The following is a 144,179-nucleotide window of genomic DNA, read 5'->3' on the forward strand; positions in this document are numbered from 1 at the left end:
AGGTCAGGTCTGAATTAGATCTATACCTTTTATTGTAAATCATAATGGGAACATTTATCTTTAAAAATAGCAGACCTTTTGACTGAATGTGTCAGTCATATGTGTGTGAATAAGCCAAATTTTAGATACAAGACAGTGAAAAAGTATTTCTTTTCTTCTTTTTAAAGACTTTCCACATCCAAGTCTAACTTTTCTTTAGCAAGTATGATACAAAATGTAGGGGAAAAAAGGAGTGTAGGATTAAATAAATAATGAAACAGTGTTTGCCCTTGGTACAGTTATTTCGTCAGTTCTGCACCTACCCAGTCATCTTTCCACTTTGGCCATACCTCCCCAGTTCACTCTTGAGAACGTTGGGGAAGACAACATCAAAAGTCTTACAAAAGTTAAGAGGTATGACATCATCTGTGATTCACAAAACCACAGGTTCAGCAGTGTCACAGATGGAAACTAGATCAGCCCTACAGAACTTTTCTTGTCTTATCCATGTTGGCTTTTAGACAGCTCCTTTTTTTTTTCCTTCTAGGCACTTCTCATATATAGGATATACCTCAAAGGTCTCTGACTGGAAAAGAAATTATTCAGTCTCATCCAGCTTGCAACATAACAGCTGAAGAGTGAACCTGTTCAGAGGGAGATTTGCAAAGGCATGGCTTACTGCTGGATAACAAGTTCCAAATGTTTAATGGACCATGTTCTAAACCAACCATAACTGTCAACAACTTGAGTGCAGCCATTGTCTAGTCAAACAAAACCATATTAAAATCTGTTGTAATTATTTGCAAGAACACAACACTCCTATTGGTTGTAATTTCGTGCTGAGAAATCCAGTAAACAACATACCGTCTTCCAACCAGCAAAGCATTTCCACTTAGTTTAAAATTGCAGATGAAAGTTCCTGCTTGAAAAAAGGACTTGTCTATTAGATAAGCTTCTCACATAATGAGATGGCATTTCTTTGAATAAATGAATTTCTAAAAGTGTCAGTAGTATCTGTCAGTCAGACAGGTTGGTTGGTGAAATATTCATAGGAACTTTGCAGTAATCCTTAAACCCTGTAAGCCTTTTGAATTTTCAGTGGGTCAGCTACTGCATTCAGATTTGCTTGTAGCACTCACTGACTTCTTCCTGCAAGGGGCTACAGGAAATGTTAAAGAAATCATGCCATTGGTAAGGTTTCATTATTCATCTTAAACATTGCAAATTGTCAATTTCCCCTAATACATTTAATGAATTTATTTCTACCTCTGGTTTTAAATGCAAACAACCAGCTTGCACAGAGCATATAGGCCATACTTTGACTTCTACATAAATTTACCCAAATAATCTCAGATAAGTCTATTTCAGACCATAAAATAATAGTAATTTAGGTCATTGTGAATAAAATGACAATACGCTAGAGAATCTTGATGTTAGCAGAAAAATAACTCCTAATCTTAATATTCATATTTTATGATAAATATTATAACTCCACAGAAAGCTATATGCCATCCTGCTAGAACTCAAATGATTTTATTATAAATCATTAGCTATTCAAATAGATGAGCATTAGAATAGAAAATATACAGGCCTATAGACCAGAATAGTTTATTTCTAAAAGTGGACCTGAAAGAAATTGATGTTTAAGATAGACTTGCACTGGAAAACTGTATCTTCTTAAATATGTGTAACAGTTTATATTAGGAAATCTGTTTTTAATTTGCTTATAATTTATCCATAATTTAGTCATTACGTTTGACTTTCGTGCGATGGAGTCTGAATTTGTCTGAAACCTTTCAGCGTGAAAAAAATCACACAGAAAATTGTACTGTGGCAAACATTGTGTTTTGTGCTCTCTTAAAAACTGAAACAAATAACAGTTCTGATAATCACTTCATTGAAAATCATCCTTTAGAGCAGCACATTCGAACTTGTCAGGAGGGTTACTTGGCACAGCAGGTATATGTACTTTTTTTTCCCCCTGTTCCCATAGACTCTTCAAATTAAGGAAAGGTACAGATCCCTAAGTATGTGGGTTACTGTACAGTCAGGAGATTGCTCCATGTCCACACTTGACATAGCTTCTCCCTGGACTCAGTAGCCATGACTATACTGGTAAAATAAACTCGCTCATAACCATTCTCCGCAAATGAATGTATGCCACAGAAGTGCAGGACAGATGAAACACTGGTGAGCAAAACCTAATTTTGATGGTCAAACACTGTTCTTGAATTAATAGAAAGGACTACCACTTGATCAGGCTGTTGTATCACCTCCGTGGCCAAGCTGGAGTCTCTTCCAGACCTACAGTTTCCATTCTGACATGACCTAAAGGAGGTGTGTTGGTCAACAGAAAGAACAGAGTATGAATCTGGGGTGTACAAGACTCTAAATGTCCTCAAAACACTTTTTTCCCACAGGGAAGTTCATGGCAGCAGAGGGCAATGTACTTACAGAATTAAATAAGGAAAACTGATTGGTTTGGGTACCTGGGAGACCTACTTTCACATACCGAAAGGATTTGCCAAATACACTTATTCTATTACTTTACAATAGTATCAAAATAATCCAAGTCTCAAATATGTGCACCTCCTTACAAGCAGCCACAACTTCAGAGAGACCATCTACTTTGCATTGACAAGCTTGGACTTTCATTTGGACAGGTTCTTCCTGTGAAGGAGGAAATATATCAGACTTGCAAATTCTCTCCTTTGATGGGGATTGTTTTAAGCTACCCCTTTCTGCCCTGAAATGGTCATTAAAAAAAAAAAGCAAAAAATCTTTTTGAGTATGTATCTGATAGAAATAGAGAAATGTTTGTCCTGTTTCTGAAAATAGTTATACTGCAAAAGGCATTATTTTACAAGGCTATTTAAATTCTTACCTTAAAGCAACTTCATCCCAGGGTAAAATAGCATAGTTATGAATCATAAATGACTGTGTAACAGGCCTATCTAAACTCTGACTTGTAGAAAATAGAGAGGTTTTAAACAATACATGTAAACTTGTAGTGTACAAGTTAGTATGCTAAATTTGCAGGCATTTTCCTTAAAAGTGTCAGAACATGGCAAAACTTCACCATGTACCTACCATTTAGGTGACAAAACTGAATTCTTATTTGATGCAAACTAATGGAAATCCCTCTACAGTTGAGGGTCAAAAGTTAACCCTTTCCATATCCAACAAGAACTTAGCTTGGCTTCTGGATATTGTGCTATTTTTAATCACAAGCTATACCCACTAGAAAAGGAAGCAATGGGTATCTCCCTCTCTCTCCCCCCCTCCCCAATAAACATCCTTGATTTCTGTATACTAAGATTCAACAGTTTTATACAGATTTCTGGCAGTGTAATCATGTTTAAAGTATTTTGTGGCAGTAGGTGCTTAGCAATTTTAGCTTTCTAAAACCGTTATTGCAATTTCTTAGCCTTTGTACTCTATAGGCAATTTGACCCAAAAAATTGTCCTTTTCCTGCCTCACATGTAAATAGAAAAACACTGCTCCAGCTTTGGGGCATTTGGTCAACTGTTTTCCTAATTAATTTCCTCCTAGAGTCAGGCTGCTATATGGTTGACTATGGCATCCTGCCCCAGTCATCCAGCTTCCAGCACTGCCTCTGAGGAAGGCAGGCTCCTATCCTGCTGTCAGCATTGCACTAGACTGTCAGCTAAAATGCCATGCAGCCGTGATCCTGTTATTTTCCCCTCTTATCAGTCTTCTAAAATCTTTCTGCTTAATAATGACTTCATGCATAACAACCCCACCGATATCAGTTTGTAGCCCAGAAGTTAGACATAATTTTATTTAAATCTCAGAGGCCAGTATTCAAAAAGACCAAGCCTCTGACACAAAACTCTAAAGAATTATTAAGCCTCCCTATTTCTAAATAAGCGAATCTCCTTTGCTTTTCTGAAACTTTAGATAAAGATGACTTTCAAAGTAAAAACACTTTGCAAAAAAGTACACATTGACAACTGAATGATGAAAAGCCCATTTAAAAAAAAAAAGACCGCAGTTCACTTGGTTTTTTATCTGTTCTTCACAACAGAGTTTTGGCCGGCTGCCATTTGCTTTCTCCTCGTGTCCTGCAGGTGACAGCAGACTTGTAGACGAACTGATTAGGCAGACTGAGAGATGCTTCTCCAGTTGCTCTCATTTTTCTTTGCCACCTCAGGTGGAGCAGGAGTTGCTGTCAGTGGCAGTGGTGTCACTGCTGGCTGTAGCCCCAATGATAAATCCTTTTGAACAAGTCCCTTGTGCTACTAACCCATCCCTGGAGGACTCATTCAGCCACCCTTCTCTTAATCTACAGTATTTTGTGGAACCTAAGGTATCAAACTGGAAATCTATGATGTTTCTCCATATTAAAATAATAACTTAAAAAACTATATAGAGATGACAGAAAACGATTAAGTCAGAAGGGGAAAAAAGTGAAAGAAAATAGCTGTAACTTCCAGGAGACCCAATTTCTTTCTCCAGTTTCTGACAACAAAAGTCGTCATTGAGTTCTCTGGAACATGATATAACAGAGAAAACATTTTAGAAAGCAAATTATCATTGTCTGTAGCACTGAGCAACTATACCTGTCAATGCTAGTGAGACATAAATGTTTTTTGGAAGAAAAACGTGTCATGCAATCTGCTTTCACATTGCTTTCTGTCTTTAAGATCTTACTTTCTCCTTCTGGCTCCTCTATGCCTGTATAAGAACTGCATTTTGGACCAGACCATCGATCATTCTGCATTCCAGAAAACAGAAACAAACATCTTTCAGGAGTTGCCTTTAGGGATGTATGAATGCCAATATGCCTCCAGATAACCTTCTGTAGTAGTCAAGCACCATATTTGCTGTCAGATGCCCTTCTAGCTGCTTTCGTTCAGGTTGTGATGCAACATGGCTAAAGTAAGCAAGAAAAATTTCAGTCAAGCACCATGCATCCTTTAAATCTTGAAGCAATATATCCCTCAGCAGTTTCTGAGGTTCATTAGTACCAGTGCCTTTGCCTGCATGATGGTTGGAGAGTATCATCTGAGACAACATTTATAGGGACTGATACTATCCTTTATCAACTGGAAAAATGGATAAAGCTGTCCTCAGGCATTTTTCTACTATTCCATTTTATGCTAGTTCTCCTGGTCAGCTACAACTTTGTTGCCTCAACATCCCTATTTGAGTCTGACATCATTGCTTTTCTCTGTTGCACAGTGCTTCAACTCAACACTCAGAGTATTTGGAGCAGGAATGGTCCTTTTACAGTATTATCAGCCATGGTTGCAATGGAAATGTATTGATAATATAGCTATACACACATATTACTATCTTTCCAAATGCTGCTTGGAGGTTTACAGATCTAAACACAATTGATTACTTGGAAACTTTTACACAACTTTCACTGATCTTTCAGTCAGCTATCCAGGACTTAAAAATAAAACAAACCCTGTTCACTGCACCACTGCACCTTCTAGTCTGTGGCCAGAGGAAGAGAAGGCAGTGCCTTTAAAGACAATCCTCAGTGGTGTGATGAGGTAAATCATTCACTGTGAGATTAAGTTTGTCCTTAATTACAAAAATTACTCAGAGTGCAAGTAATTCCATAAAATGGGGAAGAAGTACTGGAATTATTCACACCTGCCCACTCTCTTCTGTGAGTAGAGGTACCTAAACAGTAGAATTTTTCTTCCATAAACATAGATGCTTGAAAATTGGATGTTCACCTTTACTAATCATAGAATCATAGAAAAGTTTGGGTTAGAAGGGCTGGGATAATTTTCTTCCTAGTAGCTGGTACAGTGTTGTGTTTTGGACTTAGGACGAGAATAATGTTGACGACACACTGATGGTTTTAGTTGTTGCTGAGCAGTGTTTACCTAAGTCAAGGACTTTTCAGCTTCTCATACCACCCCACCAGTGAGTAGGCTGGGTGGCACAAGAAGCTGGGAGGAGACACAGCCGGGACAGCTGACCCCAACTGCCCAAAGGGATATTCCATACCATATGACATCATGCCCATTATATAAACTGGGGGGAAAAGCTGGCCACGGGCTGCTGCTCAGGCACTGGTTGGGCATCAGTCAGAGGGTGGTGAGCAATTACATTGTGCATCACTTGTTGTGTATATTCTCATTATTTTATCATTATTATTATTATTATTATTATCTTCCCTTCCTTTTCTATCCTATTAAACTGTCTTTATCTCATCCTACGAATTTTACTTTTTTTTTTTCCCCAATTCTCTCCCCCATCCCACTGGGGGCGGGGAGTGAGCAAGCGGCTGTGTGGTGTTTAGCTGCCTGCCAGGTTAAACCACAACACACCCACACCTCCTCGTTACTTGGAGGAGAGAGACAGGACACAGCAGCCCATCTCAAGACAGGCCCCAGAGCAGGCTAGATGAGTTACCACCTAGAAATAATTGTCCCTTTCCCATGGCTACATGCAGAGCATAGGGTAATCGGAGTCTGATCACAGGTGCCTTAATAACATGTCTAAATGAGACAGAATGAGGCTGGACCACAATCTCTTGGTTCATTACTGTGTGTCCAGAAATGCTACGACTGTGCGAAAGAGAGCAACAAGCATGTCCCTGCCCACAGGCACATACAATCAAGGTGCAGAATCACTTTCAAGAATCATCTGTACAAGTACAACCAACTTAGCTGTGTCACCCACATAAAACTGCAGAGAAATAGCATTTGTGCAGATCCAGAGAATGTTCTTAATTGCTAGTAAAAATCTTCTGATAATCACTCAACCAAATGAGGGACTAGATATATAGAAAATTATAGCTTATGAATAAAAAAAAAAAAAGCAATTTTATTTATGGAAACTTGAAACAGGAATTGTATTTTACATCTGTAAATTGCATTTATACTTTCTAAAAAAAGTCTGTAGTCTTCTGTAATTTTTTCATTTTTCAATCACAATCTATTCTAAAAGATCTGGGGAAGGATTTGCTTCTTTCTGCTTTTTTAGCACTTACAAAAACATGCTGTCTAATCCCTCTATCAGTCTTTGAATATGCTTTTCCATCATCTTCAAGAAATATGAGTGATACCATGCCCCAAACTCCCATTTCTGATGCCCCACTAAAGATATTTTCTAAAAGAACTACCTAACCAGTCACTACATAAAAAACATCTACTTAACGTGCAGCCCTTTATCAACTAAATGCTTATAAAATCATACTACTTGCTTTGTTGAGAGGTTTGGGTTTGGGGTTTTTTTTTGTTCTTTATATAGTCTCCACAAGGGATGTGTGCTTAGAGACACGAGTCAGGAGTGAGGAGGGGAGGTTCATTTGGAGTCTAATAGCTAAAGCTCCCTGAGACACTTCATCTCTACACTATTGTTCGAGATGATGGAGAGAAATGTGTAAGGCAGTTAATCTAGAATAACTACATCAGAATATTATTCCTGTATAGCTATTTAGTATTCTCATACAAACAAGCTTCTAGCTTTTCAGAAGGTCTCCAGAGGCCTTTATTCATGTTGTTTCTCCACCCTGCCTCTTCTGTATGCATGGAAGTTATCTACCTGAATGGTCTCTGCCATGGCACTGAGGCTGCGGCATCCCTCTCTATTCAAATGATAGAATAGGAAAACTTCTGCAGAATTTGGTCTATTTCTGCAGGAATTTTCATGTCCTCTACTCTTACTGGTTTTGACCTTAAATAAGTCAATAAATATGTATGCTTGCCCACATTTTCCCTTTTTTGAAAGGACATTTCCAGTCTATGTGATGGATTTCATTGCCAGCTCTATCAACTTATTTTTGAGGTGTTAAAATTAGTGCTTACAATATTACTAATAATACTACAATAAGGGACACCTTTATTTAAATGTGATAATTTTATTTTGTCAACGGGGTTTGTTTTCAGTATTGGTTCTACCTCCAAGTACCATTTTATGAAATAACTATTCCGATAATCATCTACATAGCTTTAGCAATTTAACAACAGACAGACCAAGACAAAAAATACAGTATGTTTCAGCAAAATAATTTCTGAAAGGTCTAGTTTTTCAGGCTTTCCAACTAAGTCCTATCAGAACTGATTAAAGAAATAAAAAACGTTATTCAGACCTTTGGATTATTTTAAAATACAGAAAATAGACACATTTTGTTTTCCACCATATCTCATTGAGCGAAAAGAATTAAATGACTGCTGTCTTTCCCTCTTTTTGGTAGTTAGAATGTTGCTAATGCAAAAAAGGAACTTTCTGATTTATTACAGCAAAATTCTCAATTCTGAATCCATTGAACTTCCTTTGGATAGATAATTCTCCTAACTGAGGACTTAAAACTAAGTTTAAGTAGGGTTCCAGAGACAGCAAGAATTGAGACTATGTAATATTCCATATCTGGTTTTGAGCCTTTTTTTCTCCCTGCTTAGCTGTTAGCAGTGATGAAGAGAATGTGTAACCTACATTCAACTCTCACATGCAAATTTTATGCGAATAAATTGGAATTATGCAGAAATTGTCTGCACAATCCTGTGAGATTCAGTGATGATCAATTACTCCCAGGAAGATAGCATCCCTTGGGAAAGTATCACTGTTGAGACTACTTAAATAATGATCTCATTTTTAAAGGTAGATGAAAAATATTCAAGCTCATGTGGGTTCTATTTTAGATACATTTATTCAGTTCACAGGTATAAAAGCCAGTTAAAAGTTATGAGTAAAGATAGGAAAATAGGTTTGAATTCATCCAGTCTACTTATAGACTTATTTTCTGCATTTCTTCTAGAAGTGTAGAAATTCTTAACCTAAAGTAACAGGCAAGCACATGGCTAAAATATGGGGGGGACACTGTGGGAAAATGGCATAAGCCTACATTTCCACTGAAAAAAAAGCTAGATTTAAACACATTCTCAGAGTTAAGCACTTGCTTGAGTGCTTCCCTGAATTGAAGCCAAATTGAGGGATATAAAAAACTAATAAAGAAGGAAACTTAGAATGATTTGAAATCCATCTAGCATGCACTCCTGGAGATTTTGTGAAGCCTCAGTTTAATATCTACGTATTTCTCACACCAGCATAGTAACACCACAAAATAAACCTGTGAAAGCTAGGAAAATGAAAGTCTAAGACATAGATCCAGCATCTGAACAATAGCTTACTGTATACCCCAGAAAGACAAATCTGACTTACCTGGGCTAGAAAAATCAGAATAGAATGAGGAAAAAGTTGAATAGGAGATTTCACTAAAAGCATTAGAAAGAGAAGTTATATGCCAGTGACGTTGTAATCCATGAAATGGAGTATTTCTCTTTGTTTCATGGAACAAGTCATCTAATGAAGAAGCACATGTGTGTGTGATGAGTGATGGCTGATTTAAAGATCCATGTGATTTTATGTTAGTTTATGTAATACTGGTTATGTGGCATAATTCATAATTTTAAATACTCTTTTGTCAGCTAGGACATCTGCTGTCATTTGAAATGGCGCCTGTCCAACCTGAAAAGTTTGAAACAGATGGAAACAGCATACATCTTCAGCCGCTTTCTGATACCAGCTTAAACAAAATAATTTTTTTGCTCAAAGCAATATGCTGCCATGATGCTGCCTCACAGCAGGCCAGACACCACAGACAGCAGGCAAACTGAACACAATGGCTAAACCTGTGAAGCTCATGCTTATGTTTTAATATCAATATTTTACTGGTTGCTGAAGGAGCCATAATTAAAGAAGTTGTATAATCCCTTTCACTTCCATCCCCATTGGAGTTACTTGCTCATTTCCTAAGGTCTCATCTCACATGGCAGAATTTCACAAATTCTCTTTCTTCTGAAAGATTGGAGCACATGCTAAAAAGTACAACAGCTGCTAACAGCAATGAAAGTTGGGGGGGATTGTTTTAGTTGGAAAGAGTATAAACAAAAATACTTCTTCAAAAGTTGAGTTCAGTTTACAATCTGAGGCTGAAGCTAGAATTTGCAAAGCCCTGTAGGATCTTTAAATGCTTCCTAAGAAAGCAACACAGAGCATCTGTGTTTCTTTGTGGATATCATAAAGTTCATTCAATGAATTATTATTCTGCATTGCACTAGGAGTTAGAAACACTCCAGTACAGATAGCTGTGCCAGTATTATATATTCAAGTTACAAAAAAACCCACAAACATAGTACCTTACTTTCAAGATGATGGTAGACATGATAGTGGGACAAAAAATGTAAAAGGAATAGGGCCAGCAGGTTGCGAAAATGAGTATATCAATAAGCAATAGAAGTGGCATGATATTTTTTCTCTTTCTAGGAGGATAAGAAGAGATTTTGGAAGAGTCACCATTTTGGCAAGTTCAGCTCTAGCATCTCTGGTTGTACTTCTGCCACATTGTTGCCTGTCACAACAGTCTTAACCTTACCACATTCCCTCATGAGTTAGGAAAAACGCTACTGATTTGGGCAGAAGAGATGCTATTTTTAATGTAGATCCAAACATTTTCATCTAAAAGTGCTAGCTATGCAACCAAGGGCTTGCACATTTTGGACTGCTACGTGACGAACCCCATGGAGCTGCAGCCACATTCTCTTCACAGCAATACAGCTCAAGATACTCCATGAGTGGAAAAATAGCCACATCAAGAACCAAAAAACACACTCCAGCCGTACCAGTTTCCCACTGTCCAACAAACACAGGGAAGTGTGAACTGCCTGGGTAACCAAGCTACAGCTGAGACAGACTGAGCCCCTTAGAGTCCATCTCGACATGGGGCTGGAGGCACAGACACTAAGTCTGTTTCTCTCGTCTCAGTGAGTTACCTCTGTATGCAAAATTCAGCATTACAATTATTCCCAGTAGCAATGCTTTTGCCCAGCTGGGAAGAGCTCATTTTATCCCAGGAAACTACTGCTAAACATGATGTAAAGGAGCATATCACACTTTGATTTCAATAGATGTCAGCCCCAAGTTAAGAGGGAGAAAAAGCAGCTTTGACTACAGTATAGTTATGCTAATAATAAAAGACCATTCCATACTGATAGCAATTTATACTAGATTACGATACACCCTAGAGAAAATTTCTTCCTGTAGCTTCAAATGTACTGAAACTGTACAACATATTTGTAGAAGTCTATGAATATAAACAGTCCTGCTCAAGAGATATATAAGGAAGACTAACAGTTTACAATTATTTTAAACAACATAAGAAATACCTTCCTTGCCACATACCTTCACCAAAATATTTACAGACATTTTTCTTGCCACAAACCTAGTTAATCTTTTCTCCACATTGCCTGTATTCAAAAAGGCTTTAAGGACATGTCACTCCCTGCAAATAAATTAGCTCCATGTGCAAGTCAGAGAAATGATTGGCGTGAAATAAATACCATGCTGTTCTCTTGCTTACAGGGAAATCTGAGTGAATTCATTTGAAAAGTCTCCTTGTGAGATACAGCAGGGGAGCTCAGCAGCAAAAATATGTTGAATAGCAGTAGAACAAGATTTTTTTTGTGTTCCCCCTGAATATATAGCGTACCTCCAAAATAGGACAAGTTTCTCTATCCCTTTTAGTAAGCCATTAAGAGTATATTACAATACTTGTAAAATAATAATAATAAATGTGTATGAAATGGGAAAAAAAGAACACAGAGCCTAAAATAAAAATTGGCTTCTTTTGTCCTTCTCTCTTGCATATTTTGACTAACCTAATTTACCAATTGTAGTTTCTGAGCTTATACCTAAAAATAGAAATCAAGATGTGCTGAAAAAGCTCCACGTGTCCAAGGTGAATTACACTGTACCAGTGCAGATTTATTCCTCTTCAGCCTTAGCACCACTGAACTCTCTCCATGAGCAGCTGTACCGTACTTAATCAGAAAATGCCCCAGAAGCAGATTTGGGGTATCATCTGTGGTGTTTCGGGTAAGTTTTAGCCCATTCAAATGTTCTTGCTGAGCATAACCAGTAGCACGCCTCTGGGACAGCAGAGTAGAGACCACTTAAAAACCTCCCCAGCTCTTGCTGAGCTCAGGAGCTGGACCTGGATAGGCAGTAAGAACCAGTGCATGCCACAAGAGCTTGGCTTTGTTATAGTTTCTCATTCTGCAAGAAAATTTGCAAGAGAAACATAGAGTCCTCTGCAGTTTTCTTTCTTGCTTCTTTGTTTTATGCTGATTCCCTTACATAGTCTTCCTTTTTTATAAGAAAGGAGTGACCAGTGTTCAGATCTACCCAGAGACCATCTCCTCACCCCTCCTCCTGGACTGTGTAGCCCTTCCTTCTCCCCCTACTCCTTCAGGCAAAGCCATTCAACTTGAAGAGGTGAAGTGGGTGTCAGTGAGACACAGAAAATCAAAAGGTTTTACAGACTCCATAGCTAAAGAAGCTTTGCTCTACCAGGATTGCCTTCCTGTTGTAAAAAGCAAAGATGCTGTTTAGAAGGAGCTTGGGCCTCGAAGAAGGCCTTGAGTAAAGTGAAAAGTCTTATGTAGCAGTCCATGTTTTTTTGTGTGCTTTGGTATCAGTGTCTACGTAATATTTTGTATACCAGCAATCTTTTCTGACTGCATGCCCTGGGTGATCCCTAGTGGTTGTGACACAAAAATGTTATAAAGTGTACATATTCATGATTTCTTTCCCTTACTGCCACTTTTCAGCTGTTTTTGAGATAAAGCAAGCTGAGCAGAGCCAAGATCAACCTTAGCTCAGCATGCTAAGATCTGCAATATTTCTTTTCCTCACCATCTGTTACTGCAATCCAAGGATAGAAATTATAAAGTTAAAGAACTTTCCTAAAAAAAAAAAAAATTAAAAAAATTGTAGATTGCCTCACAAAAGCAACAGCTTCCACAGATCTCTTGTGTTCTCTCTGAGGAAAACCGTACTAACCTCATGGCAGCAAGGGTACCAAGATAGCAAAAGTGACTCCATGTGCCCAGTCCCCCTCCTTTAACTTCTCTTTGGGTTCTGCAGCTGAGCCTGGTCCCCTGATAACAGCCCTAGCACAGGTCAGCTGTACCAAGGGGGATGGCAGGGTTGAAAAAGACAGGAGAAATTTATTTAAGACTCTCTAAATATTGCTCTTCTTTGTGAGCATTTGTAAAATGCCATGGACAGGTTTTGCAATCACCACTGAAAGAAGGTAGGGAGAGGAGAGACTTGCAATTAGAAATGAGAACACAACAGAATTTTTCTTCACCTTGTTGTAGAACAGGAGCCAGAAAGCAAGAAGAGTCCCACTGAACTACTTGGAGAATAAAAATACTATTATGTTTTAATATTTCCCCATTTCATTTTATTCCCAGTAGGAGCTGAAGGGTACAATAGAGGATATTCTATTTCTCTTGTTCTTACAACTACTACATAGTAATTGGATGGTAAGATAGAAAAGGAGATAGATATGGCAATGAAGAACACAGCTATAGCAAAACAACTTCAGCATCATTTTAACATAAAACAATAACAATCTCCCCTTATTTATGAGGTCAACAATGAATTATCCCTTGGTACAATTGTTACAAAACCAAACAATATTTTTTACTTCAGTTTCAGTTACTTGCATAATACATCATTATTTGCTAAGATTGTCAAGTATTTCATAGGGACTAACAGTGATTAATAAATGCATCCAGACTAAAACAGATTTAATGCATTGAGCTAAATAATTCAGTGTACTCCATTTCCAGGTGACTTACATGAATTTTTTAAAAGAATCTCAAAAGGGAAAGATGTAAAAAAAAAAAAAGTTAATTAATCTAAACGTTATAGACATTGGATATTATCAGAATGGGATTGCATCCTCACATACAACTGTGATTACGTGAATATACAGTGTGCTACATGCTGTGATCTGGAATCTTAATGCTTTCTGGCCCCTGGACAAGCAGCAGGATTCATGCAATCGTGTGAAAGAGATGTAGTAGAGGAAGACAGCAAACATGAGCTTTGCAGGGCTTTTATTTTTAAATTATGCAAAGCTTTGCTGTAAGACATCCTAAATACATTATTTCCACCATATTCTAAAATTATCAATTGCTTGTTACAGGTATACATCTAGAATATATCAGGAGGTATGTTTGCATGATTCATAGAGATGGCCCAGGTAGTTCAGAATAGGTGCAGCTGCTTGCCAGCAAGACAACTCGCGAGAGGTCTAAGGATGAACCGAAGACAACTTTCTTTTCCTCCTCTCACTGCAGTCTTTAGCCCGGTGTCCTTTTCTGGTGCAGTCAAAACCTCCTTTTTTTCAATCCACTTTCACCCAGGCTGTCAGTGAAATCCTCTCCAGGACCAGCTAGCTCCAGGTCTGACAAATGTTTGCAATGAGAACAGCCTGGTTCGCCTTTGGCAAAAGAATTTCTTCAGTCAGATTCTCCCCAAAGCATTCACTGACAAGGATAACCCTCAGCTGTCACCGAAGGACTCAGCCATTTAGTGGCTGAATGGGTGCCAGCTGCTTCCAAAAGAACAAGTGACAGCATTTGAGCTAATGAAAGAATTGCTAGGCTTTCTTCCTCTTAAAATATTTTAAATATAAATATATATACAGATAATTAACATAATAGTATAACAGATGCTTTCATTCATTCTGTCTGCATGAAGTAAGAATTTACTTCAGCAGGGATTTTCAGAGGAAAGTGACAAAGACCTGTGGGGAGAAGACGGAAGTACATTTAAATTTATGTACAAACATCTAACCAGGTTTTTATGGACAATTTATAATGTCTGATCAGAACTTGGTGGTAGTAGAAGAAATAAAAACTTTAAATCCTACCATTTTAACCATTTAAATTAAATACAGAAGCCCTTTTGGGTTTATAGAAATTAAAACCCTGACCCTGAATTCACGTTACTGCGACAGTGCTTGCAGTATTGATGTTCAAGGAAATGGGATCGGCCACTGTTGCTTTTAAGTGTTAGCTCTGCTTATCAAAGTACAGATGAAAAACAGAGGATAAATCAAAATAAGTACTATCTCTAGCACACTTTTTTACTTGAAAAATTTGGTAATTTTGAACTTTGTTTAGGCTTCACTTCAAAAATGTGGAAATATTTTGTTATTACATTTGTTATATTCCAAGCAGAGATGGCAGACTGAATCCCTGCAAGTAGAACAAGAGGTGAGCATTAATGCACCATTAATACATGGAGATACTCCTCAGTTTAGCTCTTTCCTCCACACATGACATGATGGCATGAAATATATTTTGATTTGGTTATCTTTTACATCTTTACAATACGGATTGATCACAGCATCCTGAACTTCACCCAGCTGTGCAGGTCCAGAGACGGTAAAGCCAGAAAGCACCACTGTTGTACAGTTACACGCCCCTGTCTTTGCTTTACAGACTAGAGAGACCTATCATGTTTCTTTCCCACTGTAAATGGGCATTGTATTACCATGCCCAGCTGATTATCCAGTCTGGCTCCTGGATCTCTTTTCTACTTGCGGCCTCCTCTTCCTCCTTGCCAGGCTGGCCCTGAGCAAGGCATGCAGGCACGATGCTGTCTGGGTACCCAGGGAGAAGAGTGCATGGGCACTTTCAGGCAAATTACAGAAATGTGTTTTGGAATCCATTGTCTGGAAACGTTTTCTCAGGAAACTGCAAGAGCTGAAAGCTTGTGAGAAACAAACCCAAAGCTAATGTGAAGGTGAATGAACAGAATTCATTGTAATCTGGTAAATGTGGAAGTATTTTGGCTACTTTCACTCCATCTGTCAATCATCACGTCATCCAGATAAAAACAAGCTAATAATACAACCTCCAAAGAAGAAAAATATATTCAACAGTCTGCACTAGCTTCAGAGACCAGTGTTATACCGTATTTCCACTTATTGTATGATATTCAATTCATATTCATAAACTTCCTTCACCTCTGAAGTTTATAATTTAGTAGGATGAATTTTGGGTATTTGAATCCATATGTGTGATCGTTTTGCCCTCCCAGGCAGCTTGTTGCTTTAGGCAACCACTGACTTTCCCGGTGCTTACAGCATAAGCTGCCCTTGGTTACCAGTAGCTGGCTGTGCTGCAGAGTTTCTTTGTTTCTGCTAAATTGTGGTTTCACAGCAGGCAAGAATCTATCTCAAATACCTACTTGCATGATTTTCTGCTTGTAGATGAACTTTATAAGTTAATTATTAAAAATGTTAGGGAGGTATTAGTGTTATATAGTGAACTAGAAGTATAAGCTAACGACGAGAGTGAATCAAGAAAAGTGATCTGTCTGTCCCCTCAACCAAATAGCTTAGGGTCTTGTATCTGCCTTTCCCTCTAGGGACTGTTCTAGAGTACAAAGTCTGGGTCTTTGCCCCAGTCCAGAGCAGTAACGTGTTGAGAAATGAACTGAAATTGTACTGTGGCAAAATTTACACCAGCACACCTCCCACAGTATCTCTCCTTGACAGTATCTCTCAGAGCCCTGCTAGAAAGAAAATATTACTAGGAGGTGGATCATGAAGGTCTTAGTTCAGTTTCTGTATCTTCTACAGGTCATATAACTCTTGTGCAAAAAGACTAAATAATCTATATCTTCTATATTCCTTATACCGTAATACCCTGACGTAATGCAGCAGGAGAACTAATACTTTTGGAAATCACTGTAATTATGATGGAGATTTGGGTTGTAGTGCCAGGAAGGCTAGAAGATTTCTGATTGTTAGGGAAATAGGGACAGCATTATGCAGAGATTTGCTTCTCCTACTAAGAAATGAGTTATAAAGAGGCCCTGGACAAAGTGTAACACTTTAAAGAAGGTAGTATAAGTGAAAGAGAAGGGGGAAGGCTAAAGAAAAATGTTTTATTAGTAGTGCTTTCTCTCCTGATCCCAGAAGAATGGTATTTCCAGAGAAATAAGAATCAACACGCTATGAGCTGAACAGTAAGACTCAGTCTTACATGGCAACAGAGAGGCTGCTAGCATGTCTACTGACACTTGTTGTCTCAACCCTTTCCCAGGTAACACTCATCAGGAGGCAGAGAAGCAGAAGAGTTCAGCTTGCTGCAGCATGCCGTGCTCCACAAACAAGCACCACGCTGCGCCTGACAGCATGGAAGCCAAGTGGCCACCAGCCAGATGGCCCACTTTGCCTTCGCAGGTTACCAGCCCCTCTGTTCGGACAACACAGCTGAATTTCTAGCTCTCCCAGTTCAATGCACCTACCAAAAGGCAGTGGGTATTTTTACTACATGGAGGAACTAAGGGAACTAAGGAAAAACTTGCAGCAGGAAAGAGGCAGGAATGTCTCAGCAACCTTAGCTGCTGCAGTATATCAAGTGTTTTCTGTTTCTGAAAGAGATTAATGCCCCCTGTTTAATCGCCTCCCTTGAAAACTGCAACACTTTTGCTTTGCAGAAGCTCTGATAAGGTGCTCTCCCCAAGTAAAAGGCTCCTGTTGATGTTTCTCTGAAGTGCATCAAAGAATAAATACACTGTCAACTCATTTTCACCAGGGCTTGGTGTGAAGCCTGACTTCCTCTCCCTCAGCTTAACTATGGAAAAACAAAAGAAAACAGGAAGCAAAAACCAAAATAAAAGGACCCCTCTCAGGCATGACTTTCTGCATACACTGGTACTAGAAGAATGAATCATAAAATACCAACGAAACCACTCACAAATTGTATACAGCAAAAGTTAATGTTTGTTCATTTGCATACATTATGTAGTAATACCAGCAGTAACTCCATTCTGCTTAGTTAAAAATAAGCCCCAAATTTAAATTTTACAAAGCCAATTAATAAGTCACTGATCAGCGCACAGCTGGAAGCAAGATCAGTTGCCCTTTGCTGCCTGTTTGCTGCGGTCAAGACACTCATTCACACAAATTAAACGTTTACAAAACTGGCAGTTGCGCAATCAACCTCCCAGCAGAACTTCTGAAAGCAATTTCTAATGTTTTTGTTTATTTTCCAAAGAACTGTTTTATTCCAGCTCCCTCACAGAGAGTATTTTTCAACCTTTAATGATTTCTAAACATCAGGCAGTCCTTTAATGTCTGGAATTTGTCTCAATTACTGATGAGATCTGAAGCCTTACTAAGTTATATCTCACCCTCCATTTTCACTAATCGTCGAGAACGAAACAAAAAATAAAATGAGAGATTCAACATTCCTGTCTGCATGCCTATAAAAATATCAACCCGTATCAGTATCCTTGTTATCCTAGCATCAACTACAAAACAGAGAACCAGATTTGCTCTATTTGCTGGTTTTACAGGGCCTGATTTACAGTATGATCACTTCCTAAATGTCCATGGTAGGTATCATCTAACCAGGATGGTACTGAGTGCACTATAAAACTGGGTTTACGAACTTTGCAGGGGTAGAGAAAGTGGGGCTCTTAAACACATACTTCTCCTTGTAAATCTAAGAACTAAACAAAAGGATCCAACTAATTAGAAAAAAAAATTTCATCAAAACTCTTAAACATATACTCAGGTATCTGTTACAGGAGATGAAACTACTGCCCTGATTAAACTAAAGTTCCTGTTCTGGGGATTTGTTTTGCAGCGGTTCTAGGCTCTCTTGCTCCCCCAGTCCTAATACAGTTACCAACCACCCCTGTTACAGCATTTTTTCAGTGCGATTTAGCAATGTTCTCTTTGGCTCTTCTCTGTGTGGAGGTAAGTTAATTTCAAGGAGATGACAGAGTAAGAAATAATCACAGGCAGAGTTTTGCTTGATGATTGGAACCATGTTGTTTGCCTTTATTTCTTTTGGAGCAAGGCTTTGAATCCCAGGCAGAGGCCGGCGGCTGGCACAGTGCAGATGACCAGATGACAGCCTGTACCCCAGAAGGCTTGCTGAGCCAGTGTACACACATTGTCTTCTGCCCAGTGTGCCAGTTAAAGGTGCAAAAGCTCTCGACTGACCTCAGTTGGAAGACACTTTTCAGTCACATCTGCTGACCGACCTCTCTGAGGCAATCCGTCCATAATTTGTTTTAGTCAAAATGAGTTAGGTTGCTTTAACCAGTCAAAACTCATTATGTATGCAAGCAAAGCCTTTTGAATTGGACCAAGTTTGAGCAAACACACAAGCATCTCCACTGGCAGGTGAGGCAATAGTGATTTCTGAGAGACAACCTGAGCGGCTAAGGCAGTAACATAAATGATAATATTGCCACAGGTTTTAATTTATATAATCAGCTGTAAATAACCACAAATAATCACAAATTGCCTTTAGAGCATGCGTGTGGGATGCAGGAGACCAAAGCTGTGACTGAGGTGCCACTTTTGCCTCAGCAAGTCACAGAGGTCAGTACTTTCAAAGCAGCTAACCCCTTCCCAGCCAGTTTCAGTACCCATTAAATCAGCATTTCAGAGACTGGCACAGCACTTCAATGTAATATGTGAAGTGCCCCATGCTGGTGGAACTCCCTCACGCAGCACACAAAGGGCAGGATAACAGCAGGGACTGTGGCCCGAAATTACCTTACCAAATCCAGGGATCAGACTGCTCCTTTCCTGGCTTCGCTTGCCTCTGGCTGCTTGCAGAGAAATGGTGAACGACAGCCTTGTGTATGGCCTGTGGCTGGGCACTGGTTACAGCAATTATGCTCAAGAGTAGTTTGGTTTTAAATAACTGTAGCAGCCTCTGAAAAGTCAATCTGTCGTGTCAAATTGACTATAGAGCAGGTGTCAGCTTTGTGATGCTTGACAAGGTTTTTTTTTTATTTTACCTTTAAAAATAATAATAATAAAAAAGCGCATGCTGGCCCAGTTTCTCTTGTAACTCCTGGCTGCTTTCTGTTGCTCCAACCACACAAACCAGCTGTATACTCTGACAGAGCACCGAGCAGCCAGAGCATACCGATGAATCTGATCCCAGTACTTGGTCTGCTCTTAGTAAGGTATTATTCTCTATTTGCTAAGACTAACCCAGCCATAAATACAGGACATAATCATTTTGTATGCACTGTGGTACTTTTTAGTGTTTGATCACATCTGCATCAGAAAAACTATTTTCTTTTCTTCACAGGAATCATTGAACCTCATATGTCTGAATTCCCCCATCTCCCACATAGTTGTGTGATTACTGAAGAAGCATTGGACATTAACATAATGAACAGAGACTCAAAATCATAGCTTAAGTATTTTTCAGTTAGTGGGGTCAAGGAGATCAAGGTTTCAATAGCTTGACTGTACTGCTGAAGCATAAACATCTGGCAAACAGGTATATACATTCTTTATATCTTTGCATTTACATATATATATTTAAAATCTTCTAAGTGCACAAAACAAGATTAGCATTAACGTCTTGTCAACCTGTAGTCTTCAGACCTTTTGCAGTAATGACTGACAGCTAGTGTAATATTGCTCAAACAGGGTAGATGATCCTATGTTTTCTCCTGCCCAGGAGGCATCCAACTTCATTTCATGTGCTCCACTTGTTCACCATTCATTTTGGACACCTCTGCCATTCCCCCCACCCACTTTCCTACAGTTTCAGTTACCATTCCACCTTACTGTCATCCCTGCCCTTTCTTCCCAGCTGTTTCTGGGCTCCTCCTCTTCCTGGGGGCTCACGACACCATATCCCTTTTCCAGAAGCAGCAACCTTCTTTTAGGGGGCAGGATTTCATCTGTGATGGTGCTGGCCATCTTCTTCCTGCTCGCCCCCGTTAGGCCCCAACTGGCCCTGTCCTTTGCACAGGAAGGAGACAGCTCCCTTTCCTGCTGGGCAACACTACAGTTTCCAAAATACCACAGAAAGATAGATGTTTAACAGGGCTGCTAATTTTTAATGGGATTTAAGAGTGTAACTCCTCGGAGCCACTTTGAAAATACAACCTTGGGATGGTCCTGTAGCTTCAACACCAACACGGTGCTGTTTGACCTCAGGTTCTGGTTCAGCCTTAGAGCGGTGTGACCTCTTCCTCATTCCTCTCCGTAAAGATTGTGCTTAGTAATTTAAAGAAAAGTAACCTCACAAGCTGAAGACATTCTGGCAGATATTAGAAACAAACTGCCTCACCATTTTCTAATAGGAAAGCAAAGAGCCAAGTAAATATTTAAAGATCTTAAACTTACTGAAACAGACAAACACGCGGCCTGCTAGGATAACCAGGGAGAACCAGCCAGAAATTTTCTTTACCAGCACAGCCCAGGGTGGTTTGTGCTGCCAGCCATAAAACAGCTTGTCCATGGAGCAGCTGGATCCCACCTTGGCTTTGTACAGAAAAGATGTAAATTCTAAAGGAGGCCAAGAACAACTCAAAAATAAAACAATGAGATTCGCTTGCACTGTTTCTGCATCAAATAAACTGTGCTTTTAGACCCATGAGCTAAGTGTAGGGACACTCATCGTTTGAACATAACCAGCTGGGAAGCAGCACAGCCACAGTTTGCAGTAGGCAAAAGGTTTCTCCTAGCTCAGGGGTCTCTTGATCCCATGGACATGCCTTCCCAGATTTTCTGTAAGTCACTGCCCAGAATCATTTTTTTTTTTCCGTTTTGTGCTTAGGTTACCAAAGCACATCTGTGCTCAGCCATAGCTCTTCCTCTACTAGAAGCTGGCACGCACAGAAGAGATGGAGTCACAGATCCTTTTTCCCTACAGAAACAAGGCTATTAAATCCTACCCAGATCTAGCACAGCATGTCACTGACTCAAATTAACTGTCCACCACAAATGGTGGCTGAGACATCTGGCCATCTGGCCTCTTTGAGCAGCAAGTGGAAGTAGCTACTTTTTTTCTCATTTATCCTCTCTGGAGACCAACATGCTCATAAAGGAGGCAAGTGGCACATCCTGCATTCCAAGAGTCTTTCCAGATCACACCTCTGTTATACCAACTGCAAATCTGTAGAGGAAGGAATTATTGTTACAATTAATATCACTGTGAAAATCAAGCAGAAGTAAAAGAAGATATTTAAAATATGAATTAAAGCAATTGTTAATGCAAGAGTAAGGAAATAAATCTGCTTTCTCTGAAGAATCACATTTCTTTACTTTAAAGATGTGTCTGATACACATCTTCCCCAATATCAGACACATTGTTCAACAAAAATTTTCCAGTCCTTCAAACAAGGGAATTTTTCTTATCACTGTCAACCTTAATCCAATGACCTGGGCTTAGGATTACATACATTTGATCAAATACATTTTGTTGTATTAAATACATTCTTTATCACTTAATAACACAAAAATCTTGTAAGTTTCTGTCCTTTAATAATATGTATCCAGTGCTTTCTCCCAATCATCTATTCAAGTTTCAATTACTGACTTAGGTTTCACATCTCAGTCTTTGTGTTTTAGTAAGATATGCATCACACTTGGTCTTTCATGGCGGGTCCGCTATTGGAAAGACCATAGCCGGTAATCTCAGTTTGCTCAAATGTGCCTGGATTTGGTATATGCAAAGACTTATTTGATCGTCCTTCCTCTTCATCATCATGCGAAAGATTGTCTGCAGATGCTAAGAAAGGCAACCCAGAGCACTGGGCATCTTCACAAATCTTTGACTCTTTACTTTCCTGAGATACACAGGCTAGAAGTGCCAGGTAGAGTGGGATTCTCACAAAGAGGATTAAAATAAGGCCTATGCAAGACCTTTAAAGTGCAGAGGGTAAGCAAAAACCTTACGTAAAGATGATGATTATCCCAAGCATACTTGGAATTAATCATGGAGCGTTGCAATATTATTTCTGCTCACAGAGATTGAATTCCAAGCCAGATAAATTAATGGACACACTTCACCAGATTAATACCAGACACTTCTTACTCGTGGGTGCTTTTGACTGTACCCCAGTTAACACCCTTCTACATCCAACATCCAACAGTGACACTAAGCTATGGATTATATCTCAGTCATTACTTTGATAAAAGCAAATTAATAAACCTCTTACTGAGTCATCCAACACAGCTTCTGTGTAGTCTTGCATTATGAAGAGGAAGTTGTTATAGTGGTAACTTGATCCATCATACAGCATCCCCAGAAAACAAGCTGCTCGGAGAAGTTTACTTCTCTTAAAGCATTATAGATAAAACCAGCATTTCAAATGTGTATGAAAAAATTACTGACAGAAAAAAAATAAGAAGCCAGAGAAGGGAAAACAGTTCTTCACATCCTTTCACCAAAGGTACTAAATGAGTTGGGGCAGCCTTTGTGTAAACATTATTTAATATACAAAACCAATATTTACAAAACCTATGCATGTTATCATTTACGATTTGTGTGACCTCTCTTTTATCCTTAAAACACTGCAAAAGAAAGGCTTTTAATAGAGGCAGTCCAAGTATGAGGTGATATATGGTTGATTACCTCCAAAGCATTGCTGCTTCCCTCAGCTCCTGAGACCAGTGTGCATTTTCATCATGCATCTGTCAGCAAAAAAAAAAAATCCAGACACCATACAATCTTCAAGAAATGCACTGGCATCTATTTAGTCTAAAGTTATTTTGATCATGATGTGTTTTCATAGATTGCTTATGAAAGAAACGTTACCTTGTTACCCTAACTGCAAAATAGGCCTAGGCTGCTCTTCCTCACTTATGTGATTAGTGACTGTCGTTCAGTGAAATGTAGTTGTTTAACCTGTCTGGAAAACGAGGGAGCATTTTTTATCGTATCTATCTCTGTGATCACAGTCCCTGAATATGTCACATTTATTCCAAGCTATATTCTGTTGTGTACCTTCTAAGCCTTTCCAAAATCTGGCTTGAGTTTCTGACATATAACACAACTGTGAAAGTTATTTCACTTTATTCTCACCAATAGAAAAAGAGAACAAAACAAAGCTTCTTTCTCTGTTTCAGTATCTTTGCACGTCTGGCAGGTTGGGGAGGGTAGCTTTGGTGTCACTTCACTTTTTGCTGCTTGTTTCTGGCGTGCTGTGTTGCAACACATTTTGATAGCAGCTTCATCAGATGGAAAACACTTCTCAGATTAGCAGAAAAATGAGTAGAAGAATCAATAAAAATATGAACATAATCCGTCTTCATTGTGTTATTAAGTAGCCAAATATTTCTTTTTTTTTTTAAATTCTGTCACTATTTTCTCTTCCACCATTTTTAAAACCTAAATGAGTCTAGCTTTGTAAAAATGTTCTTTTAAAATGAGCAAGACTACAGTGAACTTTTACTACAAAACACCCTTTTAACAAAATATGTAAAAATTGTAGAACTGTGAATTATCTTGTCTTGGTACATTCTCTGGGAATTATTTATTGTCTAGTGATAACATTCGTGCAGCTTCCACAATTCATAGAGTTTACTCCATTAGGCTATTTTTATACGTAACTGACTATCACAAAAGAAATATTTAACCAAAGGAAATGAGAGTAACTTCTAACACAAAGACTGCCTTCTAGTTTAAGTGTTCTCTTTTGATGCAATTTCATTTTTCACTTGCTTTGCCCAACGCTGTATAATAGCCAATAATGTAATTATAGTGAAGCTGTGAAATGAATACAGGCCAGGCTGTTTACTCGAAGAGAGGTGGTTCTGCTGAACAGGTCATCCATTAAACACATGCCATGCAACCTTTTCTTTGCTGCAGATTTTAACAATATAGTTTTACAAAGCTTGCTGGCTTAAAGACAGTGATTTGGTAAGCTATTCTTGACCAGTCCAGCTGATACTATAATTTAAATGTAACCCAGTTTTTATACTAGGATACAAGTTCTGTAAAGGCTTGCAAGGGCAGCTCAGCTCACGAGGTAGGGCAGGTAAAACTCTACAACATACAGTATGACGAGCTACCATGGTAACAAACATAGGGCAAAAACCTGTGAAAACCTGATTTTGAGTGCTTGAATATCTAAGATCCAATAATGAAAAAAGGTAAGTACATTTTCAGCACCTCATATTTTCAAATTCAGTTATAAGTCTTATTTCCATTTTTGTTTTAAAATTTGACTTGGAATTGAATATTTAAACTTGTAATAACGACAATTATAATCCAAATAATTGGGATGAAGCTTGGAGAACGTCCCTGTAGGTTGAATATTTGGGTAAATCTACCAGATAGTAAACTCTCTGAATCTATGGAAATTCTCTGAATCTATGGAATATTTTTCCCATGTGAAATGAAGCCAGGTCTGCCTTGTGGCATATTTTAAACTAAATATGATAGCATCAAGACTATTTTGAAACTTTCCAAATACTGAATGACTGAATATATAGCTCATGAAAAAAATGCTTTGGAGAGATTTATGGTGTCCAATCTTTTCTAGTTACAGTCTTTTTTTTACAGTGAACAGATCATAAAAAATTGCTTCAGCATGTATCCAAGATTCAACTTCTGGCTGCAGCATTTTTATATTCACAGAAGGAAAAAAAAATATGTCATTATCCCAAGTAAATAGTAGTTATTGCATTTGAAGTTGATATTTACTGAAACAGGACTATTCCTCTCGCTCATTTGGGCAGTTCTCTCTAAGTCAGTGATAGCAAGTTCCAATAATTTTCCTCATGAACAATGTACCTGGTTGCCCATGCCTTCCAGTGGAGAATTTGGGGGTTTAGGGCCCACTTATTACAACATAGTGCTCCCAAATCCATTTGTTCATGTGTGGGAAGAAACAGGGAAGTTCACAGATGACGATGCATCTGGTAGACTTACACTGAAAAAACAGCAGAATAATTCATTAAAACAATCTCTGAGCTGCAGATGCAAAGGCAGTACTCAGTAATTACATTTAATTTAATTCAGACTGATTTATGAGTCAATTACTCATAAATCCAGCAAAGAAGAGCAATTGAGGAGATATGAAAGAAAATAATTCCACAAATCTGTATTCTTTTTCTCTGATTATGGAATATATGGGACCAAATTACTAAAATGATATAAATGAGCATAACTTCATTGAAATCAATGGCCTTATGCTCACTTCATCATTTGAGACTGGAGTAACTGGCATTTACCAACACATTGGAATCAGCTATGTTTGCAGCAAAAAGTGTCATTTTATTAATATAATTTGCTTTCAACATGTATAAATCAGAACATTGCTTCTTGGTTGTATGGATCACAAATCAAGTTACTGAAACATATAGTGGTATTCCTGAGGACAATTTAAACAAGGGTACTTTTCTTGACACTTTAAAATATAATTGTTCCAGTTTATAGAGGCAAGAAATTGCTTGCCATAGTCTCAGTTGCTCTAGTGCTTGGGACTCTATTACTGTTTAGCAGTCATTGGGGTAGCTCTGCTGGTTTCAACGTTTAGTGACCTGGATTGAGTGCATGTCCATTGCACTACATTGTTGCACAAAACACACTGAAATGCACTTCCTATAGTCTTCTAACAAGGCAAGTGCACAGGTTAGTAGTGACTGTAGCCAACGGGAATCTTATATCCTTGGGGTCAGTTCTTAATTCTGATGCTGACTCAGTTTTTTACATTTCTGAAATTACTTTATCCTCTCAGAGCTGCTCCAAAGGACAGGTCTGAGGAAGTCCTGCATATTGCAGGGAGTATTCAGCACCAGCCTCACAGCTGATCCTAAAAACTTGACTTTTGCCCTTCCACGTATGGGCTTAAAGAAATGACGCATTTAGCCCCATCAACATTTGAGCCCAGAGCCAGCAATGCCTTTTCCCGAGGCACATAGTCTCATTAATGTTGAATAGTACTTCCCTCCTTTGCCCTGTACGACAGTGAGTACAAATACAGACATGTTGCAGCAGGCATTTTACTCACTTTGTAGGATCACTATAGCTCAGACTATACCCCAACAAGAATTTCCTCCCAACCTAACATTAACCAAATTTCACATTTCCAGCCCAAGAGAAGATGTGTATTTCAAGACTTGCTCTTTGCCTAGACAAAATTTAGAATATCAAATGTTTTCACACAGTAAAAAATTCCAGCAGTTTTGGTTCAAGTATGCTGAAATGTTTCATTTCAAAAGTACTGAGCAAAAGAAACTTTCTAGTTCAGTCCAGGGATGATGCACAACATTTCCTTTTAAGTACGTTAAATTGCAACGCTTTACAGAGTTGAAGTGCAAGCCACCTCATCAAACTCTCTCTCCATCATTATGCTCATCTCAGAGCATATAACACAACATTATTCAGAGGGGAACTCTTCATTATGTCCTGGGCTGTGTACTCCTCTGGGGAGTTCAGCTCACAGGGAAGACTGCACTCCAAAACAACACCCTAGGAATTGCTAGGAAATAACATTCAATGTTAAGCGTTTCCAATTAACTAACCAATTCGAAGTCTTTGGATCTGGGTTGAAACAAAACAGTCGTTTTTATTTTCTCAGTGTAAAAGCTTAGACTTTAGTAAAACTGCTATTGCATTTTTCATCTTTATTTTTAAGAGATATAGTAACAATCTTTACTTCCTTCCTACCTGCATTTGGACATTCAATTACATTATGGGGAGTGGAACTCTGCTAAACATTTAAAGATTAACAGATTTCAAAATTGCCCTTTATTTTTCCCATTTGACATCTTAAAGAAGTGCAATGAAAAAGCAATGCAAGCCAGGCATTTAATTTCATACAGAAGAGCCTGTACAAATGACATGCTAGAAAAATTGGGCCTCTGAGCTAAAGAGCTCATTCACTTCCATTAACCATATTTTAGGGTACAATTCTATTTTTTTTACAGACAATTTTAATGAATTTTGTTATTTTGCCTCTGAACATACCAGTTGTTTTCTGTTTTGTGAGCAGAAACAGAGGGAAGGCTGTACATCCGAGGGCACCTACTCCCTTACAACATGTGTAATTTCATTGCAAGACTACTGCTTAACTTAGGACTTTACCAGTTTTGCAGGTGCAGGTGACTCTCTGTCGAGTTTGCAGTGAGCACAGCCTGATCACTGCAGAGGCTGATACAGATTTTGATCCTGACGAATAACATGCCTCATCAGCGAGAGAGCTACAAAACAAAACAGAAGGTCCTTGGAAATTGGTCAGTCCCCAAACTCCAAGCTGCACTTGAAAGCTTTGATTTCACTAGGTTAGTCTTGACTAGCTAAAAAGCAATTGGATTATTTGTTCTATTTTAACTTCTACTATACTGTCCATTACCATCTCTTAATCTTCGGTGCACATATCTGTACTACCTCACCTCCGTTTTGATACAGAGAACTTGGCGTCATGTTAGTTCATTGTCATGGCATGTTGCTGTCATGGTTTCTGGGTCTCACTTTTCACCAGGGTCAGTAAATCCTGGCCACTGGGGAAAACTGTGAAATTACAGGAAGTTTCTGACACTCCCCATGGAACATTATTGAGCTTGAAGAGGAAAGGTTTTTCCACGCCATTCTCACAGGTAGAAGCACTATATATGATACCTTCATTGATAAATGCATTTAAATTAACATGAAGCATCTAGCTCTATCTCAAGGAACATGCACAGTCTCTAACAAATAATCACTTCCTCCTGAAACAGGTGATTCACCTTCCAAATTTAGCTTTCTGTGAGAATAAAAACTGAAGACAATGTACCTGTCTTCGGACTAAGTCAGAAGGAAATTTGATATTCTTTCAAAACACCTCATGTTACTTAGTAACACATTAACTAAAACCTCATGTTTCTAGATCAGACCTGTCTTTTCACAACACTGACCCTCTGCTAGATCTAGCTTTAACAGATGAAATTTGGAAGGAGAATTTCACAGTTTGTTCTCACCCTAGAATTCAAGGTATGCAGATCCCTAGTAATACCAACATCCTTTAATTATTTAGGCACTGTTATTTGCAATCTTGAAGCTCTTCACATTATGTGTGGATTTAATAGTCCTGTTTTTTCAGCTGGAGATGTTGCAGTAAAATGTAATCATCATGTATTAAACAACAGAGCTACACTTATGGTTCAGGTCTTTTAACTTCCTCTGCCACAAATTCTTGCTCGCAGTCATTTCCTCCCTAAATACAAATATGTTACTTTAAAGAACCTGTTCTCTTAACAAATGTTACATTTTATGAAATTGCTCAAATTACTTTTACATTTTAATTATTTCTAGCTCATATCTATTTTAAGTAAATTTACATGCATTGCCAGGCAGTCAAGACCATTACAATAGTTAACTTCTATAATGAACAAAAATAACTTTTTTTCTGCTTCACTTTTCAATTTCTTATATTTGACAGAAGAAAATAACAGAAGTTTTCCCCAAATCCCTCACATTTCTGAAAATAAGTAGAGTTTTGGATGAGATGTCAAATTACAAAAGATGGTACAAAATTGATGAGCATTCTTGCAATTATTGTTAGCTTTTCTGACAGGGAAAAAAAAAGAGAACTTTGCACAGATTCAGTATTTTTATCTCTATTTAGATTACAGTGAGTGCAGAATAATGATGAATCAAACTGCTAAAAAGACAGACAAGTATAGAGCATAGCAATAAAATGAGGACAACACAGGAACTACATGGCAATTTTTAAAATTGCCCTGCATTTAAATGTAGGTTTCTATTACTCTCTTGACCATGTCTGCAGACCTTTCATTAGTAGTAAAATGCAGTCTGATTGCTTACATTCTAAAAATTATTGATTCATACCAATACCTCTGATCTTCTGCTGACTGGGCTGTATTCATCAACTACTCCCCTTAAACACGCCACCAAGTAAAATTAGCAGTACAAATGTATGTGTACTGTCATTTCCTTAAGGTGTTGTGTTACCATTATGATAAATGAATACATTTATGAAAATAACTATATAAGTTCCACAGGACAAGATACGTTTCTATACTGAATGTCTTCTTGACAGACTGAATGTCTTTGGCTGTAAGGCGGCAGCAGATGTGCTTTACTGTATGAGTACCTTCTCAATTATTTCAAAAAGATAAATAAAATCAGCTCCATTAGCACCAGGCTCCAAATATGCCTTCCTGAGCCTCAGGGAAGCTTGCTTTGGTTTAAGTCATCCTGCATCTCACTTTAGGCTCTGTCCGATGTAAAACCAGCAGACCAGAGTCTGTTGGTAGATAGGACTTACAATACTGTAAAATATGTCAGGGGAAAAACATGCTGTCAAGAAACCACTGGGAGCAGAGAGGGTGGTGCCCGGAGAGAGGCAGCTGGGATGGTCAGAGGGTGGAGCTGTTAAAGGATATTTATGGCTGGGAAAGAGTATGGGTATAACAGAAAACAGCATCTGAAGGAGCCCATGCAAACTCTAGGTTCCTCCTTATTGTCTTTAATCACCACAATTTCCCCCTTTCTGCCAGTGCAGGAAAGACGGAGCCAAGGGCTCCCACCTTCTCCAAGCACCTACATCCCTGTTCCCAGCCCTGCCACAGCCACCTTCTCTTGCCGAAGGGCTCCAGCAGCTGCCACCTGAGACACCGGCCCCTATCCCCCTCTGATCCCCTCCTTTAGGTTTATGCTGTTCTTAGTCTTCAGCATATGTTTGAAAATGTATAGAACACTGAATTTGTTAGGAAAAATTTACAAAGGCTTATTGTCTGTCCCTCTGTCTTTAACACTTTTGGGAAACTGGATGCATATCTGCTTGTAACAATGCCTCCAGAATTTCAAAACCTGTCTCAAGTGCTTCTCATGTACCTTACTGCCTATTCTTGTCACATAGACAGCACCTTTCATGAGATAGCCACAAAGTACTTCTTAAAAGGAGGAAAATTTGTTCAGTCACTGTTAAAAGGAGGACAGTTTCGAGTTGCTTCCTTTATGTTCTGTTCTGGTTTTGACAGCAAGGTAAAAATTTACTGTAAACAACTGAAACACAGTGGTATGCAAAAACTTTATTTCATTAAAAGCACTAGAATGTGGAGCCCAGAATGGAAATAGGAACTAAGATAAAGTTAAGGTGTGTTCACAGATAAGATCTGGCATCAAAACATCTGGTAGCCTCAAGAGATTGCTGTTGATGAAAATTACAGTGAAAGCTCCGTAGAATTATCACAACTCTCAACATAGTCATAAATAAAAACTCATAAAGCAGAGCCAAACAGATGTTCTCTTCTTTCATATACTTACAGCTATTATATAACCAAATGTTATTATTAATACTTAGAAAGTAAGGATTACAAAGTAGCATAGAGTGCAAGGATTCAAAAATACTTTCTTTGGCTCAGGATTATGCAGCCAAGCTTTGTGGACCATGTGGAGTTTTGGATCTGCTGCACATGGAAAGCCGACACGGGCACAAATGGTCAGAATATGCCAGTAAATCAGGGCACACAGAGATCTTGTCATCAAGCCTGCTCAGGATTTCTGGGTATCTATGGTAAACTAGATGACCGTTCAACCAGTAGGTTACCACAAAAAGCAGGAAGTCTGGCATATTTGCTAAAACATAATTTAAGGATGTATATATTGTACTGAAAGAAGATATCATGAGTGTAAAGAAAATAATAGAAATTACTTAGCTGCTAATCAAACATATTCACCAAATGATAGACTTAATATAAACTGTCTGTTGCAAAGCACACTAACAGAGGAAATGAATGGCTAGAAGTGTTGAAGGTATTCAGTCTAAAGCAGTAAGTGGGAAAACTTAATCTTTGTTACAGGCAAATGCTATCTGTTCTGATTTTAAAACTGTTGAAATGGTCACTAACATTTAACAAAAAAGAACAAGGAAGCAGACTGTGGTGAATTGTTCCAAGCATTGTGTTGTCTATTATAAAGTGAGTGCTATACAGAAATTGCTAGGTAATCTGCCTGAAGCCCCTCTTGATTAGAAGGTGTACCGGTCACTACTTACTTGATTAAGCAAGCACTGAATGGCGAATTCTACAAAATTCCATTCATTTTATTTCTCAAGTATGCTTCCAGGCAATGCGTATTTTTTCCTTACTTGTTTGCCTATGCACCCTTTCTAGCTTCTTTACACCAACTAAGAAACAAATATTCTTGTCTGCAGATGGTACATTAAGTCATCTTAATATATATTATTTAGATAATTCCACTGAGTTAGTCCAAAGTTCTTTAATGTGCTGAACTATTATCTAAAGAGCACTGGGGGAACTTTGCAGCAGTAGATATTAAACAGATGTAGCCTGGCAGAGCTCCCTCAACATGGTTCGTGTCAGCTGAGCCTTTCCTCCTCATGTGTGCTTAAAACAGACTCAAAAATCTGAAAACACATATCAAGTGCTTTTCTTAAAATGTGGCTCCACTTTTGATCCCACTGAAGTAGAAGCAGCTTATCTGATCCTTCTGGATCTGCATAACAAGTTTTCTCATGAGGCTTCCCAGCTCTGCAAACATCATCAGTGTTATCATTAGGAGCACTGCCTTTCTCACAGTACTTAGGAACTTGCTTTGCTAAAGTCAGGAAGGGAGGTGTTATGAAAATGGAAAATAACACAAAATAGGGAAAGTGACTCACAATATATTGAGTTCTTAAAAGATCCTAGATGAAATAATAATAATAATAACCTTCACTTTCCAATAACTAAACCAAACCTTTTCTTGAGGCTCAGACTGAATTTATTTCATGAAAACTGGCTTCTGAATCACTGAGAATCGCTGCATCTGCTCTAATATGTCCTGTCTAATGACTTTGCTATGCTATCGAAACATATACCTCCCTGTAGAATTTCCCAGAGCTATTAGAGAAAAAATATTAGCCAAAGAAGAAATCACTTCAGTCTTCCTTCCTTTTTTCCCTCATATGCTGCAAGGGATATCTCATTTGGACTTGAGCAGCGTAAGTTCAAAGCTACTACTTGGTTGTCTTGTTTTCATGGACAACTGTGTTAGAAGTATCAAGCAACAGGGTCTTCAATTTCTTTTGATAGATATGTTAGCAAGGTTAAAGACACGAAGAGAGCAGGCAGCTAGATATCACAAATACGTAGTTAAATACAGAAGCTTCAAATATATCATTCCATACCAGTTTGTTTTGTTAACTAGTCACTTGCAGTATTTTGTTGCAGTGTTATAAAATTTCCTGTGGTGCTTATTCTAACTGAAATTGTGCTCTCTCACCTGAATAATTCATGTGCAGATATTGAGTTAAATCTGCATAAACCTGTAATGGGAAATTTCCAGTGCACTGAAGCCAGCACCTGAGATGAATATTCTCCTCTGTCACTGCTGCAACAACTTGTATCTGGTGCTTTTGCAAGGAGGCAGACCCAGGCAGCCAGTCTTGGAACAATGGTTTCCAAGACTTCTTTTCTCGGTCACCTCCCTGGGAACAGACTTTTCTCCTTATCTACCATGTTATTTGTTCTTTCAAACACTGCAATGCCCTAACTTTCACAAATTATTAAGGAGTTCAATGCACTTCAAAAGTTCTTTGATTTTCTTCTGAATAATTGCAACTCACTACTCTTAGGGAACTTAAAACAGATAGCGGATCATTTAAACACATGCCTAACTTTAAGCACAAGCCATTCCCTGGGTCTAAAGGAACTACTGAAAGATATAAATACCTGTGTAAGTGCCCTGAGGATTCAGGACTTGTGACTTCCTGCCTGGAAGTGCAGAAACATTGCCTTCTCACCTGGCAGGGATGTATAGGGACATATTCACAAGCATTTGCAATCAACCCATTGACTTCAGTGAAATGGCTAATGCTCTAAATTAGGTGTCAGCTTGACTTCCTCTGTTGAAATGAGGACAGAGAAATTAAGGAAGATCTCTAGAGTATTTAATTAGACACCTCCAACTCTATCTGTGTAACTCTTAAAATTAGCTGAGCTACTGTGAGAGTCAGAGGCCTCTTCCACACTATCTACAGAGAGAACAGAGAGTGGGGAGTTTGAGATGCAACCAAAAAGGCATCCATGCTGAATGCACAGCTGCTTAGACCCAGCCAGGAGGAAACAGGAGGTCCACAGGTGTGTGTTTGAACTCCCATCCCTCTCACTGACTCAAATCCAGATATCACGTGCGCTGGAGACGCAGCCCATGGAACACCAAGGCCCAGGTTGGGCATTGCAGGTCCCTGACCACTGCTGATCTCTCTGTAGCCCTGCCTCGTACCAAACAAGCTTCACCCACCTACGCACTCAGCCTGGTACAGGAAAGGAAAAGTTTCGTGTGATGTTACACAGCAGTCAGGGAAGGGCCAGGTGACAATAAGAGCCGTGTCTGTGCAACACCTACCACAACAGCACCCGGGTCGGTAACTAGGGCTCGCAGGCACCACTGTAACACAAACCAAAATCTGCTCTGCAGCTCTTGTATCTCAGCACACAAAGCTGAAATGTGGCTGTGTGTTTTCCCATGGCAAACTCAGCTGTATCTGTCAGAGCAGTGCAGAACCTACAGTACTTTGAAAAACAGCAAAACATAGGAAACACAAAAGTGCCTGCACTTCTCACATTTCTCTGACAAATTCCATCAATCATTCCATTGCCTAAGCCTTAAGGATTTGCTGCCAGTTAAGAAAGAAAAAATTCTAGGGTGAGGAGATGACAATAAAGGAAAAAGATCCTAAGTTGGGGAGAAAAATTGCATTTAGAAGCTAAAATCAACTTCCAACTTGTGCCTTTTGGGTGAGAGACATTCCTCTCCTGATCCCCAAGTTCTTAGAGCCAGGCCATGAAAAATATATTCTCTCTCCTCTCTTCCAACTCCCGTCTGTCAGTCATCATGAAAGAACTGCAGATCAATTTCACTTACAGAGCTGCTCTTTAGCTTTTGGGACAGCTCCTCTGGAGGATCCAGACCCAAGGGGACGAAGAGGTGCTGATACCTGCCACATCGCTTGCACAGCTTGCTTCAGCAGTCACACTCCAGAGTTCATGGTTTATCTTCCACTTCTGCAGCCTCAGAACGAAGAGGAGGATAGAATGCACAGAAAGCCCAGACTGCAACAGACTTCCCAGAATCATGTAATTCTTTCTCTCCATATCAGTGATATTTTTTAGTGATCAAGAACTTTCTAACATCACTTCTGTGGCTTAATTAGTGCTATGGGGAGTATATATACCAATTTTTTGCAAATGCAGCAAGTAGTCTTTAGATATTAGTACTATTTCTAGTGTAGAAAACTAAAGAGAGTGGAAAAGTACTCACAAGTAACTGAAACTTGTAATAAAATAGTAATTGTTACAAGTTGTCATACATATATGTAGCCATACTAATGAAGGATTAATTCCATATGCTTTGTCTTCAAAGTCACATGCTTTGTTTAAAGCACAATAAGCAATAGAAGAAAATTGGCTACTCTCATTATAGCATCACATGTACTTTGTGAAAGAGACCTGAAATTGCTTCTCTATCTAAAAAAAAAAAGAAAAAGGATTATATAAAGTACAGGATAACATTTTATGAGTAATAATAATAATGGTCATCTATTATACTTTGCTTTTCATCAACAGGTATCAATCAGGGTCAGACCTACTTTTCCTGTTTTCCATAAGAGAAAATAAGGCACAAAAGGCGGAGTGACTGCCCAGGGTGATCCATCAGGCCAACACAGCTTTGGAAATTAAATCCAAGTTTCCTGAATCCCAGCCCAGTGTTCTGTCCCTAGCAGTAAATGACTGGATATTTTAACCACCAGAGGACAAATTTACCCAATCATTCACACATCTCTGAAACCAAAGGCCCTCTGGAAAACACAAGGTATTTGCAGTTCAGCAGTCTCTGCAGTGTCTGACACTCCCAGTGTTTGCAAAGTCATTTTTTAATACAACTTAGTGATGAACTAGAGCAAGAAATGGCTGACCTCCATAATTATGTTGTAACAAAATTTGCCACTCATAATAGATGCTTTCCTACATCTTACTATGTTTTTGAAGCTTTCACTCTGGAGGCTTAGGTATCTAGCCATTCTTTTATAGGCAACATTTTAAGTCAATAATAGTACTTTAAGTGCAACAACAGATTTGACAAATGAAGCATCTGTGTGAAATACACAAATTAAATTGTACATGGGAAAGGCAAATCTGAGGCTGTCTGAGAAGAGATTATAACAACAGTGTGATTTTGAATATAGCACTGTTGAATCTTTTGGAAAAGTATCTTTCCTTTCTTCATGAAAAAGTAACTTGTAGGCAGATGTCTCCACATTTTTAAAGTCTGGAGACTCAATTACTTTACAGAGTAATTACTAGATAACAAAATTATAATCACTGCCTGGACCATTAAACTTTGGTAAAGGTGACTGAAATAATCTCAGGGGAACCAAGAGCTTGTTTAGAGCATGGATATTAAGCAGCAATAATTAAGTAACACAGTGGCAGTGTGAGTCCCAGGAGAAACATGTTACAATGACAATTTTATTACACATCTCAATTACTTGTTACTATGCACTTTAGTTTTCTGCAGTAGAAATCTACCACTATTTCAGATCTCCAGAAGCCTGAAGCACTACACAGATGTTCTGAGCCCCTTCTCTGGTCCCGAGACCAGCTGGCACAATCTGGTCACATCCACCCTGGAATGGTAAGCTTGGCCTGGAAATAGGATGGCCATATCCAAACTGCCCAGGGTTAAAAGCCTCTCCTATATTAATTCCCAAACTGCCCCAGGAATTACCTGGGAGACTGTTAATAAACCACAGCTGCGCATGGGACTGTTTGAACAGTTTAACAGTGCAGGCAGACAACTTCTGCACCTCTGCCTGTGCCCTGGCACTTTTTATTTACTAGTCAAGACAGATCCAATAATGACCTCCTAGCAAAACCAAGATGCTTCTGTCAGATGCGATGGACAAAAGAACGGACAAAGGATGGACAAAGAAGAATGACATGTGGAGAGGGAAGATAGGGCCAAAGTTCTTAACTGGGAAAGCAGCGAGTTAGCAGTGTTGTAGATAAATGTGAGCAATGCAGGATGCAAGAAGAGAGGATGCTGTAATAATCAAGTTAGGAAAGCATGAGGGATGGCGCTAGTTGAGGGGATGGAGCAGCATCTGCATTTTAGAGCTACTAAGCAAGAGGAATCTTTGAAGTTCACAGACAGCCCTGGGCAGGGGCTCAGCTGAAGACAATGCTGAGGTCCAGGGAAGGTGGTGCTGTTCTCAGTGAGCAGAAAGGTAGTAAGGAGGACTAAGGAGACAGTGTACTGTTGGTTATGGCACCATTAAGCTGGATCCCTACAAGGCAGAGGCAAGCTGTGGGTTTAGCTTTCACACATGGCCTGAAGTTCATCTGTCCAGACCTGGACAGCACCTGAGCAGCTGACAGAGAGCCTCCCAGAGGTGGGGAACCCAGCAGCTGGGAAGGAAGCCTGCAGTTTATCTTCCAGATCATCCAGAAAGTACATGTTTCAGTCAGAAAGGAGCCATAGAGGTCAAAAGAGAAGCAAAAGTGCCTAAAGAAGCTGCCCAGATGGAGAACACCACCCCAGTAACGCACATGAAGCTGATCATCACCCTGTCCTACCGATGTGCTAGTGAGGCAGAGCTTCAATGCATCCAAGCTCAGGAGGCCATAGTGGGTGCTAAAATCATTCAAGCTGCTGTCTTGGCTGAGCATTTGTGGTTAGAGGCTGTAGGTGCTGCAGTCCTGCAAGTCTTGGATCACAGAAGCTACCATGAGCCCCGAAGAGTCTCTGAGAAATGGGTTCAGAGCCCCTCCACCCAATCATCACCTAAAGGACTGTGGAGGAAGGGAACAATCTCTGTTACAGTAGTCTAGCCAGCAGGATAGGGCAACCAGAAAAGAGCCTGGGAAACTTTTAACTATTTTGTCTTGTTGTGGGAGCAGCCAAACCAGAAAAAATATATAGACTGCAGCATAAACACAGCCGCTCTTTCACACATATATGACAGCATACATGTGTGCATGCACACTCAGACATGACTTGCATGTTGGAATTCATCTAGAAACCTGCATTTTGAGAGGCATCCAGCTCTTACTGGCTACATCTAAACTAGTAAATTCAGTAGTGCCAGCATCTTGGTACACAATCATAGCCTCTTTACTGCATAACCATTGGAAGATTATTAACATGGTTTTGAACCAGGGGCAACTAACACTCTCTCAGGCAGCTCCTAGGGACAATTTGAGGTTTCTGATGAGTCAGGGACCATTCCCACTAGGCCATCTGGATACAGCCACTCTGTTTTGAATGATAAGGTAATTTAAAAGTATGGGCATGGGCAAAATATTCCAGTTGGTTTCAAGGCCAAAGAATAGGTCCTGGGACTGTTCAATGTTCTATTCCAGATGTATCCAGACTCACTCTCCTGGGATGAATAACAGTTTTGCTACTAGCAATTTTGCTGTGTTTCTCAACAGAAGTCTAAAGTAGACAAACTGCATATTGGTGGCCAGAAGCATCATTTACAAGTGTGATGTGGATAGAGAAGAGTAGTGATATGATACATTCAGTTGGCCAACAACTGACATTTTTCAGTTCTATGAATACAGCAATACATACATAAACATTTGTGGAAAAAAATGTTATGACATTAAACTTTGCCTGGCAAAGTATGGTGCAATTTAGTGTGTGTTTTACTCCCTTTCCCCGTACTGCCAGATAATCACATGGACAGGCAATGTGCTGGGGATTTCATTTGTCAAGAAGAGTTGTTTGGGAAAAAGATCTTAAGGACTGAGCAACTCCTGGAAGCTCTTCATGCTATGGGGTGCCAAAAGAAGACAGGAGACTTAACAGCTGTATCCTGAAAGGGTCTGAGCTGGCAGCCAGCATATGACTCAAGGTTTGCTGTTATCTTTTCTCTCAACATGGAGATACAGCCCTCATGCTCTACTAAACTAGGAGTAACTAATGGGTCTCTGTAATACTTGCTTCTAATATGTGCACCCTTTATTTTATCATGATACAGTTGTTTACTGGCTATAGCCACCTGTAATGATAGGAGCAGCAGTGGCCTGATGCTGCTGCATCTAAATGAGTATATCTACAAGTATGTATCAATGGTGATAATGTTTCTGAGGCTGGAAGGTGCTGCAGTGTATATGCATGCATAACAGTTACAATTCTGCTCCTGCTTGTTACATTATTAAGCCTTGAAGGCCTCTGCTCTCCGGTAGCTATTTTCCATGCTGTTCAGTACCAATCACTCTGCTATAGAGGAAAAACAAACACACTGTGCTTTCCTGGACAACTCTGTGGTGCTTTGAAGTGTTTCACAGTCTTTACATACCTTCTGAAAGAAAAAATCTGTTTGCTTTTTGTCTCTGGAGAGACATAAAGCAACTTGATGGACAGACATTCAAATGGCATTGATTGCACTAATGTTTCTTTGTGCTTATAAATATCTGCAGCTGAAAAATTAGAGATTGATCTGAGCTTCTCTTCAGAAACTGGGAAAAATTAGGATTAACCTGAATCTTACAATAAATAAGGTATCACTCATTACCCTTTAGGAAAAAGGGTGACTTTGATTCAAAAACTTCATGTGTATTATATGCTTTGGTCTAAGAAAAACACTATTATTTATAGTGCATTATGAAATAAAGGTAATAAAGAAGCTTTCAGGTGGCCAAGGAGGATTTTTATGGCTCCAAGGCTTATTTACAATAAATATTATTTACTGTCTGTTGCAAATGGAGTGGTTTAGATCACTTAAAGAATCACTGTGAAAGATATTAGCAAAAGCAATTTTTTAATGTGAATTTGTAAAAGTGTGACTTAACAAAGTTCGATGGCAAGGTTCACTCTATTACTTACTACGTGTGAGAAACATACAAAGGAAAATCGAATTAGAATCGAGTTAGAATGATTCACACAGAGACCAGAGACGCAAAAGGGTAAGGGAGACCCTCCCATTGAGTCATGAGGTTCAGAATGGACCCCCATCCTTTCTAAACTCCTGATGGAGCTTAGGTGCAGCTAGATCCAATCGTAGTCCCAGACTTGGTCAACGGTTTATGTCTAATGGAATTAATACAAGGGTAAGGAAAATCTCCCGTTAAATTACTATGCCAATTTGTTGGGGAATGGGTGATTATAGATCCTATACAACTTTGAGGTACCAGCAATTTAAGATTTATTAACACTGTTATGATAAATCACAAGATAAGGTTATATGATTTTTAACAATACTTCATCAGCAGCCAATTATCAGAATGATTTAATAAAGTTTGTTATCAGCACTACAAAGTTTCCTAAATCAAATTGTACACACATACAAACACAAACACACACACACACAGACATAGAGGTTGACCTATAATAAAGATTTTTCTCTCTTGGCCAAATGTGATAAATTATTGGTACCAAATGATCTTTAAAAACCTCACGAAATCTAATTGTAGTAAATTACTCACTACTGTCCTTTGTCAGCATTTGTCAGCAGACGATCGTGGAAATCCTCACGAAATATACTCTTTAAAATCCTCGCGACATCTACTACTTAAAATCCTTGAGAAACTACCCTTAAAAATCCTTGCGAAATCTACCACTTAAAATCCTCACAAAACTGTCCTTAAAAATCCTCACAAAATCTACCCTGAGAGGCATCCCAGCTCAGGGGGAGATACTGGTTCACAGCCTGCTGCAATCCCAGAGAGCTCAAAGGGTCTCACTTAGGATCACTATTTACAGGATCGTGAATGATTGACTTTGGTCAGTGTGTTTCCATTCTCGCCATCATTCTTGTCAGGTAATTCTGGCACCCTCCAAGGCAGGCCATGATCCAAGCAGCAGGAGTTTCAGGTATGGTTCCAGGCAACAGGAGTTTCAGGTACGGTTAGGGAGTGCCTAATCATCACCGTACCTTTGTCAGGATAAGAAAGTACCAGATTGTCCCAACTTACTGCACAAGAACACAATGTTGGCTGGTTCTGACATCACAACGTGGCCCGGGGGGGGCTGCACCACCACATTGTCCCTGTAAAAAGCTCTTATATCATTACCATGCCTGATTTCTCTCAAGGACCAACATAACCATAAATATTTTCTGCCCTTTAATATACATTTGGGATGAAGTTCCTCCAAATGCAGATACTACATTACTCTCTCAGCATCCTTATGCTCCCTGTCCCCCATCTCTTCCCATCCCTAGATCCCCCATTGCATATGCAAAGGACCTTGTCCGTGGCACAGTTTCCTCACTGCAGAGTGCTTCAGTGACACAAAAATGTAGGAGTATGTTAGGGGGAGGAGGGAGGCAAGTCAGAAGATGGGCTGCAGTATTTGACCTGGCTACAATAAGTATCCACACATGAAATGAAACAGCAGTCCTGAAAAAGTCCTATATTCTTCTTTCAAGTTTGGTTGGGTTTCAACAACCTCCATCCCCAGGAAGTTATGTACCAAAAGATTCTCCTGGCTTTACATAGGGCAGGCTAGTTAAGCCTCTTTGTATTTAAAAAAATAAAACAAAGTCATACTTACAGCCACTTCATGGTTTAACATGTAGTTAAATGCTCACCTATGTTTCCAGAGATCTAATTCCCCGCTTCAATGAGACCTCTTTGTCTGGTGTGGGAGGACAGTCCAGCCTTCTGTCCTGTGCTGTACTTCATATGACCAGCCTGCAGAGTGATGGCAATGAACAGAGTTAAAATACGCTGGTCCAAATTCATTCCCTAAAGGCCCACTGGCAGAGGAGAAGATAGGGTAAATAGCTGCTCACCAGCTGGCAGATTTTTTTCTTACTATCTGCATTCAAAATATAACCTAGAATAAGGAAACTTATGTCTACTAATTGTATGGCTGTTCACAGCTCAAGGGCAGCTCTCCTATTAGCCATAACATAACAGTAAGAGCTTCCCATACATTAAACGACTTTCTTGCTCGGAGCAGGAGCAAAATCCAAATAGTGTCACAGCAGACCAACAAATCCATACCAAGACACCAAAAAACCACAGTGACTAATAAAAGAGAGAGAAGAAACTCCTCTAAATTCAGAAATGATGTAATCTCTTATCTGACTCACTGCTATCTTGGCAAGCTTGTATCTTTGTTTCTGGTTATTGATTTGTATTTAGGATCAGAAATTAGAAAAGCATGAGAATTATCTGGGAAAATAGGCCTGCAAAGGACCAGGTGAGTCACCATACTTTGTCCTCCATAATCAAAAGAAATTATGTCATGGTTTTTAAGTCCATATAGGTTGAGAAGGAAAGCCATTCCCCTCACGTACACACAAGCTACGAATGGTATTCATCATCCACAGCATGAGAGTCAAGCCCTCAGTGACTGCAATGCACTAAGGGAAGAGAGATTCAGAGGCTGGGGTCAGGGCTGCTGCTGGCTGTGGGTTCACAAGTGGACAACTCTTGAGGCTGCAAAGTGAGATGAGGCATCACCTCCTCACCAGCACCATGCCTCTCCCAGACAGGAAGAAAAAATACAGAAACCTGATAGAAGAAAAGTTATGTGTTCCTGTGGACAGGTAATTGCTGTTACCACTGATAGAGAGTAGCAACTAATAATGGTCTTAAGTGGGGACAAGCATCTCAGCATTGCTGACAGGGCTGGATTTAGCATGAGCTATAGTCGTTACCACCTAATCACACCAAGCTGCAGAGGAAAAGTTTAAAAAACAAAAACAAAAACAAAAACAAACTGCAAAATCCTGCACAGACATTTCTTGGTGCTGGAGCACCCGGTTTCTCTCTTTGTCTTTGCTATCAGCCTATATGGCACCTTGTTCTGCAGAAATTTGAGGTACTGATCAGAAGTCAGGCATCTTTCAGGACTGGACACAGGTTGGAACATATAAATGACTAAAAGAGGTAAACAGAAACATAAAGTTGATATTCAAACCTGAAGGTGAGCCCCTGGGGACACAGTGCGAGGTGAAGGAACAAAGAAAAGTGTATGCACTTCTCACTACCCGGCTGGTGTCTCCTGGCTTTTCCTACAGTTGCTGGAGAGACTCGGGTAACTCCAGGGGGCCACAGAAAGCATTCAGAGTCCCTACTTTGAATTTCTCCTCTATATCCTGGGATACTTGGAGAGACCAATTATGCCAGAGAGACCACATTTTCTCCTGAACAAAAATCAGAAGTTACGCACCGAAGCCTGAAGATCTCTGGTTTTACCCCAGCCCCATATGGTATGGGGTATACCTATATGGGGTATGGGTACCTCACCTTCCTGCTGGGGAGCTCCTGCCATTCCCTGAACTCAACAATTACTCCAGGAAGCAAACCTGCAGTATTAGATCTACACTTACAGCATATGCTACACAAAATATGAGGAGTTAGAAAATTGTTTTTATTTCTGTGTTCCACAGTTTTCTGCATAAAGTCTGTGGGGATGCAAGCGGTTTGATTTTGAATGAGTGGAATGAAGCAGGGCCACAAACACATACCTCCACCCATTTTCAATGACTTGCTAATTCCAGTCCTTATTCATTCTGCACTCACAGCCTAAACTGAGGAGGATTACAGATGGGGTGGCACATGTTTGCTGAGTTCATACTGCAGAATATAATAACACTATCCACCGGTGTCCTAATGAATTCCCATTCATACAGTGTTCTCCTTCCCAGAACTTCCAAAACAACAACACACACATAGCTCACCTTTACTTTGTGCAAAATCCCCTGAAAGATATGCAACAAAGATATGCAAATATGGCAGGCAATGAAATGACACTGCTGTCTGAAAACAAATAAATTAACATAGTCTTTGGCAAATCCTCTTACTTGGGCAAATCCTATTTTTCAGACAAAGAAAATGTCTCCTGCATTTTTTTTTGAACGAAGAACTATCTCTGAAAACAAAATGCCTCTGCAGGCATAAGCACAGAATTTCCTCTTAGTAATCATAGCTGAATTTATTAGAGCCTTTTCTCTTCTGCCACTTCTGCCAGTATACCTCCTGGCTGTTGTGACAGCACCTGGGGGCTGGAGAGACACACATTCTCAAGCTCATAAATTGCTTTTTCTTTCAACTCAACTGGGTTGTGATTTGCTTGAACAGAAAATTGTCCAGTTCAGAAAAGAGGAAAGAAAAGAAAAAAAGAGACCCTTAGCAGACTCAGAGGAGGGAGAAGAGACTGCAAAGAAAAGGTCCTTTCTAATAATAAAGTCCCAGGGAAAACAACATCAGTTGTTTTCACCAGCTAAAATTGCTGCACACTCTTTCTGTCTTAAGGCAAAGCCAAGGGCTTCTGGTTTCGCCAGGTTTTCCTAAGGGCCTGAAATTGGGGATGCTTCAGGGACAGATCCAACCCAAGGTAAAGCAGAGGGCACACACAACCAGGGGACTACTACTGTACTATTTGGTGCAGGACTAAGTGATGAACTGTGTCCAGGCTCCCATTTTAGTGTGATCTCCTGAGTAGAAATATGAACATGTACACCCTGGAAAAGTACTGGCAGTAAGTGCCAGATTCCCAGAAAGCACTGGACTTGCACTCCCTGCACCAGCCCAGTTAAGCCTGTGTCTGCATTGCCAATTCACCTGCTTTTGGTAGGCATTTGCCAGCACCTCTGCCATCAGCAGCCAATCAAACAGGTAAAAAGAGCTGAATCATTCCCAAATAACCAGCTTCCCCTTCTTCCATCCAGGCAGCAATCCAGGCAAAAACAGAGAATAAGGGTAGCAGGCAGTGCTAGTGAGGAGGCTAAGTAAAGCTTAATTGCCCTTTTCCTTCCCAGCTCTTGAAAATATCCACCTCCAAAGCCTCTAACACTTGGCAGAAACCTTTCAACCATGGATTTTATGATACATCTCCCAAGGACTTTTGCTACTAGGTCAGTTTAGTCTTATACACACACAGACATAAAAAAGACATATATTAACACACATATATGAAAGAAGTCAGGGCACACTGTAGAAGTTGTTGCAGGTTTTTTTTTCTATTTCTTAACCTATTTTACTCATATCTAGTCTTATTTGATCACTCAGTCTTTGAAAATGCCTCACTTTGACAAAGACATACCATAATACCAGCAGCATGATATAGCCTTGCACTTTCTGCAGACTTTGCTATGACCTTGAATGTCCAAAAACTTAAGCACCATGTTTAAAAATGAACCCTTGCCATGTGAAGAATTGCACAAGGAAGCAGCTTGTACACTTTGGACCTGCCTGAGGATGTTTATTCCAGATTCTTGAGCTCATTTGGGACCTGGAGAGACTTTAACACTGGTCCATGTGACATCTGCTTGTGTCAATGACAGGTAAGAGGCTGCATCACTGTACACATCTCTCTCCCTTACCAATGACTTTCATTACAATCCTTCAGTTTGATACAAATAACATTGTTTCTACCTTGTTATAAAAATCCTGCATGACAACTGACAAAACAGAAAGTAAGTTGGAAAAATACAGAGCTGCTTGTTTCCCAAAAAGCCTCTTCTGGAAGCTGTTTTTAAAGAAAGATCTGAACTAAGACCTGAAATAAAAAAAATCCAAAATCTTCCACAGATCCAACCTATGAAACTTTGTTTAGAAGAAATTAGAGCAAGTTGTAACAGTTCTGCCATCTTTGTTGGTACTATAGATCTGAAGGTCAAAACCAACTACTTTTCTTGCTTCCTTATGGTAAAATGTTACCTTAAGCCTTCACCAACTTAGTTGATGCATGTAGATCACAAGAACTAAGAGCATAAGATATAAGTCAGGCCCCAAGTGATCTAATCTGAAGTGCAGCTAGGCCAAACATCAGACCCATACTCTTTGCCCTTTAAATCCATAAAAATAAGACTACAAAAAGAAAAAAAAATATCACTTTTATAGAAGATGTAAGAAGATCTAAAGTAATAGTATTTATAGAAGAAAATTATTGTTGATGGAAAATAAAAAGAAATACTACTAGAAAGAGAAATGTGGTGGGGAAAAGGTGGTTTGTGTGTGGAAGGTCATCATAGGTGGAACAGGTGCTATAACAGAAGATGTAAGATTAGGAGGAATTTATATGGACAGATTCATGTAAAATATACCAGACTGGCTGCACGTTCAAAATATCGTGGTGAATCAGACCATAACAAGCCCAGAGTATGTGTTCAAGTAGCGATAGAGGGCTGCAGTGACTGGAAGTAGAGGATGAGAAAGGGCAGAGACCTGGCAGGGCAGGAGCTGGCAGCCAGTGAACGAGTGCTGCTGGCAGAGAAGGCATTTGCAGGCAGGGCAGGTGATTGGCATTAGGAAGACACTGAGGGACAAATCCATCACAAATTTTTCTTTGCATTGTTTTGGATGCCTTCTTTGCAATATTTGCTTTTCCTTTACAAAGCTTTTGGGACTTGATCATTTCTTCTTAGTGGTTATGGGTTAGTTATTTCTCCCTTGAGCAATAGGTTTCTAAACTTGGTTAATTAGATTTTTTTCCTGTTTCGCATGGTGCATACTGAAGATGAGAAATGACAGAAGACCTGCTGCCTTTAAAAGGAAAGCAGAAAGAAGAGAGAAAGGAAAGATGGTGCAAAAAGAGAAGCAGTTAGTGTCATTGTCAGCGGTGAAAAAGAATGGTATCTAGAAAATCTATTTATATCTGTTGTATAAGGGTCTAAATTTTCTGCAGTATTTTCAAATAAACAGTACCCAAGTTTTGGTGAGAAACTGATACTTAAAAAGCTATTTCATCTTATGTTGTAAAAAATGCCCAGAAGGGAGCATACATTTTATGAAATATATGGCTGAGCCTTTCAATTTTTAAGTCAAAGAGAACAGTTCTCAAAATCTCCCAGTAGTGAGATCAGTGTAGCATTACTTATTTCAGTACAGTCAAAATCTGACAGCAGGATAAAAATGCACTAGAATAGACACTAATGCAAGTAAATCCAGCTAAAATTCTGTGAACAGAACATAAATATTTTGTTTTATTTATGTTCTTGACCACTGCACTCAAACCTCACATTAGTAATGAAAAATCTGATTTATTATGTTAAATTTTCAGTTTTATTTTGGCTATCTGGGAAATAACATTTTATTTATACTGGTTTAGGAATTAGGCTCAAAAAGAGAGGAAGAAAGGATTTTAACTTTGATGTTACTTTTCACAGTCCTGTTCTTTTTGTCTCATATATCATTCTCTTTTTTCTTCATGTCCTCTGAAGATTTTCTGAAGTCCAGAGATCTCTTGGTTTTAGTTAATATTTTTATTCCCACATGTAATAAACCTGTAAATTGAACTGAACCAGATTTTTTGACAAAGATTTCATTCACAGTTCATAAATAAATTTAGTGGTAACATTTTTGCTTAAGTTAATCTTCTTGTCCACATAACAATTATTTTGCTTAGTACAGTCAAATCTAAACTAAATTAGCTAATTTAAATGAAAGCAGAAAAATAAAATATTCACCTATTTTGGTCAAGTTAATAGATTCATGTTTATTTGAAAGAAAGCTTACAAATACCTAAAAAGCTTAAACATGAATGACCAGGCTTTTGATCTACTTTAAAGTAGTGAGATTTTTGTAGGAAAACCTAGTTATAAACTAAGGTCTTTATATGGCCCTAGTGAGAGAGTTTAATGCAATACAAGGAGTATTATAATAAGTGAAGATAGAAAGTTAACAAATCTGGACTGTGCAGTATGCAAAGGAAAATCATCCTGCTAACAAGTCCTAGTAACTCGTCACAGTCTTTCACACAATTTGTTTGACCAGTTCACATAAAACAGGGCAAACGCTAGCGGGTAAAGGAGGGATCCAGGCCTGCATGCAGGAGGAATGCTTTCTGGCTTTCAGCTGAAAAAAAAGCAGTATGATGTATCTGGTTAATCATGTGTTTCCCAGGTAACCTATTCTTTCTTCTCATTCAGTCCTCTGTCATGTTAATGAAAGTTGTGAACAGTATTTACTGCCTGGTCTTTTTCACTGGAAATTAAAACCACTAAATCCACAATTAATCCATGTAGTTAACAACTTCTATGCAATAAGTATACAGTATTGTACACCTCCTAAGTGATGCTGTAAATAACTTGTCTTGCATGAAGAGTTCTTTCCTTAAGCAAAGAAATCCTTATTATATATTAAAAAGGCTCATTCCTCAGGCAAATTATCTACTGCCTTTGCCAACTCTGCGGCATTTGACCTCATTGCCTACCCTTATTTTATTAGCATGCCAAATTATACTATGTTCATAACATCCTCTTCCTTTTCATTCAGGAAACTTGTCAAATATGAAAAAAATTGACGCATCATCAAAAGCTATCTTAAGGAAAAGGGTCAAAATTCAAAGAAGAAATTGCAAATGAGAGCTTCCAGCAGAAAAAAGAAGTGTTCTATCAGCAATTTCAAGAGAAGCCCAATTACCAGCATCCTTTCCCAAACAAGTTTGAGCAGAGATCCATATAGTAATATAAATTGTATTTCCAGTTGGTCATGCAGGAAATTCTAATTGCTTTTTAATATAAAGAAGGTTATTTGGGGAACAGAAACCAAACCCACAGTATTTTAGGAACATTTATCTTTGTAACAATGCCAAAAACAGTATTTGTGCTTTTCTATTTGAGGTCTCTAAAGAAATACGGGACACCTACCATTCACTCCAAGGATTCCCCAGAATCTAATAGCTGCCAGGCTGCTTAAATGGCAGAAAATTTCCTGCTAGCATATGTTTTACATTTGCAATGTCACTGTTACTTGACACATCTGGCCAACGTCGAAGATGTCTCTTTCTGATATCCCTTGAAAAACGACCATCTGTGATGCAATATGTAAAGTATCTATAAAATGACCAAACTTCATTAAACAATTAAAAAAGGATTTTGTGATGTGTGCATACGTTTACCAACACAGGGAACAGGATACACACCAGCTTCTTCAAGGGGAATGGACAAAAGAACAGGGCAGAAGAAAAACAAAGGAGCTAAACAGAATATCGCTAGAACTTGGAAAAGCTGAAGCTGTCAATACCATTTAAGCAATATGTCAGCCTACCCTTCACCAGCTTTCCATGGTTTCCAGATCAGATGAGCTGCTCCAATGGGTGGCTGGTCTAGTTTAAGGACTGCTCCTAAACGCTTCGGTGGGAATTATGGTACAGCATCATATGAAATACGTCAAGGGTTACTTCCCTGCCACCATCACCTTGGGTACACCAGCGTAAGTGCGTTTCAGTCTACTCCCACTCAATTCTGTGAAAATGAGCTGAGTTTAAAAAAGGAAGTTCTACCATTCTGAGTGTTTAAATTACCTGTATTATTCTCACAGATGCCTAATCTCTTAAATTGGTTCATCTGTACAGTACATTTGACTTCCTTTTTAATCTTCAGTGAATTATTTCTTGACCATAGGAGGATTTAGCAATTTTGAAAATCTTATGGCTAATGGTTAGATTTGGGTACTCTAGCAGAAATATTGTGCAAGCTGTTCTTATGAAATTCCCTATATTTATAATGAGGGAAGACGTACCATTCTGTCGACGCCAGTTTGTCCCACTCTTTGAGGACAAAATATACTGTGATAATTGTTTACATGAGATGTTGACTGCATCGGAGCCAGAATTATTAAAGAAAAACATCTATTCCATAGTTGAGAACAGAAGGATAAATTCCAATCTGGGATATTCATCCAGATCAGTCATTGATTCCCTTCATAAACGTAGGTGCTATTGCTGGTTTTCTAGCTGATCTATCATCAAATGGCCTGGAGCATCCTTAAGTGTGACAGTTTCCGCCCAGGAGACACGGCAGCCCTGCAGCCCAGTAATGCAGCAGGGCCAGGGCTGGTGCCTCAGGCTCTGCACAGGGTTTGCCGGGGCTCAGTCCCAAGGCTTGCTGGCTGGCTCGGTCTGCGCCTGCTGAGGCCTGCCTGCAGCTTTGCTGCTGCTTGGCTTAGCCATAAAAGCCATTCTTCGTATGACAATAACACTATAAAACTCATTGTATACAGTACAATCAGAATGACCTGGACTTCCAGAGCAACGAAGAAAGAATAAGGTGTAAAAACATGTTAGAAAACACATTAAAATGACCCCAAGCAGATCCTAGACTGAAGACAAGGAAACCATCGACTTCAACGCCATCTTGCTCTCAGCAAAGGGCTCAGGACGCCGATGACTCACCGTAATCCTTCAAATGCACCCCACCATCAACCTCAGAACACAGAGGAGCAGTGGAAAGAGGAACATAACATCAGGAGAAGGGTTAGATACCAGGAAATATACATAAAAATTTTACCTTAATTTTTATTGTTGAGACCTTTTCTGTGTAGTAACATTCATTTCTTTTTTTTTTTTCTTTCTCTTAGATCTGCATTAACAATAGTTATTTTATTAGAATGTTAAGGTTTCAGTTGTACAAATTCTTAGCTTTATATGTAAGATTTTTTCCTTTTTTGACTCGAGCAAGACAAAAGAGACTTTCCAACTCAAACAGACATTAACTAAAATTAGCAACACGCACTTTGTTACATCTATTGACTTGAATAACCTGTTGTGATCTGTAAAGCAGGATTGTATTAAACAACTGTTTTCAACGCAGAGATCAGTCTGAACCACAAACTTATTTCCAGATTATTCCAACCTGGTATTATGAAAATGTCAAACTGAAATATGGATCCGAATCAATTGGCTCAAAGAAATGCAGATGTGTTGTGTAACTCAGCCAGCCCCAAACTTCACAGACCATACCTTCACTCTAGCTATTTAAAGTCATCATTTATGAGCTTCTGGATATCAGCATCAAGTATAGTAAATATGCCTTTTCTGTGCTTAAAAAAAAGACTGAATCACTTGATGAACTGGTAAAATTATTATTCTAGTTAGGCAGTGTGTTGGCATGAAAAAGCACAATGCTCTTAACCTTAGAGAATATTAGAAAATGTAAAGTTTGCATTGATAGGCATTAGGTAATCTCAAATAAAATCAGCTTTCTCTGGCAGATCAGCCTTGTTCTGAAGTGAACATTAACCATGAACTTTCTCCACCACCTTTTCAATCTCCTTCAGATAAATCCTGAATTTTGTTTACATACCGTAATTGTATTGAAGACAAGCCCCTTTCTCATATCAAAACACATATCTCCTGGGAGCAATCAATGAGCAATCAATTACAAAGATTAGTGTTAGTTCATCTGTTACATGACATGACTCCTTACACAAACCCATTGACCAACACACAGTATTTGAGATCAATACAAGCTTTCCTCTTCCTCTCCCCGTAATTCCCAAGAGCATCCAGCAAGGACAGATTCCCATAGAAACTGGTTAGTAAAATAGCAGGCAGGATGCAGTTGCATTCTTTCTTAACAATAATCTTTAGGAAAACAAATCTTTCAGCAGGGAAATGTTAAAATACAAATCCTCTTATTGCAAAGGAAAACCTCAAGGTCTCCTCTTCCAGCAAAGGTCACACTCACTCACCATTCAAGCAACGCCAGCCAGGATTTGTCCTACCGGCCTGAGCTTAAGCCAGACCACATGACATTAAAAATGCCAGCCTGGCCCAAAATCAAACCTTGGAAATTCACTCTTGGAGACCCTTGACATCCCGCTTTATTGCAGTCTCCAGTTTCCAAAAAGCGTAACAACGAACATGAATTATGGCACCTACCAGCTGTCTAGCACATCATACCTGACAATTTTACCTGCCTCAAGACAGGGCACCAGCAGACATCTGCCAGCAGGTTAGTGGGCCTGGCCGAGGGCTGCACACCCCACGCACACCCAGAGACCTCACAGGTGGCCCCGCACCCATACCTGCACCTCTGCTCCCTCGCAGGCATGATGAGAGACCCCTCTCGCCCTCCCCTCGCAGCTGCATAAGTATCTTTCATCAAAAAGGAGGACTGCATAGCCCCCAACAGCCAACTCTGATCACCTTCCAGTTCCAAAAACAGTGAATCAAACATAGAGGTGAAAACTCTGGGGATGGCAAGCTAGCAGCAGCAAAGGTGAATAGCAGGTCAAAAAATGATCCTGTCTGTCTGGCAGTGAAACCAGCAGAGGACAATTCCTCTGTCCTTGTCATGTTACAATAACACAGGATAATTATTTAGTGGCAGATTAGGGGTTTTACAGTAGTGTCAGGATTTGTAGCTATTTTAATGTGCCTAAGATGATAACTATTAGACTGGTACAAAGTTTATACTTAAGTGTAGTGGTATAAACTCCACTGAAGACACTTTTGTTTGAACACGAGGGCAAATGTTCAGTCTGTGGGGCCTATTTAGCTGTGAGCTCCAGTTATGAGCTGGAGGTTTAACTACTTGAGAGTTTTCAAGAGTGCAAAGCTTGAAGAAGTAATAATTACGTTGTGAAGAGCAATGATACCCTCGTAAGAGTGGGGAACATGTGCTAATGAAACACAGGGCAAAGAAACAGTGCCTCAGATCCTTTACTAGCAAAAAAGAGCACAGTTGTACTGATTTCTGTAATTTCTTTTGTTTAGCTATAGCCATTTACATCAGCTTGAGAACCTGTCAATATGATTGACACCTCCTAATTTCTTAAAGGCTGATTGATTTTCATGCAGTTTGTAAGTACTGAGTACTGCAGAAGCCAAAGCTGCTCATTGTGGTGTCTGACCTTAGATCTGTTTTCAGGCCTTATTGTATTAAAGATCACTGCACAATGCACCCACTCATTATAGGTAGACTGGTGATTTTGTGTTAATGTCATTGTACATAGGCTTTTGAAGAGAAATGCCATAGAAGCAGCAACATTTTTAGAGCACGAGGACTGTAGATTGATTGTGAAGCATATGGAAAAAAAGGAATGCCTGTAATGCTATAAATAGGAAGATAAATGCTCACTGGACAGTCTGACTATTAAGATTTACAAAGACAGTTAAGCATCTTCATATCTAAAAAAGCAGCTGACTCAGATATGTGACTCCAGATGTTTTCAGCACCTTTTAATTATCTCTATAACACTAATTCCATAATCCACAGCTTAAAATATTCAGAAAATTCTGGACAAGAAGGTTTATTGTATATAGGTTTTGTCATTCTTTTATAATTTTATGATTCATTTTTCTTCTTAAATCTAGGATCATTACAATACAAACAATCCTATGTTATATTTACCCTATGACAAGATTCCCAAGACATTTCTTATAGATGGGGATTCTGTCTATGTGAGAGATGCCACAAACACAAGATGTCATTTGATAATCCCTTGATCTGTAAAATGATCATTACGGCAGCTTTCAACTGCACTCAAATACTAAGTGAATATTTTTACAGAGAAAAATAAAACTCATAGGAGACATTTGTCCTCAAAGATTTGTAACAGCTTATTAAAATGTCTTCTGTGTCCCGCTAGTCTTCATTACCAATGAGCATGCCTTAAAAATCTTGATGAGAAAGAAAATGTGCAAAGTGCATCCATGATGAGGATTAAACATGCTCAGCCCAAACCATTGGAATTAATTCCAGAAGCTTAAATGACAGACAATTCAATGCTGTGAGGAGTGAAAGATGGGAATAATCTGATCTGTAATCTGCATTTTAAGGTTAAAATAAAAGGTCCTGTGGTAAGCCAGACAGTTTTTTGCCAGGCAGTGTCCCGAGCCCTCTACACCAGATCTTTCTGTTTCTCAGTCAGTGGAAAGAAAATAAAACAACTCAGACCCTGCAGTACATTTCATTTCAAATTGACTGGTGATTAACAAGTGAAACACGTACACAAACCAGCCCAAATGGGCACCACTGTTATTACAGTATTAACTGTTTCCCCAATCCAATTTATTTATACTGAATGAGAATTTATTGATCCTCAAGAGCAGATTAACATGTGAACAAATCAAATGATGAGTTAATTAACCCAAACACTCTTAAGATTTCCAGATTGCAATCTCTGGTCTAGCTAGAATTAGTTTTCTGAACAGAGAGTTGTTAATGACAGGTTATCTATAAATAAGATCACAAGTTTAAATAAAAGAGAAGTTTTCCCAAAGTACAAATTTGCAAAAACTTGGAAATCCAAATGCCACATCCACAAATGCTGATTATGATCAGTACCTTGTAATTCTGGCGTTCACCCAGTATTTTGTGTTATTTAAACAAAACAAGCATCTTAATTAACCTATTTCTGGTTTCCCTAGCACAAAGCGAACCTTGGGGATTATAAAATGGGAACATAGTGCACACCAACATAGAAACATACTGGTGGCTATTTAAGAGATTGCAGAATCTGGCACAAGACTGTTTCCAGAAATACAGGTTTAAAAGGACCTGTGCCTCTGACAGGAATCAGCAGAGACCCAGCCAAGCTGTCCTAGCCCTACCATGGGGCAGGGAAGGAAAGTAATGGTTTCAGCTCCAAATAGAACAGGGTTTACCAGGAAATGTGCTCTCCTTTTGGCATATAGACCCGCACTCAGTTCCCATCACTGCCGTTTCTCTCATTCTGCACAAATCCTAGTGAGCAGTGGAGGCATTTCGCATAAGGTCACTCTCTGCATCCCAGGCTTCCTTTCCAATGCAATGCTATTTTTGTTATCTTGGTTTTTTAGCTTACGAAAAGGTTTCTCTACAGTCTATGAAAGATAGAAGAATATTCTGAAATAGGCAGTCAAGGACAAGTTGTGTTGCTCCACACAGGCTCTCCACAGGCTTTCCAAAGATTGCAGTGCTGGATAACAAAGAGCACTGTGAGCATAATTAGGTTTTTAATCAACAAAAATTTGAATGTTTTTCAGTTACCTGTAAAAGAAACAAACCTGTCGGGTTTGTTTTAACCTTTAAAAATAATTAAATCAATTCCCAAATGTAACGTCCATTTCAAATCAAACATTTGAAAGCTTATTTAGCTTCAAAATTGGAACATTTCATCCAGGTTTCTTCCCCTCTGCCTACCCCCAAAAACTTGGTGAAGTGAACCCCAGCTTACTAAATCCAAGCGTGTGTTTAAGAACGTGCTCTTGCCTTTAATTAGGAAAGCGCCATCTTCGATCAGTGCCACTGCCAATTTCCTTGGAAATCTGGTTTTAAATGTCACATAAGGAGCTGCTGAATGCTGAGCTCCACACTGTGGGCTGAGCAGCTGAGAATCTCCCCCCGTGCACACAGAGGTGTCTGTGTGTCATATGCCTGTTTTCATCCAAACCTCCTGGTTCTCTGCCTCTCCCTCTCTTGAGCCTTATTAGCAGAACTTTTAGATCAGCTTCAGCATTACCTGCCAGCCAAGTTTCTGTACATGGTTTTTTTCCTCATTCAGCCTGTCAAAAAAAGGAGGCAACACTGAGAACTTCTGGGCTGATTTGAATATTCAAATCCATCATGCTTGGAGGAACTTAAAAGGAGGCAAAAATAGTTGACTCTGTCTGCTTTACATTTATCATTAAAAACTGTGGGGCAAATCCTAAGAGAATAATGTGGAAAACAACAGAATTAGTCTGATTTAAACAACTAAGGGAGAAAACTTTACTGAGAGGAGAAGAAAAAAACAACAGAATTAGCAAAGTTTCTTTTTGCCAGTAGTTATTCAAAACAGCGTTTAGCATTATTCAAAACAGCGTTTAGCCATTTAGGTAGAACAGTAGAGCAAAGCTTTTATGCATGTGTTAACTCTTCTATGGATAACTAATTGGCTTCATTTTTCACAGCTATCCTTCTAATACCTTTAGTAAGCACTCAAATGAAAGCTGGATGTCATGCAAGCACCGCATTTCCATACCAAAGGCTGCCTCTGATCTTTCCTTCCTAGACCTAAGGGATTTCCATAAGAGATATAAGGGGCATAAGATTACCATCAGGTTTCAGTTATCCAAGGAGGTGGCCAGCTGTGAAAACTGGAAAATACTGTTTCTGAAGTGGGTGCTGCACAGAGGAGTAAGCGCTGTCATGCAGCACCAGTGGCAAGTGCCACTAATGGGACGCGTGGTGGGAGCCCGGGTTTTGCAACGCCTCGCCGCGTGCAGCCTGTCGTGAGGAGGTTTGGAGGTCATTGCTGCTCGACTAAGTGCCTGCGTCCAATTAGACATTTTTCAGTAACAGGGAGATAGACAAGTGGAATGAATTGATTTAACTTTAAAACCACCCCCCTGTGTGTTTTTATGTCTGGTATTTCCATACGTCCTTTCTTCCAGTGAGACACAAATGGATGGAGTTGGCACACTGTCTGAAAGGCAGAAGACTGGAAAAAATCATGTGTAACTTGTCTGAAAGTTTTTAAATATTGGCAGATTTGAAAGAAAGGAGAAATGGAACATGGCTTAATAAGCACCAGGATGACAAAGCTATGTCAACACTAGCAAGTCTTGCAGCCCAGTAAGAGAAGATCTAGAGGCAGACAGAAGACAGTGCCAAATTTCCAAGATCCTGTTGTCCATTCTTCATGCATTTTTGGAGCAAGGGGATTACTTCAGATCAGATTTAGTCTGCCTCTGGTGGCTGAATGCCCATTAATAGGGCACTTCTGATTTAGTTTAATCAAAAGAAAACTCATTTGCAGGCTTTGAAACCATTCCTTGACATGAGCCAAAACACCATAAATGGGGGAAAATGTAGAATTTTGTCCAAAATGCATTTTTGATGCAAACTAAAATGCTTATGTAGCACCACTGAAACTATTCTGAGTTTTGCTACTAAATAAATATGAATGTGAATTACCAAACATAAAACCAGCTTCAGTTTCAGCTTATGTCACTGCTGTTATCTTGCCTTATGACAGAAAATCATTATCAAACTTCAGCCTTTACCTACTTTGCTGGTAAAAGAATCTTTCCAAACTATAATAACAGGTGTCACTGGGATAGTAGTACCTGATCAGGCCTCTTTCAACCTGGCGGCTATTTCCTGGTAATAGTTTAATCACTTTCCCATAAGACTTTTGGTTTTTAAAGGTATTAGCAGGTCAGAGGTACAGCAGCTGTAAACTGGCATTGCTTCACTGAATCAAGGCCAGATAAGAAGCTTGTCCAATACTGCCAGAGGATGTCGCTCAAGGAGTCTACCTACTCCCCAGTGTGGTATAAAATATCACTAAACTTTTAAATAATTTGTTATAAATGAGTGGTAATCCAAGGGGAATTATTTCATAGATCTAGGAAGAGTCAATTTGTTGTATCCCTCTTGCAGGACATTAATAGGTATTATCAAAACATGACGCACTCTGAAAAATGCCAGCACATTACTAGTCTGTTTACAGTTGTTTTGTTTGAGAATTGCTGACAACTGATCTATACCACTCACAATAAAACATTCATGTATTAAGTGCCCTAGGACTAGGCCCAAAAAAAGATACAGAGGAGAACACTACATGATTACTGCTGCCTCTTGCAGCAGACTTGATTTGTGCTGGCACTTTTGCCATTTTACAGTAAAAAAACTAACTTGATGAGAGTGATACCACCACAGACTGAGTGCTTTTGCTAGCAGCAGACATCTGTAAGGCATGTGAAGTCCCCAACTAAATTCCCAAGCCACAGGCCTTCGTGATTAAATCCTGTGGGCAGGAATGCAGACATACCTTTCCTGAGAGAAAATTATGTGGTGTACCAGCAGGCACCCCCAATAGTGCCTGCAAAACCTTACGTGCATAACAAGAACTGGCTTTTAACACGGCATTTTGCAAATTGGACCAGCCTTGAACAGGTGCCATCTGTGCTTCCGTGCGTGAATTCCACTACTTCCCTACCCAGAACGTGAAATAACAAGATAGAATGCAAGTTATGGAACAAAGACACTAAGTAACCAAAGAGGATGAATCATCCTTTGACCTGTTACATTTTTTAATTAACCTATGTTGCTAGTAGACGACTGGATTATCTCTCTGACAGTACATTACAGCAGAAAAAATAAAACACATCATGCATACTTTGCAGTAACATAAGGCATTGAAGAATATTTCAAGTAAAAAAGCTTTGATGTTTTTGCAAACCAATCTTTTGGGATTCCTGGCTTCACATTAGAATAGCCAAACTGACTTGGATAAAATTGTTAACATGGACATTTGATTTAACTGATGTTTTTTATTTAAGCAATCTAAACTCAGTCATTTGATCCCGCTAACTCCAGTCTTAGGCCCCAATAGAAACGTAGGGAAAGGGTGCAGACAAAATCATTGCTGCTGCTAATCAAGACAAAGAACTCAGTCGAGAAGAGCTTAAAAGGGAGATGATCCCCAGGCTTGGGTCCATACGAATCATAAGTTACCGGGGACAAATTTAATGCTGCTCTCTTGTCGTGGCAACTCTGATCCGAATTACCATTAGACGATCCCCGTTTCTGATGGGGGCAATATAAGCTGCACTCAGCCACACAGTGTAGCTATGAGTCCTGTGCTGCTGTAAGTATATCCAAAGAACTAAATCACACAGTTTTTTGGCGCTTTCATGTCTGATTGATAAGTTGCAAGAATATAGATTTTTATGGATTTTTGCTACGAGAATACTGAACTGATCAAATGACACTTGCGATAATAATAAAGCTACAAAATTGTAGCAACATATGTCCTAGCAATATAAGTACTGACATTTGGATGAATATTACAAATAAACAACAAAATCACATCCAACGTATAGAGTAACATAACAAAAATGGTAAAGGAAAACACTTATAGCAGGTGGACTGACAGTAGGAAAGTACAAAAACACGTTCCAAAGTTGGTACTTCAGCAGAGAAAAAATTAATCCCCTCTGGGCAATGTCTATCTGGCACCCAGTCTGTCCCATGCCAGATGAGATCAGCTTAATAAATGCACGAGTACATGAACAGCTGATAAGACTTGTAATTATACTATTTATGGTTTTGTTAATCATGTCAGTATCATTAGCTGTTATTTCCCAGATCAAACGGCTATAACCTGTTTCTCACAATATTTTAACACTATTTTGAGATATTTTTTAGAGCTAATCATAAATGATACCCTAATAAATCAGTGTTGAAACTAGTTGTAATTAATTCTGGCATCACAAAGGTGCCAGAAGTTTGCCCCAAGCTGGCCTTGGTGCCCACCAGCCATAACACAAGGGGCTATACACAGGTGAATTGCTTCCTTTGAAAATTGCGTTCTCTCTGTAAAATTTACCAAAATCTTCTGGCATATATTATGTAGAAGAGCTTAAAGCTAATTAGTAGAATAAATTGTGATACATTATCTTTTCTTATTCAGTAATTTGGCTGGTGACTTCTCGTGCTGTTAAGAAAGGTCCACGCTGGAGTGGAAGCTCTCTTTGGAAGCGCCTGTGTGTGTTGGGCACGTGTCTGAGAAGTTGGCAGTTCACCCATTAGGAGGTGGATGCCTTGCGAGTTTTCCAAAACCAGTGCAGAGGAGACAATGATTTTCTGTGGTTCTTATACCTTTGGAATTTTTTTTCTTAAGATGTTAAATTATACCATTATTTGCCCTGAATTCACATTCTACTCAGTAACATTTATCCTTTACATCAAGTTAAAAGTATTTAATTATGGTAAACAGGGAATAGAAGAGCTATCTAAAAATAATTCAACAGCTGTATAAGTGGGCTGCATTTCTGAACTTAAAGGCTATATACTCTTTCCTGCAATACGTCGAGTGTTAACAATTCTGGGAAATGTGTGCAAATCTCATTTGATACCAAACCTTTATCTTGGTAATTTACCATAGCCAGGAACTTGAGAATGAGGCATTTTCATAATATGCACAAGGGTTTTGACTTGAATTAAATAATGGTCTCAATTTAAATTTACCTTCCTGTAAGTCACATTTAAATCAAAACCTATCCATAGCAGAGCCACGTCAGAGCTAGAGGTGCCCAGACAGGATTTCCAAAGGGAGGATGGATCTCTCAAAGGTCAACTGAGGTGACCCCTTCAGCCAGTTTTGTCACCCCTGCTATGCACCTTAGGACAATGACATGGCATCAGTCAGCTACTGTAGGGTATACTTTGGGAACTACAGACACCAGCATAAATTACAGCAGGTCACAGAGAAACTTCAGTAGCCGCAGCATGAGAATCAGTAAGTGGCTTCTTGGCAACTCCAGATACTAAACCGAGATCTCTATACTTGCAGAATCATGGCCCAGTTAAGGGGGGAGGGGGGGGGGGAGGTGAGCATAGATTTGAATATTCAAAAACTAAAAGCACAGCACAGACTTACAATGAAACGCTCTTGCTCTCAGAGTCCAGTGGAAAGCACCAGCTTACACTGCATGCATAACAGTGGGAGCTGTCAGCCCATCACTAGGTGGAAGGGAGCAATCTCCACAAAACTGCCCATTGCTTCCAGTGATAATTTATTTAAAAAAAACAGCTGAAATTACTTCCTGATATACTTATCCAAAAGTACTAAATTATCTTATTCCTGAGGCTTAGTCCACGACTATGTTTTTGAAAGAAATACAAATCTCAGATGGGTCAAAATACACAGCGTATCATGGTGACTAAATCTCACTGTAGAGATACTCGGGAAAATGCTTGATTCATTCAGCCCATGCTTCCAGCCGGCTAGAAGGCCAAATAAATGAGTCAACAGCTTACTTAAACTGGGAAAAATAAAATACTGATACAAAGTTATGCATCAACCCCAGCAAAATTTTCAAGTCAATGCAGAGCAATACATTTGGTCTCCTGATTTTTTTTTTTCCCCAAGCATGTTTAGAGGGCTGTGAGGAAGCTGGTATAAGGCTGGATTCCCAGTCCCCAATGTGGGATATGTCACTTGATGGGGAATGTTTGCCTGTGCATTTTGCAGTCTCCCTGTCACTGTCATTAAAGGGATTTTCAGTGTTAAATTGCGCTCACAGGACTGAATTCAAGGAGTTCAGGAGTCTTTCTAGTAATTGCAAAGCATTTTAGACCAAGCATTTTGACCTGCACTTTTCAAAAAGATTTCAAGAGCTGATTATTAATCAAGCACTGGGTATTTACAACGGAGCCATCCTACCTTCTGAAAATCTGGCCTTTTCTTCCCGTGTAGCTCTAGAATTTAACCTCCTTTGAACATCTGCTTCATAACAGGAATCTATTTCCTTTTCCTCATGTAACCAGGGTATATCTACCTAAGATCAAAATAAAAAAATGATACATTTTGTTGAGTGCTTACCAGACCAGCAAGTGTCTCAGATCCCAGAAGTAATACTGACCTCTTCCAGGGCTGCGTTTTCTGTCTGCACAGCATGCTTCTCATGAATTTTGCTTTGTAGTTGAGCACTGAAATTGCATGTTATCTGTATGATTCTTCTCTATAGAATGACTTTCAAAACAGGTAATGGAAATCTTCCCTGCAGATAAGAGAGCTGCAGTTGGCTTAGAAGAGGAACATTTTTATTTTACCCCTGTACATGGTAAATTTCCTGGCACTTTTTTCTTGCAGCATAGACAGTGCAGTGATAGGAGCTGTTCCAGAAATCCAAAGCCTCAACTTCAGTGCTCCAGTGTGGGATTTCATAGCATTTATGTCAAGCTAGTCGAGAGTTACTGGCAGCCCATCAGTTATTGCACAAAAGCATTCAAGAGCTGAGGACAAAATAATTGTGCAATGGGGAAAATCTCTCTGTAGCTTAAAGCTGATGTTTTGATTTTACTCTCATTTGCATCAGAAGAATTTTTTTTTAAGTGCCAGGAGAGTCAATGGAGTGACTGCACTATAAAGCTACAGCCTTTCCTTTGAGTTTCCAGGTAGCAACAATTCCTCACGTGTTCCTGTGATGGATGGTACTAGCCCGGAGATGAATATCAGGACAAAAATGGGGAACCAAAAGAGCACATTTTTCACCAGCCAGATGACCTCAAATCCACCACACAGTTTCAATGAATTAAGCTAGAGATTAAATTATATATGTTTACTTTGGAAAGGTGAATATGAGACAATGCTATAAAGTTTTTGTTTGGCTTTAGTTACTGTCATGCACTGTCAATTACATTTCAAGACTTCGTTTAATCTTGTGATTTAAGAGATACTAGATTTTGACTTGCTGATTCTCACTTATTAATTTTTAGAACAGCATAAAGAAATCCTGATTTTCATCTTCTGGCAACGTATGACCAAACCCCACCACAGCGCTCCACTCTTAAATTACCACCAGTCTCTTATCTTGAGGAACACTCCTTATTTTAAGAGACACCTCTCTTTCCATTCATTTAGCATGTAACAGGAACTCCCAAACAATCAAACCTTTGCAGAGCCAGCTGCCTAATTGTTGATTGGATTTTGTTTCTCTGTTTTCTCAGTCTTTCAACAAAATCAAGCCACAGATGCTGGGAAAAAAAGTGATGCAGAGAGGGAATTTCCTTCTGTGACTCCACAAATTGCACTGAGTTGCACTTCTGAAATACAGAGTGAATATAGCTGCATGTAGCCACATGTTTTGCACTTTAATCCAGACCTCTGCTTTTACATTTGTATCCTAAGTAAGGAAACCACGTTCCAGGGGGAAAAAAAATCTAAAAAGATTGTTTAATATCTATACAAACAGCAAAGGCTCCCACTTACAGGCATGGCCATTATATGCAGGTTAGGGCTTTCAAACACAGTGACAAAGCAGCTCTTTCTAGCAGAGACTGAGACACTTTACGTCTGGTCCTCTCTGGGCACTTGGGAAGCCATCACTCAGGACCCGTGGGGACACCAGACACACAGGACTTCGCTGCACTGCTTCGCTGGCTGCTCCAAACTGCAGGGAGGGGAGAGGGAGGGCCTCGGCATCAAGCCATGCAACTGGACAAAGAATAAGAAACAAGGTCTATTTGACCTCTGGAAGAGGACAGGGTTTCAGAGATCACCTTAAAAAAGCAGAATCCAGATTCTCTCAGATTCTACATGGAGAGCTCTGTAAGGGAAGAAGCCAGCCACAACAAAGAATAACAAAAAGAAAGGAAACAATATTTTTTAATTTAGAGGCTTAAAATGATCAGTCTTGCATGTGCTGAAGTTTAGGACTGAAGAGCAAGCTACAACAGAGGACTTACAGAATAAAAGCTCTTATCTGAAAACACATCATGGAAAAGCGAGACAGAAAGAGGTATCATGCAAAGACATATGTTAACTCTTAGTATCTGATTGCACAGCTGTATTTCTGAATGAAATAATCCTTAGCTGGTTGAAGTATTTTCTCTAAAAAAAAAAGAAAAATACAATGTTGACTTTTAAGGAAATGCAAACTTCATCAGAGGAATGAACCTAAAGGCTGGGTGCGGGTGATGTGCAGGACAGCTAGGAGGCACTTGGAGATCAGTAGAGACTATGTGGCTGCACAAGATGTCCTCATCAGGAAAGTGGCCCCTGCAGAGACCAGCCCTCCCCAGCCTGTCACCTGCATAAGGAAGTCCCCTGTGGCACCCCCAGCACAAGCCTCAGCTAGGTCCTCAGGTGAGGAGCACTCAGGGGCATCACAGGCAGCCACTCGTCCTCACATAAGCATCCTCCCCTGACCTGTTTCCAGCACAGGAGCTGCACTTCAACTTCCCACAAGCTCTGTGTGGCCCAGGAGTCCCACGCCAGTTTCATGTTCTAACTTTTTACACCCACGGCTATGTCATGTTGTATTGGGTTTGCATGGCAAGGTTTTGGTAGCGGGGGGACTACAGGGGTGGCTTCTGTGAGAAGCTGCTAGAAGCCTCCCCTATGTCCGATAAAGCCAATGCCAGCCAGCTCCAAGATGGACCCACCGCTGGGCAAGGCTGAGCCCATCAGCGACGGTGGTAGCACCTCTGTGTTAACATATTCAAGAAGGGGAAATGTTACTGCACAGCAGCAATTGCAGCCGGAGAGAGGAGTGAGAATATGTGAAACAACTCTGCAGACACCAAGGTCAGGGAAGAAGGAGGGGGAGGAGGTGCTCCAGGCACCGGAGCAGAGATTCCCCTGCAGCCCGTGGTGAAGACCATGGTGAGGCAGGCTGTCCCCCTGCAGCCCATGGAGGTCCACAGTGGAGCAGATATCCACCTGCAGCCCGTGGAGGACCCCACGCCGGAGCAGGTGAATGCCCGAAGGATGCTGTGACCCTGTGCGAAGCCTGTGCTGGAGCAGGCTCCTGGCAGGACCTGTGGACCCATGGACCATGGAGAGAGGAGCCCACGCTGAAGCAGGTTTGCTGGCAGGACTTGTGACCCCTCAGGGGACCCACACTGGAGCAGTCTGTTCCTGAAGGACTGCACCCCGTGGAAGGGACCCACGCTGGAGCAGTTCGTGAAGGACTGTAGCCCGTGGGAAGGACTCCCGTTGGAGAAGTTTGTGGAGGACTGTCTCCCGTGGGAGGGACCCCACGCTGGAGCAGGGGAAGAGTGTGAGGAGTCCTCCCTCTGAGGAGGAAGGAGCGGCAGAGACAACATGTGATGAACTGACCCAAACCCCCATTCCCCATCCCCCTGTGCTGCTGTGGGGGAGGAGGTAGAGAATTTGGGAGTGACGTTAAGCCCAGGAAGAAGGGAGGGGTGGGGGGAAGGTGTTTTTAAGATTTGGTTTTATTTCTCATTATCCTACTCTGATTTGACTGGTAATAAATTAATTTTTTTTTCCCCAAGTCAAGTCTGTTTTGCCCGTGATAGTAATTGCTGAGTGGTCTCCCTGTCCTTGTCTTGACCCATGAACCTTTCATTATATTTTCTCTCCCCTGTCCAGCTTAGGAGGGGAGCAATAGAGCGGCTTTGGTGGGCACCTGGCATTCAGCCAGGGTCAACCCACCACACATGTGCAACTGTGGAAAGAGTCTTTCTCACGATGTAAAAACACCTGCACAGGATACAGACAACAGTTGAATATTGATTTCCTTCAGGTCCAGCTTCAAAATAACATCAGCATTTTATTTCATGTCAAAGCATTGTTGTTTGTTTAGAAATCAAACCAAAAATGCGCTAAAATGAAGCAAAACTGTAAGTGCCACTTGTAATAATAAACTAGGTTTGTGGTAATTGTGTATTTAAGGATAGCAAAAATATTTACTTTGAGAGGAAAAAAAACTGTTCACACTAAATGTCACTTCAAGTAAAATATTTTTCTTTACTTTTAGTTTAATTTCATGGCTCTAATTCCATGGCCACCTTCCTCCCATGTAGTCCAATTAGTTGGTTCAAAAGCACCTCTAAGGTGGTTCAAAAGCAATCTCTAAGGTCTGCCTTGCTAACTGCCACAGGGGCACACAGAGAAGTATCTAAGAAGGAAAGGAATATAGCATGTATGGCTACCTGCAATTCACATTAAAACAGCTATTTTCAGTATGAAATCTCTGAATGCCACTCCTAATGGTGCAACTCTATCCTCATCCTGAAGAAGAACAGGGAATCATGCAGCCTGCACTCTCAGTACAGAACATGTTTGTCCCCAAATCTTAATCTTTTACCTGCTGCTTTCTTTGGTTGTATTTGTTTTTCATTCTCCCCGCAGTCCTGGAGCTCCAGGTTCAGATTCTGTGAGAGTAAAATATTGCACAACGAGGGAAAACAGTCTCTTTAACAACAAAATATATGTGAAATCATCACTAGGACCTTTGCAGGTCTGATTCTCATCTCTGCTGACTCCAACTGAGCAACTTCTGCTGGTGCAAATGAAATCAGAATCCAGCAGAGTATCTCTGCAGGAGACCTTGAGAGCTCATTACTTTGGGATATGATTTATTTTCCCCTTTTATGGACTAAATTAGCAAGCCCCCTTCGTGCAAATAATTTGCCTGCCTATACTGAATGCAGGCATTGCCTGTTCCCCCTTGCGGGCCATTAATGCTTGTATGGCTGCCACATCATGGTATTTTCATTTAGATAGCATTGAGCTGAACACAAGGGCTTAATACTTGTCATAGCGTCCCCAGCAGAAGTTGACACCTATCCCCACTCTATTCTTGTGCCTTTTGGCATTTGCAATCAATACGTGTCTTGTTTGTCAGCCTGCTGCCATCAAGTTCATTCATTACAAATCCACCCTGTAAAGAAGCATTATGCAAAAAGATTTGCTCTAAGTCCTGCTTGTCCTAACAGCAATCCTGCATAACAGCAAACCCAGGTTGCTATAATTTAGGTGGGAGGGATGTTTCCCCTTCTAATTTAACAAACTTGAAAAAGTAAGAGTGAGAATACCTTTTTTTTCCCCTTCATCTTTTCTTCCTAGTTCTTATGCAGCAGCATACAGGTGCCCAAAATTTTGCCCAGGTTATGCCTCATACCCTCTCATACAGGCATTCAAGGAGCATACAGCACTGCAAATTTTCAGCTTGTGACCAGATGTGTGCTTGTCCCAGAGCTGCTAGGCACTCCTGATAGCCATTCATGACGTGCTGTTATCTAATGAGCTGGGTATTCATCTCTGAATGGTACATATGCAGTGTGATCACGGGGAGGCCTATACATTGTGTCACGCTGCCATGGGCCACTGAGGAAAGAGGGCAGAAAGGAGTCAGCCATCAGACAGCTGAACTGTTTGTGCAGACTGGATTTGGCCTGTGGGCAGAGGCTGACTGGTCTTTCTAGCACCAGAATGTCTGCTCCCAGCTTCGCAAGGAGAAAACATGTAAGTCTCACACACACATCTTCTCAACAAGCCTCTCAAGCTGCCTCCTTAGACTGCTTAAAGAATGTCCAGAAGGCTTCCCATCTGGGCAACTATGAGTTAATTGCCTCAGCACAGGGGAAAGCTTAGCTGTTGAACATAAAATCATTTAAAAAATTATTAAAACCTAAGAAGAGGAAGGGGTAGAACTGCAATGGAGACTGATTTAAACACATTTTATTCCCTGGAGCCCAGCCACTTGTAAAGACAAAAACTTGCTCAATCTTTTCAAGTTTAAGATACTATTCCTTAAGAAAATCATGTGTATTCTTATAAAAAACGGTACATCAGATCCTCTCCTGCTCTAGATCAATGTAGAACCATTGAGGATCCCATACCTGTCTTTGCTGGACCCGTACATCTTAAAAAAGCATGCGTTACCTCCTCGTATACTGTATAACCATACACTCAGAGCAAAAGTTGTCTCTCATATCCTCCTATTAGTCAGTGTGAATGTTTATCACTCTCAGCTAAAAGCTGTAACTGTGAATGCAATCCTGCTGCACCAGTGAAACTTTCTGGATTAACAAAACACTCCTGCCTCCAAAATGTGAAATTCTGCTTTTATAACAAATGCAGCACTGTCAAAAGGATCAAAAAGTGATCAGCAATTACAAGGTTAAAGACAATACTGTAGGTAAATTGGAGAAGTAGTAAACTCAACAGTGAATTAAATCCCCCTCACCTTCTCCATTCTTTCCCTGACAGGTGAAAAGAAGGGCATACAACACAGCAACCATTTCTTCTTGTAAGAACCAAAATACTCACAATGGTGTGGCAAAACTGCAGTGCACCAACATTAAAAGTGCAGAAGAGCATTGCTGTGTACAGAAAGCACTAACTAATCCTGAGGGCTGGCATAAACTGTGTAAGAACCAAATGTGTAAGTGTTAGAAACACAAAGTGAGAACTTCTGCTGTGAGCTGCAGCCTTAGCAATTGGAAGCGATGAAAGAGGAAAAGGATCTGTGCATGTAGTGGTCAGACACAATCAAAACCATAAGGCTTTGGTGTGATACAGACTTGGAAAGATCAGTTCCAGAAGGCGTTTCGAACATGTACAGGAAAGAGAAAACGCAACTAGAAAACAAGTAGTGCGTGTAGAATGAAGAGGTGGATAGTGGCTTTAAAATTGCACTGAAAATTGGATGTATTTCCAAATCACTGACGTTTTGCAATAACTTTTCAATGGAATTTGTGAAAACAAAAATGAAATAAAATAAGCATTTTTTAATATGATATTGACCAATTCACAGAAGCAAGGTTCTTAGTTTGGATTCAGACAGTTCTGTCTGGATGCCTCAGGTTTGTAATCACAAAGCTATGTGTTAACAGAAGACATTTTTTTCCCCAAAGCATCTGTAAAGTGGGTGGGAATGACTCAGTTCCACACTTTTGTAAATCAGTCCAAAGTCCTTTCCTGCTCTGCCCCTTTGTTCCTTTGTGCTGCAGATCTGTCAGATGCAGCCGTGGGGATGCAGAGGAGCCCTGCGAGTGCACTCACTGCAGAGTATGCAGGAGTCAGCCCATGCCCATCCTGGTAAGAAGTTCCTGCTGTAAATAACTGAAGGGATTAATGGTGTGGAGTCTCATGCTCAGGAGTGTCAGGCTTAGACCATTAATCTAACACATGCTTCACTAAGGCATGGAGCCTGTTACGGATCAAATTTAAGGTGAATATTTATCGATCGCTGAAATACTTCTGTATTATTTTTAATTGCTAGTTTTTCTTTGCAATTATACTCACTAGAGCTGTGAAATAAGAAAACGACCAAGTAAAACTGGTAACATTAGTTCAACTAATTAAAGTTTAAATTGGAAAGATCTCCATGTCTTCTGCAGTTATTTATCACTCTAATACCTACAACAATAAAATCAAATTTAATTCATGAATCACATTGGATTATCTAGTGATAATCACAGCAATAAAAGAAAATGATACACAGTGGGAAGGAACTTGGTTCTCAGTACCAAACAAGCTATCAGCAATAAAATATTAATGAATAATACACTTCATTACAGCCAAAATACGGCTCCCCATCAAAAGTGCCATCAAATTCTATAACATTACCAGCAATGGTATCTGAAAAGATATATAAGGGACATGAAATTCCAAGAAGAAGGTTGAGTCATTATCTATATGTTGTTATTGCTAAAACATAATCATTTCACCTTTAGAAAGCAAAGAGCTCCATAACAGCAAGAGTGAACTCTTTAAATATTTTCCTGCATGTGGGAAGGTAAGTACAAGCAAAACAGTGGATGATAACAATCAGTGTGTCATGCTGCTTTTTTTCTCTTTCATTCATATTTAATTTTTCCTTTTAACTCTGGGATAAGTCAGGCTTCTCACAGATTTTTCCTCTCAGCACAGAGGCCAAAAAACAAGCATGCCAGAGACTAAGCTAATCACTTGAGAACAGAGTCAGACTCCATTTTGTTCATTCTCCAACTAGTCTCATTATTCAGCAATTTTGGGTGGACTGTGTTCTATCTTCAACTAGAGAGCATGAAGGTACCCTGCCTCCTTATCTCCCACTTTATTGTCCGGAGGTTTAGGGTACTTTTAACAAAGAAGAAGTTTAAGCCTCTCAGTGCTGGAGTACCTGAATGACTGCAATCCCTGTGCTGAGAGCTGTCTAGCCATTAAGATCATTAGCTTATTTCCTACTGGATACTTCAAGAAACTTGCTGATTAGTGTGTACAGTTTTCATATCGTCACTGGGCACCTAAGTCTCCCCATGCACATACTAAAAGGGTGAAAACACTTCCAGAGGAGGGATCAAATTTGTCACAACTGTTTGCACAATTACCCCAGTGGCTACTAGCTTTAGACAAGCTCCTTACTCAGCATACACCTTCAGGTCTCCTCTCTGAAGGGCCTAATTTTCCAGATGCATTACACAGAGCATTGCACCGTCTGGGCTTTGAATTCCACATGAACACATAAGGATTAGGGATCTTTCTTTTCTCTGTTGGGAAATGGAATGTCTTACAGCCGCAATGGACTGTAAGACAAATACAAGGCACTTCTTTCTTATCTGCTATAATTGATGTTTTATGACAAGCAAAGAAATGAGCAATGTATCACTATTTAGACAACTAGCTAAACTAGTGATGGAGCAATCTCCATGCTTATAAGGAGAGTGTGACCTCAATTAATGAAATATACTTTAAGCCATTACAGAAGACACCTCCTACTGTGAATTACCAAACTAATGAGGTGCAAAAGTGACAAAATCTTACTTATCCCAAGAGCTGTGATGATTTTAATGAGGCAAACTGAACACAGAGGAGAAGGCAGTATCACATTTCTTTCCTTTTTCTTTTGGGAATTACCTTTTTCAGGATTTGGCATAAGAGGAGTGATTGTGCAGATTGTTACACTGTTAGGTTATATTCTGTAATCACAGTGGGCATTTGTAGGAAGTTAAATTCAGAGTAACAGAACATAAAAGTTGCTCCTTAGGAAAATGCCTACTGTGCCCTTCATGTGGGAGTTAAGAGGAATGAGCATGGAAAATGCTACGTACATAAAATCCCACTACAGAACATCCTGCAGGCCTGCCCACTGGGGAAAGCATCCTTTGGAAACGCCTGACTGCCTTGCCCAGTCCACTGACTGCAGAGAAGCTGAAGGTGGTGGCACTCCTCAGGTCCTACAGCTGCATGGAAGGACTTGGGTCACCTGCCCAGCTGGTGACAATTTACAGTTCACCTCCCTGATTCCTGCTGAGTTTGGCCAGTCTCTTTGGATGGGGCCTTGAATGTGGGGGAGATGCTCGTGGTGGAGGCTGAATATCAAAATGCTGTAAAACTGCTGCTCAGCATGCTGGGTTAAACCCTTCTCCTACTTAGAACTTGACAGGAAAATCTGTATTACTATAGAAAATTATTTATTTGGCAAAACTGAAAGGTTCTTGTGTGAGAGTATGCCAGTTTTGATGAAAGGAGTTTTTCTCAGGTTCAGCAATGGAAAACCAAGAGTGAATGAAGACAAGAATCAACTCCAACAGTGAAGGTTTAGAGCTGCCTGCTGGGACATACAGGGCTGGATGCCTGCCCCAGCCCCTCCAGCCCTACTCGAATAGAGACGTGTCTCTCTCCGCTCCTTGTAACTCAGGCCTGTGCCAAGCTTCCCCCAAGGTTTCTTCTTTGGTTTGTGCTGACTTCACGCCAGCCTTATGATAATCAGAGACTTAGATTTCTTTTCTTTCTTCAGGGCTACTAGCATCACATTTTGTTGAATTGAAGTCTCAAAGTTGGAAAGAACAAACACCAAAAAAAGAACAGATGCTGGATTTCTTGATGTACTCAGACAAGAAAGAATTGGTTTTCAGACAGAATCTGTGCTACATAATAAATAAGTAAAATAATAGTTCACCATAGGATTATATCAAGGAAAAGAACATGCAAAGAGTTTCCGTATTTATTACTAAAACAAAAATATTTTTCATGTGTTTCCCAGGAAAACAAAATATCTTTACAGTTAATTCCTTTATCAGAAAATTGAAGCAATTTGTACAATAGACTTACCCACTCTGAAGATTTAACAAGACTTTTGTTTGTGCATTTTCTTTAATATAATTTTTAAAACCTACATCTACCACACAATTTATAGAAAGAACTTCTAGGGTCAAACTCATTTGATCAGACAAATGAATTATCACATGCAAACCAAGAGAAAACTCAGTTGCTGACTGTAATCCCTCTAGTAGTGGATTTCAGTCCTGCCATTTTTGCTAATGGTTCTAGCAGTACGTAGCACAAATGGGCTGATAAATGACAGATTATTAGATAAGTACTCCTCTATTTGAATAAAAGCTTAGCCATTGAACTCAATTAGAAAGAAAATATGTCCTAACCTTCACTCTGCAAAAAACAGAACCAAAAAATAAAAATACATTTCATCTGGTGAAAGAGATTTAATTCATTGCTTGATTTTGGTTTTATTTCAATCTTCTGGATTGTTTTAACTATAAAAACGCGTATTGTAACTTAACAGGTAAAATGCTGAAGGAAGGAGTAAGTTGGGAAACCGTCAATTAATAAAAATAAATAGAGGAATAAAATAAAAAATCCAATTCTTTCAATTCAACCCAATCTAAAGGTCTTTTCTGAACCTTGTGAAACAAAAAACCAAAAAAGGTATTTGCTAAATTCTTTTGCAATTTCAAGGCGAAGAAGATGCACATCAAAGACAAAGATCATCTCTAATTTTCACAACTAACTTTCCCAAGTCTGATTATTCCTGCTAAGACAACTTGTTACTTCTTTTGATCCTCTTGAAGCAGTAGGGAGAAAGCTTAAGGTACATCCTTCTTTATCAAGAAGTAATTGAAAAGTAATTTTCTTGATCTGTTCCCAGTGGATTGGGAATCAAAACTAAAATTCTCCAAGGAACACACAGTCTTAGAGAGCAATGTCATCTTGCATCAGAATTTAAAAAAGAAAAAATCAACAAAAAGGATTACAGAATTTCACTGCATTGTGTTGTTTCAGAGCCAGCAAGAAGGTGTCCAGCGCAGTGAGCCAACATCTTTCCCCTTATTTATCCAGCTTGCTGGGGAAAAGACCAGAAAGTCAAGCAGCCCAGGGGACAGCTGAGCCAGACCACATATGTAGCTACACCCTGGCCACTCGTGCAGGTGGTCAGCAGGGCACGGGAGCTCGGGCATGAGCCATGCTGATGCCTCCTGCCTCCACAGCAGCCCGCCCGTCTGGGAGCAATGGGGCAGGGGAGCACCAAAACTTCCCTGGCTGGGTGGAAGGGAGAAGAAACTCCAGGAAAACAGAGGGGACTGGAAACACATGAGGCAGGGAACAGGGCCAGTTGGCCCATCTTCCCGACTGGTTTTATTTGAAGGTTTGGACAGAATCAATAAATTCTTGTGAAGCACTTTGGTTTTGTCAGATTGGTATTTTTCAGTAAGCATTGCTGAGGTAAGGAAAATGTGCAGGCTGAAGAGGAAAAGAGGTCACCATGGGCTGTGGTGTTCTTATAATGCTTAAAATAGTTTGGCAGAGAGCGTGTTCCAACTCTGCTGCCTTAACAGTGAGTCTCCAAATGAAAAGAAATGTTCCTCATCACATTCATTTGACCTCACTTTGTGACACGAATCACAAAGTGAGGACAGGGCAGAGCATGCATGTACTACCACACTAGTATCTTTGAGCATAAGGCAAGCTGGACACTCTGCTTACTTGCAGTCTGAGTTTCATATTGGCAGGAACACCAATTCTCAACTTCCCTGGAGAAGAGAGAGAGGATGAGGAAGGAAAAGGAAGGCAGAGGTGCCTATCAAGTAATTTTCTCTTTTTTTTTTTTTTACAACCCTGAAAGCAAAGTAAGACAAGTAACTTACCCTTGTGCTGGTGATGACTGCTGGTGCTCTCCTCTGCCAATATCCTGCCCTCCTGAAGTCTATCAGCTTTGGACATGAGCAAAACATCTCTAGGATACATCTGCAGTTTGTCCTGTGGCAGGGCACTCCTATCAAGCCATGGGAGGAGGCAGAAAGGCACTACAGATCTCCTTGTAATGTCATAATTTATTTTTCCCTAGTGTAGAGTCTTTACAATTAGATCCAAGCCGGACATGTCAAACATGCCATAGTAATTAAATCAATGCAAGTGCAAGTACTCATGAGGCTTACTGTTAGGATCGGTAATTTAGGAAGCTTAGTATGCATATAGGTGCCTCAGTTTAGGAGACCTGTAAAGGGAAAGAAAAGGATCAGCATACATTTTCCCATTGTAAATAAAAACACATCCATATCTAAGAATACCCATGAAATGCCATAGATTATTACAGAAAATATGCAGCCCCTTCATTAATGCATGAAAAGGATTCTTGAATTTGTATATTAATCAAGATAAATATACTGATGTGAAGTTATTTTTTATATACTAGAAACATAATATCAGATCATAATTATCTAGGGGCACCTCACAGTTCATTTACCTCTTGTAGCACAAAGAAGAAGGTGGCCTTTGAGTTTATGTAAATATACATGGTCACCTATAAAGAAACTTAGCAGGAAATTTAATCTAAACCCAGCACAAGGCTACTACTCCAGTGGGTGATAATTACCTTATTCTGAAAAACATTTCTGTGGTCTGGAGACCAAAAGTGTTATGTAAGTAATATTATTTTATGATGACGGTTTCTGCTTTGTAGTACCAACCAGTCTTATTTCTTTTCTCTTCATGTAATCATGTGTTTTCTCCATGTGAGCTACAGAGCATCTGCAGATCCTAACTTTGGGAGTCTGCTTCTGTGGGAGATTTTTCTCAATTTGCATATGCTGGTATTGGCCTTTTCCTGCAGCCTAAGTGAGCCCAATTAAGGAGCCCTGCTGTGATCAATAAACACTGGAACTGTTGTAAGTATTTGGGGAATGAGATATGAGACTTTCTAGCATGGAGCTTGTTTGAAATAGGAGAGAATGCAGTTGCTGAAAAGTCAATTTCTAAAAAGGACAAGTCTGTTTATTAAAAAATACTGTTACTTGAGACTTTTTTTTGTTTTGTCATTTGAAAGAAGTCACTCTTATGGCTCATGAAAGACTTTTTTCAGTGCACCGTATATTTGTAACAAATCAGGAACCAAATATTAGGGACATATTAAAATAAGCTTGACATTAGCTTGTGGAAGGCCATTTAAATGCATTACCATATCCTCCAGCGTAAAAAAAAAATATTTCTAGCAAGCGTCTAACCCTTGTTGCTATTTGTGTTATATATTCATTACAGCTACTAGAATGAATGGCATATTATAAAGGGACCAAATTATTCAACAATGGTAAGGATCGGACTTGTGGTGTAAAAGAAAGAAAGGCAGCTAAGATTTTTTCTTGTTTGTTCAAGAAAACTAAGCTCATTAATGTAATCCATGCTATCCTATGAAGAGACAGTAAGTTGTATGGCTATGGGAGCCATATTTTCACTGTATTTTCAGGATATAAACTGCCTTCAGAAAAAGTCACAGCAGGTTCATGGATTTATTGGAACTCTATCTGCACCATACTTTTGGGCTTTTGGAGGGGTATTTAAATTAATCACCAGACCTTTAGGTGGACTCTACAGCCAAACCCCAAAGTCAGTAATCCTTTGACAGGCTGTGAAGAGGAAAAGATATGGCTGTCGTTACTGCAAACAGGCACATTTTTTAGATATTTAAAGATACAAGGCACAGAAATCAAAAGTAGAAGAATTTCAAGCAGCACAGAGCTCCTCTCAGGCCCCCCACAAAGGATGAATTCATCATGCACAACATCTTACAGAATAAACCTGGTTCAGCTTTAAAATTAATTCTAATGTTTTGTCCCTGCGCATCGACGTACCTGCGCATACATCTTTTCAAACTGCTTCTCCCAAGCGGCCATGTATCACCTCTGGTAATGACATCAATAAATCTCAGAGATGATGGTTAGGAATCTCCCTGATGTCACTGTGAGTGATTCACTCTCCAGCAAGGACTGGTAGCCAACTAGCTGTCAAGCTGCTGCTGATTGCTTTAACACAATGGAATAGGAAAGAACAGGCTCAGGAGAAATGGTTTAAATAAATCTCTCAAGTGTCATGAATATATTTGGCCAACAGATGACAGTGTAATGTATGCAAGTAATAGCATTAGAGAAATTGCACTTTGGGGGGCCAGATCCTCACCCTTGGTGCAGTTTCTATAGTGCTTTGACAGTACTGAAAGAAAAATTGCGTGAAGTGCAGTATATGCTTTTAGCAGCGAATATCTCTAGCCAAGGTAATGCTGCAGCAAATCCTTTCAGCTTTGCTATATAGTTTGGAAAGTCCTAAGGCGGCATCTTCAATGTAAATCTAGCATAAACCAGTGAGACTGTGGCTATCACCATTCATCTGACTGAGAATCCCAGGGGATTTTCCTGAGGTAGGTGTTGTTCTTAGTCACCTTTTATGGGGTGGGAATCAAATGCAGGGATGAGTGTGCGATGTTCCCTCTGGGCCACAACATACTTTAGAAATGATATCCAGCTCTGGTTAAAAATGCAGCTCTCACCCTGCTCTGTTGTTCTAACAACCTCGTTCCTCTTCACTCCCACTGAAATGGCTTGAAGTGGTACCAAAACTATTCATTAGGGGAAATATGCTGTTATAGCTTACAAACCAAGTTCTGTAAGACACATCTGTGAACTCTGTAAAAGACCAGTGTGATCCTGTATGTCAAATATCTGGCCACCACAGATTAGCTCCAGAGCACAGAGAGGTAAATTGGCTGATCTCTGGTCTGCAGGTTTCATGGATGCTTCTTTACATGTTTGTACTCAGTGGCTTCATGAGACAGAGCTAACATTTTTTGCCATGCTTCAACCTCTGCATACCTATGAATTAGTTTTTGAAACCCTGTCCTGCCTTTTCTAGTTAAAAAACAATGCTTTGGTGCATTCAGCAGTGCACTGAGAAAACAGGAGATTCAAATATGACAGCAGATGAAGGAATGGCAAGATCAGCTAGAGGGCCAAAACCAACTTCTTCTGACAGAAGTCTTCACCTTGGTGCCATGCCACCACTGCATCTTGTTCAGTCAAGGAAGGGGAGCATTTACTGCACCTGAGACAGGTGAGAGGCGATAGGCAGAGCAGCACTTAATTTCTAGCTCTGCCAGCTGGTCAGCCCTGTCAAAAACTGAGACACTTGTGGGCATAGTGCAGTAGAGCCTGAGCTGAGCCAGGTCAATTTGAGATTAGGTGCTTCCAGAATAAATTTTCACATAAATCTTGACTGAGTCCCATTTTAACCAAACAAGTCCTGAACTTAAGTCCCCTTATGTGATCCAGGCCAAGACACTCCTCCTTTGGACAAGAAAAAGTAAATGAAGCACCCTTCTTTCCCTTTGATTTTGCCAGGAGAGAGCTTTCTCCTTTGGCAGCAGCTGAGTACAGCCAGATCCTGCAGCACCGCAGTCAGGAGGGCACTCAGCTCATGACTAGGTCTGCTGTAACAGGGCAAAGCACTTCTAGAAGGCATGGTTATCCAACATTCTTATTTTTCGGGCTACATATTGCAAAGCTGATACTTCTAAGATGGTAGACTGCTAAACAGCCCAGGCTGCCTACAGGAATGGATGTCAGCATCTTATACAAGGGAAGGAAACAGCTACAAAGCAGAGCATCTTAACTACTACTAGAAAAGCCTGGATTGGGGTTTTTGAAGGGAATACCTGCCTGGCCCCAGTCAGAGAAATTGTATATTTCGCCAGCATGAGCACTGGAAACAGCATGAGGACTCTCATTCAGAGCTCTGCCCCAGCTAATCCGCAGCACTAGCTAGAGCGAGAAGAGATCTGTGTTCATTCAGCCATGATTTGGAGCAGATTTTAAAGACTTCCCCCTCTCCTTCATCTTCTTCCCTTTATTTCACCACTCTTCAGCCATGCCAACAACCACTATTTGTGGGACTACATTGAGAGCCATGAGGGAATTGATCCAGCTTAAAAATAACTTTTTGCTGTTCTTGCTCTATTGTTATTTTTCAAACCTGGGGCAGTTCCCTGACCAATTCTTTGATTTTATTCTTATTTAAAAGTTAGGCTACTTTTAACTTTTTATACAGATATAAAATTCAGATAAATGCAAAACAATTCTACTCTCAAATCAATATAAAATCAAAGTCATATTAACAAATCAAACTCATTACTCTTGAAGTTATGTAAATCTTGAGAAAGTAGTTGTCTCACTGTAAATGCCAATTAAAGAATTTGACTAAAACAGCTTAACACTGAGGCCAGAACTATTATTTGATTTCTAGACCATGACCTCAGTACCAATTATAATGCTTCCTATGTAGATTTAAATTCTCATGCAGTAACTAACCTTTTCTTGCCTCTGCCCCGGCCTTCTAAGTAATATAATATTCACTTTGACAGAAGGCTCTTGATAAACACATTTGATAACTCTTACTTACCAGAAATTAAGGATGACAACCTCAAGTGCCTCAAGTCCTTAAGCTATAGCAAACACTCCAGTGAAAAACTTTTTCAACTACTTTCAAGTTTTTTTTAAAATGAGAAATGATCTCTCAAGCAACATCTTCCTTATGGAAGATCAACATTGAAAGCAAACTCTTCTTATGAGCTAAAATGCTGAAGGGAAGCATGCCTTGCATATTCTGCTCAGCAGACTTCCCTACTCTCTCCCTTCCCACAACGGAGGTATCAAGGTAAATTTGATCCAGTGCATGTCAGACTAGATATTCTCTGGCCAGGAATCAGTCCAGCTCTGACCTGACTGTGGGAGCTACACAATCACATCACATAACAGAGAAGCGTGTGCCACACTGACTGGTACTCACCTGCCTGGAAACCCACACCTGCTTAAGTCATTTGCAGCCTGGAGAAGTCTCAACGAAGACAGTAATTAAAAAAAAAAAAAAAAAAAAATCTCTGTTTTTAAAAGATGTGGTGTCCCAAAACAGAAAAGGTCGTACTAACTAAATTATTAATAAACTTTAGTGGAAATTGTCGCAGTCTATGATCTGCAAAAAAGGCTATCTTCCTTCAGCATCCCTACATTGCCACAGGCACTGTGATTGGTCCCTTCCCTTGCTTTCTCCGACTTAAATCCTGCATCCCTTTGCATGGTGCTACTATACTAATTCTGATGGAAAAAATAGGCACAAACGTGGAACTCCTTGTTAAATATGTGGTGGATAATAAAAGTCTCTACAGCCTGACAGTGACAATAGACAAGTTATTGGAAGAGTGTGACATACAGAAATACATAGAAACACCATCTAGCTCAAGAACTCTAAGCTAGGTGAATATCAGGAGAGAAACACACTTACCTTAATCTTTGCTAGGTGTCAAATTGCAGCTGTTCTTACATTCTTAGGTTATGTTCTCATGGAACAGGTCTAGGCAGTTAAATACTGGTTAAGATTGTGCGTAAAGAGACCTTGATCTCCTTTGTCACTGGGAAGATAGTCAACAGTGTCTAATATTCTTATACTAAGCTGCAAAGAAAAAAAAAGATAAATATTTCATTAAAGTACTAAATTTGCTTCGCATTTTAACTGTATATTGTGATTCCCTATAAATGTTGAAGCTGAGAGCTGACAGGAGAACAGGACTTTCCTGTTCTCCTTTCAATGGTGCTATGGATGATACTTTGGGGGAGCAAATTAAATGTGTGATATCTGCTGTGGTGCTCTGCTTAATATTGTTACTGATGTCAAATACAGTTTCCTTTAGGAAAAACAGAGAGAGAAACAGAAAGTGTAGAGAAAGCAATGCCAAAAATGACAAAGCAATTTCTGCCTCTTAAACTGTGATATTTTCAACAGAGTTGTTGGAGAAATGTTGACACAGCACAGTTTCATCAGCCTCCAAGACCTGACCTGACCTCCCCTGGGCCACACTGGTGCTGTTTAAGATGGTTTAGTTGTTTACTTTTAGCTCCTTTTGTGACCACAGGTTCAAAGAGGTGTTAAAAAAGTTTCAACTCCCCTCAGTGCCAAAGCCAGACTTTTATTAAGTTTGCAGTGAGCCTTAGGTCAAGGTAAGCAATAAGGAAGCAGACAGATCAAATGACAGGTGAAAGGACAAACAGGGGCAAGGACTCAGCTTTCACTTACGTCTGCTATTCAGGACTCTCTGAAGCAAATGGAGGGAGTAATGAGCAGCATGGTGCAGCATGAAGCAGGCTGCAGCTTCCTGAGGAGTGGAAGAGTAAAGACACGCAGGTTTCAGCCCCAGCTCTCTTAGCCTTTCCCCCTATGTCAGATGCTCCAATCTCTTAATCATATTCATGGCCTTTCACTGGACTCGCTCCCCTAAGTCCATATCTGTCTTGTACTGAGGAGCGCAGAATTGGACCCAGCACTCCAGATGTGTCCCACCAGTGCTGGGTAGAGGTGAAGAATCACCTCCCTCAACCTGCTTGGCCACCTTTGCTGCAAGGATACATTGCTGCTCCTGTGCACTTTGCTGTCTACCAGGTCAGACCCCCAGGTCTTTTTCTGCAGAGCTGCTTTCCATCAAATCAGTGTGTACTGTTGCATGGGGGTTATTCCTCCCCAGATGCAGAACTTTGTTGAGCTGCGTGAGGTTCCTCTCAGCCCAATTCTCCAGCCTGTCGAGGTCCCTCTGAATGGCAGCACAACCATCTGGTATATCAGCCACCCCTCCCAGTTTTGTATCATCTGTGAACTTGCTGAGGGTGCACTCTGTCCCATTGTCCACATAATTAATGAAGATGTCGAACAGTATTGCCCCAGCATTGACACCTGGGGAGCACTGCTAGGGACTGGCCTCCAGCTCATCTTTGTGCTGCTGATCACAGACCTTTGAGCTCCACGGTTCAGCCAGTTTTCAATTCACCTCACTGTCCATTTCTCTAGTCCGTACTTCATCATTTTTTGAATGTTGCACAGACTTGTGCATGTCCAGTTTGTTTAAATGCTATTTAACCTGGTCCTCTTCTACCAAGAGTAAGTTATCCCTGTGCCAGGATCCTGAATGCCACCTTCTCGTGGTCACTACAGCCGAGGCTGCCCCCAGCCTTCACATTCCCAATCAGTTCTTCCTTGTTTGCAAGTGTGAGATCCAGCAGAGCATCTCCCCTTGTCAGCTTCTCCATCTATGTTAGCAAGTTGTCCTCAATGCACTGCAGAAATCTCCTGGATTACTTGTGCCCTGCTACTTTGCCCTTCCAGTGGTCATCACGGTGGTTAAAGTCCATCAGTTGACTGCCATATTTTCCATTTGTTAACTACACATGAATTTAGACCTATTGTTAAGAGATAGCTGTATGCCAATTTGTTGGTATAGCCAAGTCCTCCCCATTTTCCTGATTTCTTCAAGCAATTTCTCCCACTTAAAAAACAGAAGTCCTCCCAAACAAAGCCCCTTCTGTTAGCTCAGTACCTGTTGGAAAGAATTTAAAATTTCTTAGGATGTATGCAGTGATGCAGCTGCTGAGTTGCTCTGGCATGTACTTAGTCATATTTATTGTCTGTGGAGTGATTTCTTCTTAAGGCAAGACAGCTTTGAGAGGTTAAGCACATAGAATAAGGAATTGTTGAGCGATTGTTTTATACCATCTCATAGTTCTGTTTGATTGCTTTGAAGTCTGCATGAATACGACCCAAGAGATGGTTTGAAAATACTGTCAATACTGAAATTTAAATAGTAACAATTAATTTCTGCTGCCTGTTGGATAATATAGAAAGCTAACAATATATAGATTGAATATGTTTTCATTAATGGAGTTCAAATATCAGTCAACATTGAGGCAGCAGTGCTTAGAATTTCGAGTTATACTTTTCACCAAGATGCTTACCACTGCAATTCAGTCACATCATAAGTATTTATATTACAGGAAATAATTATTTATTTTGTACTCTCCGTAAATCTACCTTGCTGCTGATTAAGGATGAGCAAAACAGTTACAAACATATAGTAAAGCCACCAGTCATTCTCCCAGGCTTCAAGGTGTTTGCTGAGGTGTAAAATATCTTTATTGTGCACCACTGTTTCTTTTGGTCAGAAGTGAAAGGAGGAGAGCTTTATGGAATATTTCTGGCCCACCTGGATTTCTGGCCACCATCCCAATCAGGCCTATAAAGCCTTCACTGGCCCTTAGCCTCTGCCTTAAGGGAAAGCTCTGTGCTCCTGGGGATAAGCAGCCTTCTGCCCTCTGCCCGCCTCCCCTGCCCCATGGCTTTTCAGCAGCCAATGATGCTCAGGGCTACACTTACCTGTTTCATTTCCAGGAAAGTGCTAACTCTGGTAGTTTTATAGCACTAGGGGAACTCACTTAGGTGAGAGGGAAACTCATGCAGCATATCAGTTAACAATTCTCTGGCTCCTCTGTGCCATCAAGAAAATATAGGAGGCAGCCGAGGGACCAGAATAAGACTTCGTTTCCCGGCTCCTTGTGCACTATTGCTCCCAGTGGTTTTGCTGCTTCACTAACAGAGTAGGATCTGTCAAGGGACAAATAAGAGTAGCAGAACTGGCAACTCACAAGGTAAAGCCTCATTGCCAAAGGGACTGCTTTTACCATGAAAGCAGAAAGAGACAAAACACTAAATAAATTTATTCTGTTTTCCTAAATGAGGTCAGGCAGTCATAGTTGTTAAACTCAGTCAAGGCATTAAAAACAAGTGAGTTAGTCTGACTGGTCACAGCCAATAATGAGAGTTATGTATAACTAAAGATAGACTTCTGAGCCTTTTATCACCTTGAAAACTTATCACTCAAGTCAGTTAAAGAGAGTCTCCTTCAGTGGCTTTCAGTCAGGCTTGTCAGTGAGGCCATACTCAACACCATCCAACAAGCCTACATCAGCTTCCATTTTTATTCCCATCACAAGTTTTATATAGGAATGTTGACCCAAAAGTCAAAATATAGAAAATGCCATTCAAGAAAAAAATAATCCCATGTTCTGTTAAGCTTTCTTTTTGACCATCATCTTCTATGTACATATTCTAAAGGGAACTTTAAGAATTGGATTTGATTCTTCCATTTAAAATCGTAACAAATTGGTCATTGTTCCCACTTACATTTTAAAATGTTATAAAGAGATCTACCAGTAGTAGACATGGTGAGTTTCCCCCTAAACAATCAGGTTTGCAATATAGCTACCAGCTGCTGGAGCAATAAGTCTTGCCTGTCAGAATGGTATTTGTTCATCTGGAATGAAAGACTATTTCCCCTCCACACATCCTGAAGTTGGCTGATTATGGACCCACAGAAGAGAGACTCCTGTTGATCTGGGCACCAGTACTATGAGCTGTCCCTCACCGCTGTCTTATCTCAGATTTCTTATAGGTTTAAAACCAAATCACACTTGCTTTAAGCAAGTTACAGAATAGGAAACCAGTGACTGGCACTTAAGAATACAGTGGTTCCTGATTTTATGTTCCTTTTGCATTACTTCTAGGTTTTGCCTTTTATTTTCCTAGCTTCTAAGAGACTCAAAAACAGAACAAAGAAAAATGAATACTTAAATTTGTAGCACAATCCGTCTTGTCCTTTTTAGTAGCATGTTAAGACTTAAATGTCAAAAGACTGGACATTTACATATATTCCATAGAAACCATGGATCGCTTCCTTTACATATTGGATTAATATATACGGCTTAGTACTTTTTAATAACAACAGGAATGCCCTACTTCAAGATGTTCAAATGTGAAAGTCAGCAAAAACGAACTATTTTGCAGAGTATTTATACGCTTTGAGGTCCAAGCAAACATGGAGCAAAACCACAACCTGAACATTGACTTTTGGGTTGCTGAGGTAAACATCTAGTGTCATATTAGGCACGTATTAAGCATGGCATATTTTGCTTGGACTCCAGTTGCCATCCCAGGGAGATGCAGGTATCTTATAAGTCCTGGATGTCTGTATCTCGATGCCTGAGCATTAGCCAAAGATCTTGGATAATGGCGAATATCTCAAGTGACCCTAGACATGATGTTTAAACAACTCAGCCTCGTCCCTCAGTATGACCCACGACACCTGGGTCTTGTAATTATTTTTTTTAATAACTTAGAATGATATAAAATAGAATTGCTGAAGTTTTTTGCTTCCTACAAGATACTGTGCAGATATTCAAGGGAAGAAGAGTCAAAAAAACCTTTTCTTGGCTGCTGTTTTCTATTCAGAGCCAAATTTCTGGGAATACAGCCATAGTACCTTATTAGAAGAAGTCTTACACACCTCCTTCCAGATTTCTGTTGGAATTTGTCCAGATCACCACCGAGAAAGAACTGTGCGAAAGAGGACATGTGATTTTTTTCCATTAACTTTGGGTGCCAAAAAAACACTAACTAAAAAAAACCCAAACCACCAAACCCTACAGTTCTGCACAAATATGGCAGGAAAATAAAAATAGGGCTTTTTCACTCTGCCCTGACAGCTATTTTATCCAGTACTTTTCTTATTCTGTAACCCAGATGAATCTTCTTGTCTCTTGGGTTCATGCAGAAGTTTTATTTTCTTGCAGAAAATGAAGGCAGCTGTCTCCTTGCTTGTAAGGCAAAAGGGATTAAAAATCAAAAGCAAAAAAGAAAAATCCTCTCTCTTGTTACTGCACCTCAGTTTATGATCCTTTTCCTTTGAAGGACAGAGATAAGGGGAGTAGATACCACTAGGGAAGAAGAGAAAGAGCTACAGTTCAGCAAGTTAAGCCTGCTGGTCCCCACCATCATGCCTGATGCACCATGTTTCATAAGTTCTACTCCCAGACCTCCATTTTCAAATGCACTTCAATAAGCTCATAGCTCAGGACTAGAGCAGAAAGACTAGAAAGGAGGTAGACTAGTTCATGACTCATAGTTAAAATAAAAATAAACACTTGTCTAACTTCAAGCCTTTCCCTCATTCCTGTTCATTGCACTTCTTCACTACAGACACCAATTTTAAACCTCCATTGCTGCACTGAATTGAGGGAAGTCTCCCCAGCTGACAGCAGAGTCAGGATAAAGAGCTACCAAAATATATGTAGGTAACTTTAAGGTGTTTATTTCATACCTAAGAGTTTGTAATTGATTTGGAATTTGGGTTCTCTATTTTCTCTTGGCATGACAGGAACAACCGTGAGTCTACCTCCCTACAAACAGGTCACAGGCACACAGGCAACACATGCAATCCAGGGCTCAATGCTGAAAAGCGCAGACCATTTTCTGCCAGGCTCTAAAGCCTTCCACTTGCATTGACTGCAAGGGTTGACAACTGTCAGCGTGTCAAAGAATCAGCCGCAACTCATCGCACTTTTTTTACATTAAAACTGATACTTCTGCCCAGTGATATCAGAAGGAATACTTAAACTTTACTCCTCAATGGTAATCTTATTTACAGGCAAGCAGGGTGAAAAGTTGTTAGAATACAACACTTTGACATTCTGTTTCAAAATAATTGTTATTCATGGGCTTTAATTTAAATGAAGCTTGAGCAAAATCAGAATAAGAGCTATCTAAGACCAATAAACTGCCATGTCATATATATTTGCAGGACCATTCATTCTACTATAATTGCAAATTATTGCAAACGTCTTCAGGTTACAGAAAGGTATTTCCATAGGAGGATAAACTGAATTTAAGCTAGATGCAGATAGAAAGCTAGAACAGTCCTTATTTTGTTGTGTTGTGGTTTTTTTTTAATAAGTGAAATGTATCCTTCTTTATCGGCAATAATAATAATAGTTCAGACAGTGCGAGCATAATTCAATTCCTAAAGCATAAGATCCATTTGGAAATAACTGGAACCATTTGATGTCAGCATAGGCCTGACAGAGGATTTGGGAGAGGCACTTGGCCTGCCAGACTGGAGGCTGGAGGACAAGCAGGGTGCCTTAAAGCCATTACAGTGGCATCAAACACAGTGTTTAAGCAACTGAATCCCATCATGCCACTTTGTGCATCTACTTCAGTGGGAAGAGGTGCTTAAAATGTAGTATCTTCTCCGTGGTTTGCAATAAATAATAAAGGATATTAAAAGCCCATTAAAAATGAATCAGTGACTTTCTATTGACCTGAAGAGGCATTGAGTCAGTCTCATAAGAGTCAATGCTGGGCCATATTTGCTGTATTCTGATGTTGCTTCTTAGATTTGTTGGCAGAACACAGACATTTGTCTATGTTGCTGTGGTGGGTTGACCCTGGCTGGATGCAAGGTGCCCACCAAAGCTGCTCTATCACTCTCCCTCCTCAACTGGACAGGGGAGAGAAAATAAAACGAAAGGCTCGTGGGTCGAGATAAGGACAGGGAGATCACTCCCCAATTACCGTCACGGGCAAAACAGACTCGACTTGGGGAAAAATTAGTTTAATTTATTACCAGTCAAATCAGAGCAGGATAATGAGAAATAAAACCAAATCTTAAAAACACCTTCCCCCCACCCCTCCCTTCTTCCCGGGCTTAACTTCAGTCCCAAATTTCTCTACCTCCTCCCCGTGCCAAGCGGCGCAGGGGACAGGGAATGGGGGTTTGGGTCAGTTCATCACACATTATTTCTGCTGCTCCTTCCTCCTCAGGGGGAGAAGTCCTCACACTCTTCCCCTGCTCCAGCGTGGGGTCCCTCCCACAGGAAACAGTCCTCCACAAACTTCTCCAACGTGAGTCCTTCCCACAGGCTACAGTTCTTCACGAACTGCTCCAGCATGAGTCCTGTCCACGGGGTGCAGTCCTTCAGGAACAGACTGCTCCAGCGTGGGTCCCCTGAGGGGTCACAAGTCCTGCCAGCAAACCTGCTTCAGCGTGGGCTCCTCTCTCCATGGGTCCATGCTCCAGCACGGGCTTCGCACAGGGTCACAGCATCCTTCGGGCATTCACCTGCTCCGGCGTGGGGTCCTTCACAGGCTGCAGGTGGATATCTGCTCCACCGTGGACCTCCATGGGCTGCAGGGGAGCAGCCTGCCTCACCATGGTCTTCACCACGGGCTGCAGGGGAATCTCTGCTCCAGCGCCTGGAGCACCTCCTCCCCCTCCTTCTTCACTGACCTTGGTGTCTGCAGAGTTGTTCCTCTCACATATTCTCACTCCTCTCTCTCTCTCTGCAACTGCTACTACTCCCCTGTAACTTCTTTTCCCTTTCTTAAATATGTTAACACAGAGGTGCTACCACTGTTGCTGATGGGCTCGGCCTTGGCAAGCGGCGGGTCTGTCTTGGAACCCGCTGGCATTAACTTTATCGGACATAGGGGAAGCTTCTAGCAGCTTCTCACAGAAGCCACCCCTGTAGCCCCCCCTGCTGCCAAAACCTTGCCATGCAAACCCAATACAGTTGCAAGGAGCCATTTTTTCAGCTGAGTAACAACTGAACAGCTTTTTGGACAAGAGGTTTTCAGACATGAGAGCAGAGGGTTAAAAAATATGGCTACCAGATTAGATGATCAATTTTCAGTTACTCAGATTAATGAACAAAACAAATAGGCTAAATTTGGGTAAGTATTTTCACACCTCTCTCTGTGTAAGAATCTCTGTTTGAATCAAGGCTGGAAAGAGCAGCTAGTTCACCTTGTCAACTTTTAGCATACACATGTATAATAAGAAAAGTAAAAAGCCAGATTGATTTGACAGAGGCCTTTCTCTAACTGCCTGACTTTATCTCTTTATATTACCTTGCATTTGTTATACAGGAAAAATCATTAAATATTCCCCATATAAACTAATATAAACCATAACCTATAAATGACCAGAAACACTGAAAAGCATTTGTTCACCAAAAAAAAAAAAAAAATTCTCGTAAAAGCCAGGCTATGAAAAATACATGCTATAATCTTTCTCAAGTTTTACTCTGGTGCAATTATCTGCAAATATTATTTATTCTTAAAAGTTGAAAACATATACATTAAGCAAGGAACCTCATAATTCATCTCATATTTTATTAGGAATAGATTACTTCAAACCATTACTTGATCTCATTTTGAAGTCATCAATTTGACAAATGAGTTTCATTTTGTGATGTTTCATAATCTCAGCTCAGAATCCTAGAAGAATTGCAAGCCGCTTGATGCACATGCCTGAAAATAGCTTAAATACAATGCCTTTAAGAGAGGGTAGTGAAAAGAAAACATCACCTGGGTAGTTAAATGTTAATGAAAACAAATCACAAAGCCGCCAGGAAAACCATAACACCTTGCTCACTGTTAGTCTTCTGTGTCTTTAGGACTGCAGAAATATTGTATTGGCTGAGAGTAAGCATTCACAGTGATCCACTCATCAGAGACAATAGCAGATGTTTGAGGAGAAAATGAGGGAGATGTTATCCTGAAGAAATATGGAGTAACTTCTCTGTAAGAAAAAATTAATTTTAATCTTCTTTCATTCTAGTCCAACAAAAAAACTGGAATTGTTTATGTTGTGACAACTGAGGAATATCTCTTCTAAATATGTGAGCTTACTGTGTTCTCATATTTAAAGATATGAGATGTAGTTATGGCCAATCTATGAATGTTCATGTCATTTTTTTGTTTTTTTGAAACTTATTACGTATGTGCGTGTCCTGGTTTCAGCTGGGATAGAGTTAATTTTCTTCTTAGTAGCTGGTACAGTGCTGTGTTTTGGATTTAGTGTGAGAATGATGTTGATAACACACTGATGTTTTAGTTGTTGCTAAGTAGCGCTTATCTTAAGCCAAGGACTTTTCAGTTTCCCATGCTCTGCCAGCAAGCAGGTGTGCAAGAAGCTAGGAGGGAGCATAGCCGGGCAGCTGACCTGAACTAGCCAAAGGGGTATTCCATACCATGGAACGTCATGCCCAGTATATAAACGGGGGCGGGGGCGGGGGGGGGACACAGGGTGGATTACTGCTCAGGCATTGGTCAGTGGGTGGTGAGCAATTGCATTGTGCATCACTTGTCTTTTCTTGGGTGTTATTTTGTTGTTGTTGTTGTATTCCTTTTCATTACAATTATTATTATAATATTATTATTATTATTATTAGTTAGTAGTGTATTTTATTTTACTTTAGTTATTAAACTGTTCTTATCGCAATCCATGAGTTTTACTTTTTTTTTTCCTCCTCCCCACCCCACTGGGAGAGGGGAGGGGGAAGTGGCTGCGTGGTGCTTGGTTGCTGGCCGGGGTTAAACCACGACAGTGGGCTAAATTATATTTGTAGGGAAAAGCAATTAAACAAGCTAGTTACTCATGTTATAAAAGCATTTTCGTTGGTCTACTGGTTTTGCTTCATTCTATATTTTCTAGTAAAACCAGCTATGTTTCAATATTGCCAGTACTGCCAGCCTGAAAGCTTATCACTACCAGATGATTACCTTCTTTTTTTCACCCCTTTTCCCCACTATAACCGGTTATCTGAGGAATCTCCTCTCCTCTTTGCCTCATTAAACATTTCCTCTTCAAGAATACAATGCATTATTTATTAAAAATAATGTGCTCTTTTCTTATCTCCCGCAAAGAAGATTCTTTTGTTCTTTCTTCTGACATGAAAAGGACAATATACAACTCAGTGGAAATTAAGCAATTACTCTAGTAATCTCATGTTGTTCTGTGTCACAGAGGTTTGACCTGCAGGGCTCAGTTGATCTTTTCCTCTGTGTTGTCTCTGCAGTGAGTCTAAGAGCTACTGACCACATGGCTGAGAAGCATCAGGTAGAAAGCATGACTGCAAACAGAAGCAGCCCTTTGATATTCTGTTCTCCTGTTATGCATAGGCTGTGATTTCTTCATTGTACTCTCAGGGGGCACAGGAACTCTAGCGAGAAGGAAATTCCCTTTCCTCCCCTCTCCGCTCCTCTATTCTCCTTATATTAAAATTTTACTGAATTGTCAAATTGAAAATCCAACGTATATCCCGGGGGGGGGGGAGAGAATTTCTCCTACTTGGATTTTGGTAAAATCCAAATTCTGAGACAGTTGCAGGGTAATAGATGAGAGAGGAAACATGGGGAAACTGGGCAGGCTCAGGAAAACCAAAGTGGCTTGCTTGCTCATAGTCGCAGCACGAGGACAAGGATGAGCTAATCACACCTGCTTCCAGGGAAACACCACATCAGCAGAGGAGGGACAAATGTTTCTGCCGGTGGTTCAGATCCCACAGTGTTATTCCTTCCCTGACCGCACGCCTTCAACCTGGTATCTTTGCAATGCTTTTTTTATATAGTTTAGGTTTATATCTCACCCCAACAGGTATTAATTAAACTCTTCCCTTTTTGAATTCAGACCTCCTCTAGGTAGCATGGATAAGGTATGCGCAAACAGCCATCCCTCACTTCAGTTTCAAATCCCTCCCCTCACTGCTACTTCAGCCCTTGGTTTGCCCAACACGCAAAGCTTGAATTAGACTTTCCTACAGACTGTCCACTGCAAACTTCAGGTTATCCCCTCCCAGGCCATTTTTGCAGCCTTCTTCCTTTTGGGAACCTCCCTGTATGCCCACAGTCAGCAGAGAACGAATGAAAAGATCAGGAAAAACACTGTGGCAGTGACTTCCTCCACAGCACAAAATATCTTGTTTTCCTCCTTTCTAGCCAAATCACTGCCTCAGATTTTACCTGCCAGTCTGTCGTGGTTTAAGCCCAGCCAGCAACAAAGCACCATGCAGCTGCTCGCTCACTCCTCCCCCCCTAAGGGATGGGGAGGAGAAAATACACCAAAAAAAAAATCGTGGGTTGAGACAAGGACAGGGAGGCATCACTCACCACTTATGGTCACAGGCAAAACAGACCCGATTTGGGGGAAAAATAAACCAGTTTAATTTGTTAACGACCAAATCAGAGTAGGATGATGAGAAATAGAACCATATCTTAGAAACAAACCTTGCCCCTGCCCCTCCCTTCTTCCTGGGCTCAGCTTTGCTCCCGATACCTCTACCTCCTCCCCCCAGCGGCACAGGGGGATGGGGAATGGGGGTTTGGGTCAGTTCATCACACGTTGTTTCTGCTGCTCCTTCCTCCTCAGGGGGAGGACTCCTCACACTCTTCCCCTGCTCCAGCGTGGGGTCCCTCCCACGGGGGTCAGCCCTCCATGAGCTTCTCCAACGTGAGTCCTTTCCATGGGCTGCAGTCCTCCGCAAACTGCTCCAGCGTGGGCTTTACCACAGAGTCACGGCCTTCTTGGTCCCAGCCACCTGCTCTGGCGTGGGGTCCTCCACGGGCTGCAGGGGAATCTCTGCTCCACCGTTAAGCTCCATGGGCCCAGGGGGACAGCCTGCCATCTCACCACGAGTTGCAGGGGAATCTCTGCTCCGGCACACCTCCTCCCTCTCCTTCTTCGCTGACCTCGGGGCCTGCATGGTTGTTTCTCTCATATGCCACTCCTCTCCTCACTGTAGCTCCTCCTCCTCTTCTTCTCCCATCTTCTCCTCCTCCTTTTTTTACTGCAGCTCTTCTTCTTCTTCTTCTTCTTCCTCCTCTTCTTCTTCTTCCTCCTCCATCTTACTCTCTCCCCCCAGCAGTCTTTTTCGCCTTCTTAAATACACTATCACAGAGGCACAACCACCGTTGCTGATGGGCTCAGCCTTGGCCAGAGGCGGGTCCGGGTTGGAGCCAGGGAAGCTTCTAGCAGCTTCTCACAGGAGCCACCCCTGTAGCCCCTCGCCCACTACACAAACCTGACACACAGTCTCAGGTGTTCATCATAAGTGGTCAGTACTGGTCTAGGACACACTGGGTTAGCTGGACCAGGAGTGCCCTTCTGAAATGAGTCTCCCGGTTATTCCCACTAATCCCTCTCATGAACTGGATTCCTTTTGGATTAAACTAACTTGGAAGATGCACTTAATACAAACTAGCTGTTAATGGGTACTCTATCCACAGTTCCAGACTAGTGTTATTCCAAAGTAGAACCCTTGAAACACAAATATTGTGGACATTTCATTCTCAATACCAAAGGTATCACTTTTCTAATCTGTTCCTGCTTGGCTACGCTGCTTGCAAAGGAGACATGGGCAATGTCTATGCAGAGTTTCAGGGCTATAGCCTAAACAAATTTCTCTTTACTTCAGGAAGAAGAGTCTGGCTGAGGTGGCAATAGATGGAGCAATGGATTTCTCGTGGAAGCTGAATGGATTAACACACATTTTTGTGGTTTGCACAACTTGCTAGGAGAGAAAAAGCTAAAGTGTAAGAAAGCAGTTCAAAGATCTGCAGTAATTGGGCAGTAACAAAGCACAAGATTCAGAGGAGCAGCCCCATTGCCCCTTACCTGGCCACATTCAGGTCATTGGAGAGCGATGACAACTGTGCTTATCAGCAAAGTAAGGAATAGTTCATCAGCACCCAGCTTAGAGGGAATTCATTACTTTTCATTTAAGACCTAGAAAGTCAAAGCAGAAGAGTGAGGCCATCTTTAAGGGAGCTTATTTTATGGGAATAATGCTGGCTAAGGAAATGTTGATCTGAGAGCTCTTGTAGTGTCAGGGACTACTTTCGTTCAAACGTACAAATGTTTATGGAAAACGAGATGGTCTCTCCCTCACATTTTTACACAAGAGGAAGGCACTCTATGAATTGGCTACTTTTACAAGACAGCCCCACCAAAATCACCATCATTGCTTTCTGCTAATTCATTTATCTCTGCTGTTTTCTTCACTCCAGCTTTGTTTCCACATAGTCAGCATGTTTCTCTTCAAAAATCTAGTGCCACAGTTTGAAAGCTTCTTAAACAAGAAGCATATGTTGTAGAACCTCTTCAACAAAGGCAGCAGTTAGCTAAAATAGACAATGTGAAGAGAAAGTAATAGTCCATGTTTCTCAAGGGACCTAAGAAACAATTAAAGAGCCTTGACCCCATGAAATTAAAGCATGATTCTTTCCGATTTTATATGCAGTGCTTCATCTACCATGATCAAATGCTACCATTCTAATCATATGAGGTGACTTAAATCATATTTGAAGGGGAAAAAAAAAAAGAAAGGTTAGCTAAAAAGTTAAAAAAAGTTAAATACACTAAGATTGTCCTGGTTTCAATACTCATGTATTTCGAAAGGAGCGTGCCATACTACGGTCAGCTGTGGAATTAAGTGTTAACCTTTATGGCTTTCAGGTAAGCAATGTAATAAATGGCTGTCATGATTGGCCTGAAAGGAAGTTGAAGCTTTAATCAACTCCAAAAAATGAGCTTTGTGTCTGTTGCTGGACGAATATCTAAAACTCAAGTACAAAGTGGGCCAAATTCAAATGAAAATGCTAGAAAATATTTCTAAATTCAGAATTAATTTTTGGAACACAATTCCATGTGCCACAATGTCATGAAAGAGGACTATAACAATACCAAGTTATTAAGATTAGGTAATATTAAATAAATTTTTGAACAGACTATTTTCCTAACAAAGGTTATTCTTGTTCAGTTTTACAAACTATATGGTAAACATCCCTTCCATTAATATTTCTAGTTCATTAATTCTATACAAGCTGCCTAATTCTCTGCCCAGCACAATTTTTCTCATAAGTTATACATGAAACTTGATTGCTGCAAAGAATATAAGGCCAAAATAATGCCTGGAAGATTTTAATTTGTCTCCAAAATTTTAATATTCACACAAATGATAAAAGGGCCCTTCATACTACAAAATTCTTTAAAGTGTAATAAGCATCAACATTTTTAATTGGGCAAAGGAAAAATAAATAGTGTTTCACCCTGCCAAGTCTTCCTGGGTATGCATGTTAACATTAACCCCTCTAAATCAGCAGAGATTATTAGTCTACAATTGAGCCCACTTACCTCACAATGCAGTAAATAAATTGTGAAATAGTATGCATTATTAAGCTACAGAATGACAGAAACTCGTTGATATGGGGCACAGTAGCTTAATAGGTACATTTAAAAAATCATTACACAGCAATAAAAAGCTTTCCAGGTGAAAGATCTTTGCTTCATTCCTTTAACGGGAGATGAAAAATTAATTTCTACCAAATGTCTGTTTCAGTTGCTGCATGCAAAAAAGCACAGGTCTCCAGAGCGCCGGCCTATCGCCTTACTGACCCAGGAGAAGCCTTTTTTTCATTCCTCAGCCTTGTCCTCAGAATCCCTTTCAGGTGAGCTCAGGGCGCATTCTCTTTAATTTCGGGTTTCAGTTAACATACCTTGAAGTGTTCTTCACAAAAGCTCCATTGAGCACCATTACATACTTCTACAGAAAAAAACAAGTCTTCACAAAGTGCACCACTGCTAACAAAACTGTTCCTTCTGACTCCGGTGTCTCACAGCGTGATGCCCTGGGGATGAGTTGTTTCCTACAATGCTCAACTGGGGTGAAAGCTATAGCTTAATAGGTTCATGAGAAAGTTAACCATGTATAACATTACAGACACACACTGTGGGCTTTGTAAGCACTTTAATTGCCTTTTTCCTTGCAGAGTCCTTTTCTCAGTGGTAGTTGGGCTCTGAATAGTCTGAAAATCCCTGGCAAGCTGTTTATTAGGTGTTTTCTCCTGTTTAGGTGGAAGAGCACTTGGGTAGATCACAAAGGACTTCGTGTCAGCATATGTGACACAGACATAACAAGCAGGTCTGAATGAACTTCTTTGTGGGAAACAGTAACAATAGAATTCCATGCTGAGTCTTCAGTGGAAATGAGAATTTATCTACATACACAGAGTAGGGCTGTGCATATTAACACCACTCACCTTTTGGTCACCAACTTTCTTGGTTAAATTTTCTGCTAATATCTGTGTTTAGTCAGTAGAAAAAACTATGCTCTCCAGAGAACAATTCCAAGGACACAAATTTGGCTCCTGCGTAGGTTCACCTTCAGTAAAGACTTACCCTTTCTATCGACCATCTGTGCAACACTGATTAGCTGGACTACTTAGCCAGCAAAAAGATGGCTGATATGAATATGCACAGCTCAGTTGCATCTTTCTGTACACACTAGATAGCAGAATCTAGGGGCACTGCAGGAATCTTGATGGCCCTAAAAAGGAGTGAGAGCAAAATTAGATGTGATCAAAAATTGACATTGTGGTATGAACTCTTGCACTAAGGAAAAGAGGACTTGGAAGCTGGCTGGAAGATTTCCTAATAATCTCCTCCTCATTAAACATCCTTGTCATGCAAAATGAATCAGAGTTTATTCTTTCACCTGGAGACCTCCTTCTATGAAATCATTAACAGAAGATGGAGTTACTGCTTGCAAGCAGACAAAGAAGAACAGTCCAGAACTAATCCAGTGCCTTATCAGGCTTTCCCTAATAACACAATCTCATTTTAGAAAGCCCCAATTCCAGTGTAATTCCTCTAAATGCACCCTATGAAAGGTTTCATTTTCATAATTCTGCAAGTCAAATAAATGCAGACCTGTCTGGACAAATGGCTGGTAGGGCCAGTCCTGTATATCACAATACAGAAAAACCCATCCCTACTGTATATCAGCTCCCATACTGTATCTTTGCCCTTACTACTACTAAAAATGACACTTCAACACATCTAAGTTGCTACATAAAAAGACAGCTAGAACAAGAAAGGCATTAAGACAGATTTTTGATTGTTAATCACTAGTTTAAGAAATTATCATCTAATTTACTACTAGAGTTTGAAATAACTGGAACCCTATCTATCCTCTATCAATTTTGTAGCAAGGTATAAAGAATATAATTTCTTTCTGCATTTAGTAGGTATTTTTTAATTTTAAGCTAAGGACATAGCAAGTGGCAAAAGGATTTATGCTGTGCAGTTAAAGTCAGTTTACTCTCTTTCAGTGATTACTTAATTGGTATATAATAATGGCCTTATTAAATCCAAAGAAAGCATTGGTGGGTTACAGCTTTGCCAATGTTCAGTCTAGATTGACCACTGTGATTTTGAAATTAGTTAGCACTTTTTTTAATTTGGAGGGTTTGGTGATTGCTTGCTTGATTGATTTATCACTGGAGAGAGAGAAAAGGTCACCTCTCCCTAACTCTTTTCTTACATTTTACTGTCATCCAGCTTCTCTAGTATATGCTGTCCCCACTGACTTCTGTGTTTCCCTGTAACATTACTCTCAGGAAAATTCCCTATCAGTAGGCATTGAAGAGTTATTCTTCATTCACTCTGATCTTTCTGCACTATTAAGCTTATGACAGCCATGTTCAAAACAGGAAAACAGTGCACAGACTTCCGGCACAATAAAGAAGAGTTTTGCAAAAGATGTGAAAAACCAAAGGAGGAATAACTGCATAAGCAACACTTTGGAGAGCATTACTAAGTAGAGTTCCTGCCTTTGGCTAGGGGCCACTTAACTGCCATTAGAAATGCACTGGAGAGCTGTCCCTTGCCAGCAAGAAACTTGTGGCCAAGTGTAGCAGCCGAGCAGAAAGTTTCTGTCATTCAGTGGCTATTAGTCGTCCGTCAGAAGGTGGAAAAAGAAAATGCTTGCGGCATTGTCTCAAACTCTCCTTATCCTCACAAGATCCTCACCAATCTAGCTTCAAAACAGAGGAAAAATGGAAAATAATATGCTCCCATTCAATAGCATGGCTATGAATTTTCCTCCCTGTTTCCTCCCTTCTCAGCCACATGTATGTAGGAATGCAACTCAGCCAAAAAGATTGAGCAAACAACAAATTCAAAACAGATTCAAAAACCAAATTTATTTCAAAGAATTTTTTTTTGGTAGAAATATTAATTTCAAAAACATATAATAAAGTTTAACTTTTTGTCACAAACCTAAAATTTTTAATTTTTCAGATTCTTTTGTTTGGACTGATAGTTTCTATATTTAAGAGTGTGTGTGTATGTGTTTATAATACATACTAATTCATTATTATAACATAAATGCTAAATCAAAATTGAATGGTTTATTTAAAATATTTTCAATACCATTAAAACAGAATGATGATGTATGGTTAGAAACCACCATCATTGTTTAGTTCTTATTTTTAATTGCAATCCTAATTTTTCCCCAGGTGTCACTATTCTAGGTCACACAGTGATTCCAGATGTCAAGCACCTCTGTACAAAAACACACCAGTGAAAAAAAAGGCCAGTAGAACTGTGAAGCTTTTTCTATGCTTTATATTCCTATATTCATGCTCCACTATCCCCCTGCTGAGCTTGTATTTTCAAAATCTGGAGAACAAAAAAACAACTGTGAAAAAGTTTTTCTTAGCTCTGAATAGCCAGCTGCTGCATTTTTTGTAAGTACTAACCACGGTCTCTTTCTACATGACCATCATCAAAAAAAGAGGATTAAGCCAAATGAATACATTAACTACATGAGATTACTTGTCTCCTTTCATTAATAACCCAAAAAGAGGAAAAACAGACCAGTTTCATTCTATGCCAAGCCTTAACAATGTACTTTTCTCTAACCACCATCATATTCTACAAGAGACGAGTGAACTTGACTTCCCAATGAATAACCAGAGATTGCACGATGAATCAAAGGCTGGGGTTTTATCACAGCTACTACAGGGGATGCAGCCAAAGTAATTGCTCTTGAGTCAGCTATGGGAGCTACACTGGTAGCTATAGAGCAAGAATATCCCCAAGAGAAAAATATCTCCCTTGAGGACATCTGTTTACTGAAGCTTACCCAAGTACGTACTAAATGTATTTACTTGGATTTGAAAGATTTTGAAGACATCTGTATTGTTGCCACTTTTCAGATGAGAAAGAAAGGCTTTCAAACACACTGCTCATTATTGATAGATGTAATTTTTATTTATTGTAATGAGGATAATTAAATGCATTACTTATAAATTCAGGAGGATGTTATTCAGAAGTTGCTCCCAGGAATTCTATCTATAGGTCAAATTATCCTCTGGTGTATTTGTATTAATTTCAGTGGAATTATAACAGGTTTGAATCTATCCCATAGATTTCTGGAGATGCAGTTTAACCTTGGTGTATTGAGGTCTCTGAATTTTTTCAGGTGTTGCAGATGAGTCATGTCAGAGTTGAAAAACATGACAGTGATGCAAAGCTGATTTCATTGGATAAATATCTGAGTCAAATCTTCTATAAGGTCTCCAGTGGGTAACCAATAACACTGAAGGATTCCTGATACAAATCTGTTATGCCACAATGACCAGCTGCATTTTACCTTGTGCTATTATCCTATACCTTATGGTATGTCTAAGAGGAGGTGGCTGCCTCCATTACCCCCTACCATCCCAAAGTGGCTAATCACTGCCACTTCTGTTTTCCGTCAATATACAGAAGGCATGCAATGTTTATCCTCATTAACAGGGTGTCGTGGTTTAACCCCAGTCAGCAACTCAGCACCATGCAGCCATTTCCCCCTCCCCCTCCCAGTGGGGTGAGGAGGAGGAAAGCAAAGGGAAAAAAGTAAAACTCGTGGGTTGAGATAAGAACAGTTTAATAACTAAAGTAAAATATAATACTAACAATAGTAATAATGAAATATAATAATAATAGTAATGAAAAGGAATGCAACAAAAAAAAAAGGGGGGGGGGAAGGAAAAAAACCAGTGATGCACAATGCAATTGCTCACCACCCGCTGACCGATGCCCAGTTAGTTTCCGAACCGCGATCCGCGCCTCCCGGCCAACTCCCCCCTGTTTATATACTGGGCATGACGTTCCATGGTATGGAATACCCCTTTGGCTAGTTCGGGTCAGCTGCCCCGGCTCTGCTCCCTCCCAGCTTCTTGCACACCTGCTTGCTGGCAGAGCACGGGAGACTGAAAAGTCCTTGGCTTAAGATAAGCGCTACTTAGCAACAACTAAAACATCAGAGTGTTATCAACATCATTCTCACACTAAATCCAAAACACAGCACTGTACCAGCTACTAAAAAGAAAGTTAACTCTGTCCCAGCCAAAACCAGGACACAGGGTGACCAGATTGCCTCCAGGTTAAGGAAGGAACAGAATTGAGTTTTCAGGTCTCAGCCCTCTAGGAGACGTCAAAGAGGAGACGGGCTATGAGAGCTAACATGATCCACCAAGAGCAGAGGAACATATGAGCACAGTTGTACTCCTCCAACTACTGCCATTTCAGGAGGGAGACAGCATGGCAGTTAATGAGAGAGAGAAAAATCTGATATAATCTTACACATTTTTGGTTATTCATATTATCTAGTGTGGCACAGGCATAGATATCTATAAAAAACTTAACTGAAAGCATGAAAGAAAACAGGTAGTGAAACACATTATCTATTCTGGATATTCTGAACAAATCTTCATTCATCTATTTTCCTTAACTTAACCTATGTGTACATTAACCAAATAAAAACAAGGCGTTCCTCACACAAAGGTGTAGCAAAACTACAAACAAGTAACTGGGACACTGTACCTGATCTCCCCAGCACAACCAAGATGCACCGAAGGCGATGGACCAGGCCTCCATCTGAACCGCCCAGGCCAGGTAGAGAGCAGTACCGAGGTCAGGAGGCGCAGAAACTTCCTGCCGAGGCCGTTGGTAACACCTGCCAGCTCTCCAACCTGCAGTAAGACATTGGAGGACAACTTCAGCCTCAAGGGTATCCATGAATGTACATCTCCATGCCTCTACTCTGTTCAGCTGACACATTATCTCTCATTTTTCCCTTAAATATGATGTTCTTTCTTTCTGTTCTTACGATGCTATTGCTGATGTCACAAACTAGACTGGGGTAACAGTTCAATGACTAGCATAATTAGGCCTTACATATGAATGTGAGAACATTAACACTGGTTACAGTTAAGGTCAAATTCCACAAATGTTTTTGAGAAAAAATAATGAGGGGAAGACATTTTGACAGTGTCAAAATACTTTGTTTCAGCATGCTGAAAATGACATGCTGAATTTCTGCATTTCAGAACACTCTTGTCATTCCAATGGAAGTTTGTAAGGGTCAGAACACAAAATACAGTACAGGTTAAACTAAATCTTTCAGGGTGACCAACAACTGTTCTCCTTTAACTCAACTCTCTTTCAGTACAATGTAAACAACATTTTGTATGCTATTTGAAATAGAGCTCATCTTCATTCAGATCTATACATGAAACTGTGTCTCTGAGCAGCTGGATCCTTCTCTGTTCTGCATTGCAGTATTTGCAGTGTATCACAATGGGAGAAGTGATGAACTTGGGCAGTGGACTAAGAAAGATAAAACAAACTTTTATTTTAAGGCTGTTATAACACAATGTGTTTCAGTTTTGAGGTTAAATCAAATTTTAAATTGTTGATGAGAGGGGAATGGTTAAAGTAAAACCAACTCTGTACAGGGAGGAAGGAATGTAGGGGAAAAAAGCTAGAAAATTGTATTTTGGGTCAACTCAAAATATTTCATTTAGACATGAAAGAAAAAGGTTACTTTCATTTCTGTGTTATGTAACCTATTTCCCCACCCTCATCTTTTAAGGGAGCTGACTTCAATCATATTTTACATGAAAGATGCAATTTCTAATGAAAAAAAGTCAAAACACTGTAATTGGCTCAGAGCTGGAAGGGTAAATATTTATACCTTAACAGTAAATTATAGCCTGGTCTCGTTCCTTTCCTACAGACAAAATGAAATTTTTCTGATTCAGGACTGCAGGAAAACAGAAAAGCTGAAAGAGGGTAATTCCCTCAAAAAACCTGAGAACTCCCAGCCTCCTTTTTCTACAGCTCACAAGCAGCATGGCACTTGCATCCCATACTCCCAGTTTGCTGAAAATCCTTTACAACATCTATAGGTTTGCCTTTCTTTGAAATAATCACAGGTTTATTCTTTTCGGGAGGGAGAACTGAACTCACATTACAGAACTCCAGAACTCTGAGCAGATGCAAGCTACCACTGTGCCTCATTACTTAATTTAAGGGGATTTTTTTTTTCTTTTGTTTCATTTCCACAGTAACCCCCATAATATTTTAAGTTTCAAGCTCTTGTTTTCAAAAAGCCAGGTAACACTTGATAGCAAAATATTAAATGTTCCTTCTTTATTGTCAGCAATGTTTATGCATCAGGGTCAAATCCCTGAGCCAAAGCAAAGGAATTGCTTTCAGAGGACCTGAATTTCAATTCTTTAAGAAATATTTTTCCTGTAGTAGCATTTAATTTCTTTACAGGCTCTGTAAGCCTTTGCTCTCCTGGCTTGAAGAGTTCCTCTGGGCTGCTACATGACTGGCTGATGCAAAAATTGCTCATTTGTCTCATTCTTGCTGGAAGAAATGCAACCTATGGTTCCAGCCATCTTTTAGTTCTGTGGATTTCGTACCCTTTCAACTTTTCAGTCCCTGTACACCCTGCTGTTTCTGCTGCAAAGATTAACAGTGCTCTGAAATGGGATGTGGGTTATAACTACTGGACTAGATGCCCAAGTACAGCAAAGTAGCTGCCAGGATATCTTCCGGGAATAAGATATAGATCGCTGTAGACCCGATCCCCTCCCCCTCGTGATCTCAGCATATCTCAGATCCTCTCAGATCCTGCTGGACCAAAGCAGAGAACATTTTTCACTGTAGTCCCCCCCCTCCTTACACTGTCAATGCAGGAGCACACTGGAAGACCTGCACCACCACAACAGTTATCTGAAGTTTTTGCTCTTTTGGGAGAGACCCTCACTGTAGATTAAGGCAGCTTGAAAACTGTAACTCCCACAGCATGAAGAAGACACTAGACTTTTTTATGCAGCACAGGCAATGCATTTGAATGGTATGACACAAGGGTTTGTAGTCTTTTAATGTGAGTCACTCTTTAATACGCTGTCACTACTTTCCCTTTATATTTTTATCCATTATGAGAAAACGTTACTGTAAAATTGAATTTTTCTTTCCAAGCTGTCACTACTAGCAAGAACCATTATTGTAGGCAAATACAGGAATTCTTTTCAGCTCTTCAAAAATATTCCTATCTGTAGGACATTAATCTCTTTATGACTGCAATTAAAAATGCGTCCAACACCATGCAGATGTCAGCATACAAAATATTCCTAACTGGTGCTATAAGGGCAATGGGCTTAGTAATACCTCAGCTGTTTCTTTATGAGAGAATTGATGTAGTTTATTCAATTTGAGATTAAAAATTTTACACAGAATAATTTTGCCAGGTGGCTTATTCTTAGTGAAATTATGGATTCACAGTTTAATTACTCTAGTCTTTGTCATTCACAACACTTACAATTAGGTTGCCTGACAATTCCCATTGTAGAACTTTGCTTTCAGGTGTTTATCTTTGCCACATTTTAGTATGCAAGCTGCATGTCTTCTTTTAGATTAAAAATTTGTGAAAAGTTTCAACTGAGATCACCTATCCATTTTTGAGGAAAGTGATGAAAAAATCTTTCAAGACTCTACCTTCAGTAATTCTCCTGTCCCTTCCTCAATTTCCTTATGAATTCAGTCTTTTCTGTCACTGGATGACCTTCAATCACTTCTTCCACATGCAATGTCCTCTGTGTATGTGTGAGGAAAGAGAAAGGAAACATTATAAATGTAAATGTTAAAGCTGAGGTATCACAGAAAAGGTGTTATCACAAAAAAGAGCAGTTAGGAAGTTTGGAAACAATCTTAATTTTTTTAATCTGAAATATCAAGATTTTAATTCTATATAAACTTTACCAGACCCAAGAGAACACACATTTTACTAACTTTCTATTTTATAGTGTAAATACTACTAACTGATTCTCTTAATCACTTAAAGTCATATAGTTTTTAAAGTTATGTATCCTCTCTTTGTGAATTAAGACATATGTCAGGGATCTCACTCATTTCTGGTCTACATTCTGTCCTGGTTTCAGCTGGGATAGAGTTAATTTTCTTCTTAGTAGCTGGTACAGTGCTGTGGTTTGGATTTAGTGTGAGAATGATGTTGATAATACACTGATGTTTTAGTTGTTGCTAAGTAGCACTTAAGTTAAGGACTTTTCAGTTTCCCATGCTCTGCCAGCAAGCAGGTGTGCAAGAAGCTGGGAGGGGACACAGCCAGGACAGCTGACCTGAACTAGCCAAAGGGGTATTCCATACCATAGAATGTCAAGCCCAGTATATAAACAGGGGAGAGTTGACCAGGAGGGGCGGATCACTGCTCAGGCATTGGTCAGTGGGTGGTGAGCAATTACATTGTGCATCACTGGTTTTTTTCCCCCTTTTTTTTTCTCCTCTTCTTTTTTTGTTATATTCCTTCTCATTACAATTATTATTATTATATTTCATTATTATTATTGTTAGTATTATATTTTACTTTAGTTATTAAACTGTTCTTATCTCAACCCATGAGTTTTACCTTTTTTCCCCATTCTCCTCCCCATCCCACTGGGAGCATGGGGGAGTGAGGGAGCAGCTGCGTGGTGCTTAGCTGCTGGCTGGAGTTAAACCACGACAGTCCTTTTTGGTGCCCAACGTGGGGCCCGAAGGGTTGAGATAACGACAGATCTGACCAGAGCATGTTAAAACGAATTTGTTATAAGCATTCATTATATTAGGTCAGTAGTCGCTGGTCACAATGTTGATTTATTGGCTCTTAGAGTTGTGGCACTTGTTCTTAGAATTGTGTTATATATCATCTCACTTGCCTTATATAGTCCCTGTGCTGCTGCTTATCACCCATGGGAGGTGGATTAAGGTTTTCACTTTGCTGTACTATGTAACACCGCTTTATGGTATGATAAAATTATCAGTCGTGGGACTAATCCCATATTTGTGCTCAGCATTGCTGTTATCTCTGTACTTTGGGAGCTATCTAGCGGAAACTATTAATAATTACACCCTTTACCTTTTCTCCTCGGAGAGCCAATCTGTGGGGGAGACACCTTCCTTCACCTTCCCCTTCTCCTCCAGGCTAATTACAGTAGTGTTTGAGAATTTTGAAAATTTTGAACATCCTTGGAATGTTGAAACTAACATGGTGCTATTGCTAGGAACTAGCATGTTCCTGAATGTGGTTCAGGTCTTGTTCAGGATTAAACAACTATTTAAGAGGATCACCCAGAGATCTGCCTCAAGGCTGGAGAGTTATGAGTGGCAGGGTGTGGGGGGTAGCATGGGCAAATGCCTAGGACAGCGGGCACCTCCAGTGTTTTGGAACTTCACCCTTGAACAAGTGCAGAATCCTGAAAAACTAGTAGAACATTTGGAAAAACTATGCTGTCACTCTGACAATTCCAGGGAGACACAAATCACTGTAATGTGCTGAGGCCTGGCCCATGCCTACTGAGCCCTGTTCAACATTATTCAGTACCCTCAAGGGGAAGAGAAGGTCTCCAGATGTAGCAACAAAATGACAGGCACTGCAGCCACTCCAACCCTGGCGACAGGCACTGTGGTTACTCCAACCCCCATGACAGGCACTGCAGCTGAACCAGAGAACCAATCCATGCTGGTATCAGTCACGCCTGTACAGAAGAAGAAATACTCAAAAAAACCAGCTTGCTTAGCGAAGGATGAAGGTGAACCAGGGTCATCACGAGAACAGGAGGAAGAGGCAGAACCGGAGATAATCACCCGGTCACTATCCCCGAGTGAGCTGCGAGATATGCGAAAAGACTTCAGCCGTCATCCAGGCGAGCACATTATCACCTGGCTGCTCCGATGCTGGGATAATGGGGCAAGTAGCTTGGAATTAGAGGGTAAGGAAACCAAGCAATTGGGATCCCTTTCTAGGGAAGGGGGCATTGACAAGGCGATTGGGAAAAAGCCACAAGCCCTCCGCCTCTGGAGGCAACTTCTATCAGGCATGAGGGCAAGGTATCCCTTCAAGGAAGATGTTGTATGTCAACCAGGCAAGTGGACCACCATGGAGAGAGGTATGCAGTACCTGAGGGAATTAGCCATGCGGTAGATGGTTTATTATGACCCGGATGACACGCAGTTACCCACAGATCCAGATGAAGTCCACTGCACACGACCCATGTGGCGGAAGTTTGCACGGAGCGCACCATCGTCTTATGCAATCATGCAGTAATGGACTGGAAAGACAAAGAAGGACCAACAGTGGATGAATTGGCTAGCTGATTCTGGCAATACAAAGAAAGTCTCTCTTCCTCCCTCGTCTCGGCTGTGGAGAAACTGCCAGACATATTAGCTGAGAAACTGTCCCAAAAGTTCCAGTGATTTGAGGATAAGTTCTGCCTCCCACCTGCATGGACCAATATCTCAGCTATTAGGAATAAGCATCCATCTGCTCAAGAGAGAGGAGATAGAAGGTACACACTGTGGTGTACCCTGTGGTCTTACCTGCGTGAACGTGGAGAGGATATGATGAAGTGGGATGGAAAACCTACCTCCGTCCTAGATGCATGGGTACGTGAATTACAAGGAAAAACAATCACAAATGAGGGTTCTTCCAGGAAAACTGCTGCTCCAGTCTCCAGTGGGCAGTGTGAGTGGTGTGCCAGACAGAGTGGAAGGGCTGATCTTACTCCTGATCCTATGAGAAGGAATTCTAATCCATTTTTACAAAAAGTGAGTGGAGAATCCTATGACCAGGACTAGAGGGGCCCTGCCTCCAGCCAGGTGGAGGAGACGGACAACCGGGCTTACTGGACTGTGTGGATCCGATGGCCTGGCACATCAGACCCACAGGAGTACAAGGCTTTAGTAGACACCGGTGCACAGTGTACCCTAATGCCATCAAGCTATAAAGGGGTAGAACCCATTTGTATTTCTGGGGTGATGGGGATCTCAAAAGCTAACTGTATTGGAGGCTGAAATAAGCGTAAGTGGAAATGAATGGCAAAACCACCCCATTGTGACTGGACGAGGCTCCATGCATCCTTGACATAGATTATCTCAGGAGAGGGTATTTCAAGGACCCGAAAGGGTACCGGTGGGCCTTTGGTATAGCTGCCTTGGAGATGGAGGAAATTGAACTGTTGTCCACCTTGCCTGGTCTCTCTGAGGACCCTTCTGTTGTGGGATTGCTGAGGGTTGAAGAATAACAGGTGCCAATCGCTGCCACAACGGTGCACTGGCGGCAATATCACACCAGCCGAGACTCCCTGATTCCCAACCGTACACTGATTCGTCAACTGGAGAGCCAAGGAGCGATCAGCAGGACTCGCTCACCTTTTAACAGCCCCATATGGCCAGTGTGAAAGTCTAATGGAAAATGGAGACTAACAGTAGACTATCGTGGCCTGAATGAAGTCACACCGCCGCTGAGTGCGGCCGTGCCAGACATGCTAGAATTTTAATACAAACTAGAGTCAAAGGCAGCCAAGTGGTACGCCACAATTGATGTTGCTAATGCATTTTTCTCAAACCCTTTGGCAGCAGAGTGCCGGCCACAGTTTGCTTTCACTTGGAGGGGCGTCCAGTACACCTGGAATCGACTGCCCCAGGGGTGGAAACACAGCCCCACCATTTGCCATGGACTAATCCAGAATGCACTGGAAAAGTGTGAAGCTCCAGAACACCTGCAATACATTGATGACATCATCGTATGGGGCAACACAGCAGAAGAAGTTTTTGAGAAAGGGGATAAAATAATCCAAATCCTTCTGAAAGCCAGTTTTGCCATAAAACAAAGTAAGGTGAAGGGACACGCACAGGAGATTCAGTTTTTAGGAATAAAATGGCAAGATGGACGTCGTCATATCCCAATGGATGTGATCAACAAAATAGCAGCTATGTCTCCACTGACTAGTAAACAGGAAACGCAAGCTTTCTTAGGTGTTGTGGGTTTTTGGAAAACGCATATTCCAAATTACAGTCTGATTGTAAGCCTTCTTTATCAAGTGACTCAAAAGAAGAACGATTTTAAATGGGGCCCTGAGCAACAACAAGCTTTTGAACAGATTAAACGGGAGATTGTTCATGCAATAGCCCTTGGGCCAGTCCGGGCAGGACAAGATATTAAAAATGTGCTCTACACTGCAGCTGAGAAGAATGGCCCTACCTGGAGTCTTTGGCAGAAAGCACCAGGGGAGACCCGAGGTCGACCTCTAGGGTTTTGGAGTGGGGATATTGAGGATCCGAGGCCTGTTATACTCCAACGGAAAAGGAGATATTAGCAGCATATGAAGGAGTTCAAGCTGCCTCAGAACTGGTTGGTACTGAAGCACAGCTCCTGTTAGCACCCTGACTGTCAGTGCTGGGCTGGATGTTCAAAGGGAAGGTCACTTCTACACGTCATGCAACTGACGCTACATGGAGTAAGCGGGTTGCACTGATCACACAATGAAGTTGAATAGGAAACCCCAGTTGCCCAGGAATTTTGGAAGTGATCACGGACTGGCCAGAAGGCAAAGATTTTGGAATATTGCCAGAGGAGAAGGTGACACATGCTGAAGAGGCCTCACTGTATACTAAACTGCCAGAAAATGCCCTGTTTACTGATGGGTCCTGTCGTATTGTAGGAAAGCATCAAAGGTGCAAGGTGGCTGTATGGAGTCCTGTACAACAAGTTGCAGAAACTGCTGAAGGAGAAGGTGAATTGAGTCAGTTTGCAGAGGTGAAAGCCATCCAGCTGGCTTTAGACATTGCTGAATGAGAAAAATGGCCAATACTTTATACTGATTCATGGATGGTGGCAAATGCTCTGCAGGGGTGCTTGCAGCAGTGGAAGCAGAATAACTGGCAAAGCAGAGGTAAACCCATCTGGGCTGCGGCATTGTGGCAAGATATTGTTGGCCAGCTAGAGAACCTGGTTGTTAAAGTACAACATGTAGATGCTCATGTACCTAAGAGTTGGGCCACTGAAGAACATCAAAACAACCAACAAGTAGACAAGGTCTGCTAAGATTGAAGTGGCTCAGATAGATCTGGATTGGCAGCATAAGGGTGAATTATTTATGGCTCGGTGGGCACATGACACCTCAGGCCATCAGGGAAGAGACGCAACATACAGATGGGCTCGTGATCAAGGGGTGGACTTGACCATGGACACTATCTCACAGATTATCCATGAATGTGAAACATGCTCTGCAATTAAGCAAGCCAAGCGGTTAAAGCCTCCTTGGTATAGTGGACGATGGCTGAAATATAAAGATGAGGAGGCTTGGCAGATTGACAATATCACACTCCCACAAACCCGCCAAGGCAAGAGCCACGTGCTTACAATGGTGGAAGCAACCATCAGATGGCTGGAAACATATCATGTGCCCCATGCCACTGCCCGGAACACTATCCTGGGCCTTGAAAAGCAAGTCTTATGGTGACATGGCACCCCAGAAAGAATTGAGTGAGTCAGACAACGGGACTCATTTCCAAAACAACCTCATAGACACCTGGGCCAAAGAGCACGGCATTGAGTGGGTGTATCACATCCCCTATCATGCACCAGCTTCCAGGAAAATCGAGAGATACAATGGATAGTTAAAGACTACATTGAGAGCAACGGGTGGTGGGACCTTCAAACATTGGGATACACATTTAGCAAAGGCCACCTTGTTAGGCAATACTAGAGGATCTGTCAATTGAGCTGCCCCGCCCAATCAGAACTTTTACATACTGTAGAAAGGGATAAAGTCCCTGTAGTGCACGTAAAAAATATGCTAGGGCAAACAGTTTGGGTTACTCCTGCCTCAGGCAAAGGCAAACCCATTTGTGGGATTGCTTTTGCTCAAGGACCTGGGTGCACTTGGTGGGTGATGCGGAAGGATGGGGAAGTCCGATGTGTGCCTCAAGGGGATTTGATTTTAGATGAGAACAGCCAATAAATTAAATTGTACGATGTTGATTGCTATGTAATCCTGCCACTGTATGTCATCATTATGATAATTGTTATATGCTATATTAATGGTATTACAGTAAGAATTACTTAGATTAATGAAGAATGAACTTTGACAAAACCAAGCAAAGTGCAGTAGTGATGGAATCAGGACTGACTTCAGCATGCAACAATCCAACACTACACACCATCCTCCTGCTGTGCCCAATGTCACTCGCCCACCCCACCCCACTGAAGCCCAGTACTGTTCTGCCGACTGAGTGGACTTTGCACCATCCCTCCTGCCCAGACAGACTGTTATGACAGATGGAGCCCAAAGTCATGGACTGAATGAACTCAACAGACATTCGATAGAGATGGCCCATAGACTGCAGGAATGATATCTGTATGTATATATTAAAAGACAGGAAAAGTGGTGGTGTTTGAGATCTGTGAGAAACAAAAACAAAGGATGCTGCTTAGTTAACGAGGCACGACCTTGAGAAGAGAAACAAGATGACACCATAAGTCAGCCGGGTAAAGAAATACCAAGATAAGCACAAGGGCAACCAAAGAGCTACTTGAACTTTGAGTGAACTATCCTAATTAACGTAATAGGAAACCTGTCCTTGGGTAGGGAGAGCCTCCTACCAACAGAAACCCCTTCCTCACAGAACATGCGTAAAAAAGGAACACGCTGCAACTTGAAGTGGAGGTGAGGCTTGCGAGAACCAATAGGAACAAGGGTCACTAAGCAAAACCGTAAAAGTACTCATAACTGTTGCTTGAAATGTATAAAATGTTTTACCATGTGTTAACTGAGTGCATTAGCTTTGTGGAGTTACCACCTAGCACCCATCTCTGCGCAGACATGAAATAAACAAATATCTCGACTTTGTGTGCTAATCGGCTTTTTTGCACACCGGGTGAATGAATCCTGATTTTTGGGACAACAGTGGTGATTAATTGGAAATGTATCGGAAAGTGTGGGATCTGGGCATAACGTAAATGGTACAGAATAAGGGGTGGATATTGTCCTGGTTTCAGCTGGGATAGAGTTAATTTTCTTCTTAGTAGCTGGTACAGTGCTGTGGTTTGGATTTAGTGTGAGAATAATGTTGGCAACACGCTGATGGTTTTTTTGTTGTTAAGTAGCACTTATCCTAACTTAAGGATTTTCAGTTTCCCATCCTCTACCAGCAAGCAGGTGTACAAGAAGCTGGGAGGGAGCATAGCCAGGACAGCTGACCCGAACTAGCTAAAGGGATATTCCATACCATGGAACGTCATGCCCAGTATATAAACAGGGGGGAGTTGGCTGGGAGGCGTGGATTGCTGCTCTGGCATCAGTCAGCGGGTGGTGAGCAATTACGTTGTGCATTGCTGGGGTTTTTTTCCCTTTTTTTCCCCCTCTTCTTTTTTTTTGTTATATTCCTTTTCATTACAATTATTATTATTATTATATTTCATTATTATTATTGTTAGTATTATATTTTACTTTAGTTATTAAACCGTTCTTATCTCAACCCATGAGTTTTACCTTTTTTCCCCATTCTCCTCCCCATCCCACTGGGAGCATGGGGGAGTGAGGGACTGGCTGCGTGGTGCTTAGCTGCTGGCTGGGGTTAAACCACGACAATTCCTAGAGATTTTTTTCCCATCACGACGACAGCATCACATACTGTCAAATCTTTCATGGCTGTGTTTGAAACAGCTCTGCCTTTAAAAGGACTCAGTTTTATCCTAACATTTATGAGGTACAAATTTATTTAAAGTTCCTAAATTGCTGTGTTGATGTTTACCTCTATCAATTCTCAAAACCAAATAATTTACATTGTCTTGGGGCAGTAAAGAAGAAACTGACAATTTAAAATTAGTTACTCCAAACAAATGTTAAATAGTACTTGGAAAAGGAAATATTTTTCTTGTTTCAGGTGTTTGTTTATATTTCCAGAAACTGTTTCTTTGGGCTTTTCTTGTGCATTAGTGTTACTTTAATACCTGCAGGCCTCAGTTGTATATGGATTTCATTATACTCAAAATTACTCAAAAAATTCATAGACGTTTGTGAATACATGTGAATGTGTATAAAACAAAAAACTGGTAGGCGAAGAGACGTGAAGTGTTCTTCCTTGGCCATATAAGTTTTCTTCATAGTGTATCCTTGCTCTAGCTCTGATTATTGTGCACTAACCAACTTCAGCACTTAAAAACCATTAGCCTCGGTCTCTAAGTCTTGGAGTCCTTTTGTACTCTGCACCTTCACTATAAATTTGATTCTAGGTAACAAATTTTGGGTAAGGTTCCCTCGACAATTGACATCAGAAGTTGCTGCATAGTGAACTAGAGAGAATAAAATGCACTGAAATCCTTAGGAAAGATTTGCTGTGAAGATTAAAGCACAGACTTTTCCCAATGACATATATTTTAGCTTTTCTCAGCTACTTGAACAGCTTTTAAGGTGGATAGCAAATTCATATTCAGATTAAACTAAAGGCAGATTCATGATTTCATTTACACTTCTCTGTGCTTCAAGCTAGCCATAAACCTTGTTTAAGCATTTGAGAACAACTCAGCACAAAAGAACTTGTGTACCAAAACTCTTTGCCTTTGGGGTTTTTGTGTGCATGTCCCCATAGACCATGAAGGAGTCAGCACTCTAATAGACATAATCACAACAAATCTTTTCCTCTCTAAATTATTTGGATTGCCTGACTGGTACAAATCTTCTCAGTGCTCTGTTTATCTGCGTTTCTTCTGGTATGCATGGATTCATTTGCAGATCTGCGAAGCCATCCATACAGGAACATGCCTTCCCGTCCTTTATTTACACTGTTACATACAGATCTAAAGTCAGGTCCCAGGTGCCAGTATCACCAGTTGTCTGCTAATTCATATCAGCTACGGTTCAAGCTTCCAATTTTCATTTGTTTTCAAAAAGATAAAAGAATTTGGTTTTGGAAGAGGAAGTTGTTTTCAATGAGAGAAAATTACAGTCTTTTTGTCTGCTCACTGTTTTGGAAGAGTCTGGGCTGCTTGATACTTGCAATAAGCATTCCCCAAGTGGCCATACCACAGGGCACACACACTAGAGACAAGAGGAAAAGCAGCATGACTTACCACTCCTACATAAGCCATTTCATACTCTCATGCTCTTCCTGACACATGCTCATTTCCTAGCCCCAAGGAAGAAGGCTAACACTGGCCTGAGCCTCACTTTTTTTCCCCCCAGAACTGTAGCTCATCTTTTGTCAGTAGGTCTACTGGCAATTTATTGCTCTTGCTTGTGAAAGGAACCAGGATGACTTTTTGGAAAAAAAACCCTCTACTCTCTAGTAGCTTTTCAGCTACTAATTTTCACAAACAATTGATACCTGAACTAAGACCAGAAATTAAATCCATTTACTTACTCTGAAACTGACACAAAGTTCCATTCACTGCACAATCTTTCCTCCTTACCACCAGCTGATGAGGTTTATTTGCCTCTGAAGTCTTACACACAGATGAGTAAAGCAAGATTTTTTTTTTTTAATGCATAAAGCAAAAGCTCAAGAAGCAGTGAGCTGCCTGAGTAATGAAAACTTATCATTATTTTAAACATATGCTGGATTTCTTACCAAGAATATTTTCTCTGATGAAACTAAGTGATTTCACTTACCTGTGATCTCTGCCCTAATTTCATTAGGAGTTCTGCCTGAATCTCATATGAAAATAATAAGTTAGAGTAAGAAGGTATAAAGGCAGAAGGGCAGAGGGGAGAAGATATCTGATCACAAATAAAAGTGAAGTGAAGGTCTTTTGATTCTCATTATCCAGGGGATTAGCTAGAGGGGAAACATCCATGAGGGGCTGGTCTTGAAGCTGACTGGGCATTTTATGGCATATATTCACAGACAGATCACTAGACTGGGAGCCAAAAGATTTGAACTATAGCAAAGCTAAAAAGGAAATTTCAGTCCTGGGAGAAATTCTGATATTTTAACTTTTGCTTCTGTCCTGCACAGAAAGGAAGAGTTTTCATTGGAAAACTATTTGGTGGCAGATTAGCAGCCAGTTCTTGTTAGACTGAAATGCTGTCTGATATTGGCTAAACCATTTGCCTTGATCATGCAAAACACTACAAGCTGTCCTTAAGTTTCACTGATGCATAGTAAAAATTTACTGTGTCTCAGTGGCACTAAAATAACAATGCTAACAGTAACACTTGCTTTATTAAAGTACTGTGAAAGAATTTTAAAATATAATCACTTGTGGAAACATAAAAAGACGTAAATTCAATATCTCTATATTTTAAAACAAGAAAGGTAATAAAATATAATAGCATTGTAACAGAGGAATGTAAAATAATATTTAAACCCAGAGCAGACTCAGGTTTGTGGTACACCTATTATAAGTCAGCCAGGAAGCCAAAGGCCAAAAAAGAGAAGTTTTCACCATGAGTATTTGAGGATGGGGTGAGGGAGTGTCACAAGGATAATCAAGAACATATGGGAAAAGACGTGTCATTGGGGCTTAGATAAAAGGTCCCACCAACAGTAGCAAAAACTTGAAGAAAGCTGCAGAAGTTTCCCTGAATGTGCCTGTGACTAGGCAAGCCAGGTAAGATACTAAACAGAAGATACTAAGCCAGAGAAGACACTAAAAGTCCAGCTTTTGAAGAATAAAAATGAAAGATCCTTCTCTATCTGCAGGCAGGGCTCTGAGAGCTAGATCTGCCACAGAGTCCCTCAGAGCTCCAGCAGCCGCCACCTAATGCCACAGGCGGTGAGGATCAAGCAGAGCAGCCAGACCTGCAGGAGAAAGAGGATGAGATGTGTATATGAAGAAATAGGGAAGGAAGGAGAAAAGTGGCTCAGTTATTACAAACAATAACAAACATTGTTTTAAATTTTTTTCATTGCAAAGCTTTCAAGAAGGGTGAGGTTTAAAAGTCTTGTGAAATCCTTTTGGTTAATTTTCCCCTCTTCCTTTCTTTTTCCCTGCCTTTCCTTCTTTTTTTTTAATTTGCTGATTTAAAAGGGAATGGGGGAGGAGGAAAAATGAAAACTGGGATGAAATGTGTTTCATTTTCATGTTTTGTTGCAGAGACACAGCATACTGTTCTTTTGTTCTTATTACTAAAGGTGTGAAAGGAAAAAAAACTTTTCCATCCTCATACAGCTGTGCAGCCTGTTTTGTCAAGGGCCGGGAGGAGAGTCATCAGTGTGGGAAATGAATGAAATGGAGAGTAGGTCAGGACAAATGCATAATCATAGTCAGATGCTTCAGGGATCTAGATCATCAGGGGAGGGACTTCAACACGCTTCAAGAAAGCAGGCAGTACTGTGACACAGGAGAGGAGATGATGTCTTTCCCTGGGGTCTCAGAAAAGCAGCTAGAAAGGTAATAGGGAGGAATTAAGGAAGACCAAAGTCAGAGAAGGGCAGAAAGAAATTAGACTGAAACAGGAAAAGAAGCAAATGGATTAGGGATGTGAGACGCTTGCCAGCTAGGGAAAGAAGACCATCAGGGAAATCACAGATTTATTTGGTGTTGTTTCTAGCAGAAAAGAAAAGAGAAAGTTAAGCCAAAGAACAGAAAAAGTGATAGACCCAAGCAGTCCTATGAGTAATGCAGAGTAGCACGCTATTTCAAGGCAATCAGGCAAACATGGCTGCAGGTGTCAGCGAGGAGTCAGACAAAAGCTAGAGTCAGCACAAGAGAGGTGGCAGGAGCCTGTGGGAGAAGGGATATGTGGAAGCAGGCATAGCCCCATTTTGAAAGCAAAAAGCTCTTGCATCAGTTCAATTGTACTGTTGAAACATACCTAGAGGTACAGCTGAGCTACAGGTCACAGAGGTTGCAAACAGTCACAAGTCTTCGAGTAATAAACCCAGTCACTGACCCATCTTTCAGCTTGAAATCTATATATATAACCTGAACTCAACCAAATTGCTTTCAGAACGCTGGAAAAAAACAGGCTGAATGATTTAACCCCCTATAAATGATGACACTGTGCATCGACTGGCTGCATAATCAACAACTGCATCTAGATATTTAGCGTGCTAAGTAATAATTCTCCTGCATCAGTCAGTTAAAGAATCCCTAAGTTCACATTAACATAACAGGCACTAACTGCACCCAAGGAACTGTTACAGTGTATCACATTAATATTCAACAGTCTAATGGCTCCCCAAGTAGGCATTGTCAGGATACACCCAAAGGGCCTCATTGGAGCTGTTACAGCATCCTGTATCCAAAATCTGTGGATTAAACACTTGTTTAACAGACTCCAATGTGAGAGAATATAGAAGGTACTGCCCGTAATGTCAGTCATCCATGGGTAATGGCAGCAACTAATACAGTTCCAGCAGGAATGACAAACCAGATTCAAACTGACAGCAGCAGCACAATCATTCCACCAGTGCCTTTCAAAGACTGTAATGGGCACAAACTTCCCTAGTATGGTCTAAACTAGATAACTGACTATATTATAATTTAAAATTGCAAAGTAATCATGCAAGAAAAAACAAAAAACGACTTCTCAGAATGATGGAGAACTTGACAGGAACCCTCAAAAAGGAAAATTCCTAATTAATGTAGCCCTATCCTTCGGCTGTAATTTTGTGGAATGCATGATGATGGAAGAGATCATGCTGTATAATTTCCCCCAATACACATTCATTTCCATTCAAAAGTATGTTCACTTTCACTCAGAAGCGGTTTAACTCACAATAATGGCTTCCAAACATCTCCTATGTTTGCCCCAGAAAGGAGATGCTATTTCGGAGGACATGGAAATGGTACAAATGCAAAACACCTGAAAATAAAGTTTAAATCCTTCCACTTTTCACTATTAATAATTTGGTTGTCTCTGCAGTACTTTGAAAAGTATGCTGTTCCTGTGACTATATATATATCTGGCCTCTTACTACTGCAAAACAAATTGCACCACCTCATATTGCTGGAAGTACATGATTCTTCTGAACAACATTCAGAAACTTCAGAGAGTGGTTTCAAAAGAAAAGAGAAAGAAGTGAAAAGAAGGAACCAGTCCTTTTCCCAAACAATACTTGACCTATATGAAACACAGGAGTTACAATGCAGACCTAAAACAGTACCAATATAACTGATCTCAGTCTACTCAAGTAATCTCACTACTAGTGGTACTGTAGAAATTGTTGAAGTATGATGACCCTTCTCTGGCAGCAGCAGGAGAATTCATAAAAGATCAACTTTAAACCAGGCTGCAGAGTGAAAAGCATGTTTCTAGAGCTCTCTTTGCTCATGAGCTAACTGCTTCAGTATTAGCTTTGCCTGTTGCCGAGGACCGTGGTTTTGGTGTAGTCTAGTTAAGGTCTGCCAGCACAGCCACGTGAGCAAACGCATATAGCACAGATGAAATTAATCCTGACCAAAAAGTGCTTTTGCTGACAATGACTTATATTAATCAGTTGAGCAACATCCACTATCTCGAGAAAAACTAGTTGAATCACAATAAAGGAAACGTTGGCCACCATGTCACTCACATTATTACAGCAGCCAAAGCTTCTAGAGCAGAAATAGCCACAGAAAAGTGAAGCTACAAGAGGGTGGTTTCAAATGATTGCAGTCATCTAAGCTAGAGTTGGTGTCCCTTTCCAGCCAGCTTTGTCAGCAAACCGTTTCTTCATGAGGTCTAGAGAGCTGCCATCCAACAGCTCTTTTAAACATTTGAAAGATGCACTTTGGTGCAGAGGAAGGGGGACCTACTGAATTTAGAAATTTGAGTCAGATCTTCTTCAAAATATATCAAGCCATATATGTTGAAATCTCATCATTCTTAAACCCAGCGAAGTTGGGGTTTTTCTTTTTTTTTTCTTCTGAGCTTTTAGAAGTCAATCTTTCCAACTACTTTCTACAAGTAGAAACATATTTGGAAAAAAAAATATATTCAGATTATGTCACATCCTTCCAGGGTTCAAACCCCAAGTGTCATGAGACTCCTGATAAAGCAAGAAATGGCAATCTTATAAATGGCAAAGCCCACACTTCTCTGCTCTTGAGGTGCTACAGAGATCTAGATAGGCTTTATCTTACTATTTTATCCTGCCCAGCAAAAACTGTCTGCAAGCACATCTCAAGGGACCTGCATACTGCATTTATTATTCCATTCACTTTTCCATGACTTCCCCAATAAATGTGGTGGGTTTTTGTTTTTTTTCCTTCAGTGTTAGTTTTGTTCTCTTTTTCTAATTAAAGAGTTAAGAAGGAAAGGAAAGTGTGATTGTTTTCTACACTTGAAGCTATTTGCACAGACTTTATGCTGTGGGACTACACAGCCAAGAAGTACTAGAAGTGCCTCTGATAACAGTAGCACAGTGGTATTCATTTTGTTTCTGTTTTAACCAGTCTCATCCACCAGTGCTCTGAATTTCCTTAAGCCTTTTAATCAAGCAGTATCTATAAAGCAAGTCACAGCCGAGGGAGTCAGACTGGACTGTGGCTTTTTTTTTTTGGTGTTACAGCAGCCTGTATCACTTCTTAGGAAAAGAAACTTTTGGGCATTGAGGTTCAGTTTGAACTTCTAATGTGAGCAGAACTACTTGTTTGCTGGGTGATCTGAAATAAAAAATCTTTTTCGCAAATCTGTTCAAGCAAAAATAAGTTTCAACAAGCAAATATAAAGGAAGATTCATCCAGTAGGCTCCTACCACAGATAAATTATCCTAGGCAATAAGCACAGCCATAGACTCCAATTGATTTGCAAATACTAAACATCTTCAAAAGCACATGAGTAACTTAGAAGTCTGAGTCACATATTTAAAAGACAGTTAGGCATCTTGGTCCCACTGATTTCTGGTGAAACTCAAGATATGTCTTTCTAAATTAGTGGTATCCAATGCAGAAATATCATCTTGGCCAAGCTTCATTCTGCCGTCTGGCCCTGCCTCTGATCAGACTCTCTGTTTCCCAGGTAGGGTACCCTTCTTCATCTAAGTGAAGCCCTACTATCATCTTCTCTGAAAACCCCTGAAACCAGTCCCTTTGTCCAGAAAGCTGAAAGGTATTGCAAACCCCCTATAAGTAACTATAGGCATATCAATGCCTATGCAAGATTCTGTAAGAGATTTCCCAGGCTGTAACTGAGCAAAAGCCTGTGAGCATACAGTGCCATGTAGATATATTAGATGAGGTCTGAAAGCTGGAGAGCTATGTCCCAGTTACTCTGCATTGTGCAAACATGGCTATGGTACTGCTTTGACTACAGTCTTATTCTGCAGCCATCTTGCATGACTCTTCTTCCATGATTTGGATATACATCAAGAAAGAACACACTTTTAAACTGTCTTTAAAATAAAAATGTCTATAGCTGATGTCACAAAAACATCAGAAAAGAACTTTTTTATACTTTTTTTTGCAGGAAACATTAACACAGCTGTCTGAGGGATACATGATAACTCAGACACACTGTATAACAGCTGAGAGGCACCTCAACTGAATGCGGAGTTGGGACTTAAAAAAGAGTTCATAACCAAAAGAAGCGGTTTTATATTGTGACATAAAGGGGAATCCCACTATCGCAGCCTCCTCTCAGACTGCACTTTCCTCTGAAGACTGCAAAGACTTGACAGCAGAAGAGAAAAGAAGCCTCAGTTCTCAGCACGCTTCCCCCCCCTCAGCAATGTACCCGGCTATCACACCTCCACTGGGATGCCAGAAGCCAGAAGAAGGTTATCTGCTCAAATGTGACTACTGATTTTTCTTCAGAAGCATTGCTTAACCTTTATTTTCTGAAAAATGTCTTAAAACTAACACTTCAGGTCTATCACCACACAAAAACCTGCCAGACATCAGCAGAGAGTCTGACTGTACTAGCTGGAGGCACAAAAATGAATGTGTAACTGTCATTTGTTTCATGCTGTGAGCAAGGGTTACTCCTTTTGAACTTAAGGTTTCCATTCAGGTCCTACCAGGAAAGCCAGCCTTACATGTGGTTGAGGTTCATGCACAGCCAACCCACAGAGCTGTCACTGCTTTAAAGTCTCTAACACTTTCCAATACACCCCACAAACCAAGATCTATGGCTATGCTAGCATGGCTGCTCGAATAACAGAAAAAGGAGAAGCAGAGTCAAAGATAAAAGAAATGCTTTCCCATGCACTGAAAACTGAATACCTTTCAGACTTTGGGTTCTTCATAAGGTCCTTGACAACACTAATAGCTCCAACACAGAAAACTTCACTGTTACCAGCTGACAATGCAGACATAACCTCATTTGAAAGGATGCAGAAAGAGAAACACTTTTTTTGCACACATAACGCAAGAATTGTGCAAATGTTCTTATTTTACTTCCTCATTATTTCCACAGGAGGAAAAAAAAAAGGCAGACAGACAGAAAAGAAAAGGAATAGATGCTCACCTTCAGAACTGACTAGCTACTCTTGCCTACCTTTTCCTAATAAAAATTCCAAAACCCGACAGATTGACATTGTTTAAATTGTTTAAACATTGTCAATGTTTAAAAACGTTTCTGTTCTCCCCTCTCCACATTAAAAACTAATAAGTGAGGATAAAAGAAGGGAAAACAGATGGGCAGGACAGGAGTAAAAGGGGTGGAGAGACAAAGGAATTGATGGAACAAAAAGCAGAAGATCTGAATCATTCTCTGCTTCATGGCTACCAAGTTACATGACTAGGAGCAAGTTATCTCTCACCTGTTACAAAGTGACATTTAAAGTCATCAAAATTTCTTCAATGGTAAATTCAGATCACCAGACATTGATACCCGCAAACCTACATGAGGTTATTTAAGACAAATAGCTAAAAATGCTTCAAACAAACAAAAGAGGCACAAGTTAATCTTCAGCTCTCCCATGGAAGTCCTATGCAAATGGCTTGAAGCTCATCAGCCCCTACGCATCGAACAGGAGCTTTGGGTGTTGGCATTTCTGACAAATGACAGGTTCACTTTCTGCGCCTTTCATCTTCTTTATGCTTCAAATGGGCTGCTAGTAATTTTTTCTTCTCATCTTTTGTCTCCACATAGAATTTGCATTTGAATCTCTGAGGGCAAAACCTACTGTCTTAAAGTATGTTTGTACAGTACGTATGTGCTAGGCCTATAGTTATGTTTGAGATTTGTGTAGTAGTAAAGTAACCAAGGTTTTGCTAAGACTGTAGGGTAAGCACTGCCCACGTATTAGCCTGTTGTCTTGGTCACTGAGTCTTAAAAACTGCAGACATGTTAAAGTAGCAACATGTTTTCCTTCTAGCCTATGAACACAGTTTTACTTCTTACAGAAAACAGGGTGTGACAAGCAAGGGTGAGCAGTCAGATCTGGCTGCAAATGGGACAAGTTCAGAGCATGCAACCAAACCCAGGAGCTAGAGAACATCCCCAATTTCCACAGCATAGGCACAGTTGCACTGAACCAAAATTCAGTTTTCTAGCTGCTTTAGACTTGAATTGCCTCTGACCTTACAGTGTGCTGTGCACAGTACTGGGCACAAATACAGCGTGGAGAGGTGAGGAACACCACAGGGACATTACCTCACTCTGTAAATGCCCACATGCCTTGGGCTGAGGCTTGAGTCTAGTCCAGAAAACCCGCTGTCCCCTTGCTAAGTTAGCACTCTAGGCACAGATTTACTGGGCTGGGATGTGAGGGAAGGGGATTGGAGATTGCACCTTACCCATTATCTCACAGCTCCTTTACTTCTAACACAGATGATCAGCACCTATGCACACAGCAAAACCTTGCAGCCTCTCGAACAGGAGCAGCCCTGTTACTGCTCAAGGGGAACAAAACAAGAGGGCTGATGGACTTAAAGAGAAGAAGGACAGGGACTAAATCTCTCTTCATCACCAAGAACCTTGGCTATGGGGCCTCTAAATAAGACCTTACTAGGACAGCCCAGTACTATATAGACAGGGCAGCCTGGCTCTTACCAGGGCTCAGATGCAGAGCCGTGGTTATGGGAAATGCCCCTGCCACATCTGGTCTTGTATGGCCTGTCTTTCCCTGTCACACTGTCCATGTAGTGGCTGGGGAGACTTGGTCCTCCCAGTCACACTGGAAATCCCTCTGCTCCTGCACAGTGCTCCTGCAATTCAGGACGTTACACGGAAGGATACAACATGACCCTCTTGTGCTGCTCTGTGCTCAGTGCTACAGCACACCCATTAATCAAAGCTGAACCTTGCCAAACAATGTCTCTACCCATCTGGTTCTAAGGCACAATGGAGCAATAGAAGAATGTTTAAATCCTCATGAAAAAGCTAATTATTTTCATTCCTATTTTTTTTTAAAGCAGAGAAGAATTTGTGGTACAATTTTGAACCCTAGCTTTGACAAAACAGAAAAAGTATGCCTAGGTTTTTGCCTGAGTATTAAATGATTGTTACTGCTGCCAAAATATGGGCACAGCAGAATAATGGCACCCAGACCAGCTCCCAGTGGAGATTTCTGCCCAATAACAGATGTGTGTGTGAACATGTAATGAAATGCCTAGCAAGGGAAGCCAATCGTACAAATGAATGACAATAAAAATAACAAGCAACGTCAAGAGAATCATGTCCCACTAAATGATGTCAGATGGTTGGTGCTTAAGCCATTTACGGGCCATCAATGGAGCTGCCTCAGCAATGAGATTTAAGGGCCTGCTTCTCAACTGCTTTGTGGTTCATAGTGCTGCTATTGTCAGCACAAGGCAAGTGTGACACAAAGCTATTTTAACTTGATGGCATTTTTCAGTTATAAAAGATGATCAAAAATCTGACCCAAGAAGCCTGCCACCACTTTACTTCTGACATAACTGTGCCAAGTTAGTCGTTTGTTCTGTCTCTGCTGGTTAATTGCAGAAAGAAGAACAACAGCTTTGCTCTTGAGCGCTCTCTGCCCAGTTGGCATCAAAAGCTCACATGAACACAGCAATGTTTGATGATTATCCAGAGAAATCATGGCAAGGAGGGTGGAAAGCAAAATGCTGCTATTGTTACTCATCTTAATTGACAATAGGGAAGGAAAAGTGAATGAAATACTCAAAGGAGGACAAGAAGACTGCCACTTTGAAAAAAAGCAGAAAGCTCCAGATGGTTGTCACTTCACAGAGCTGCCTCAGCTGTTCGTGACACGTAGCCTGCATTAGTGCCAAGCTGTCAGAAACGCAGTTTGAAATGGTCAACCAGAATCATAAATGGGGTCCTTGAAGGTACACAGTAGAGTGTCAAATACGACCTTAACACTTCCTCTTTTGAGACTGCAGTCTAGTATGTCAAAATACATACATCAAAGTATTTCCAAAAGGATTGAAAAGGGCAAAGTATTATTCAACCCACAGGATAACATACATTGGAAAACTGACCTATCTTATTCACAGAATATGCATCACTAGCAATTTTCTTTGTGCTCTTATTTACATACGTTTGCCTGTATGTGTTCTGGCCCTTACAGATTTAATGGTAATAAGCCTCATCTACAGCTCTTCTATTTTACACAGATGTTTTTTTCAAATACTTAGCTGTATTAGACTTTTACACTGTCTTAAGAAGTGCAAGTGAAAGGAACGGAGATTATATCCAATATGTATTGACTGAGGATATCTGCAAAGAAAGTATCTACAAAATGATTAATCAATGACTTTCATTCCATAATGGAAAGACCTGATCTGCACCATTAAGAAAGTAGTTCATTATGACCATGTAGGACAACACCTCTGGGTTGTGTCAGCCACAGCAGGAGTTTTGTCAGGAATAATTACCCAAGGGACTAGCCACAAAAAATAGACTAATTTCATAGAAGCCACCAAAGGATAATCACCTCACAGTGAATTTTGTTGACTACTCATGCAGAATGAATCTAAACAAGCATTCCAGTGGTAAAAGGCTCTAAAACTTGTTTCAAAGCTGTGAAGTTAACTTGTCTTTCAGTCAGCTTTAAAATGGCTTTTCTCATATTCAGCAAAGGATGCAAACAAATAACGAAAAATGTGAAACCCTGCCGTATGCCTGTGGAATTTCTAGAAGGTATTTAGGATCTTGAAAGAGTGGCAATTAGTAGGTTCAGAGAATGAAATCTTTGCTTAATTCTGCAATAGCAAAATTTCTGAATAGGGAGTAGAAACTCAAGGGTAATATACCAACATGCCAAGGTAAAAAGCCCTTAGAAAAAAAGAGAGAAGTCAGAAGACAGCACATCATCAACTTCAAGCATCAGACTGTGCCAGGGATCAGCCAAGGCTGACACTTCCCCACCTGGCCGATGACTGTCTTCCCAGCAGGAGCTTGCACTGGGGTTGTCTGCACAGCAGTATCTCCGTTTCAGCCACTCACTATGTGTGATAGCCAAGAAAAAACACAACACTATGTGCACTTATAGTTTGGGTAGGATCCTATTTGCAAGCTTCCACATGAGTAAAACAGGCCCAGATGAGTGTGATCCAAAGAACTACAGGTTCCAATAACAACAAATATCATGGCTACTATGCTTTTTTCCTCTCATGGAAAGGACTGGATCCTACATACTGCTGAGCAGTCTGGCTGCGACCCAATAAAGCACTCAAAAGAGTGTTGAGCTTAAGTCTGTGGGTAATCTACAAGGGGGCTATTTGCATACTTACAGAAAGTAGGTGATTAAGTTTGATGAAGGTAACAGTCATCAGTGATCCTTTTTTCCCTGCAGACTTGAAAGCATGAAGTTTCTCATCAGTCTGACTAACCCTTTTAGCTTAAAAGGAATACAAAATATGAGGAAAGAAAATATAAAGTCTTCCTGAAAAGTCATATATAATATGTACTTTTTCTTAGATCATCAACATGAATTAAATGCATCATCTTCTTTATGGTAACCTTTACGAGGGAACAAAACTAGAAAACTATATAGATTGGTATGTCCTTTGCTACCCTCTAGCCACACTTCAGTTCTGGTTTCAGTTCTGGTTGGCATCTCTGGTACTATAGCAATACAAACTGCAGAACATACAGAAATTACAAGAATAATAGCTGACATCTGTCAAACTGGGGTGCCTTCATCACATAAGCCCAAACAGCTAACACTCAGGGGATGAGAAGTGTTTATAAAATCTTTTCTACAGAAAAATTACTGTGGGGTCAGGATTCAGAGTTACATGCCACGGCAAAATGGGCTATCTGCTCCATGTACGAGGACAAAAACTGGAAGATATACATCAGAGAATAAACCTACTTTCGCAGGAGATTGCACTGGATGACTTGACAGGGCATCTGTTTCCATCAGCAAGTCTCATTTGTTCATTATATTGATTCATGTGGCTGTTCTGAATCTTGTGCTGAACCTAGCACCTGTAATTTACCTTGGGCTTAAACCCTGGGCTTTTAAAAAGCAAATCCTTTCAAAGAAATTGGCTTATTTTCAAAAGACAGCTCCTGGATTTTTAATCTAGGAGTCTTAAAAGGTTCCCTAAGCTTGTGGAGGACCAGGGCTATGCTGTACTGACTGTTCACTACTTTCCTTAGCAGAAGAGTTGGTATTTTTGCCAGTCTTGCTTTCTGCAGCACCTGTGTGCCTTTGTGCATGCAGGCATGCAGTTGTGCATGTATAACTGGAAAAATATTTTCAACTTGAAAGCATTTTAATTGTAAAGGCTTCTATGGCATTGTCATTCACAACTTGATACATCCAGTTCAAAGAAAACATTTTGCTGCAGGAAATGAAATTATTTGAAAAATCAAGAAAAGAGGAAAGAAATAAAGGTGAAATATTAAACGGCCTAATCTGTGGAGCACATACAGTCTTACTCTGCTAAGAAACATTAGCAAATGGTAGCAACAAATAAAGATCAGCTAATTGGGAACAATGCCTTTGTTATTTCTTGGCTGCTAGAATTCTTGTACATAATGAAATAAATCTACAGATTAAATGAAACACTAGCAAGGAAAAACTTTATAAAAGGTGAAATATTAAAGTGTATGTAACCTTTCAAAATTTCATGTGCTCTCCCAGATATCTGGCCTTTGCCACTTTTAAACCATTTTCCACATAGATAGTCAGGAGTGTGTCAGTAAGGTCTGATTCATGGTCTTTCACAAATCAAAATTTTTATAGTTCCTCTGTTTCGGAAAATCTACAATACCTTCCCCAGGTTCCTTCTCTAACTTTTCCAGCAAGCTAACTTTTTTCTGGATAGCAGACTGGATCTCTTTTCCTCTATCTTGTTCTTTCTTTCCTTTCTCTTAGTAGAAAGTATGTGACGGGATTTTATCTCCACTTCACTAGGATTTAAAATTCTTTGTCATTCACCCCTTCTTAAGTTTTGAGGCCATTCATCAGTCACCTTCTATACCTGGTGAGATGGTTTATAAAAGATAGAGGTCTATTGACTGCTCCCTTATTGTTATTTTATATGGCTGATTTCCACTGTGTTGCAAGACTCTTAAATACTGTTCTGATGTTATAACAAATTCAAAACTTTGTAGTTTGCTTTTCTTTATGCCTCCACTGAATAAACTCTAGCTTCAGTTACACCCATGGCAGTTTAGAAAATCAACGGGACAAAAGATTAGGTTCATCAGCTGGTTTACCTGTTGCTTAGGAGTATATGGTGACATTATTTTGTGTACTAGAGTTAAAACCTCATTTCAAAGAAAAGGTATAAAAGGATCAAGTTAAAAAAGAGTATTTCAGTAAAGCATTCAATTATTTTCAAGCCTCTGCTAGGCCTTTTCACTATCATTATATTTGATTAATGATTTCCAATTCAAAAATTATAATAAACCATCTACCATTGATTCATTACGTACAACAATGTAGAGAAAATATTTGGGTTTATTTGATTATTATGACCTACTGAAGTCCTGATTATTCCGAATGTGTTTAAGGAAGGTAACTAATAATTTTTGATGCATTTCGTGAATAGTCTTCTACTTGAATCAAACACTCCTAAAGCATACAGTTTCATGAACTTCTTAATCCTTCTAACCAGGACAAAGATCTATGTTCTGCTGCTGCAGCCTGTGATTATCTGGCACAGCCTAATTTATGCTTTAAGACAGTCTGATCAGACATAAATATTAGATGATGATAAAGCCTCTGAGTTCTCTAGAATGCTCAAATATCTTACTGTAGATAAAAGATCCCATGTCATGAGATGGATTTTTAAAATTATTTTGTTTTTATTTTGGTATTCCATCATCTGATTTACCCTTGACATTGGTGTGAATGTGTTGAACCTGAACTGATTTCATGCTGGTTTTATGTCAGTGGAACCTCACAGACCCAGATTTACTGCCACCTTGCAGCTGTTTTGCTCTACTTCTGCAATGCAAAACAGCTTTTAACCCTGTTTCAGTAACTACTTTAGCAGGGTTTACAACTGCCTTGAGTAAGAAAGAAGCACAAATATGCATGCCAATGGCACTGGTGGAGAGATAGCTGATGATTTACATCAATGTGAACTGAGAGTCATGTCCTTTATGTTCAAGTATACATATATAAGGTGATTTGGCAGTGAAATTTTTTAGTTTCTATACTATGATTTTTAAACACAGTACAGTTTGCTTTCACTGTTTCTTATTTACACACTATGGATTTCTCTGGTAATAACTGGAGGCTGAAATCCTGGCCCCCGAAAATCGAAGTTCAAGGAACAGCCTCAGTTGAACTCAGTAGGACTTTACTCAGAAATGCAACAAACATTCAGAAGAAACCTGCAAATCTTCCCAAAATATTTACAGGTATTGTCTTCTTGTAAGAATGCATAGAGTATAGAGAGCATAGAATTATTTAATTTGTTGAATCTGACCCAAATTCTTACACTGTTTGGATTGCAATCACAAAACATACTATCTGGTGAGCAGGTGGCAGCATAACAGATAGATAAACTAGAAATTCTGCCTATATAGATACCATTTATATAGCTACAGAAGTTTTAAATCATTTATTTATTGTTCTTTTAGGTCAAAGCAGTGGCATATTAAGTCATAATGAACTCAGCACAATTAGAGCAAACAGAGCAAATTTTTCTTCATCTACACTAGTGCAATTTCAGTGATGCCAAAGCAAAAAGCCACTTCCAAATTGAATCAAAGACTAATCCAAGTCATACTAGGCTCTAACTGAGTTCATATTCAAAGTGCCATTTTTGCACACTCGATTATAACTGCAATGTCCATAAATAATTGGACTGCAAAGTCCATAAATAATTTGTCTCAGCAGCTTCGACATCAGATTTACTCAATTATTAATAGAATTATGCATTTGATAACTGTCACCCCTGCAAAGTCACACTCGGGCAACAAAAAGTCAAGGCATTGCTATTTCTGGCTGGTGAACAAAGCAGCTGTGATGAAGGTCCTGAGGGCCCAGGTAAAAATTCCTTTCATGACACAAGAGGTTGAATTCAAAATTAAGATCTCCAGATAACCATATGATTCTAGAGTCCAGCGCTTTACAAATCAGATTCAGAAACAAAGTACAGCAAAGTTCATGTCTGCATAGTAATAATCTGTATATTGACCTTGCTTCTGACATAGTAAATAATTCAAAACAAATAGCTAGCCCTTAATCCCATAGTCACAAAAGCAGAGAATACAGGATGACTGGCAACATCTGTTATACGTCACATGTTTAAAAAATGTAATCCAGCCACAGTTCAACAAATCTTGTCTTCAAATTAAATAGGCAAATGAATGCCAGCATGTGTGCATTTGTGGGTTTGCTCCATTTTTGGTAACAGCTGCTAGTTTAGATCCTGCTTATTGTCCTCTACCGTGCAGTGAGACATCTATTACAAAAGAAAAAAAACAGGTCTAAATTTATATATATGAGGGTATTAGTGTTACAATAACCAAAACAAGTAAGAGCTACATTTCCGTTCCTACTTTCAATACACTTCCCTGTTGTCTTTCTACAGAGTTGTTATCCTGTCGTCACAAAATGTTAAAGGGGAGAAGGGGAAAGGGAGTGTGGGAAGGAGTAAAGGCTAAGGGAAGGCTGATCTTTCCTATGGGTTTTGGAAGACAACTTACATTTTGATCACAGCATGACTTAGAAAACATTTGGGATCCTATCTGTCTTGGAGTTAAAAATTGCCTTCTGTTGATGGAATGCTGCTCCGGGGGTGCTGAAATAACACTGTGGCAGTCACCCTAAACACAGACTGTATTAATTTTTCACTACTTATTCACAGACTCTACCATATTTAAAAAATGAAAACATCCATATGTTCAGGAAGCATATTCAACTTGAGCTTGAAAAAGCTTACCCTTTTATGCTAAGTTATAGAGTTTTAATGTACTGAAAATTCCCCTCTTCTATTTCATTAAAAAACAAGAAACTAAGGTGATTTCAGAGCTCAATGAGTATTTTTTGATTTGTAAAGTGCTTTTCTGTCTATGTGACTTTGCTCTTTTACAGTTTGATAATTGATACAATATGAAACTCAGGACGCCAAATCAGATATATATTTATTTAATGGTTTGTGAATACCACTTAACTCATGAACATGTTTGAAAAGATTTAAAATACCTGTTCAGGAATCTGAACAATGAGCAACATATAATAGAGTATAAAAGGCTCTTAAGCAAAGGAGAAAATAAACTTTCTTAGAGAAATTTCTGATCCAGAGACTCAGATCAATGGAAAGCTTCCTATTGACCATAGCAGAAATCTGATTCACCATTTATTTTGTTTCTGTTATTGTTATACACAGTTAATTCTTCCCCAAATTTGGATTGCCTAACAGTACATTCTCAGAAATACTACAGTAATATATTACATGGAAAAATTTTGTAGCATTGAGTTACAAAATCCAGATATAAATTTCCAAAATACTATTCTTTGAATGCATTCAGATCTGGAATTTTGGATCAGAAAAGGAGTGTGAGAGGATATCCATAATTCATGTTTTCTCAGAAGTTCCCCAACTAGCACAGAGTCAATACAAAGCACATAGCTGCTTGGTGCTTTAACACTGAACATGGCAAGATTCATATACCTTACAAATTATTCTAAACAGGTTGCTTTGGCTTTCTTTCCTGTAGCAGACTGTGAGGTTAAAATCCTCAGTTACTTTATTGCAATTATTGCAGTTATTTTAAGGTTTGCAGCTTACATGTTTGTCTAATAGGTATGAGTGAGTAGTTCACTTCTTACTGTATGTTGCAAAGACTTCACATAAAATATAAAACATATGGAACCTGAGCTGTTCAGAAAGTCCAAATGTTGGTATTTGCATGCCTCTATAAGCATTATTTATGTAGAGTCCAAAATGGAAAATTGCAGCTTAGAAACATTTCAGGTTTCTCAGCAGTGACGATAAAATGAAATTTTGATGTTTGAGGGCTCAAGGGCAGGTTGTGCAAACACCAAGCTGCCTGTGCCTTGGAAGGGAGTAGAACTGATATCAAAACCAGGGAGCGCATCCCAAAGAGCAAGGCTTGCTCCTGTAGTTGATACAGGAAGAAACAATGTTACAAACAACCTGATTTCTCCTTTACTAGCCCTCCAGACAGCTACCAGAGGTTAAACAGGCAGAAAAAACATACCTATTTTGCAATGCTATGTGGACCCTGCCACTGTAGGAAATCTCTTATTTTACCTGCTATTGATCTGGATCTAAGTTACCTAAGAAAAACATCAGAAATCATCCAACTTTTCATATGAATATGGCTTATTTTCTGATGAGGGAAGGTCAACCTAGCAATGGGGCAAGGGAGATGATAACAAAAATTACAGTGAGATACCTGTAGCTATAGAGATTAAATATTCTGATCTATTCTGGGGAAGGCAGATAATTGCCTTACTTACAACAACACCAGCTTCATAAAGATGAGGTGTTGAAGCCAATAGTCTCTTGATTTCAGCTCCTTAGGATCTCTGGCCAATTGCTGACCGAAAGGAGGAACCATGCTTTAACAGACTGCAGTGTGAACCTGTCTCCTCCAAGGAGATCTGACAGGTTTATCCACAAATAAGAGAATATGAGCTATGAAAATAAGGATCATTGCATGGGATGACACTAGCCAGTTCTAAACTGCAGATTTCTGCCAGCTAGGCAAGGATGTCAAAATGTATGTCCCCTGCTCAAATATACACTCGTACCAGGAAACATCCCTCAGTGAGAAGTACTGATTCTGTTGAAACTACACCCTTCCTTCCTGAATTGGCAGGAAAGGCTGAAATAATCTATTCTGGAAGAGCTAAAACAACAAAATGTAGCTCTGTCCTGCCTTTCAAACCATGGGGAGAAAGAATAATGGACAGGAACAGGCCTAATGGTTAGCATTGGCACATAATTTATCAGATTCATTAAGGATGCTTCTGAAATCTCAGGTTACTGACAGCCCTCTATCCTTCTCAAGCCTTTTTTAGGCCTACTGCTCTATTTACTTACTAAAGAAGGATCATCAGTCTTTTAATTATTTTAAAAATAGTTAGCTTTTTATATTTGCTGATGTTCTAAACCAGAAATTATTATAAATTCCACAGTAGAAAATTTAATCTGTAACATGCATATGCTGTTTAATATAGAAATGGATTAAGAACTTGCTGAAACTACATTTTATATGTTTGAATACCTAATAAGCATTTACAATGAGCAATGGATATTAATAGGCTAACACATCAATAGCAGTGAGATCTGCTTAATAGGATTATATCACTGGCCTTCATCAAGACAGAAACTGTAGCATTTTACGTATACATATTTCTGTAGTATCCATCACTGCAATTTGCGGGAATTTTTCAAGTGGGATCATCAAACAGCTGTGAGTTACTGTATCAAGGAGCTGCTCACAGTTCAAACATCTTCCCCACTCTCTTATTGAGAGAAATATTCTGGTCTATATTTGCTACTGGGGATGCATCTCATATAAGCAGAATCCAAAATCTGAAGCAGCTTTGGCAGACTAAAGAGGTGCACTTTGCAACATCTCCTCTGATCTGGTACAGGACTACTACTTATTACTTATGTGGATAGTTTCTAAGCTTACCCTTCCCATTGTCACCTTTCATTCACCAAACTCCTTGAAATAACTCTTTTGGAGAATATTTAATAGAGACCAGTATGCAGCTACAAAAACAAAGTGTGCTTTACCTATACATCTGATTCAGTCCAAGAAGTTGTTTCATGTAGCTAAAATGCTGTAGTAATACTTACCAAGACAGGCAGGACTGTTGTCTGGTGCATTTTATTCACTGAACAGGATCTTGATCTGGGGACACTGTTGCTTTTGTTTAACTGCCTTGTATCTTTTCGGCACTTAAAACTCCTGAAGATATTCACATAATTCATCACCTGCCCAGACAGTAAGCAAAATCCTTTCCTGAAAGCCAAGGCACGAGCTCTTGCTACTTAATTCTGGCAGAGAAGAAACTACTTTCTTCTACATGAATTAAATCATTGGCTTAATGATTCCCTTGAGGAGAGGAAATGTTTTACTTCAGTATATCATAGAAAACTACTGTTTCATATTAACAACTTCTTTGAGAAAGCATGATTTGTATTTGTAATTTATAAATTTCATACAAGACTATGAATTTAGTTCACTGCTAGTTCTCAAGAGACTAGCTATGATGGTAACTACCAACATCAGTGATGAGAATAGTGCTTGGTGAAATCAAAGGATGCTGCAGGCAGGGAGAATGAAGTAACATGCTGTCTTTTATACAAGGGAAAACTGAGGTACAAAGACATTAGATGACTTGATTATGATCACATGTCACATGGCAGAGGCAGGAAGAAATGACAAATGTTCTGACTTTAAGACCTATTTCTTAATCATGGGGAAAAAAACTCAGTCTTTTAAAGGATAATACAGTGTATGTGCCTTCAGAAATGCATCTCAGATGAATAGTGTTCACTGGAGATTGCAAACAAAATATAGGGACTCTTTATTGAAAACTGATATTTGAACCATAATAAACTAACTAACCTTCTTATCAAATTGAAGACAACATTTTTTTCTTCTAGTTCAACTATCCGGCTCTCAAGTGTACTACTCAATTCCCAGTTCAGCAAGGAATAGACAACAGATTTTTCTTTCCTGCAGTTCAACAAACTATATTACAGTATAATCTCTTTATCCATCAACATATTTTCATTGCCCATTCCCCTGTAAACTTTCATCTACATCATTGCTTATAATTTTGTTCTAAAAAATCCCATTTTTAGTAAACTCATATTTGGACTATTCTGTCACATTAAAAATAATGAAACCTTTGGTTCACCCAGTGCCAACAAGAATGATACACTATTCCTCATTTCTCAGAATCATGACTTTGTCTTTGCACTAACCAAGATAATGAGAAAATCTTTAATTTTCCATATACATTCAGTCCCCAGCTTTACTTGCCAGCTAAGCTGTCAATCTGAACCTCTCTCAGAAAAATCCTAAATTTTCATTTTCTAACATGCCCTCTGGATTACTCTAATTCATATTCTGATAGACTCTGGATCTCAACACCCAGGATTCAGACTGGGGTTAATGGAAATGAACAGTTAGTTCATAAGGGCTATTTTTCCATATGTTGCCAAAGATACTTTCTTTTCAATGTCCTATTGATTTCAAGGGCAGCTTCCTCAATTAATCCCCCTCCCAGCTGACCTCACTCTCAGGTCAAAGAGCTAAATTTCATCTGCACGTATTGCTTTTCTTCCCCAGCCTAACAAGATAGTGACCACTAATGCCAGTTTTTCCATCTTAGACCACTTAGGAGCAGGAATTCATTCATCGTACTAATTCACGTACTGTTGCAGATCACTGCAGAACATTGCTGAAAAGATTACTCTATTGTACTCTGTATTTAAAGTTGGTATAACCTTTGCTGACTAGAGTACTGCGTGTCACTGCAGTGCATACATGCTGAATTTTTATTTTGGTTTCCTCTAACCACCAGTTTACCTACTCTAAACATGTTTTGAATCCAGGAGGTCTAGCTACCATAGAAGCATCACACTCCTGTGCTTGCCATCCTGTCCAGGCCTGAGATAAAAGTTATATATGGCTTTTGTTTTGTTTTGGACAGCTACAGTAGGAGATACGGGAACAGAGCCTGGCCTCTGGTCTACCCATAATGTGCAGCTAGAGAGGTGCCTTGTTGCTGATGGTCTAACACTGACCCTGTTCCCTCCACACAACAGGATTATTCCCACTCCAGTGGGAACTACAGATGGAGCTGGAGTACTTAACCAAAGAACAGTGTCTTAGGAATAACTCTAGCCATTATAAATTTGGCAGCTTTATACTGTGCCTTGGATCTGTTCATTTCCAGTCTATGGAAAGGTAGCACTGAGCCACATTTTGCTCCCTATCCTGGCACCTGCCAGGGTAGTCAGACAGTCACAAGATCTGGCTCAGTTACTTATAACTTCCATGTTCCCACAGGAGTCCAGGATATAGAAACAGAAACACATCATCTCCTCCCCAGGCAGCCATAAACAGAGCTCACCAGACAAGTATGAACAGGTTACACTAGTATTGGACATCTATTCTTCATTAAGATTAATAGATTCAAAAGCCAGAAGGGAACAATGTTATCATGTACTCTGGTATTCCACCTAACACTTGGCCTTTCCCTGAATTCATCCCGGTGTCAAATCTAATTGCTGTGCTTTGATCTTAATTTTTAAATTTCCAGTGACAAAGAATCCGTCAAAAACCTACATGAGCTGTTCCAATGGTTTATTAACTTCTCAGCTAAACATATTCTCTGAATCTGTCTTGTTTCAGCTTCCATGCACTGGATCTTATTATACTTGTCTCTGTGTATGACACCAAAGAGACTTCTCCTAGCCATTTTTCTGTTTCCAGAACAGCCTGTGCGTACCATGACCAAATCACCACTGAAATTTCCCTCTGAAAAACTTTATTTATTTAGGTCATCTAGTCTGTCACTTTAAGGTATACTGTCTACATTGGTTAGCATACTGATCATTCATGCAGCTTCTTTTTGAAACCTCTCAAATTTTTCTTGAAATGGGAAAACCAGAGCTAAGCACAGAGTTTGGTAAGTTAACGAAATATAGGGGAACCAGAGATCTCTGCTCTGCACTCTACTCCTGCAGATCACACTGACCGTCAGCACTTCAGGGATATCTGCATTGCCACCGGTGCAGTACAAAGAGGGAAATCAAACACATGGAGGTTTGATTTCACACGCTTTGTCATGGTTACAAACCTGCATGTCCACATGGCATTTTTATCACCAATGAAGTTAAATTGATTTGCCAGCCTTGGGCATGTGCTGCACACGTGCAGAGTTAAATGCTTCAGGACCTTAAATTCCACAGGTACAATGACAACTCCTCCCTCTGAGAGACTGATGAACAGAATGTTGGAACTTTTAATTATACCTTGTAAGGACTTGGTGAAGTAAAAGAACAATTTATTCTGTTCTTTAAAATACGGATAAGGTGAATATATATCCTGTGGAAGCCCTGGAAATTATGGGAAACGTTAAGCTGGGTGGGTATGTTACATTAATATGAGTTTGATGGTGTGAGAGTTAGGCCATACATTGTTTACAGCCAAACATGTAACTTCAAAAGGGCCTAGTGTGAAGGAGCCAAGCCACAATCATCCTAACTCCCAAAATATTATTTGTGCACTAACCAAAGTCTTGGACTTATTTATTTGTTTTTATCTGGTTTCTTCTAGAAAAGATAGTTTGTTGTCAAAAAATGTCCTAAAAAGACACCAAGTTGTTACCTTACGTAGTCTTAGCAGACTGACTACTGACGAATCATTGATTAAAAGAACTGAAAAGAAAACAGAAACACAGTTCTTCCCCTTCTCTAGAAATAATGGTAAATGTTTAAATTTGCTGTAGCTAAAGTTTAAAAAAACTACTTTATAATGTTACGTTATCAGAGGCAAACGGAAAAGGAGCACTTCTGATCTGCTGTGCATACAAGTGAAAAGTTGCATCCACTTCTGCCACTTTTGTCCATTTTTGCCCGAGTCAGACTTTATGTTAAGATGTATTTCTCTTCATTAATCTCTGGAGTGTAATCCTACACAAGCTTTACAGCACAGTCACCCCTCTACCTTGAGTATGGTTATTCTTCTTTTCTATCAGTATAAGCCCAAAAGAAATTTTGTTGTTCATTCTGTTCACAAACCAGGAATAACGCACATTACAAAAATGCCCACAATGTCTTATTGCTTATACAGAGATTTATTATTTGAAAAGTGGTTTGATTTTCCACAGCAAATGACTAAGAGCAGAAATCTATAAGCATAATCATTGCCTCCTTCCTCAGGGCCAGTTTGTATTTCATACTCATACGAGTTCACAAAACAAGTCCAAAAGAACAACCACCTTTCTTCTTGCCATGTAAGACCTAATCACAGCCACAGACCTTTTTCTCCAAAAAGGTACTACGGGGAGAAAATGTGGTGGTTAAAAATAATGCATGACATAAGAAGTTTGAACATTTAAAAAAAAATCATAAAACTCAAGCTTTATTCTAGCTTATTTTGGTATTTCTTTGGTGAAATAACAACATATAAGTTAGTACATTAAAATGGTTTAACTTCTATTAATTTTAGAAAGTGAGGCAAAATGAAGCAGCTTTTACATGCTTAATATGCCTCTTATTTTTACGTCACACAGCTCAGGAGGCAGTTACTGTAGTACCCAGGCATAGCACTGGGTCACTTCACAAGTTTTCAGCAGATAGAGCTGATCTGCTATGTCACCAAGGAAGCACCGCATCTGGAAAGATATCAGCTTTGTTCTGGATTTGCTTAATTTTAAGCTTAAAGGTATAATAAACTGTTCTCTGGTAGTTACAGTACCTTATGGCCACAGTGAACTACCGTCTCGTGAGTAGGTAGTTCACTCACACCACGAGTTTCACACTGCTTTAACACAGCAGCTGCACACTATTTATCTGTAGTGCATCTGTCAAGGGCTCAGAGAGAAGTGTTTTGTCTTTAGTGCTCTGTGACTAAATTACTAAATAATCACTAAATAAAGTAAAACTAATTTTTTAAATTATTATTAATTGTATATTTTCATATAAAAATGTTACAATTTTCTTTTGAAATTTGGAGGGAACACTATGTAATCATAAATGCAAGGAGGCATGGTTACTTAGGCAATCAGTTGGATGGGAGGTGTCTAGGAGACATTCTGTCCCTTAAAATACAATCAGTAAATTACTGAATAACCCACTGCTCTAACCATGAATTTTGTCACATCATATTCGTGTCGAGAGGAATAGATGCTCTCACAAATGCAGAATGATGACGGAAGGAGCAGGCAAAAGCAGCAGCTGGGCTGTGAAGGAGAATGTTATTAAGAGAAACTTGACTGTCTGACATTGCAATAATACAAACAATGATTGCTCCAAGGAAATGGCTTTCTGTAATCATATTTTCTCATTGTAAGATTACTGTACCATGAAAGTCTCCTTTTCAAGCAGCTGGGCATAGTCCACACTTTTTTTTTTGCTTTGGCTGTGCAAGGTAGAAGCTACATACTCTTTCTAAACCCTACAATAATCCATCTTCCCGCACACTGACCTAAGCAACCATGGCAGAACCCCTTCTGATGTAGCTTTCTAGGGTCAAAATGTTTGCTGGGATGGAGGAGATGGGGTAGGGGATGAACAGTGGAGGATCAAATTCTTCCTTATTTCGGTAGTGCATTGATTAACACATCTAAGGCTTTTCAAAACCGTATTGTGACTGAGTGCTTGCATTCGCCTTTGAAAGAAATACTTTCAGCAGATGTTTGAGGGGGCCTGTTCAGTGAAGGAGGAGTGGGCAAGAAACTGGAACTAATACAAGGATTTCTAACTGGCTGTGAGAGAGTATTTGTCTGGCAGAGATCATTAATCTCAGTGACCGGGTGCCAAAACCAGGACACCGGGCATGACTTTATCATACTTTAAGTATTATCATACATCCTCCAAATGAGGTTTTTGCTTAGTGGTAACTTTTGAAAAATAAGGCAGGAAGGAAGACAGCTGGAACACCTATGGTGGAAGCCATAGGCACAGTCTGATCATCAAGATCATAGCTAGACCAGATGCTGCACTTGTCAATATATATCATATCTATAACAGTGATCTCTACCATTTTACCTAAAGCAACAGAGGATAAACAAGTCAGTATCGTTCAGTAACAAAGGCTGAGGCTGGCTATTAACAATGACGGAAAAATCAAAAACATTTATACCAAAGCCAGCCTTACCAGACTGGAGCATTCCTTCTCTTTGGGGATGTAAAAGGACTTGAAGACTCTTCAGCTAAAGGAGGAAATATTTTTTTATTTAACCTTTTTGCTCTTGGGGGTTTTTGTTGGGTTTTTTTTATATAGCCAGAGCATAGCCAAGTCTCCTGAGTGACAGCTTCTAGAAATTATGTTTGTATATTATCAAAAATCAGGAAAAACAAATGCTACTTGAATAAAACATCATCTGTAGATAACAATATATTGTCTCACTTTTTGCACAGTAATAACCTTTCATCTTTCTCGTGTCCTTGATTTTACTTTCTACAGAATATCTTCATTTCACCAGGATCACCAAAGCAATACTTTTAGCCTGTGAAGGTTTCTTAGCCTCCACATTTATAAAAAGATTAAATGTTATTGGCCTGCTCTGAATGCAATCCTACTACTGTTGGAGGACTCTGCGTATTATTTGAACTTTCCTTAATGCTTCAGTTGAAAAGGTTCTTGTCTGTAAGTTTTATTACTTTTCTCCCTGTAAGTTTTTATTACCTCAGAGTTGTTCTCTTCATTTTCAGTGAGGTTCAGAAAACGTAAAAGGCAGATCTGAGAAAAAATATATTCCAAACCTAATAGTTCAAAAAGGTTTTTTGCGTTTCACATACCTCTACTCTGTTACATGGTTAAATTCTTCAAAATTTGGACCCCATGCAGTTGTTTACAGTTGTACAAAGCTCAGTCATGCTTCTACATCCATTTGTGTAAATTAAAGTAGGCAAACCAAGACGAATGACAAAGCTGGTTTTGTGTATGTTTAATTCACCAATTCATCATCCATTAATTCTTTACTAAACTTTCTTATAGCAGAAGTGCCCAGAGTATAATTTAGTAAGAGGTCCCATATGATACCAGAGAGTGCTAACATTTCTTAAAGTTCCTAAGTTCTCTTGCCAGAAAAGCTGATGAACATCTGTCCAAAAGACCAAAAATAATTTCAGAGAGATAATATCACAGAATTCCCAAATTTAAGATATTATGCTCCTTATCTTCTGTGTAAAGACATATATGACATCTGGTATGACTTGCCCTCTTCCATGAGCATAGTTTATTTAAAGATTGTAAAACCTAGATGGATATTTGAGACGTTTGATTTTTACCTTTTCTTGAAATTTCTACAACTCGAAAAGGAGACATGCACCTCCAAAGCAAGCTTCATTTTATACTGAGAACATCAAAACAGTAAATGAAACAGTGAAATCTTCTGCAGTGGCACACAGAAACCTGTCTGCTCTTTAGAAGGCTCTTGTCTCAACATCATAGTTATGCTACAACAAAGATGTTACATTCACACTGAAGAAGTATTATTTGCAAATGCAGGTAGGCATAACCACATAGAAAGCAAACACATTCTAAGAGTAACTATAAGACGATGTGCCTTAAGGAAGAAAACTACACAATATGTAAAAACAGAGGAAGTCTCTTTTCAAAAGCTTAACAGTGGCACATCAGTTGCCCTCCTATTGGTATCTCTGCTCTTTGGTAAATAATGCATTTGGTCTTCTCTCACCAATAGCAAGCTGAATTAAAAACTCAGTCTTTACTTTTACAGCTACAGAAGAAAATGCTACCGTTCACCTCAGGAACATCCAGAAGCATGTCTGGTTTTGTACACAGGTGCTCTGCAACAATCAAAATTTTCAGTAGCCTTAATTATGGTTAAAATAGGGCACTCAAATGATTCCTGAAACGAAACAATTCCTTACATGTTTAACACTCTATTCTACACCTACATTTCTGTTGTTTGGCAAAGCTGTTTTGCAACCATAATCAGACCAGAGACAAATTTCTTCCAAAACTCTATACTAAAATCACCTATATTGTAAAACTGCAACTGATGAAACCAAGAGTGAAGTAAGCTTCTAGTAAGTGCTCTGCACACAGTACACATATTCCACAATGTGTCCGTGTACTTAACCTTAATGTGATCCTTATTCCCTCACACTGGAGCTTGTGAAGGAGGCGACAAACTACAGTATTATGGAAATACATTCTTGCCAGATTTTTCAGCTGATGACAAAAATATATGGAATCTATCTCCTAATTCATAAGATACTGGAAGTGTGAATGGTGTGCCTTCACATGCTGTTAAGCACACACACTCTGTTGAGTAGCACCACCAGTATGCCAGGTGTAATGCAAATACAAAGATAAAGAACATGTCTGTTCTGGAGAACACAGCGCAGCCACAGGCAAAGTACACAGGGAGAAAAAGGGAGACCATGTATGATATATGTGTCTTTCTGATTGTTTTCTTTTGTTTTAGGTAAATTACTTTTATTATGAACACAGTATTCATAGTTACAGTAAAAAGTATTTCTTCAGAGGGATTTGAGCTATAAAGGATTGGTTTTATATGAGGATTCCCTTTTGCATTTAGAATGATCCTCAAATTTAAATAGTTACAAGCAACTTTTCTAACTTTCATTATTACACAGGTCATTCCTTCTCCCTACATTACTCCTTGTTATCACCTCCACTAGGCTAATGTATTCATACATTTTCATCTGCAGCTGTGGTATGCAGGGAAGTAATATTTAAATTAAGTCATTATGCCATTTTTCCTTACAAAGTCTTTTAACTGGAGCGAGCACAAGTCAAATCCCTCCAAGTTTTTCAAGTTCAGACCTAAGGCCAGATCACAACACTGAAGCCAATCTCTCAGATTAAAAACGGTTCTTGCACAAGCTAGATGTGACAACCCTGGAAATTTTTGCAAGATCAGCTTTTGATTTGATTACAAGCAACTTTCCCCCTCTAATTTTTCATATCCCACTTCTCAAATATACTTCATTTCAAGAATCTGCATTGCAATGGAGGAGCTGCTGGCAAATGAAGAATGTTGTAAATCACACAACCATAATGGAAGGTAAAGGCCACATTAAAATTCACTGTGCTTTTCTACAAGGATTTGTAGCAAAGATTGGAGTAACGTAAGTTCACACGTGTCTGAACTAAATTGGTCTCTGCTGTACACCCATCCATTATTGCAGGGGAACAGAGCAGTGCTTAAATAACACATAGGGATTCCACAACTGCTCAGGACAGAAAATGGATACCAATGTCAATCAGTTCAGCCCTCAAAAATGAAGCCACGAACCGTACAATTTCAAATCATAATTTTGTCGGAACAGCAGGACTAACCCCTGTTCTGAAGTGAAAAAAAAAATTTAAAAAAATGCAGTGGACCAAGGTGAGTCCTCAATAATGCATCTAAAATCAAAACACCCTACATAAGCAATATGAATCACATTAATACTAGCTCAAGGTCTCATGAGAATAAATCTACCCCATTACTGTAATACATGCACAGTGCCTAAGAGGTCTTTTACCCAGACACTGATTGAGCTTGACTTTGCTTATTTAGGAACTGGTCACTACTTCAGCATTATGGAAATGAAAGAAAATAGGAGAAGACACATGGAGCAGTCTCATCAAGAAAGCTGTATTGTCGTAATGTCCTCATGGTTTTGTGAACTTTGAGTAACCCATGATTGTTTCATACATTTCTCACCTTTTTATTCCCTTTCGTTTTTCTTCTGTTCCATTTCATTCTTTTTCGTTTCTCCTGCTTTCAGTTATACAATAATCTGATAGGAGACAGTTTTGCGTGACAGGAACACAAATTGCAGAGAAGTTAGACTCAGCCTTGGTGTAAAATCATTCCACAGATTTCAGAAACCTTAAGAGATCAATATAATTTACAGTGCAACACCACCAAACCCTGAGGATCAATAAACAAAGTATGCTTCAAGTGCAAATAATTCAAAATTAAAAAGTACAGCACAGAAGTGAAAGTCAGAGGCACTATTGGAAGGCATATACAACTGCACCATAGGATCTTGCATGGCAATCAGACCAGTAAGTACGCTAGCTGTCTCCAGCAAAGGAACACTTCCTACTGGGGAGGAAGATAACACCCCCTGTCTACACTATTCATCTAGCCAGCATTATAGATTGCCAGAGTGAGACCTTTCCTGAGGTCTCAGTTTACGCCCTGAAGTGTGAGGTTTGATTTCCCTTATTTTATTCTGAATAATATTGCTGGTAATAGGAATCTCCCATTTTCCCAAATCCAGTACAAGTATTATTTTGATGACCTCCAGTGGAGACATATTGCAGATTCATATTATGCACTGTGTGAAACAGATGGTGCTTTGTATGATGGTGTATTTGTTACATATATATTCACAACTTTGAAATGTATACTGAGGATACATTTCACAGACATGGTTAAATTACTTGCATTATAATCCTTTTATTCTCTCACCTCCTGTGCCTGAAGTCAAAGTTTTCCAAGACACATCTTATATTTCAAATTCTGGACAGCTTCAAAGAGCCATCCTTAAAAAATGCCTCTCATATACATTTTGTTCCTCCTTCACTATATATGTATAATACTACATATACGTAAAGAGAAAAGGGAAGATAATATATGTAGTTCACATACACCAATTAGTAAAGCTTCACGCCTACCTTAATACCTTCAGTTTCACCCATCAAAAGGTGATGTTGTTACCATCACCCCCTTAAAAACACTGGTATATTGCTGTTAATAAACTAACTTAAAACAGCTAACAGTAAATGTAGGGTACTTAAAAGGTACTTAAAAACAGATTTTGCTCTCGAGTTTGTGGTTGCTAAGAAAAATGCTATTCAGGCTTTATACCTTTTTTGCATCCTTTTTTGATCCACAGATTACACACCTCCACCGACATACCTTGAGACACGTGAAAATACAGGGTATTTATGGCCTACAAGGAATGTAAGGTGACAGCCCTGAAAAAAATCACCTCTCTTCCCTGCCCAAGGTCACAGATAAGGCTGAGAGACCCTTCACTGAGGTTTGTAAAAGCCTGCTAAACAATTGCTATTTGCCTTTGTCAGGCACATCCACATTAAAGAAAAATGCAATGGTAATTATAGTCCCTAGCATTCTGTAATTTCTATGCAAATTAGACATAGGGCTTCAAGTTGTTAGCTGAAAAAGGCTTGAAATTCTCTTGCATTTCTGAGTTCCTGTGGCAGGTGTCATCCTCAATAACCAGGGAGAAACTGGTCTCCCCCAAGTCCTGTATTTTTTGCCCTTATGCCGTAGGGCAAAGCTTGCTTTTTCTCTCTTGCATGGTTTATTGTTTACAAAACTTTGTTTCTAGAAACTAAGAAACAAATTGCCGCTGAGTATCAACATTTCTTACACATTTGGGGGAGACATATCTTCACACCTTTTTATACAACTCCCCTTTCTTTAAGCTGTTAAACTGTGGAAATGTAGGCTAGCTTTTCTAACATCTGAACTACATAAACAAGATGTTATTTGCACTTGGAAGAATAATAGTGTCTTTGTGTTAGAGACAGGGGTATATAATAAAATGAACGATGATTATGGGCTTGAATAGGTCAGGAGGAATGGACTATTAATGGGTTTTATGCTAGATGTAATTTTTAAACAGACAGCCATATCTGGAGGCACTATCTAGCACTTCTATTCCAATCTGTTGAAAGTGCATCCATCATCTGATAAAACTGTTATAACACTGCATGCATGTTCTTCCCATTTACCCCAAAGCAAAGTCCTTAAATGCTGACAGTCTGAGGCATTCAGAGGCTACTCCGATCTCCTTCAGCACAACAGAAAGTCAGCTCAGTCACCTGAGCGAAATGTGAGTATCTGCAACAAACATTCATAAAAAATTAACAGCAGCAGCTGTTTCTAATGTGGTTGGTGGTCTCTAGAGTTTCAACCCATCTTTCTCCATTCAAGAAAGGCAGTTATATTCCGTGGTTTGCCCTGCAGGACAGCACATGTATTGGATCTGGGATGCCCTGTCATCACCCTGAGCACAAGCTGCAAATCCAAAACTCTCTACTTGCTTCTGACAGAGTGACCCTTCTTCACAAGCACAGTGAGGCTCATTGATCCAGCTTATCACACTGGCTGAGAAAGCTCCACACTCTACATGTCCATAAACAGCGACTCACACTTTGCAATTATTGAAGGGAGTCCCACATGGCAGATGTTTGTCTAGTAACGTTACTGAAAATGTCCTTTGATTTAGAGATTTGCCAAACCTGACAATGAAAACGACAAAGGAAAGAAGCAACACCTCTTAAATTTTGTCCAATTCAAGCTCTCCAGAGGGAAGGAGAGGAAATAGGAACCGAACAAAACTTTAACATTCCTATAGTATTTTAAAATGGAAAACTTCCTGAACAATTCTTTGCTGGTAATGTTTAAGGGCACATCACTTCTTACAGTTAGGAATCCTAAAAGTTGTTTTAATGAGAAAATTTTAAAATAAAAACATCTTCTTTTATTTTTTAGTGAGGTACTCCTTCCAGCTGAAAGACGAAGAACATCCTGGTAAAGCGCCTCATTTCCAGTATTGTTCTCTTACCTTAAAGGAAAACAATCCTGTAAAACTCTGATTTCTGTTCTTTGGTGCAAACAAACAACAATCCTTGTTATTCCTTCAGCAGCTTTCCTCTGAATGCACCTGAATATGTATTAAGGACACCTTGTGTTTTGTATCACCTGGGAAAAACACTTCTATCATGTTTTAGTTTTAAAAGCTGAGACACTAAGGCCACAGGTTTTGGAGCTGAACACCTACAGCTTGACATTTGAAATACATGGCCCAGTCTTCAGAAAGATTAGCAGGAGGCTCATACTGAATGCAAAGGGAGTTCAGCACCTCTTATGACCAGCTCAGTTTTAGATACTTTGGATATCTAGCATTAGATAACTAATCTAAACACACTTTCAGAAGTAGTGAGTAAGCAGAGAATCTCGGGCTCATGCTGTGTAATTTTTTTATACAGTCTGAGATGTCGTGAAGTATAATACATGCACTCACTATGAAAACAGTTTCAATATTTTAAGCATAAATAATAGGGACAACTCTATACACCATCATTTCTGTATCCTAATGTATAGAAACTCGCAGTATCTTTTCAGAGCTAAAGCTGGAGCAGCAGGAAGAGAGGAGAAGAGCTTTCTCGTGTCAGCTGGTACGCTCTGTTTCCTACAAGTTTAGTCTTATGCCACCTAAATTGTCTCTGCTATCACGAAAATGCAGCTTCTCCCCATACTGCATAGGTCTCCGTCCTATACAGTAACTCACTCATCTCTCCTGCCCCTTACCCCACCCAGCAACATCTCCAGTTTCTTCTCAGGTCGCCAGAGTTTCAGGAGCAAGAGCCAGCAAACCCCCTCCTTAGGAAACTAAGCTAAATATAAATCTAATGTGATAGCTGCTCAGTTAGAAAAATAAGATGCAAACCAACAAATGGGATATCCCAGACAGTACAATTCTTTTACCTTTCTCTGGTTTCCAGAGAGCTGCTTCTCCTGGGAAGATATCTACATCACAAATGGCAAAGCAAAATAAACAAATATACAGGAAACTTCGTACTGCAAGAGGCAGCCTGGACAGAGATAACCAGAAAAAAATGAATGGTCAGGGAAATAGAATTATTCACTACATGATAACCTGTCAGGGTCAGGGGGTGATACACTAACCATGCTGTTCATGCTTTATCTGACCTCTTAAAAAGGGAAATGGGCTGCAAGTCAAATCAGATGTTCGTTTTCCCCTTGTCCTGGTTTTGGCTGGGATAGAGTTAATTTTCTTCTTAGTAGCTGGTACAGTGCTGTGTTTTGGATTTAGTGTGAGAATAATGTTGATAACATGCTGATGTTTTAGTTGTTGCTAAGTAGCCCTTATCCTAAGTCAAGGATGTTTCAGTCTCCCATGCTCTGCCAGCAACCAGGTGCACAAGAAGCTGGGAGGAAGCACAGCCAGGACAGCTGACCCGAACTAGCCAAAGGGGTATTCCATACCACAGAACATCATGCCCAGTATATAAACAGGGGGGAGTTGGCCGGCAGGGGCGGACCGCGGCTCAGGCATTGGTCAGCAGGTGGTGAGCAATTGCATTGTGCATCACTTGTCTTTTCTTGGGTTTTATTTCTCTTTTTTTTTTTGTTATATTCCTTTTCATTACAATTATTATTATTTTTTTATTATTATTCTTAGTAGTGTATTTTGTTTTACTTATTAAGCTGTTCTTATCTCAACCCACAAGTTTTACTTTTTTTTTACTCCTCCCCACCCCACTGGGGGGGGAAGGAAGCGTCTGCATGGTGCTTCGTTGCTGGCTGGGGTTAAACCACGACACCCCTAAATGCGGGGGACACAGGAAGCTTCATAAATTTATCGGTTCTGATCTTCCACAGAGAAAATAAAACATATAAGGCCCAAAAAATGAAGGTCAATCTTTCAGACCTGTCATTCTTCAGAAAACAATAGACCTCTCTTCATGTCAAAAACAAGCCTTTCTTGAATCATTATAAAGTAACACAGCTTCAGAAAAACTGGGGGAGGGTAGGCAGCAGTAAAAAGAAGTGTGTTGCTAGGAAAGGAAAAAGGTGAGGTTTGGTAATTATGTCATGTTCTTATTTTCTGTTCTAGGGGGAAAATGATATTTTGAGGAATAAACTGAATTATTAAAAAGAGCATATTGATTCAGCCTGCCAAAAACACAATGCAATATTCATTTTTCATTAACAGCCTTTTTAATATACTGTGCGGTGTATCCCAGAAAAGGTGTTTATCAAATCAATGTCAATGTGGGGGATTTTAATAAGGCAAGCCTTTAGTATCTTACAGATTACATCCATTTGTTATCTAGTACCTCAGCCAATTTGAGTCTCAGTTCCCAAAACAATCTACCTCCAGCTGCTATCTAGATTTCTCCTTGTAAAATGTTTTCATGAATCCTGAAGAATTGTGAAAAATAAGTGAAAAAATAGTGTTGTACCACAAGGATAGACATAATAAGGACAAGAGAAAAAGGCATATTTGTAGCACACATAAGGTAGGCCTTTCCTTAGCAAAGTCCTCATGCACATATCGATATCTTTAACTGTGAGCACATGCTCAAATTCCAGTGACTTCAGTAGGACTTTACAAGCTACTTACTGTTAATAATTGCTGAAATATTTTTCAGAATACAACTAGTTTTAATCCTATGCCCCAGTGTTTTACCTGAATCAGGACTGTGGTGCCTCTGCATGTTGGT

The sequence above is a fragment of the Gymnogyps californianus genome, chromosome 3 (genome assembly GCF_018139145.2).
Source record: "Gymnogyps californianus isolate 813 chromosome 3, ASM1813914v2, whole genome shotgun sequence".
In the NCBI taxonomy this organism is placed as follows: Eukaryota; Metazoa; Chordata; class Aves; order Accipitriformes; family Cathartidae; genus Gymnogyps; species Gymnogyps californianus.